The sequence below is a fragment of the Panthera uncia genome, chromosome B4, assembly GCF_023721935.1.
Source record: "Panthera uncia isolate 11264 chromosome B4, Puncia_PCG_1.0, whole genome shotgun sequence".
NCBI classification, from domain to species: domain Eukaryota; kingdom Metazoa; phylum Chordata; class Mammalia; order Carnivora; family Felidae; genus Panthera; species Panthera uncia.
This window is the reverse complement of record NC_064809.1, coordinates 75745862-75850256: the sequence shown is the minus strand read 5'-3', so window position 1 is coordinate 75850256 and position 104395 is coordinate 75745862. Positions and strand designations below refer to the sequence as shown.

The window sequence follows — 104395 nt, the reverse complement described above, 5'->3', positions numbered from 1 at the left end:
GCAGACTACATGCACCTCCAAATTAGGCAGCTAATTATTCTAAGGACTCAAAGTCATATCTGAAATTTGAGTCAGCTGAAGTAAAATGGGATGAGTAATTTGCTTCTGGAATGCAGTGCACACGACGCAGACTGATGAGGCTTCCTTGAGAAGCCCGACACCACCCTCTCGGGAACTCCTGGTTAGGGTTAGTGGTTGTGACTCTGCCATGACTTGGGGGAAGAACGGAGGCCGTGAGTCCAGCCGAGCCTATCACCCTCAGGTCAAGTTGAGTCCCGACTAAAGCCCAAGGGCCGGGCCAGGATCACACAACCCCAAGGGTCCCAGAGCAGAGTTAGAGGAACCCCAAAGACCGAAGGGTCAGATGGTACAGGACTGTCTAGCCCCAGAAAGCACAAATGAGGGACGATAGCCCACAGTCTTTCACAGGAGATGCCATTCATCTGAGTAAGACACCTGTCGAATAAGGTAAGTGACAAGAATGGTAGCCGCTGGAGGGGTGGGACTTCCAGCCCTGAGGGTCTGTAAAGAATCAAAGTAAATTCTGTAGAAGATCTGTCTTCAGGGGCGCCTGGGTGGCTCAGTCGGTTGAGGGGCCGAAGTCGGCTCAGGTCATGATCTCACGGTTGGTGGGTTCGAGCCCCACATTGGACTCTGTGCTGACAGCTCAGATCCTGGAGCCTGCTTCGGATTCTGTGTCTCCCTCTCTCTCTGACCCTCCCCCGTTCATGCTCTGTCGCTCTCTGTCTCAAAAATAAATAAATGTTAAAAAAAAAAATTAAAAAAAAAAAAAAAAGATGATCTGTCTTCAGAAGCTTATACCCCAGGGTCTAATGTGAAAGCTAGGGAGTTGGGGATGGGAGGGCCTGGAGTTAGGAGAGAGGGGACCATGCCAAGAGTGAATGGGTGCCTCCCTTTTCGCCTCCTTTGGGGAAGTCCATCCTTCATGGTCCCTTGATCTCGTGTTCCTGGGCAAGGTCTTCTCCAGCCTCCACTGGCCTCATCTCATCTCTCCAGACTCCATCACCCAAAAACCTCCAGCCTCCTTCTGAATAACTCAATTGTGCCTCGGGGTCCCAGATTTGAAAACAAGATTACTTCCCTCAGGTGCACCGTGGATCCCCAAGGGGCTTCCCTGCCCTTCCCAGTTCTTGTTGAGAGCAGTCTTCGTGCTCAGATTTACCCCCTTGTGTACACGATGGCTCCCAGGTTTTACAGGCTTAGAAACACAAGTGCATTTAAACACTCAGACAAGGGGCGCCTGGGTGGCTCAGTTGGTTGGGCGACCCGACTTCGGCTCAAGTCCGGACCTCGGGGTTCGTGGGTTCGAGCACCCCATCAGGCTCCGTCCGGACAGTTGGAGCCTGGAGCTTGCTTCAGATTCTGTGTCTCCCTCTCTCTCTGCCCTTCCCTTGCTTACACTCTGCCTCTTTCCCTCTCTCATTCTCAAAGATAAATAAACATTAAAAAAAAATAAACAAACACTCGAACAAAAAGAAAACCAGAATTAGTGGTCCAAGTTTCTACCATAGAAAATTTCCAAATTACTAGCTATTTGTGGTCATCCACGTTACTTCTCTATTACTGAGATAAAGGACCCAAAAGATGACATCACAGGACCGTACAGCTGGAGGGAAATTCTGGGGCAGCCCCAGGCTAAGGCAGGGGGATTCAGAGCCTGTGCTTCGGAACTGAATGTATTGATTCTAATTCTAGCCCTCCCCCTGCTTGCTCAGTGGGTCTCAAAGTTGAGCATGCACCAAAATTACCTGGCGGACTTTTAACAACGCAAGTTGCCGGGCCCCATCCCCCAGAGTTTCCTATTATTTAGGTCTGGGGTGGGACCCAACAATCTACGTCTCTAACAACTTATCGGAGGATGCTGATGCTGCAGCTCCGGAAACCACACTTAGGGCAGCACTCTAGCTGTGGGATCAGCCGCGTCCCGTGTACATTCTGGCTCATAACCTTCGCGCTCGCTGGGATTGGGGTTGACTCGAGGGCTGGCGTCAGAAGCCCCGAGCGCTGTTCGCGGCCCACAGTTAACACCTGCAGTCGTCGGGGGATGGAGGGGAGGAGTCATGTGCCCGAGACCACCCCGCCAATGAGAAGCAAACCTGGGACGGAGCCCCGGGGCTTCCCGCCGCCCGGACGCGTTCTGGCCCTCCGGCGCCGCCGCCTCTGAGCGCTGAGCGCTCTGAGCCGGCGCGCCGCACGTTGCGGTTCCCTGCGCACACTGCTCCGCGCCGCCGGCAGTTCGGCTTAATGCCTGTCGTCTTCGGAGTCTTCGGAGCCACTAGGACCCTCCGATCTTTCTCGGCGCCGAGAGCCTGGCCGCGGGGACGGTACCCCTGGGTGGGCTGAGACCAGGAGAAGCTGGAGAAGCTTCTAGCAGCGGCGGAGCGGGGGCGGGGGAAGCCTGGGGCAGGGGGCGCGCCCCAGCAGGCCGCCGGCCTCCCGGCCGCCCGCAGCAGAGCTCCGGGCGCTGCGGGTGGCCGCCTGCACCTAGCCCGGGAGCGGCGGGAAGTGCGCGCCCCAGCGGCCGTGCAGGGCCCGCCCCGGCCCCGCCCTCCAGGACGTCCCGTCGGGAAACCAGCCAGCCACACCGCCGAGCGGCTGCGGCTCTCCCTCCGCGCGCCAGGTAAGTGGCAGAAGCTGCCGGCGACCCTCGCAGGCCCTCGCGATAGACGACCCCCCCCCCCCCCCCGCCCCCTCCGCCGGGCCTGGAACTCAGAGCTCTCCCGCTGCTCGGGACTTTCCCCCAGTCGGACTGGCTTCTGCCAGGTCCTTGCTCCCCACCTCCCTCCTCCGCCGACCTTCTCCTTCACCACTTCCTCCTCGCCACCCCCAGTAGTGAAATGAAGGGGTTGGGCCAGACGGGTCCTCGTCCGTGGTGGCGGCCTCTAGCTCCTCCCTCGGTACGACCCCCTCCCCCCCCCCCCCCCCCCCGCGCCTCGCTTAAAGACGAATGAAAAGTTCAGACCTTTGGGACGTGAAGGGGTGGGGTGGGAGAGGGACGAGCCACAGCAGCCCCTCCGGGGTTCTACAGCCTTTTCCCTTTACCCATCCACGTCCGCGTATTCTTTCCGTCCCCCTTCTTCCCAGAGTGGGACACCCCACGTGCTCCACCTCGGAAATCTTTCAGAGAGGCATCCTCCTGCCAGCGCCACCTTGCTCCTGAGTAGAGGTGGGGTCTCAGATGTCCTCTCTCTGGAGTCTTGGGCCTTTGGGGAGTGGGAGCTGTGTGGTTTTTATGGGAAGGGAGTCTGATGGGTGTTCATGACTGTGACTGTCCCCAACTTCCCTATTTCCCCGTCACTTGTTCCGACAAGCCCCAGGCTAACTGAAAGGAGGAACAGTTTGTTACTTGCCCCCAAAGCTAGTCACCCCAGACCCTGACTTCTGCGGAGGGTAGGATGGGGCTGTCCTGTGCCTATGGAGGAAGGGGGGTTCATTTTACCAGCAAAGCTTAAAACAGACCCCCTCTATTGGCTACGGTCCCAGGAAAGGTTTTAATGCTGCCCCTCCAGACCCACAGATGCAGTTCACAGGCACTGGGTGAGGTTAATAACTCTGGACACACCAAAGAACCTGGGGCTCATTTTACCAGAGATGTGTGTGCACTACACAGGCCCCATTCACCTCTCCAACACAGGAGTCTCATCCCCTACCCCTCCTAGGAAGGGTAAAAAGGATGAGACAGGCAAATTCATGCCATGGATAGTACAAGGTAAGGTGAGGGGATTGAAATAGACTTTGGTTCAAATTATCCTGCAGAAGCCAGTATCCTTGCAGGTACTTCCCTAGTTCCTCAACAGTTCCTTCCTGTTCTTCAACCATTAGACACACGGAAAGAACAAGAGCAAACTACTTTCAGGGGTATCAGGACAGAAAGGACAGGACTGTCAAAGACAGAAGAGCTCATCTGGAGCCGGTAGAACCGTGAAGGATATTGAGCTGCCCAAGATGGCCTGGTCCTTGGTAATCACTGCTCAGGACAGCAGACACCCACCCACAGCAGCATGGAGGAACATCACGGCTGATAAGGGGAGGCACGGATGCATGCTGGATGCCCTCTGAGATCAGAAACATCTTAGCCCACGTTCAGGTGGGAGATAAACGAACAGGAGATATGACCACAGTCTTAGTCCAGTTAACCATTGCCTAGAACCGAAGTCAGGAATGGGAGGGGGCAGCTAACCCTAGGACCAGGGGTCTCCCTGTGCAGGGAGGCAGTAGGTATCGTGGATCCAGGCGGCTGACTCAGCTCTGTCTCTAATTTAGCTGCCTAACTCTGGCCAAGTCACATAAACACTCCCTGGGTGGGGAGCAAATGAGAAGGTGTATGTGAAAGTGCTTTGGCGAAGCTCCAAGCACCAGCCAAGTGGGAGGCAGTGCGGGGTCATGGTGAAGACAGTGGGCTTTGGAGATGTGGGACTGAGTGCAAACCCTGCCTCTGCCCCTTCCTTGCTGTGTGACCTTGGTCAAGTTACTTAACCTCCCTGTGCTTCAGTTTCATTCTGTGTAAAATGGAAAAGATAACTGTCCCTTGACTTGACGTGGTAAGCGGTGATATTAAAATGGTGGTGGTATTGCCCTTAGCCTCCTCTGGCTCATGCAGACCTCGCCAGCCCTGGGAGTGAAGCTGAGGATCAGAGAGGGTGTCCGTACACCAGAGGGACCCAATGAATGGCCGTGCCAAAGACTTGGGTGAACTTGGCTCTTCATCCAGCCCTCTGGCCCACTCTGAGAAAGCCCAAAATGTCCGTTCTTATTCAATGGGAATGAGAGTGAGGGTTTGAATAAATGAGGGGTCAAGTGCAGGGCAGTGCCTGTCTCTGTGTTGTGCTCAATGCTGTAATTGTGCTGTGTCAAAGGCTTGCACAGTGAACAAGGTTGGGTTCAGTCTGGGGAGAAAAGGGACCGTCAGAAGACTCTTTTGTGGCACCTGAGAGCCCTGTGGGGTCACATTATTCTCCTACACCCTTGGCAACCTGGTCCTGAGCCCTAGATAGATTTGAAGGAAGGAAGAAACCCAATCCTCACCCTCAGCTCTACCCATAAGAGAGAACAAAGGACAGACAGAACAAGGCAGTAGAATAGCACAACCAAATTCCCCAGGGCTGTGGGATGCTGTGGGGCTTAGACGGCTTAGGTGGGTTGGTTGGGGCTTAGAAGGCTCGGTGGGTTTGTCGGGGAAAACCATTCTGGAGGCAGAAGACCGAGGCCCAGGAGATTTAAGGACTGGGAAGGAGAAAGCAAACAGGATGTAGGTAACCTGAGTCTAGGCCTACCGGCTCTCCCTCTCTCACAAAATCTAGTGGGGAAGTCCCACAGTGAAATTTGGAAACAAATGCACCAGGATCCTGAGGGCGGTAAGAGGCACCTTAGTCTAAGGCTTCTTGGAGGAGGGGAGCCTGAGGAAGAATTTGAAAGAGAATAGAACACAGCTTGTTGAGCAAGAATATAAGGGAAGGGCACCTGGGTGGCTCAGTCGGTTAAACATCCGACTTGGGCTCACGTCATGATCTCACGAGCCCCGCATCGGTCTCTGCTAACAGCTCAGAGCCTGGAGCCTGCTTCAGATTCTGTGTCTCTCTCTCTCTCTGCCCCTCCCCCACTCGCGCACGTGCTCTCTCTCTCAAAAATAAATATTAAAAAATTTAAAAATTTTTAAAAATTAATAAAAAAATTAAAAAAAAAAAGAATATAAGGAAAAGGCTGTGAGGAGGAAAAGGTAGGCCAGTGAGGGTGAGTGGCAAGCAGGAAGCTGACCGCCCAGGCCCTGTCTCCGCTACAATCAAATGTTACTGAAGGAATAAGAATACAGCTGTTCAGATTGTGAGAGGGAGAGAGGCCTGAGGCAAAGGAGGCCGCCGGCAGCTTCTGTTTATCCTCCAGATGTTGGGAGATAAGGATTCAGTCTCCGAAGACGGTTTTGAGTGAGAGAGAGGAAGAGGAGGATCCAGGAGGCAGGGAATGAATCAGCAGGACCGGGGAGTGGGCGTGGAGTGAACCTGACGTTGAGAAGGCACTGAAAGCCCTTGTACCTGCCTGGGAGCGGGGCAAGGGCAGGGGCTGTTTCAAAGATTTCGATGCTCCTGGCAGCCTTGGGGAAATTGGGAAGGCCGGCCCACCAAGGGGGCAGGGTATAGACCCTGAGTTCAGGGTGTGGTGTGTGTGAGGATAGGTGGTCCTGGACTGCAGTCCTACAGCCTGGAGCAAAGCGTGCGGTGAGGAGAGAAGGAAAAACCTCCGTTCTGCCCTCTCCCCTCACCACCCCCTCCTCAAATCTGGGGACCAGCCCAAGCCCTCGGGAGTACCCTTCCGGTTAACCCCTCCCCCACCCCTCCCCCCCACTTCCATCCTCCCTCCCCCCCACCCCTCGAAGGAGCCAGCAGTCTCCAGGCTCTGTGTGAGAACAGTTGCACATCCCTGCCCCCACCCGACAGGCCTGGAGGTCCTCCGGTGAAAAACCTGTGAGCTGCTCAACTACGGTCACGTATTATTTTGATTTGTAGTGGCTTTTACAGCCTCGGAGTAAATTAGCGAACATTCGCCGAGCACCGTTCGAGGTATACCTTGTGAGCCAGTTTGGGGTGGGTTTTTCAATGGAATATCCGTGTTTGGGTAACTTAGGCTTAACATTTTATGCAAACATAAAACGAACCTAGACACCATGGGGAAAAAAACTTGATAGACTAGCTACAGAAATAACTTTCGGGGCATCTTTCTGGGAAAATAAGCCACAGGACTGCCGCCTGAGTCTTCAGGAACAACTGAAATGTCCTGAAGGTGTAATTATGGGGAAAGTGAAAACCTCCCAGCCTTCTGTAATCTGAAGGGTCAGGGGGGCGGGTTGGAGGAGAGAATTTGCTACTCATGAGAACAGAGGAAGTGAAATGCGTGCTGTGTTTGATGGCAAGAAGTGCTGTTGGCGAAGAAAGAATCCTCTGGCCCCAAACGGCCTCTCGGGTCCCCCTCCCCCTCGCCAGTAGCCTGACCTGTCCCCTCCCCAGCGTGATGTCTAGCTCCACACACCTGTGCCCTCGGTGAGAGAATGGCAACAGTCGGCACTTGTCGAAGAACCTGTAATTGAGCTGTAGGGTGAGTAACCTGAGCAAACATCCCCGTGGTGGTGTCGACTGCCTACTTCCTGGCTGCCACGTCTCCCGGAGGTGAGCAGCTTTGCTGATAAACAGAAAGAAACTTTGTTACAAAAAGGCCACCTGGCCGGCAAGGGCGTGTTCTGGGTGGCTGCCGCTGGTTTTCACAAAAGCTGAGACTTTGCCTGGGACTTAGAATTTTGGCATCTTTAAAGCATCTTCCGGTAGTCCTAGGTAGGATCTGGGGGAGGGCAAGTGCCAGGGAGGGGAGGGGCGGTGTAAGAGCGGAGCAGTGGGTGGTGGGGAGGCTGGGGGGTGGGGGGAACAGCCTGGCCCCTAGGGCGCAAGAGCTTAACCATCTCCAGTTCCCCCAGGCGACCTGCAACCGGGAGGTAAGAGTGTGGGAACGGAGCAGTGGCCTGGGAGCTGGGAGACTGGCATTGGCCCCCGGGATCCACAGGCTGTGTGATACTACAGAAGTCACCTGGCCACTCTGGCCTCTCCTGTAAAATGAGGGTGCTGGGCTCGCGGACAGACCTAGCCAAAGCAGCACGCTGATGTGTGACCACAGAATATCCTGTAACTCACATGCTTGCTGTGGTAAACGCATCCAAAATATCTTTTGGTGAAGCCAGTGCAGTGCGTTCCCTCGGAGCTTTGAACAGCTCACTTTAACCCCTCAGGCATCATCTCATGTAACAAGAGTTTATGGAACATCTACTCCAGAAAAAACCCTGTGCTAGGCTTTGCAAGTGAGAACAAAGGTGAAAACAACCTGCCTGTCTGGCCCAGGAGTTCACAAAGGTGTGACAGAACAGATCTTGCAGCCCTGCTTTCAAATTTCTATGACTGGGCCAAAATAAGAAAGACATTTTTTTTTAAGTTTATTTAAAAAAAAAATTTTTTAATGTTTATTTATTTTTGAGAGAGAGAGAGACAGAGCACAAGTGGGGGAGGGGCAGGGAGAGAGAAGACCCAGAATCCGAAGCAGGCTCCAGGCTCTGAGCTGTCAGCACAGAGCCGGATGCGGGGCTCCAACCCATGAACCATGAGATCATGACCTGAGCCAAAGTCGGGCATTTAACCGACTGAGCCACCCAGGTGCCCCTAAGTTTATTTATTTATTTTGAGAGAGAGAGAGAGCACGCACACACAAGTGGGAAGGGGCAGAGAGAGGGGGAGACAGAGAATCCCAAGCAGGCCCCACACTGTTAGTCATGGGGCTCGAACTCACAAACCATGAGATCATGACCTGAGCCAAATCAAGGGTCCAACGCTTAACCAACTGAGCCACCCAGGCACCTCTAAGAAAGACATTTTACAAGACCTAGTGCCCGCTTCCATGTGACAGCGTATCCCCAAAGTCTCACCTTTACACTATAATCATGTCAGAGGTATGAATTCTACAAACTAACAGGAAAGCATCATTTAAACATTTTTTTAATGTTTATTTATTTTTGAGAGAGACAGAGAGAGAGACAGAGCTTGAGCGGGGGAGGGGCAGAGAGCAAGGCAGACACAGAATCCGAAGCAGGCTCTAGGCTCTGAGCTGTCAGCACAGAGCCCGATGCAGAACTCGAATTCACAAACTGCGAGATCATGACTTGAGCCAAAGTCAGACGCTTAAGCGACTGAGCCACCCAGGCACCCCTAGAAAAAGCCTCATTTAAAATGTAATAATTTAGGGGTGCCTGGGTGGCTCAGTCAGTTAAGCGGCCGACTTCGGCTCAGGTCATGATCTCACAGCCCGTGAGTTCCAGCCTCGCGCCGGGCTCTGTGCTGACAGCTCAGAGCCTCGAGCCTGTTTCGGATTCTGTGTCTCCCTCCCTCTGACCCTCCCCCGCTCATGCTCTGTCTCTCTCTGTCTCAAAAATAAATAAACGTTAAAAAAAAAATAAAAGGTAATAATTTAAATCTCCTTAACCTTTAAGTTTTATGAATTAAAAAAAATTTTTAATGTTTATTTTTGAGAGAGGGAGAGAGACAGAGTGAGTGGGGGAGGGGCAGAGAGAGAGGGAGACAGAACCTGAAGCAGGCTCCAGGCTCTGAGCTGTCAGCACAGAGCCCGATGTGGGGCCCAAACTCACCGCAAGATCATGACCTGAGCTGAAGTCAGACACTTAACTGACTGAGCCACCCACCAGGCGCCCCAAAGTTTTATGAATTTTTAGTAACACATTTTTCATTTTAACTTTGTGTCGGGATATGTTTATCGTCTCCAATGGGTGGAGAACAGCATGAAAATAAAAATGTGTTATTCAAAATTCATAAAAATCAGGTAAAAAATTTTCAAATGATGTTAAGTTTGTAGTAGTTATCCTTCTGAAGTTGTTAAAGCTTCAAACTGCTAAGACACTCGCTGTACTCTATGTATGTATATGTAATAACTGACATGAAATTTTAACAAAACAATACTCACCCCTATTGCATATGAGGCACTTTGAGACTTTCTTTTTTGTTCTATCTTATTCTGATCTTTTAAAGAATGTTTTTCATGCCGATTTGCAACACCTGAAATTTATTCCACAATCCTATGATGGGTTGTAATCAGTGCTTAGACAGGCACTCGCGTGGGTAAAACCTCAAGTCCCTTATACCAGTGACAGAAGGTGAGTTCGTGTTCTGGCTGGTGGGGCCAGAGATGCAGGTTGCATTTGTTCGATCTAGGAAAGCTTCCTGGAAGAAGAGGATTTCCGGTGTCATCTCAGTACCGAAACCAAGATGGTTCTATGTGTGGCAATACCAAGGGTGGCTGGAGGGAAAAGAGTTGGGAATGAATGTGCAGCAGTAGCAGGAGGGGAATGAGTGGATGAGGGCTATGGGCACCCTTGCCCAGTGGTCCTGTAGGTCAGGCGTGGGAGCCTCAAGGTCAGGCGTGGGAGCCTCAAGGTAGGGGCAATAGAAGACACTGGGGTGAGGATCCTGGGAAGCCCTGAACTTCACCAAGTACTACATACAATAGGGACGACTCCTTCACCAGGCTGGTGGAGGGCTGACTCCCCAGTCCTGCTAACCACACTTCTGGGAATCTCCTACACAGAGGCCAGGAATCCTTCATCCCAAAGTCTTCTGGTTTCCATCCGATTGTGTGTCTCTTCTAAGGAACTCTTTCCTATTGCCCACATGCTGAGCAAACAAGCTGGAGACCTAGTCCCTTCCTGCCACGGCTAATCACAGGTGTCTCGTTTCATTTCAGGATGTGGTTAGTACCTTGAGGAACTGCAGACTTCGGAGAGCAAGGCTTAGACAGGCAGACTGGATTGAGAGAGAGCAGATGCCTGGGAAGGACTCAATTTAACCCTAGGTCTCTTTCTCCAGGGGAAATAAAAGGAGCAAAGGTGAACCCCACTGCAAAGGACCACGAGGCAATGCCAGGACGAGGGAGTTGGAGTGACCTGGGTGATTCTGAGTGAATCAGTCAGGGAGGCCTTCCTGGAGGAGGTGAGTCTTGAGCTCTTGGCAGCAGCTGGTAACTAAGCTATTACCAAGCCTTTGTTCCTAACTGTGCGCCCTCTTTCTTGCTGGAGTCGGAAGGTACACAGAAAATATCAGGGAAGATGCAGCCTGCAGGATGGGGCAACACTGTCATGGCAAACACTTCCCCACTTACGGGTCCTGTTGTTTGTGTTTAGCTGGGGCAGTTCCAGAATTGAGGAGGTGTCTAGCTCAACCCCTTGTGCTGGTCCAGCACGGCTCAACCTCTAGGGCAGAAACCTGCGTCTGCACTGAATCCCCATTCCCTCCTTGAAGCCTCCTTCAAGCCCACAGAGAGATCTGTCTCCCAGCTTAGCCCTTACTGCCTGTGCTGTTATTATTAAGTTTTAATTTTATTAATTTTTGAATAGATAATGTAGTCAGGGTTCAAAGTGCAGAAGGGTGTTCAGTGAAAGACCTTTTTTTTTTTTTCCTGTTCCCATGTCTTCCCTGGACAGGTGCTACCTGGACCCAGTGCTGGCAATTCTTATTCTCCAACTAGATTTTAAGATCTCTTGGAGAGAGGAATTCTCTCATACCGCTCTGTACCCCTCTGTGTCCCAACTGGAGCAAATTGTCCCGTCCCATCACCCAAGGGAGTTTTCCTAGCACCGGGTCCTGCCTCCTCATCCACACTCCTGCTGTCTTGGGTCAGACCCTCACCGCCACCGACACGCCTCTCTGTTGGCCATCCACCTGCCAATCAGATCAATCTCCTAGATACCCTCCACCAGCTGTCATACTGTTTTTCTGTAATGCTGGGCCCTGGCTAATCTTTTGTTGTTCCCATACCTCAGGTCAAGGGCAAACTCCTTGGCATGGGGACCTACCTGCAGCCACCTCTCCAGGCCCATCCTCGGCTATTTTCGTGCTCCCACCATATGGAACTACTGGCAGTTTTCTGCTTGGCCATGCTCTCTCCCACCTCCAGGCCGTAGTTGGTGCTGTTCCCTCTGCCTGAAAGGTACTCACCTGGCCTGGCCAGCTCCTACTTGTGAGTCAGTGCTCAGCCCAAGCTCCTCCCACCGTGAGACCTCTTCACAGACGTCACCTTCCCCCACTTGCTGAGTTTCCTGCATCCACTCTCCCTGGGCACCAAGGATGCCTGTCTCATTGGCTGATCTCCATTGAAAATCTGACTTCCCAGGTCAACTGTACTTCAATTAAAAAAAAATCTGACTTCCCCAATTGACTGTATGCTCCTTGAAGGCTGGACTTGCCCATCTCTGCCTCCCCATAGTGATGCGAAAAACAACTTTGGAGAAAGAAGGCTTTGTTTTTCTGAGTTGCTGCCTTGGCATTTTACAGTATGATAACCCTACTCACATCCACAGCCTGGACATTTAGATAAGGACTCGACTTTAGGATGCCTGCCAAAAGTTCCCACTTTGCTTTTAGCAGGGCACCTTTTAAAATGACCACTTAGGCGGCGCCTGGGTGGCTCAGTCCATTGAGCATCCGACTTCAGCTCAGGTCATGATCTCACGGTTCCTGGGTTCGAGCCCCACCTCGGGCTCTCTGCTGTCAGCGTGGAGCCCAGTTGGGATCCTCTGTCCCCCTTTCTCTCTGCCTCTCCCCTGCTCCCACTCTCTTCCAAAAATAAACATTAAAAAAAATAATAACTACTTAGAGTTAAGCCTGGGAGAAGATAGTGACCTCTGCCCTGGTCACCTTTAAGTATAGGTGCTAGCTAGCTATGTCTGTCTCCTGCTTCCTGGTGACCCTAGACAGAGGACAGCCCTTCCCTCTGGCTCATTGCGCCCCCTCGCTTCTGGGACCTGTAAGTAATAACAAATCTTGTGCCTCTGCTTCCTTTGTGTGGGTGTGTAGAAACTCAGCCTTCAATCAGAATAACCCCACGGGTTTCACTTCCCCCAAGTGGGACCTCAGATGCTGAGGGAGCTACCTACAGACGCCATGTGGGTGGCCTGGGCCACCTCATTCCGCAGGTCATAATCCGCATATTCTTATTTCAGTGCATCAGCTCCCACTTCTCACCATCCCCAATCTGGCTGGCTGAGTACCTGCCCTATTCAATCACTGCTGGCGGAATTAACACATTTCCTCTCCTGTCTCCTAGACAACTCCTGATACAAAACAGTTGCTCAAAGAGGTTTCGTTTTATGTGACTTTTGCTGATGGTGTCGAATCTGACGTTGTAAAAGAAAACCACCTGTGTAGCCCCGCTCCCTCTGGAGATCATGATGGATGCATATTCCACAGATCCCAGTGACTCCAGACACGAGGCTTTTCTCCACAGGCAGGAAGGAGCTTGTGTGTTTAAATAACAGCATTAAGTAGCTCAACTGGAATTACTCTTCAACAAGACATGCTACGGGTAATGAGTGTGGCTTTGGCCAAGGACCAGGTACTCAAGGATAATTGCTGGGAAGCTGAGCAGGGATTTATTAATTATAATAATAGAAATAATTGATAGCATTTAGTGAGGGCTTAGTACGTGCCAGGCACTCTGCCGAGCACTGTACCTACATTATCGCTGATTTAATCTTCATGGTGACCCTGTGCGTTAGGTATTAGTTACCTCCCACTTTACAGATGAAGAAATTGAGCCTTAGAGAGATGAATTTGTCCAAGGGTCACGCAAGATGCTAATAACAGAAACTAACACTTTTTGAGAACTTGCTATGTGCAGAGACTGCTAAACTTTTTCCATGAATTATCACATGGTACTTTAATCCTTACAATGACCGTAGAAGGTAGGTGTTATTATTACTAGAAGAGGCAGAACAGAATTTGTACCCAGGTCTACTGTCACCAATATCTAGAGTTCTCCACAGAAAGTTTGGCAAACACTCATCCTCTGAGCCATGGGACCACGTGCCTGAGGACAGAAGCTGGTAAACCCATAAGCCCAACTCTGTCTGGAAGATGTTATAGAACCTTCGGGGCTTTTTTTGTGGTTTGTTTGGTTTTTTTTTAATGTTTGTTTATTTTTCAGAGAGACAGAGAGACAGAGCGTGAGCGGGGGAGGGGCAGAGACAGAGGGAGACACAGAATCCGAAGCAGGCTCCAGGCTCTGAGCTGTCAGCACAGAGCCCAACGCGGGGCTCGAACCCATGAACCGTGAGATCATGACCTGAGCCAAAGTCAGATGCTTAGCCAACTGAGCCACCCAGGCGCCCCTGGGTTTGTTTGTTTGTTTGTTTTTAACTAAATATAAGTAGATAGGTGTGCCTGGGTGGCTCAGTCGGTTACGCATCCTACTTCGGCTCAGGACTTGATCTCGTGGTTCGTGAGTTCAAGTCCCACATCAGGCTCTCTGCTGTCAGCATGGAGCCCTCTTCAGATCCTTTGTCCCCCTCTCTCTGCTCCTCCCCTACTCCCCTACCCTCCTACCCACTTTCTCTCTCTCTCTCTCTCTCTCTCTCTCTCAAAACTTAACATTAAAAAATTAAATATGAGTAGATAGAAAAGAATATTTATAAAACATATGTAAGGGTATAAAGAATAACAGTTCTACCAGCAGCCAGCAGCCACCATCCACTTAAGAAAAAATGCTTTGTGGGGCGCCTGGGTGGCTCAGTTGGTTGAGCGTCCGACTTTGGCTCAGGTCATGATCTCACAGTTGGTGAGTTTGAGCCCCGCGTCTGGCTCTGTGCTGACAGCTCAGAGCCTGGAGCTTGTTTCGGATTCTGTGTCTCCCTTTCTGCTCCTCCCCTGCTCACACTCTGTCTCTCTCTCTCAAAAATAAATAAAGATTTTTTTAAAAATTAAAAAAAAAAAAATTTTAAAAAGTCCACTGTGCGCCTCTGTTCCCATACATTTTCCTCTGTCTCCAGAAATTTTGGTTTTATTATTCCTTCAGGGTTTTTTTCCCCCCTCATTTTTCTTTATAGCTTTACCACATGTTCATTTAAAAAAAAAATTTTTTTTAATGTTTATTTATTTTCGAGAGAGAGAGAGAGGGAGAGAGAGACAGTGTGAGTAGGCAAGGTGAAAGAGAGGAAGACAGAATTGGAAGTAGGTTCCAGGCTCCGAGCTGTCAGCACAGAGCCCGATGTGGGGCTCAAACTCACAAACTACGAGATCATGACCTGAGCCAAAGTCGGACGCTTAACCGACTGAGCCACCCAGGCGCCCCGCTACATGTTCATTTTTGTATTCATAAACAGTATATTGTTTAGTTTTAGGTGTTTGAATTTTCTGTAAGTGGATTCATACCGTATGTATCTTTCTGCAACCTGCTGTCTAGACTCACCAATTACACCATGTAGCTGCTTGTGGAAGCAGCTCGTCCTGTGTCACTGCCGTAGAATCCTCTGTTCTATGGGTATTTCACACTTATTCGTTCTGTGGATGGACACTTGGATTGTTTCTCCTTTTTGCCATCTGAGGCAACGCTGCTAGACGCTTTCCTGCGCGTGCCTCCTGGCTCGTGTGCAGGAGGTTATGTGGGATGTAAAACCAGGAGTAGAATTGCGGGGTCATAGATGTGTACTTCCGATTTTGCTTGATAATGTCACATTGTTTCCCAAGGTGGTTACGTCGATTAAACGTCTTCATGCAGAGTCTCGGTGTCCTAGACCCATGAATGGCACAGTCTTAGAGCAGGAAAGAGACACTGAGTCTGGCCTCCTCATTCTATGGAGAGAGTAAAGTCAGGCACAGAAAAGTGAAGTGACTGGGCCAGGGTGTTGTCAGCATTGAGCAACAGAGCCTGGCCTCAAACCTCGAGCCCCTTCCACACCTGTGCCTTGGCTCATTTCTCTCTCTCATCCCTTCCCTTCTCAGGCTGAGGCCCCAAGGTGTGGCCACCGCAACAGATCAAGCTATTTCCAGGGTCGGGCCCAGCACTCAGAGCTGACCCAGCCGGGGTCCCCATCGGTCCCCGAGGATGCGTCTCCTCCGTAGACGCCACATGCCCATGCGCCTGGCCATGGTGGGCAGTGCCTTCGTGCTCTTTCTCTTCATCCTGCACAGGGATGTCAGCAGCACGGAACAGGCCACAGAGAAACCGTGGCTGAAGTCTTTGGTGAGCCAGAAGGACCATGTTCTGGACCTCATGCTGGGGGCCGTGAACAACCTTCGAGATTCGATGCCTAAGCTCCAGATCCGGGCCCCAGAGCCCCAGGAGACACCGGTCTCCATAAACCGGTCCTGCCTACCTGGGCTCTATACCCCAGCAGAGCTGAGGCCCTTCTGGGAACGGCCACCACAGGATCCCAATAGCCCTGGGGCAGATGGAAAAGCATTTCAGAAGGACAAGTGGACCAGTCTGGAGACCCAGGAGAAGGAAGAAGGCTATAAGAAACACTGTTTCAATGCGTTTGCCAGTGACCGGATCTCCCTGCAGAGGGCCCTGGGGCCAGACACCCGACCCCCTGAGTAAGTAGCACCCAAAGTCCTGGGGTGAGGCCAGGGCTCCACCAAAAGCGTGGCTGGTATGGTCATGGCCACGGGCCAAATGCCAGGTTAAAGAGCTGATGGTGATCTTATCATGTGGGCAAGGATTTCCTCTAAGCCCTCCCTTCTTTTCCTGGCCAGTGCCCTTATGCTGGTGGTTGGTATTGTGGTCAGGCCGGAGGCCCAGGGATACTGTGCGAGTAAAATGATGAATTATGAAGTTACAGTTATGAAAGTGACAGGTTACAGAAGGAGGGACTCAGGGCCTGACACAAGGGTATCTGGGAGGGCTGGTTCCAGGCTGCGGAGTCGGTGGCCTTGCCCTCTGCTGAGGCCTGCCTGAGCCTGGAGCACTCTGCCGCTGAGCTGCTGAGAAAAGGACATTTCCTGACGGCAGCCCAGATGGTCAAGACTGTCCCAGCACCTCCTGGTTTCCTGCCATGAAGGCCCACGGGGCCATGAATTCATTCCAACCTTTATAGGAAGCCATTTATACTTCCAGTCCTGGGCAGTGAACCAGCACTTGGATCCCTGCTCGGCCACCTCACACTGAGGCTGCCGTGGCCGTGTTCACACCGCCCTTAAGTCAAAGATGTTGTTTTTTTCCCAACGCAAGAGTTATACACCCTTTTGGCCTTTTCTCATGTGGCAGCTCCCATCCTCAGGTTCAGGGTTCCTCCGGGCTGTGATCCTAGGGTTCCTCGGACTTGGACCAGCTATTCTAGTCCTAGAAGGTGGAGCCACTCGGAGTTATCGGGAGCTCCTCAGCAGGGAGGGGCGTCGGGCATGAGGGCAGCCAGTGGAGGAAGTTGGGGAGGCTCTTCTGGAGGGTCCATGAGAAATCTCTGTGACCCGCAGAGGGGGATAAGAGAGGCCGTCAGGCCACGTGATTCCTTGATAATCCAGGATTCACCCATTCCCACTCCCACCCAAGGCGGAATGTCAGGAGGGCAGCGGTGTGGCCACGTGCCCAGCGTAGCTGGAGTAGCTGAAGGCGGAGAAGAGGCCACAGGAAATCATGTGTGATAGTAGCATCAGATGACAGGTAATTAACGAGGAAATGGGTTAGAGAAGAACCGTACATTGCAAAGAGAAGAGCCTTATTCTCTCCTTGAGTGTGGAAATTGTAGTCGCCTTTCTCGGATGTCAAACTCGCGCTCTATTACTTCCCCTCTGGGACCTCTGGATTGGATTACACTCTATGCAGTACGCTCATTACCGAGGAAGAGAGAGTCAGCCCTGGGACGTCCTAGAGCAGATGAGAGAAGCCGGGTGGTGGGGGGGGGGGGGGGGGGGCAGGGGAGCCCCTCCGCATCGCGGCTGGTGCACGGAGCCAGCTGTGGGGCAGACAGGTTTTGGAGTGGGTCGGCTAGGACCTGTGCAGAGGCTCAGAGCAGGTAGAAAACCAGAGTAACCCAGGAACAGGGAACAGCCATGCCCAAGCGCCGCAGAGAGCAGAGGATGCTCACGGAAACCTACGGACAGACCCCTCCCGCCCCTGGAACTCCCGGGGACCTGGAGAGCTCTATCTGTATGCTTCCGTCTGTCCAGGTGTGTCGACCAGAAGTTCCGCCGCTGCCCTCCACTGCCCACCACCAGCGTCATCATTGTGTTCCACAACGAGGCCTGGTCCACGCTGCTGCGAACCGTGTACAGCGTCCTGCACACCAGCCCCGCCATCCTGCTGAAGGAGATCATACTGGTGGATGATGCCAGCACCGACGGTAAGGCCGGAGGGGGCCCTGGGGAGGGGGCCAGTGCCTCCCCTGGTCCTCGGGGAAGGAGGGCAGGTTCTTTCCAGGGAGCAGGCACCCTCACCACCTGTTGCCTGGTGTCACTGCTCACCATGAAGTCCAGGAGCAGGGAGAAGGCAGGTGAGGGGACAGGAAGGTAGGGGACAGGGGGCAGGTAGACCACATTCCTAGAGCCTGGACTTTATTCCCACTTCAGCCAAAGAGCTCCAAGAGCTTTGCAGTTCTGGCTTCTAAGACTCCCTTGGAGCTGCCAGGCCCACCCCCCAGTCAGAAATGTGGGGAGAAGTCGGGGCAGACGGTGGGGATGGGCCTTCCCTGCTGTCTCCTACCTGCTAAACTCCTCTTCTACTCTTGGGAGAATCTACCTCGGAAGCTCTCTTTGCGGTAGTTGGTAAGAGGCAGGTGAGATTGCTCTCCAAACTTGCACCCTTCAAAGCAGTTCCGCAGACAGCCACTGAATACGCTGCCCGGCACTGACCTAGGCAGAGGGGCTGCAGTGGCGAATGACATGGGACAGATCTTGCCGTGAGAAGGCCAACAACCCCCACAGGTCAGATGGCCTCTTATAACACCAGTCACGGCGGCATACGGCCCATAACACGGCCTTAACACGCATGAAAGAGCATGGACTTGAGGGTCTGACACGCAGGAAATCAGATCCTAGCCCTGACTCTTCCTAGCTCTGTGACCTTGGGCAAGATACTTACTTACCCTCTCCGAACCTTCGTTTCCTCTTCTGAAAATGAAGACAGCTGACTCCCTCACATGTTGGGCGAGGAATCAGAGATGGGGAAGAAATGAGACAATCCATGTGCCAAAGAGTGCTTGGTGTCGAGGAAGTGCTCCGTAAGCATTAGTTTTGGTTCACCCTTTGTATGGGAACGCTGCGCTGTGGGAGCACCTAGCCAGATGTTATCTCTGCATGGCATGCCGAGGACCGTCCACAGCGGAGACCAGATTGAAGCTGGGCCCTTAGGCAGGAGTGTCTAGGCAGAGAAGAGGCACTGAAGGGTATTTCTAGAAGAGAGAATGGCGTAGCAGAATGTTCTAGAGACATAGGTGTGTTTGTGAAAAATTGAGAAGTCTGCCTTGGCCGAAGCTTAGGTTTGTTGTAGGAAATGACTATAAACGATGCTGCATTGAAGTTGGTACCATGCTAAAAGTATTTAGGAAAAAAAGAGGACTCAGTGAAGATGTTTAAGCTGGAGAATGACCTTGTCTTAGAAGGGTGGCCGTTCTGGGGGGAGGGAAAGTGTCAGGAAGGGAGGCAGAGGACCCCAACTCCGGGGAGGAAGTTCTTAGAGTCACCCGAGAGTGGGATGATGGGCCAGAAGAGGACAGGGACTGTGGCACTGGGCATCTTCTCCTCCTCCTGTGGCACACAGCCATCTGTGGCTCTCCCAGCTTGGCCTCCAGGGCCCGCACTCCCTTCTCAAGGGCAGGAACTGATTCCACACTTCCCGGTGTGTGCCCGGGGGCCATTCCAGTAGAGCTGCTGTCCCCTTACCTTCCCCAGTCTCCTTCCTGCCTTCGAGTAGGACTGATGCCAAAAATTGGAATAGGGCCAGGGAAGGCAGCAGAAGGAACTGAGTGTGAGCCCCACTGAGTCAGGGTGTTCGCATTTCCCCGGGGAGAACAGACACCTGGCAGCAGCACTTACAAAGCAAGGACCGAGCCTGTTTCAGGGATGCAACGGGAGGGTCTAGTGGACAAGGAGCTAGAGATCGGTCTTCCAGAAGGGAGGAACAAAGAGTTTAGCAGAGATGGAAGGGGCATCTCGATAGATTCCTGCAGGGAAACTTGGTAGCAATAGAATGGTTGGAGGGAGAGCAGGTGGACCAGCTGCCCTTCCTCTCAAACAGGAAACCCTTCTCCCCACAACCCTGTGCTGCCCATCCCGCAGAAGCTGCTGAGCTTGACTCACATGCGGTGGCAGTTCCTAACTGTTTCACCTTGACACCCAGAATGTTGGGCGTCCGTAAAGGACAACCCTTCCGACCAGGCAAGACAAGTAACATCAGGCCAGCCTGGCATCGGTGGTGTCTAAAGGGCACAGCAGGGGTGCCCGGGTGGCTCAGTCGGTTGAGCATCTGACCGTTGATTTCGGCTCAGGTCATGATCTCCTGGTTGTGAGATTGAGCCCTTTGCCAGGCTCTGCACTGGTTGTGGAGCTCGGAGCCTGCTTAAGATTCTCTGTCCCTCTACTGCCTGTGCTCTCTCTGATGAAGAATGAATGAATGAATGAATGGCACAGCAGCCTATGCCTGGTAGGATGGACTTTGCAGTAACCCCTGTGGCTCCTCCAAAGGGCCTGCCCCTCGCCGGCCACCAGATGCGTGCTCCCATTCTCTCTGGTTGTCTCAGAGCCTGGTCCAGTATCTCAGAATCACCTGCCTGAAAAACTAAGGCAGTCATTCTTATTTTTCTACGTCCTGGCCTCTTTGAGAATCTGTTAAAACTATGCCCCCTCCCTAGAATAGTGTACAATTGCTACATCAGTGTGCACACACCCACATTTTTGCAGGGGATTCCAGGGAATTTGTGGACCCTACGATAAACAACTCCACCCTGAGGGCTTTCGGACTCTTAGACATACTTTCAACGTTCAGATCAGCGGGGAAGAGGAAGAAACTCAGATCCGTGGTCAGAAATCTCCACAGTCCACCGTGGGATACAATTTCCCGTGTTTGACCGTTTGATCAGATTAACTGGCTCTCATTACACACGCACAAACAAGGGCTGTGTCTCTGCTGAAACACAATGTCCATGCTCTCCTGCCCTTCTACCCAGGCACCTGGCAGCAGATTTATGGCCATGACTATACAGGCATTTGATACTAGGGTGCGGGAGATGAGGCCTGGTGCCAGGCTGGGGAACTTTTTCTTTCCCACTTTGGAGTCTGAAGCCCAGGCACATATTTTATTCCTGCATGGCCAGATCAGCGGCCAGGTACACTCCCGGTCTGGCACGCTCTACAAGCTTCTCAAAACTGGCCCTCGAGGCCCATGGGTCTACTGTGCCCCCAACCGGGCATCCCTATATTGAAAGTCCTGCCCTGCCCCTCGGGGAGGGGGAGGGGGAGAGAACCTCCACCTCCATCCTGTGGGAATTTGCTAGATGGATGGGAGGAAATCAGACACACTTAGGACCCAGAGAGTCAGGAAGTGAACAGGACTCTCAGCAAGTTGCTCACGGAGAGAGGAGTTAGGAGGTGCCATTGGGCAGCAGGGGGTGCTGTAGGAAGGGAAGCAGGTGAAGGGCAGCCCTGAAGTCAGGAAATACACTGCGAAGCCCAGGGAAGGAGACATTTGGGGAGCACTTTGGTTTAGCCCAAGAGTTCCCTCACTTCCACTGGCCTCTCAGAACTGAAGTAGCAGGTCGTCTCGTGGCCTCCTAAACTCCTAAGCAATGCAAGTCAGAAACTATTCAAAGCCTCTGATTTTAGTTGAATTACAACTTCAGGTGTGTATTTCAACAGGTAAAGTTGCTTTATCACCTTTATCTCCTACCTCTGTCCTTGTTTTATAATATAAGAAGACTTCGTAGTAACTCTATGTCCTGGATTTTCTGGGAAGGTTTCCATTTCCATATTTTCTTCCGTTTCTGCCCATAAAGAAATTCTGTTTCCACATGTTAATTTCATCTGCCAGTCTACTCCTTACACCTGGAAACGGAAAGCGGCCGACAGCGAATCTTGATTTAGGTTTGAAGGTACGACCCTGTGTCCACATGTTCTATCTGGACCCGTGAATTGTAGGATATTCCCATGGGGTGTCATACTCGTTTACTTCTCCTTTTATCCTTCCAAATGGATTCATCAAGAAAAACCTCCCAGTTGCAGTTAGATTCAAGGCTGAATAAAACACAGATAGGCATGAACACAGAATAAAAACAAAACAGGAAAAATTAGTGAGGAAGTCCTCCCTACAAGAAAGGCTTTCTCTTGTTCTTTTCTAGATTTTTCAGAAGCCAAGGAAGAGGGGGACAGCCCACAAGAAAACAGTAAATAAAGGCGGCATTCACTGATTTGCTTAATAAGTATTTTTTTTAGTTATCTACCAGGTACCAGACCCTGTACCAGGCCATGGGGGTACAGCAGTGAACAGGTTGGCAAGGTCTCTATCTTCTTGGAGCTCACTTTTTCTTTTTTTTTTATTTTTTTAACATTTTATTTTTGAGGGAGAGAGCACAAGTGGGGGAGGGGCAGAGAGAGGGAGACAGGATCTGAAGCAAGCTCTGTGTTATGTGCACAGAGCCCAACGTGGGGCTTGAACTCAGGAACCACAAGATCACGACCCCAGCTGAAACCAAGAGTCCACAGCTTAACTGACTTAGCTACCCAGGCACCCTTTATTTTATTTTATTTTATTTTATTTTTTTTTTTTTTTTTGAGAGAGAGAGAGAGCGCGTGTGTGTGCATGAGTGAGGGAGGTGCAGAGAGAGAGGAAGACAGAAGATCTAAAGTGGGCTCTGTGCTGTCAGTGCAGAGCTTGATGTGGGGCTCGAACCCATGAACCATGAGATCGACTTGAGCTGAAGTCAGACATTTAACCGACTGAGCCACCCTGGTGCCCCTAGAGCTTGCTTTTTTTTTTTTTTTTTTAATTTTTTTTTTTAACGTTTATTTATTTTTGAGACAGAGAGAGACAGAGCATGAACAGGGGAGGGTCAGAGAGAGGGAGACACAGAATCTGAAACAGGCTCCAGGCTTCTGAGCTGCCAGCACAGAGCCCGACGCGGGACTCGAACTCATAGACCACGAGATCATGACCTGAGCCGAAGTCGGCTGCTCAACCGACTGAGCCACCCAGGCGCCCCTAGAGCTTGCTTTTTTAATGGGAAAGACAGAAAGTAAATAATTTCGGGTAATAAGGGCTATGAGGAAATTAGAGGGGAAAAAAAAGAAAAGATGCAGGATAATGAGCTCGTGAATAATCACAGAGCTCTTTTAGTCAAGGTAGCCAGGAAAGGCTACTCTGGTCCCATGCAAAGGGAACAGCCAGTCGAAAGACCTTCAGCCTAGGTGTGTTAATAGGGCAGAAATACGACAAGCATGGCTGAAGAGAAGTGAGCAAGGAGACAAAAAGAACACCGGTACGAAGTGAGCTCAAAAGATGAGCAAAACTGAATCCCAAGACCTTTGTAAACAGTGGTCAGTGTTTGGATTTTTCATGCGTGTATGTGTGGTAAAATATGCATAACATAAAATTTGTCATCTTAACCATTTTTAAGTGTGCCATTCAATGGCATTTAAAAAATATTTTTTAATGTTTATTTGCTTTTGACAGAGAGAAACAGAGTGCAAGTGGGGAAGGGGCAGAGAGAGAGGGAGACACAGAATCCAAAGCAGGTTCCAGGCTCTGAGCTGTCAGCACAGAGCTCGACGCAGGGCTCGAACTCACGAACCATGAGATCGTGACCTGAGCCGAAGTCAGACACTTAACTGAATGAGCCACCCAGGAGCCCCTCCATTCAGTGGCATTTAATACCTTCATATTATTGTGAAACCATCACCACCGTCCATCACCAGAACTCCCTCGTCTTCCCAAACTGAAACTCTGTACCCATGAGACAGTGACTCCCTATTCCCTCCTCCCCCAACCGCTGTCAACCAGTATTCTACATTTGTTTCTTTATGAATTTGACTACTCTAAGTACCTCACGTAAGTGAAATTATTCACTATCTCTTCTTTTGTTTCTGGCTTATTCCACTTAGCATAGTGTCTTCAGGATTCATCCGTGTTTAAGCATGTGTCAGTATTTCCTTCCTTGTTAAGTTTTTAATTGTAGTATAGTTGACATAGAATATTTTGTTAGTTTCAGGTTTATAACATAGTGATTTGACAATTATACACATTATGAAATGCTCACCACAATAAGCATAGTTAGGATCTATCACCACACAAATTTGTTACAATATTATTGACTATATTCCTTATGCTATATTTCATCTCTGTGACTTGTTTTATAACTGAAAGTTTATACCTCTTAATCCTCTTGACCTATTCACCTGTTCCTCTACCCCTCTCCCCTTGGCAATTGCTAGTTTGTTCTCTGTGTCTATGAGTCTTTCTCTTTTTTGTTACTGTTGTTTTGTTTGTTTGTTTGTTTGTTTGTTTTGATTTTGAGATTCCCCATGAGTGAAATTAGACAGTGTTTCACTTAGCATTCTATTACTGACTTACTTCACTTAGCATGATACCCTCTAGGTCCGTCTGGGTTATCACGAATGGCAAGATTTCATGATTGTTTATGGCTGAGCAACGTTCCATTATGTATATATACCACATCTTTATCCATTCATCATTCAGTGGACATTTAGGTTTCTTCCATATATATGTTGGCTATTGTAAATAATGCCGCAAATAATGGTGCATTCGTGTTTTTGTTTTCCTCAAGTAAATACCCAGAAGTAGAATTAATGGATTATTTGGTACTTGTATTTTTAGTTCTTTGAAGAATCTCCAGACTGTTTTCCATAGTGGCTACACCAGTGCACATTCCCACCAACAGTGTTTAAGGGCTCCCTTTTCTCCACATCCTCACCAACACTTACTTCTTGTCTTCTTAATACTAGCCATTTTGACTGGTGTGAGGTGATATCTCATTGTGGTTTTGATTTGCATTTCCCTGATGAGTAGCGATGTTAAGTATCTTTTCATATGTCTGTTGGCCGTCTGTTGTGAAATTCTAACATATTTACAGCACAGTTGCTCTACATTAAAAGATTTACTTTGGAAAAGTAAGTCTTTGGAAAAAATGTCTATTCAGGTCCTCTGCCCACTTTTTAATCAATCAGATTATTTGGTTTTTTGGTGTTGAGGTATAGGAGTTCTTTATATATTTTGGATATTAGCTCCTTATTGGATATATCATTTGCAAATATCTCCTCCCTTTCGGTGGGTTGCCTTTTCATTTTGTTGATGGTTTCCTTCTCTGTGCAAAAGCTTTGTAGTTTCATGTAGCCCCACTTGTTTATTTTTGCTTTTGTTCCCCTTGCCTGGGGAGACATATCCAGAAAAATATTGCTAAAGTTGATGTCCAAAAGATTACTGTCTGTGTCTTTTTTTTAAGGAGCTTTATAGTTTCAGGTCTCACATTTGGGTCTTTAATCCATTTTGATTTTATTTTTGTGTACCGTGTAAGAAAGCGATCCTGTTTCATTCTCTTGCATGTAGCTGTCCAGCTTTCCCAACACCATTTATTGAAGAGACTATTTGATTTGCACTGTATATTTTTGCCTCCTTTGTCACAGATTTACCATATAAGCATGGGTTTATTTCTGGGCTCTGTGTTCAGTTTCATTGATCTATGTGTCTGTTTTTGTGCTTTGCACACGATTGCTTGCAGTATAGTTTGAAATCTAGAATTGTGGTACCTCTATCTTTGTTATTCTTTTCAATATTGGTTTGGCTATTTGAGATCTTTTGCGGTTCCATGCAGATTTTAGAATTATATGTCCTAGTTCTGTGAAAAAAATGCTTTTGGTATTTTGATGAAGATTGCATTGGGTAGTAGGGACATTTTAACAGTATTAGTTCTTCCAACCCATAAGCATGGTAGATCTTTCCATTTATTTGTGTCATCTTTGATTTCTTTCAACAATGTCTGATGGTTTCCAGAATACACGTCTTTCACCTCTTTTGTTAAATTTATTCCTGGGTATTTTGTTCTTTTTGTTGCAGTGTTAACTGGGGTTGTCTTCTCGATTTTCCTTTCTGCTATTTCATTATTAGTGTATAGAAACAGAACAGATTTCTGTTTATTGATTCGGTGTGCCACAATTTTACTGAATTCCCTTATCAGTTCTGATAGATTTTTGGTGAAGTCTTTAGGGTTTTCTATATGCAATATCGTGCCTGCAAACAGTGACAGATTTATTTCTTCCTTACCAATCTAGATGTCTTGTATTTCTCTTTCTTGTCTAATTGCTGCAGCTAGGATTCCCAGTACTGTGTGCAGTAAAAGTGGTGAGAGTGCCCTTGTCTTATTCCTGATCTTAGGGGAAAAGCTTTTAGCTTTTCATCATTGAGTGTAATGTCAGCTGTCTGTTTGTCATGTATTGTCTTTATCGTGTTGGGGTATATTCCCTCTCTACTGACTTAATGTTGAGAATTTTTATCATGAGTAGACATTAAATGTTGTCAAGTGTTTTTTCTGAATCTATTGAGATGACTGTATGATTTTTAACCATCTTTTTGTTAATGTGGTGTATCTTGTTGATTGACTTGCATATATTGAACCATCCTTGCATCCCTGGGGTAAATCTCAATTGATTATGGTAGAATTTCCTTCCTTTTAAAGGCTGAATGTTTCATTGCTTGTATATACCACATTTGTTTATTGATTCATCCACCCTTTGCTAGATCTTGTGTAATTCTGTGTTTAATTTTTTTGAGGAGCCCCCATACTGTTCAGATTTGTTTTTAAGTGCATTTTTTTTTCTTAAGTAAGCACTACACCCAACATGGGGCTCAAACTCACAACCCCAAGATCAGGAGTTGCACACTTCACCAACTGAGCCAGCCAGGCACCCCTTTAAGTGCAATTTTAAGCCCCAGCAGTGCGATGATCTGATTTATAGTTTGAAGAGATAACTCTGCTGCTCACTGCGGCTGTTATGTCAAGAATGACTGGAAAGAGTGGTGTAGAGCAGAGGCCAGGAGACCAGCTAAGACATCATTGCTGGGGTGACCGTGGGGGTGGAGAGAAAGAACTGGCAGCACTGGCTGATGCACTGATTGTGGTGGGTGAGAGGAGGGAAGAGTCCAGCATGACTCCTAGGTTAAAGCAGCTGGAGAGATGCTGCTACCACATGCTGACATGGGGAGACTAGAGAGGGGAGGAAATCTGGAGTTTCATTTTGGGCGTGTTAGGTTTGTGGTTCTGTTAGACACCCAAGTGAAGATGGCAGGGCCAGGAGAAAAAGACCTAGGAGCCATCTGCAGAGAGATGGTATTTCAAACCATGGGACTGGGTCAGGCAGGTGTGTTAGAGGTCACAGGGGTCTCATAGACTCCAGCCATGAGGAACGGAGCTGGGTTGGGGTGGTGGGGTTTTGAACCTGAATTAGGAGGATAACGTCTAGGGGACGTAAGAGAGTATGGATGGGCTCAGCTGCGTCTCCACCTTCAGCTCTGCTGTACTCATCTCTGGGGCATGTGTCCAGTGGGTCCAAGGGTATGACAGGAAGGAGGGGAGTTGTCTCCCACCCCTAGAAGGGTCTGAGGGTGATGCTCAGACTCCCCAGGTCCAGCCTAGCCACCTGAGACTGGAAGGAAGGCGTGGGCGCAGGGCTTTGTAGAGCTCAGCACCCCGTGGGGTTCACAGCTCAGCACTTTGCAGTCTCTTACCACAAAACCCACTTCCTGTGATGTTTTGTCCTTGGGTTATCTCCACCACCATGAACTTCCTCTGAGCGCAGTTAAGCTCTAAGGGGAAACATCAGCCATGCTGAGAAGGTGAGGCTCCTGGTTGGGGTTCCTCCCTCCTCCTTCCTGTTAGAGCCGACCCTTGGGGCTATGGTTAGATGATGAGTCTAGGAGCCCCTTGAGGGCAAGAGCCGCACCAGGCCCGACTTTGCCCTGGATAATGTCTGACACCTGGGCAGTGTGTTAGCATGTGTTTGCTGAGTGAGTGCTAGACCCAAGCTGCCGAATGAGGCTAATTTTGACTTATAAACATCAGGGACAGTACTCCATATTTCAGAACATTTTAATCTTCGTAGAAAAGATTAAGTAAGAAAGTCAGCGTGCAAGCACCTAGTTCAATGACTGGCACATAGTAGGCGCTCAGGTATTTGGGCATAGCGCGCGTGTGTGTGTGTGAGAGAGAGAGAGAGATATCAATCACACACCCCCAAAATTGATTTGGGGCCCCACAATTTGTATAACACTGCATGTAAAGCAAGGCCTAAGCCCTGGGCTGATCCCACAGCCCAAAACAGAAAGGACACACTCATCTGTCACATCTGCCTTCAACCTCCTCTTCTGAAACTGTAGGCCACTGCAGTATAGCAGTTAATAAGACATAAGGAGGACCTGGAATAGGTTTCAGGATGGATTGTTTCAGAATAGAGCTATTTTTAAAGCCCTGAGGATTTCAGAATGGATAACAGGGTCGTGAAGTAAGCCCGCACTCAGAAGGAACTGGAGATCTCAGCAGAGCCGTCCCTCCCTCCCTTCAGAGAGCCTTCCCCACCTCTCCCCAAATCCAGGATGATTGCATCTGCCGCAGGCTCCCCCCAGCCCTGCACTACCTCCGGCAGGTCACTGATTACCTGCCCTGTAATCGCCACTTCCCTGGGTAACAGGCTCACCGTTGTGCCCAGCACAGGGCCGGCCCTTGGTACCTGGTTTTTAAATTTGATTGAAAAGCGGCTCAGTGTCTTTTCATCTTCTTAAAGATTCCTCCATGCAGAGGAGGTAATAGGGAGGATTCGAGTACGATTCTGGCTGCTGATCCAGCAAGCCAGAAATCAACATTGGTGTGTGCTCTACCTGTCGGCTCGCTCAGAGGAGCCTGGGAGACAGGGAGTCCTAGATACTGAGACATGACTGCCACAACCTCCAGGTGTGGAAAGGAGACCGGAATCACGGTTCCCAGAGAGGCTGACCCAGAGGATGCAGAGACCAAGGGGCAGCTGGGAGCCTCTGTCGGAAGTTTAAACTTGATTTGAGACCAAAGAAACACAGCTCGGAGGCCCCGGCTCGGAGGTTGGGAAAGGTTCCTAGGTCAACAAGCACAGGCATGGCCAGTCTCCTGGCACGGTGGGCTCGGGGTGGCAGGGTTTGCTTGGCCACACACGGGACTTCCTCCTTCCACCCCCTCCCATCCTCAGCGCCCGTGGAATTGCTTAGGTCGATAGGGGTTCAGGCCTGCTGGGGGCCCGAAAGCGCCCGGCTTGGCGCTCACAGGGGGGTTAGGTTTGCCACACGGCAGTGAGCTGGCACCGATGCCCCCGTCCCTTCCAGAGTACTTGAAGGAACAACTGGAGCAGTACGTAAAGAAGCTGCAGATCGTGAGGGTGGTGCGGCAGGAGGAGCGGAAGGGCTTGATCACTGCCCGGCTGCTGGGCGCCAGCGTGGCGCAGGCGGAGGTGCTCACCTTCCTGGACGCCCACTGTGAGTATGGGGGACCTGGTAGGGGGTGGGGGTGGGGGAGTATCTGCTCCCCTCCCCCGCCCCCTGGTGGACCGAGGAGCCAGGGCCGGGGCATCCCCGAGGCCCCTGCCGTTCTGGGACTGGAGGTGGCTTGGGATTCACTTCGGCTTCTCGTGCCCTCTTCTCGTCCCAATCCCAAGGATGTTTAATCAGCAGGCACCCATGGCCTTAAAACAACGGTGACCCCACAATTGCTGGCATTGTGCTCTGGAGCCCCAGACTCCTCTCTCCCTCCCTTGCTTGCTCTGTACCTCATTCTGAGCTCAGCCCCTCAGGCCTCCCGTCACCCCTGGGAAGCGGTTTGTGTGGAGCTTTCCCGTAGGGCCACATGGGGACAAAAAGGTCCCCCCCCCATTGCCCCAAACCCAAACACCTCCCCGCCATTGTCTGGAAAGAAATTGTTCCCTAGAAGTGGTGATACGTATTAGGAAAAGCTCTAGACTGGGAGTCAGGACACCTGGGCTTGCCTTCTGACTCTGTCACTAACCGCCTCAGTTTCCTCATCTGTAAAGTGGGAACGAGGATGTCGACCTTACTCACCAACAGATTTACTACTCCAAAGTCCAAATAAAGTAATCTATGCAGTTCCCTGAAGATCTCAAAGGGCCAGACAAGTGAAAGGGATTATTATTCCACAAGTGGAGCTGGAGCTTGGGGTGCGGTCCCTCTGGGACAGGAGACACCCCCTTCTGAAATCCACACAGTGGATAGTTAGAAACCCTGAAGTCACCCATCTGGGGCCTTCCCTGTGCTTTGGATCGTTTGAGTTGACCATGTTACTCCCCGCCAGCCCTCCATCCTTCTCTTCAGAGTTACCTTCGCCTTTTGGCTGGGGGGCGGGGGCCGGAGAGGAGGGTCTCGGGAGACCTCTCTCTGCTTCCTATAGCTGTGGAGATTGCCTACGTTTCTCTAACACTAGGGAGTGTGTGGAAGGTTCTCTCGTCCTCCCTGCGGGCGTGGGGCCTGGGCGTGGCTGTGGGTGCGACCCTGACTGCTGTCTTCCGGTCCGGTCCCGGCTTGCAGGCGAGTGCTTCCATGGCTGGCTGGAGCCCCTCCTGGCTCGCATTGCTGAGGACGAGACGGTGGTGGTGAGCCCAGACATCGTCACCATCGACCTGAACACTTTCGAGTTCTCCAAGCCCGTCCCGAGGGGCAGGGTCCACAGCCGTGGCAACTTTGACTGGAGTCTGACCTTTGGCTGGGAGGCTCTGCCCGCACATGAGAAGCAGAGGCGCAAAGATGAGACCTACCCCATCAAGTAAGGACCACGGCCTGCTGAGCCCCACGCCGGCCCCGGGGGACCTGGACCGTCTTACGTCCACATTTATCAGGCACTCTAGGAAGCACTTGACATATTTTCCTTAATCCTCACCCCCTCTGAGGTGGGTACGGGCTGTTGTACAGGCTCCTAGTGGTGAGCAATCAGCCTCAGATTAGGCAGCTAGCAGTTGGTGGAATAGGAAAGCCATCGGGGCCGGCCTGACCCAAAGCCCATGCTGCTAACTGCAACACCGCGCGCTGCCTCACGCCGTAGCTGCTTGCTCTTCCTCACCACTTAGTGTGTGCCAGGCGCTGACCGAAGGCTTTCTGTAGGTCCTTTGTTTATTCCTCCCCACACGTGGAAGGCTGTGACTGGCGCCTGCAGAGGTGCTGAGAGATGGTGGGTAGAGGTCACTGTTGAATAGCCCTTGTAGGTCACTACCTTTGAAAAGACTGAAAACGTATTAAAAGAAAATGGACAAGTGTTCTGCAGTTGGGTACAGTTGCCCTGAACTTTCTTGGTAAAGGGCCAGATAGCGTATAGTTTAGGACCTTCCAGCTACATGCAGTCTGTTGCACGTTACTCTCTGTTGGTTTGGGGTTTTTTTGTTGTTGTTCGTTTGCTTTCGTTTAACAGCCATTTAAAAATGTAGAAACCTTGCTTTGCCCAGAGCCTTGTGAAGCCAGGCCAGCTCTGGCCCATAGGCCATAGTTTGCCCACCCCTGAGCTATAGGGTGGATGCTTAAAAGTTTACCCTCTGTTTAATGCCCAGCTGGGTCTGCCCCTCATTCACCTCCTGTCCTTCCCTCTCCGGATTGCTGGTTGTGTTGCTAGAGACCACAAGTTTATTTTATTTTAATAAATAAATTGAGGGAGACCCTCAAGAAGAAGTAGGTTAGCTCCGAAGTGCTCACCTGAGCCCCAGGGCTTTCTGAGGCTTTCTGGGCCTTACTTGGGATGGCTTAGGATGCCTGGGAGAGGTCAGAAGCAGTGACAGAAGGCCTGCCTGAGCATGACTCCTGATTGAAAGTCCTTCCAGAAAGTGGCTCTGGGAGCCAACTCCTACTTCAGGGTGGCAAGAGCATCCATAGGGTAACACTAAGATCAGGCTCCTTGACCAATCAGTCCAGTGAGCACTGACTGAGCCCCTGCTGCATATAAAGCACCTTGATAGGTTCTAGGTGAATAGAGAAGGTTTTAGGATCTTTCTGCTTGATTGTAGCACATGGAGCCACCCACTGAGGGCAGCAAAGCCCTATCCAAGCCAGGCTGGCCAGGGTGCAGATGCCAACAGCTAGTGATTATATATAGACTCCTGCCCTTGTCTTCCTCAAGCTCCGACCCTGCCTTCAACTCTTGGCCCCGCCTGTCTTATGAGCAACGTGGTATCTGAATTCTAGAAATGGGACGTCTCTACCAATTTCCCCTACAGTGGATCTGTACCTCCCTGCCTTTGTCTGAAAGCCAGAAGCTCCTTGGAACCTCCAGATGCTCCCGTTAGTCCAAATTGAGCTTAATTTCACCTCACTTCCTACTCTGCTTCCAGGAGCACCTGTTACCGGTTTCCTTTGTTCAAAGCAGCTGGCAGCTTTCCCGAAAGCTAAAATTTCTGGTGCGGAAGGACTAGGCCCTACTAGCACGCCTTTCTAATCCCTAGAAAGGACCGGGGATTCTGAAACAGAAGAGGGTCCATCCAGGTCATATTCGTTCATTCGTGGTTTGAATCCTATTTCCAAAGACCATTTCACCCAGCTTCTGATAACGGAGTTACTACTGTGCTCTAGGAACTTTGCTGCCCCAAAGCAGACAATGGTGCTTCTGCCGTCTGCTTCTAGACTGAGCTCTCAGACAGAGCTTTCTAGGCTGCGTGACTAACGTGCACTTGGGCCCTGGTGGCCGGTGCTTAATAGATCCTACCTTGAACGAACGCATCAGTGCCTTTCAGAAGGAGTGATGATAATCACATCTCTCCTTGACCTGGTCCCAGAAGGTGGAGAGAACACAACAGAGCTCTGTAAATATTTGCTGAAGGAATGAGTCCATGGAAGAGGGGCTGCATATCCCAGGAAGGAAGAAAGGAGGCGGGGAGTGGCCGGGCTTTAGCTAACACCGGGTCCTCAGCTTTCCGCACCAGGCTTCTACGCGTCGTCCCCGCCAAAAGATGCTTCTCCCTCTGTCTCCCCAGATCCCCGACGTTTGCTGGCGGCCTCTTCTCCATCTCCAAGTCCTACTTTGAGCACATCGGTACCTATGATAATCAGATGGAGATCTGGGGAGGGGAGAACGTGGAAATGTCCTTCCGGGTGAGAGTGAAGAGGGCTTCATGGGGGAGCCACGGTGTCCCGGGGGGACAGCCTGAGGCCCTGTCTCTCAGGCAGCGGCAGCCTCGGGGATATCACATCTGGAGGTGGACTTAGAAGGGTGGCTGTTTCCTGTCCTGGTGTCCGTCCCCTTTCCTCGGTTCCCCCACCCCCGTCCGTGGCAATCAGATTGGACAACGTGGGCCAAATTACTGGGCAGACCTCCTCAGAGAGAAGGGATACTAGTGGTAAAGAACCTGGACACCTGGGGACTGGAGACATCTTTTGTGAGCTCTGTGGGAAAAGTGTGAGCATGAAGGTGGAACAGGGCAGTCAGCAGTCGCTGTCCTTTCTCAGGAAAAGTCGGGTTTCCCTTTCCAGGTTAGAGGGCACAGGCCCTGGTAGCCTTGGAAGTTTCCTACCCTCTGCTCAGCAAGCTCTGTGTTACTGAAGGTGATGGCCCAAACTCTCGTGGACCCCAGAACTCTAAGGGATTCCAGGAAAAGGCAACTCAGGACTAGGTTAGGAAGAAAGAATTTCCTCTCTGTGAAATCCACACAGATCCCCGCACCGGGGGAGAGGTAATTAGCAAGTAGATGAGCTCGTTCATGAAGTCACCTCTCGCCGTGCCTGCACAGATTAATCACATCATTGATGCCTGTGTGACTGTGACTGTGGGCATGGAGCTCTGTCGCTGCTATACTAAAACGAATAACAACATGCTTACTAATCTAAAACCTAAAAAAGAGAGGACACGGGTGAGAGGGATGTCTTAAACCAGCCCACTGGCATAGAGAAGGGTCGCCAGGTCAGTCACCAGAATCAGAAGATTCTGATTGCAGGTTCATCCATGAGCCTCAGATCTCTGTTCAGTCTCTTCCCTAGGCAGCTAATGTGCTAGAAGTCCGGGCGACTACCACAGCGCACCCGGGAGTTGACTACCCTTGCTATGATTGATGCGCCAGGGCTCTGATGGGGTCACAAGCCTCTTGGTTTGAGGGAGCTTGAGTTTTCAGTAACGCCTGGGTGAGCGGATAAACTCAGCATTCCCAGGTCAACACGCCAAGTGCCTAGAGCTTAGAGGAGGTATTCAGACACAAAGTCAAGCGACTGTCCTTTCTCTAAAGTGGGCCCTGACAACCCTCAGGACCCCACAAATCCCCATTTGCTTAAATCGGAGTTGAACTAACACTAGAGCTAGGAATTGCATAGTCACGGCCTAGGAAGAATCCTGGTCAATGTCCTTCTCTCCCCGCCCTCCCCCCCTTAGGAGAGAGAGCAACATTGCCCTGAGTTCTTAGACCTGGGACCCTAGTACCCTGGGAATAGAACAGAGCTACTTGGGGGAGGGGACAGTGACCCACTACTTCCCTGAAGGCCCGATCTTGTGTCCTCTTGTGGCAGGTGTGGCAGTGTGGGGGCCAAATGGAGATCATCCCCTGCTCTGTGGTAGGCCACGTGTTCCGCACCAAGAGCCCTCACACCTTCCCCAAAGGCATCAGTGTCATTGCTCGCAACCAAGTGCGCCTGGCTGAGGTCTGGATGGATAGCTACAAGGAGATCTTCTATCGGAGAAATCTGCAGGCAGCAAAGATGGCCCAAGAGGTGAGAGGAAATGGTGCTCGGGACGTGTTTGGGTGAAGAGAAGTGCAGAATCCCAGACCATAGTCAAGGGCTGAGTGGTGGAGGCCCACCCATCGCTACCATCTGGTGCCTCCCTTTATCCCTCAGACCCTGTGAGCTAGAGCCCAGAGAGGCCAGATTTTGAAGGCTAGTGAATGGGAGGAGCTTTTGTTGGTCCCGCCTAGAGAGTCTTGGCATTTTAAGAAGGGCTTTGCTCTGAGAGGCTTGGTACTGAGGTCTGGGAGAAAACTGATAGGAAAGTCAGGAGATGCAGGAGGAAGGGAGCTATGGGTGGGCATCCGAAAGCCAAGACAGGGAGCTTGGGTTTAGATGTGGGGCTAAGCCAGTAGCCCCAACAGGATCTGAGTAGGGATGAGCAGGAGACCCATTCTGGGAGAAAGTGGCCCCAGAAACTCTTGCCTACTTCAACCATACAAGAAGGCCAAGGCTGGTGGTACTCACCCTTTGGGGGCTGGCTCGGTTGACAGAAATCCTTCGGTGACATTTCGGAACGACTGCAACTGAAGGAACAACTACATTGTCGCAACTTTTCCTGGTTCCTGCACAACATCTACCCAGAGATGTTTGTTCCCGACCTTAAGCCCACCTTCTATGGAGCTGTAAGTCTTAAAAACCAGCTTGCCCACCCATCATCACAGAAGCCCCGGGAGTGGTCCAAGACTACTTACCCCACAGACGGATGGCAAACAAGAATTGATTTTTATTCTCTACACTCCTTTATCCAAAAGAGTACTGGAAGGCCACTTTGGGGCTTCTAGAGATAGCTCAAACCTTGCAAGGGGGAAACAGCCCATAAGCAGTGGTTCTCAAACATTCACCTGCATCAGAATCACCTGGAAGGCATGTTACAACACAGATTGCTGGGACATCTGTGTGGCTTAGTCAGTTGAGCATCCAACTCTTGATTTTGGCTCATGCTGTGATCCCAGGGTTGCGGGATCGAGCCCCACATCGGGCTCCACGCTGAGCACGAAGCCTGTTTGGGATTCTCTCCCTCAGTCTCTCTCTCTCTCTCCCTCTGTCCCCCCCCCCCCACAAACACACACACACACAGAATGCTGATTCAGTAGGACTGGTATGGGGCCTGAGAGTTTCCGTTACTTTTCTTTTTTTTTTTTTGTTTAACGTTTATTTATTTTTGAGACAGAGAGACAGAGCATGAATGGGGGAGGGTCAGAGAGAGAGAGGGAGACACAGAATCTGAAACAGGCTCCAGGCTCTGAGCTGTCAGCACGGAGCCTGACGCGGGGCTTGAACTCACGAACCGCGAGATCACGACCTGAGCCCAAGTCGGACGCTTAACCGACTGAGCCACCCAGGCGCCCCGAGTTTCTGTTTCTAACAAGTCCTCAGGTGGCACTGACAGTCTGGGGATCCCACTTTGAGAACCATTGCTCATAAGGAAATTCGCACGTGCTGAGGGGCTTCTTCCAGGGACCTGGCAGCCCGGGAGCTTGCCCAGCCTGACTGTGCCCAGCCTTTAGGCGAAGCACCTCACTTCGCTATGAACTCCTGGCATCTGGGTTGATGAGCAGAGGAGGAAAATCACAGAGGGGAAATCCAGCCCTGCAAATTTATTCCAGTTGAGCCCCACACCGCACACCAGAAAATTCCTAACTGTGTTATCCTCGTTCCCCTCTGTCCTCACCATTCTGCAGATCAGGAACCTTGGCGTCGATCAGTGCCTGGATGTGGGTGAGAACAACCATGGGGGGAAACCCCTCATCATGTACACCTGCCACGGCCTTGGTGGCAACCAGGTACGCAGCCGCACCTTACCGGGCAGGCCCCAGAGAAGCCTGCTTCTTGAACAACTCCTCTTTTCACAGACCCCTTTCTCCACTCAGAATCATCCTTTCTGGAGGACTGGGGTCGGGGAGATCCAGGGAAAGGAGGAGATACCACCCCTGCCCTCAGAAAGCTCCCAGTCCGAGGGGGAATATATGATACAGGCAGACAAGGTCTGAAGGATGAAGCAGGGACACCTGAGGAGCACTGGGCATCAGTGGTAGGTGCTAGAGAGGGAGTGGGAGGGGACATTTGTCAATCAGGAAGGCCTTCTGGAGGGTGCCAGCTACTGAGCGAAGTTTGAGAGGAACTGTGGAAACTTTCTGAGCACTTGCTCTCCCCCGCACTCTGCTTCAAAGCCTCCCCAGCCCAGAAGCTACCGCTCTGATTCTGTCACCCAGCAGCGACCCCAAAACAACCATCTACCGACATGTCACAATAACCTGGCATCCTGGGAATGTACCCCGTGCTTTCCAGTGCCCAGAGCTTCCCTGAGCAATAACTAGTCCTCAGTCCTCCCCCACCCCCAGTCCCTCAGTGTTTGGTAAGCAAGAGGCACCTGACACGGAGCCAAAGCAAGGCAAGGGACACGGAACAGGCTGCCAACATACGCAATCCAAACAAAATCATCATAAGCCATTTCCTGTACCGCTGGCCTGCGTGATGATTTGAGGTGGTACGTTGGCGAGCATTTTTTTTTTTTAATTTTAAACCAAGGAACTAGCATATCAAGCCCACGATCTCACAGATCGCATGTAAAATGGAGTTCAGTTTTTAATGATTTTAAAGAAAAAATCTTAAGCCATGATTATTCCGGTAAAGCCTCGATACGGTAAGAGACCCGAAGGTGGTGCGGGGATCACGGCAGTCTTGGCACTCAGTCACTCTCTTCCCTCAAAGGCCATCTCTGGCTGGAATCTTAGGGCGGTTGGCCCCGGAAGGTAGTGGGCAAACTCTCCGCCTCCCCTTGTCTTGACTCCTAGTACTTTGAGTACACAACCCAGAGGGACCTGCGCCATAACATCGCGAAGCAGCTGTGTCTGCACGCCAGTGCCGGCACTCTGGGCCTGCGGAGCTGTCACTTCACTGGCCAAAACAGCCAAGTCCCCAAGGATGAGGAGTGGGAATTGACCCAGGTGAGTCAGCAGCCCCGGGAGGCTCAGAATCTAGAATCTGAGGCCGCGACTGCCCCCACCCCCTCCTCGTTTTCTGCACCTTGTGCCTGAGATGCCGTGTGGTGGATCGAAACGACGGAGGGAGTGTGGAGAAAGCGGGCTCGGCCACAGGCAGGGTCCTCAGGGCCCAGGTAGCGTCCGGTGAAGTCTTAGATCCGGCTGATAGAGAGCTGGGGTTAGGAGTTGTGGTCCATGGCCATCTCTGTCGTGGCTCCAGTATTTTTAGGCCGAACCCAACTAGATGAAGGTGAAGTCGCTTATGGTTCCCGCCTGGCCTCCGTGTGCCGGTACATACACTGGGTGTGGGTAATCTTGCAGACCCTCTTCCCAAGTGGGTGGTGCCCCCACATGTCTAGATGAGCCAGCTGGAGCTCAGCAAGTTTGTGACTGGCCCGAGCCCCATCACTAGTAAATAGCTGGCCTGGGATTCAGACCAAGATCCTTCTGGCTTAAAAGCACAGGTTCTTTCTAGTACACCACACTGCCTCAGGGTACCGAATGTCATCTCTACAATACTGGTCCCAGACTAGCACTGCCAGTGAGCCTCCATACCCCACCCTACCCCAATCTTCAGGCCTTGGCTTAGGGGAAAAGGAACCTAATTTTGGGCCTGCCTGGAAGGGAAGAGTCAAAATATGATCAAAGGCAGAAAGTGGGGGTATGCAGCAGCGGCTCAGGGCTCTGAGCCTAGCCGTCCAGAGGAGGGGTTCTCGAAAGCATTAGCCCCACGGTCCTGCCTTCCTCTAGTCCAGCCGCTCAGGCTGAAGCCAGCAGTGGGGAATTGACACTGGCTACAGGTGGAAACTCAGGAATGCATCCCGTCAGGGTATCTGGCATCCAAAGAAAGAAATGTGGAAATGTCCTCTTTGGGCCTTGCTGCATTTCCCTTGCTTTTTATTTATTGCCCCCTGTCAAATTCCCCACCTAGTAGCATCGTTAGAGATCTGAGGCCCAGGCTGACCCTTTACTGTGTCATCTTTTAGGACCAGTTAATCAGGAACTCAGGATCTGGTACCTGCTTGACATCTGAGAACAAAAAGCCAGCCATGGCCTCCTGCAATCCCAGTGACCCCCACCAGCACTGGCTCTTCGTCTAAGCTCCTCATCACCCCCACAGGAGTTCCCACAAGCCTCTCAGGAAACAGGACTTTGGGGAACCTGATGTTTGAGAACCTGATTATCAGCTTCTCAGTAGGCCTTAAAGATGGGTTTCTTTTTTTTTTTTTTTTTTAAGTAAAATAAGGTATTTTATTATTGTTTTAATGTGCATTTCTTGGTGATTAAACACTTTTTCCACAAGTTTTGTATAATTTTTTAAAATTTTTATTTAAATCCAAGTTAATGGGTGCCTGGTTGGCTTAGCCACATCCAACTGCAGCTTGGGTCATGATCTCACAGTTCATGAGTTCGATCCCTGCATCGGTCTCTGTGTTGACAGCTCAGAGCTTGGAGCCTGCTTCAGATTCTGTCTCCTCTCTCTGCCCCTCTCTGCTTGTGCTCTGTGTGTGTCTCTCTCTCTCAAAAACAAGTAAACATTAAAATAAAATAAAATAAAATAAATATAAAATAAAATAAAATAAGATAAGATAAAATAAATAAATCCCAGTTAGTTAACATATAGTGTAATAATGGTTTCAGGAGAATTTAATGATTTCATCACTTAAACTATAATACCTAGTACTCACCCCAACAAATGCCATCCTTTTCTCTTTTTTAATGTTTATTTTTGAGAAACAGAGAGGAGAGAGACAGAGTGCGAGCAGGGGAGGAGCAAAGAGGGGGAGACACAAAATCCAAAGCAGGCTCTCGGCTCTGAGCTGTCAGCACAGAGCCCGATGCAGGGCTCGAACTTACCGGCTGTGAGATCACGACCTGAGCCAAAGTTGGATGCCCAACCACCTGAGCCAGGTGCACCCCAACAAGTGCCTTCCTTAATGCCCATCACCCATTTAGCCCATCCCCCCCCATCCACCTTCCCTCCAGCAACCCTCAGGTTCTATGTATTTAAGAGTCTCTTATGGTTTGTCTCCCTTTCTGTTTTTATCTAATTTTTCCTTCCCTTCCCCTATTTTCATCTGTTTTGTTTCTTAAATTCCACATATGAGTGAAATCATATGATATTTATCTTTCTCTGACTGACTTACTATTTTACTTAACATAATACGTTTCTAGTTTCATCCACATTGTTGCAAATGGCAAGATTTTATTCTTTTTGACCGCCGAGTAATAGTCCATTGTGTGTGTGTGTATATATATATATATATATATATATATATATATATATATATACACCACATCTTCTTTATCCATTCGTCAGTTGATGGACATTTATCCCATGGATAAATGCCTAGTAGTGCAATTGCTGGGCCGTAGGGTAGTTCTATTTTTAGTTTTTTGAGGAACTTTCATACTGTTTTCCAGAGTGGCTGCACCAGCTTGCATTCCCACCAGCAATGCAAGAGATCCCCTTTCTCTGCACCCTCGTCAACATCTGTTTTTTCCTGAGTTGTTAATTTTAGCCATTCTGACAGGTGTGAGGTGGTACCTCATTGTGGTTTTGATTTGTATTTCCCTGATGATGAGTGATGTTGAGCATCTTTTCATGTGTGTGTTAGCCATCTGGATGTCTTCTTTGGAAAAGTGTCTGTTCATGTCTTTTGCCCATTTTTTCACTGGATTGTTTGATTTTTGGGTGTTGAGTTTGGTAAGTTCTTTGTAGATTTTGGATACTAACCCTTTAACCGATATGTCATTTGCAAATATCTTCTCCCATTCCATCGGTAGCCTTTTAGTTTTGTTGATTGCTTCCTTCGCTTTACAGAACGTTTTTATCTTGATGAGGTCCCATAGTTCATTTTTGCTTTTGTTTCCCTTGCCTCAGGAGACGTGTCTAGTAAGGAGTTGCTGTGGCCGAGGCCAAAGAGGTTGTTGCCTGTTCTCTCCTCTAGGATTTTGATGGTTTCCTGTCTTACATTTAGATCTTGCATCCTTTTTGAATTTATTTTTGTGTATGGTGTAAGACAGTGGTCCGGATTCATTCTTCTGCATGTCACTGTCCAGTTTTCCCAACACCATTTGCTAAAGAGACTGTCTTTTTTCCATTGGCTGTTCTTCTTTGTTGAAGATTAGTTGGCCATACATGTGTGGGTCCATTTCTGGGTTCTCTATTCTGTTCCATTGATCTATGTGTCTGTCTTTGTGCCAGGACCATACTATCTCGATGATTACAGCCTTGTGATACAGCTTGAAGTCCAGAATTGTGATGCCTCCAGCTTTGGTTTTGTTTTCAACATTACTTTGGGTATTTGGGGTCTTTTCTGGTTCCATACAAATTTTAGGATTGTATGTCCTAGCTCTGTGAAGAATCCTGGTGTTCTTTTGATAGAGATTGCATTGAATGTGTAGATTGCTTTGGGTAGTATCGACATTTTAACAATATTTGTTCTTCTAGTCCATGAGCATGAAATGTTTTTCCATTGCTTTGTGTCTTCTTCAATTTCTTTCATAAGCTTTAGATAGTTTTCAGTGTATACATCTTTTACCTCTTTGGTTAGGTTTATTCCTAGGTATGTTATGGTTTTCGGTGCAATTGTAAATGGGATCGATTGCTTGATTTCTGTTGCTTCATTATCGGTGTATAAAAATGCAACCGATTACTGTATGTTCATTTTATACCCTGCGACTTTGCTGAATTCATGTATCAGTTCTAGCAGTTTTTTGGTGGAGTCTTTCGGGTTTTCCATGTCGAGTATAAAGATGGATTTGTAAACCCAGTGGATATCAAGGCAGGACCTTCCTATTCCTTGCAACATCACAGAGCCCCTTCTCTTTGCTCCACATTGATGGAAGAAACAGTCAGAACCTGTGATACTTGGCTTAGAGCTTGCCTTCTGTCCTAAAAACATACTTCCAAGCAGGGAAGGCAGGCTGGGTAGGGCCCAGGGCAGCAATGCTGAGTTCAAGAAAAGTACCTCTGAGTCCACGTCCTGGGTCCCTGGTCATGTAGAGCAGCCACAGAACTAGTGAAATAGTACAGAGGTCTACAGCAGTCTCCCTGCTAATATTGGAGCTGAGTAATTTACAGAAAGCACCCTAACAAGAATCCTTTAGCTTACTTCATCTGCATAGTAACCCTGTGAGAAAGACAGGAGGGGAGCCACCTTGCCCATTTTACAGATAAGAAAGTAGAGGCAGGGAGAGATAAAGGGGCTTGTCTGTAGTCCCACAGCTAGTGGATGGCGGGAGCTGAGACTGAGACTTGATTTGGAATGCCGGCTGAGCCAGCGCTCCTTCCACCACACCACAGGAACGCTAGACACCTAGCCATCAGCCTTCCCATTCTCTCTTCCCTCCATGCTGATCACTTCTGACTGGCGGGTCTCTGTAAAGCCTAGAACGGTGGAGCCAGGTAGCCATGAGGGAGGCCATATTTGGGGATCCTGGGATGTTCATGTTGAAAGCCAGCTCATGGAGCCTGGGATTCTCAGGTCTAAGTCCTAGAAGCCTTGTTCCAGTGCCCCATCTATACTGTAGATGAAAAGCCAAGTGGCAATGGGTGAAGTTGAGGGCAGGTGAGGGCAATGCCCAGCAGCCCCTGAACCTCTAAAGGTCAGTGAGCACCATTTGAAACCATCATTATAGTCCAGCCTTATCGTTTTCATATTGTGAAACCGAGGCCAGATGAGGGAAATAATTTGTCCAATGCCACACAGCAAGGTATTGGCAACCTGAGGCCCTGGGAAGTCTGAGGAAGTAGGGACAGTGTGTAGAATTGAGCAGGACTGCTTAACTGGCCTTGAGTGCTGTACCCACATGAAGTTTCCACGTCGAGCAGACCCAGCATGCATGTCAGCTCTTCTCCAAGCAAGTTGGACCCCACCATACATGGCCACCTTGTCTGAACTAGAGAGCCCAGCTGCCTAGAGGAAGACTCACACTCCTTCCAGAAGGGCTTCTGACTTTCCATAGCAGGCTGTCATCTTGGGCATTACCACATGAGGGTGCCATGGGACCGCAGCTGCCTCTCCCTGCACAACTCCCACAGCAGGAGGTCTAAGTTGCTAAGAGCCTTCAGGACCCTGTGGAGGAAACATTCTGGGGGTAGCCTAGCCAGAGGGAGAGTGGAGAGTGGCAGGATGTGGCCAGGATGTGGCCAGGGGTGGGGAAAGTAAAAACTCCTTGCTGGCAAAAATTGGACACGAGGTCCCAGGGAAAATAAAGGGTTTATGGCATTGGTAAAGGAAACTTACCACTGGTTCCTCCTCCCCCATAGTGTCCCTTAGCTGATCTGTTGGAGAATCAGTTGGCTCAGGCTGTGTAGAGCCACACACATCACCTCTGAAAAGTTCTGTCACATCACTGTCTCTTGTCCCCAGACATCCCTGTGGCCCCTAATCTAGCCTACATAATGTGTGTCAAGCCCATGTGGACACGAGCAGATGTAAGATGCGGCTTTTCCTCCACGGAGCTTATACCCTAGAGCTGGCGAAGCAGCTGCAAGCAAGTCAGGACCAGCTTGGAGATGTTCAGAGATGCGCCAGGTGAGATGGAAAGAACGGCTCCTTCCATTTAGGGGAGTCAGGGAAGGCCTCACAAAGATGGTGACATTTGACCTTTGACCTCAGGGGTGGGTCCTTAGGTGGGATCCCACACAAGCAACCATCGAGACTCAGAAGAGTCACAGAGAGACAAAGGTACAAGTGGATCTGACAAACCAAGGGGACATCAGGGTGAAGGAGTGGTGGATGTAGAAGCTAGAGGATGGGGACCGCATTGTGACTTTCATGGGACCTAGGCCCTTTTGTCTTCATAAAAAAAAATTTTTTTTTAATTACGTTTCACAACCGCATTGGTATAAAAATGAATATAATCCAGGCTGATGGTATTCATTTTATTTCTTCTGATTTTAAAAGAAATGAAAACTTTGTGGGCCTTAAAAGTGTTGTGGGCCCTAGGCACTGTACCTGCTGTGCCTATGGGATAAGTCGGCCTGCAGAACAGTGGGTTGGGACCCAAGTGAGAAGACTTTGAAGGCCATGCTAATTCGGGTAAACCATAGGGAGCCAGAGATCCCAACTCTAATCCTAGCTTTATCTTTGGTTGCATTAAGGATCCAAACATTTATCAGGTGTTGATTGTTTGCCATTTATCCCATATCCTTCATGCTCTTATGGCTTCACTCAACAGCTCTCCAGCCAATATCATGATATATGCCCAACCAAGGTGGCCTGTTTAGTGCCAAGTTTCCTCACCCCTGTGCAAAAGCAGTATAATCTCTCCCAGGGGCAGTCAGCTAAGAGTAACTCACAGGGAATGAGAGGTGCAGCAGAAGAGAGGAAGAAAGCACATACGACACCTAGAGAGTAGGTCCAGATTGGGGAGTGAGGGGAGCACTAGGGGAGATTGGTGGTCAAGAAGAGGGAGAGGCCACTGATGGGGTGATACAAGACTTCGTGGCCTCCCCTTAGCTGGGGCTGGCCTCACCCTACCCCAGTATCTGCACTGTTCCTTAAAATTCACCCCTCTGATCATTCTCAGAGTTCACCTAAAACCTTAACACCTTGCTTAAATCTTGCTTAAAACCTTGATGCTGTGCTACTATCCCCTGGTTCCCAAAGACTCTCACTGTAGCGTTAAATGGCTGGTCCCTCTTGGGGCTCTATTTCCTACTTGAAGAATATTGGCGCCATTGCCCAAAATAGCCAAATACCCCAGGAGAGATTCTTATTGTTAATTACAAAAGTAATGGTGTAGAGGAGCCAAACGATACCGAAAAACATGAGTTTAAGAAGTGAAATTGATCCTCACGATGCCTCCCTACCTCTTGACTCATTCCCTAGAAGTACCAACTTCCGGGTATAAACCCTTTCATACCCTTTTTCTGTGAATAACAAGTACACACATACCCAGTACCATATCATTTGCAATTTGATGTCTTCATCTGATATCCCAAGGACATCTTTTCATGTCAGTTCATTAAAGTCTAACTCATTCTTTTTAAAAGCTGGAGAGTGCCCCATCATTTGGTTACACCTAATTTCTTTCACCTTTCCCTGCTGATGAACACTTGGGGTTTTTTTTTCCCAATCCTGCGACAAGTTGGTGACAACCTCTACCATAACCCGCGTCCTCGTACATTTATTTTTGTGCCTGTGTCTCTTTCAAAAGGATTGCAATCCTAGAATTAGAATTGCTTGGTCAGAAGAAACACAATGCCTCAACATTTAAACCACAACTACTGTCTACGTCTGGCCCGAACGGTGAAAATGGGAGTCTGACCAGCAGTAGAGATGAGGCTGGGCCATGCAGACTAGGCACCGGTTGCTGGTTGCGAGGGCCTTAAGTGTCGTCCCTGAAGACTTTGGTTTTTATGCAAACACAGATTGGGTGGCCCTAGGCCAAGGGTACGGAGGTGAGTGTGACATCGATGGCGCCCTTAGAGGCTTACTTTGGAGTATGTGATATTGAGGGGTAATGTTTAGGTGGCCCTAAAGGCCTCCTCTTGGGCTTCTCATCCTGGAGCTAGAGCTGGCTTCTTAACTAGGGAGGTGGGGAGAGGATGGCCAAAGAGGCCCAGTTCCCCAGCCCAGCTCAGCTCAGCCTCTTCCCCATCTGCTTTTATTGGAATCCTGGCAGTCAGACTGGAAAGGGGGTCCTCCGGGTGCCCCGAGAGCCATAATGTGATAGCCCCAAACTCTATGACATGGCCTACGGAGCTCCTTCCTACAGCTTTTTCCAGGCCTCTCTTGCAACTGCAGGCATGAACCTTGGATTCTGGAAAGTGTCTAGGCCACAAAGACCCCCAGGTGAACCAGATGACTCTCCTGCCTCCCTCCAGGCTTCCTGGCTTCTCTCTGCCTAAATCACAGCCCTGCTCTTGGCCCTCTGCTCTGGGGCCTCCCGACCCAAAGTCCTCTGCCCGCCTCAAGGCGCCCTGCCCCTCCCTCCTTTCTCCTCTCCTGACTTTGACAGGCAGGGCCCTTCATCACCTACAGGCCAGGCCTGTTCCTCACCTGCTCCCTCTGCCCTCCATGCTCACAGTGCTCAGACCATCTCCCCATCCTGGGGCTACCCCTTCTAACCCACCTCATGGTCTCCTTCTCTGGGAGCTCTCTGGTTGGCTTTCTGTCTGAGTCTCCCCAAACCCGTTTCTTAGTACCTTCTTCCACCAGAATTCTCTCCACCATCCCTACTTGGTTTAGTCCTCCTGCATTTACACCTCTGTCCTGGAGGCATAGCCCACCTTCCTCGTTGGGCAGGGGGAGGTCGTGGTCTCTTCTTTTTGCTAACTACTCTTCCCTCCTCCACACCCACCCCTTGCCTCCACCTCCTGGTGCACTGAATGGATCTCTGCACTTACAGTGTCACTGAGGACAGTAAGGCAGTGACAGACTGTGAAGGGAGCACCCTGATGGAAAGACCAGCCCTGGTTCCCTCTCTTTTTTCTGAAAAAAGAGTTCACTGGATGCCTTTCCACTGAATGCAGATGCTTAAGTCAGCCCTAACCTGACCTTGTTCTGCCTTTGAACAACAGATAAATTAGTTTACTTGAAAATACATCTTTTCATTTGTATTTCCACGTCACCTGTGATTTTCCCCAGCCTTCCATCTGCAGCCCTGACAGCTGGCAGCAAGACGGTCAGCAAAGCTGCTGATAAGAGGAGTACAAAGAGGGCTTGGTTCATGGCAAGGGGGCAGTGGTCTGCTCGGCCGGCAACATGCTACGCTTCTTGGTGCTCGCCACCCTGGTCCTTTATGGTAAGTGGGTCCTCGAGCCTGACTTCTATAGGGCGGAGGATTTGGACAGCAGAGCCAAAAGCTATCCTGAAGTCCAGGCCTGCTCTCTATCCCAGGGTGAGATTGGACACCCTGTGGGTCTAGCAAAAACTTTACCCTCCTGGAATCCAGGGTAGGAGCAGTGAGAGCCACTCTCCATGCAGGACCCTCTGGATGGCAGGGCCTTGAGCCACGAAACAGAGAAGCCCCTTTCATGGGTCTGGGCTTCCTTACCACCCTCATCGACAGGAAGACATCCTCAGCAGGTGTCTGGCTGGGATGTGCACTGCCGTCCTTGCCCCCTGGAGAATCCTGCCAAAGCACCGTATGTGTGGGTAGAGGGGTGAGAGGTCACCTCGGGCCATTAGGATGACCCCGAGCAAGGCTGAGACCACAGGGAGCCTCTGGGGCCCTAGCCCAGTGATGTGAGATGGGTCCTTCGTAGCATGCCAGAGTTCTGGGGACACCTGGGGGTGGGGGGAAGCAGAAGCCACTCGGACTCCCCTGTTTGGCGAAAGGGCTCCCATAACTCTTAGCTGGGCCCCTCACTTGCTAGGGAGGAACTGTGAATTCGCAGACAAAGCACAACAGCCACCCTGCCCCCCACCCTGAGCTGACCCCATGCTTAGTCATCACTCACTTTTCTTCTGCCCCACAAAGGACACAACACCCAGGACTTTCCAGAAACCAACGCCCGGGTAGTTGGAGGGACTGAGGCCCGGAAGAATTCCTGGCCCTCGCAGGTGGGTGTTCCTTCACAGCCCCAGACTTCCAACAAAACGAGAGCTGCATGTGTGCTGGTATACAACATCATGTGTGTTTGTGCACATCCTTACCCACAAGTTCTCTAACTGTCTGGATTCTAGAGGTAAAAGGTTGAACGGGTCCAGGCTTAAGGTGGAAGAAGCATACAAAAGGTTTGGGGGAGGGGATCTGAACACCAGCCACACTTACTTTCCCAGGCAAGCACCCAAACCCAAACCACATTTATGTTCCCAGTGGCACGAGCAAGACTGCATGCCAGACCCACAGCTCCACGTCCCAATACCCTGACACACACACACACACACACACACACACACACACACACACACACCACTCCGCACTGTGTGCCTCTGCATTCAAGCACACCCCCCCACCCCCCCCCCCCCCCCCCCCCCCCCAAGTAGAGCATGTAGCTTATTTGGCTATTTAAAGCGTTTCTACTTTCGTCACAGGGCAGCTAGGCTTTGAGTTAAGCAATTCTAAATGCGTAAAACTGGCAAATTAACTGGTGAATAACCACACTTTGAGAGGAATCACTCCAATTGGAATTCAATTCAGTTCACCGAAGTTTGCACCCGAATTTTCAGAAGTAGAGCGATGGTGGAACACGAGGTGCTGAGGAAGACATGAACTGATAAAATTGAATATTCCAGTGGTGGTTCTGAGTATTCCCTGAAGTGGGGGGACAGGACATGTCTGGAGGTCATTGGAGGGGGAGCTCTGGAGACCTAAGCCTGTGGGTTAGGTGATGGAGCCATTCCATGGCCACGTTTCCTTCCAAGAGGGAATGCAGGTCAAAGGACCTGGGTTCTTGGCCCTTTGCACCAACCCCGAGTGGGGATGTCAAATACACTGTGTGTGTGCCTTTCCTCCCCCATCCACGTACACAGCAAACATCACCCAACAGTGGAGCACTCCCTGCTGATCCCGGGGCCGTCGGCACACCCCTTCTCACCGCCACTCCGAGGAGCCAATAGCGACCGATCAGTAGAAACTGACAGGTCAGATGAAACCCATTTGCCATCTCTGGCCCACAAAGCTGGAGAATGTTTGGAAGGATGGAAGGAATGGAAAGAAGTGTAATATGCAGTTTGGGGCAAAGCCTTTTAAGAAACGCCAACCTCTCCCTCCTTTCTCTCCTCCCCTTCTAGATTTCCCTCCAGTACCTCTCTGGGGGCAAATGGTATCACACCTGTGGGGGGACCCTCATCAGACAGAACTGGGTGATGACAGCTGCTCACTGCGTGGACCGGTGAGAAAAACAAAACCCAGCTTTGCTGAGCTTCTGGAAGGGGAGAAGTCTGGCCTTTCTGGAGGAAGATGTATCTTTGAGCACTCAGGACAAGCCTTTAAGGGGGTGTTGGGGGGCCTGTGGGGAGGTAGTAGACTATAATGAAAGGTACAGATTTTGGCATCGGGCAAGCTTAGGTTCCCATCCCGTTTCGCCTTCTACCTTTGTGCCTTTGGATGACTTCCTTAGCTTCTCTAAGCTCTCATTCTCTTATTTCTAAAATGGGGTCGGGGCGCCTGGGTGGCTCAGTCGGTTAAGCGGCCGACTTCAGCTCGGGTCATGATCTCGCGGTCCGTGAGTTCGAGCCCCGCGTCGGGCTCTGTGCGGACAGCTCAGAGCCTGGAGCCTGTTTCAGATTCTGTGTCTCCCTCTCTCTGACCCTCCCCCGTTCATGCTCTGTCTCTCTCTGTCTCAAAAATAAATAAACGTTAAAAAAAAATTTAAAATGGGGTCATAATACCTACTTTGCCGAGTTATTGTGAGGATTAAGTAGGTAAATATTTCAGTGCCTGGTCAATGCCTGGCTGGCAATCATTTTTGTTCGTATGTGTCTTGAGCAACTGTTCTCAAATTTGAGCATGGATCAGAATCACCTGGAAGGCACAAATCAGAGCTTCTGACTTGGTGGGTTCAGGTTGAAGGCTGATAATCCGCATTTCTCACAAGTTTCCGGGTTATGCTGGCGCTGCTGGCCCAGGGATCATGCTTTAAACTATTGGTTTATCCTTCCCTCAAAATCTCTCTGTGGGCTGAGAGCCATTATTTCATTTATGTTCACCATACCTCTCCCAGGCTATGAGATACTCAGCCTCTGCTGCTGGGCTTTAAAAATGGGTCAGTGAAGTTGCTGGCAGTTTTTGTCACCGCCACAGGTTAGTAAATTCGAGAACGAGGGGGCTTGTTACTGCCTCGTCTTCCAGGCTTTTTCATCTGCCCTCTGCCTGGGCCAGTTACGATGAGTTCTTGTTCTAAAGATAAGATGTGAGATGGCTTCCCAACTTTTCTCTGAGGGAAAAGAGCCCCCTGGATCACTCAGGGCTTCCTGCTCTTGTCTCACTCCAGCAAAATGACCTTCCGTGTGGTGGCTGGAGAGCACAACCTGAGCCAGAACGATGGCACCGAGCAGCGTGTGAGTGTGCAGAACATCGTGGTGCATCGCTACTGGAACAGCAATAACGTGGCCGCCGGGTAGGGACAGGGCTGGGCTGGCCTTGGCCTGGAGGTAGGGGGCTGACTGGCCAGCAACAGGGGCTTGGCTTCCGTCACGTTCATTCGGAAGGCCTCTGAGAATTTAGCTTTTGGGAGGCTTGAGAATTTTGGAAGGCCTTTGTGACTTGTTTGATCTAGGCTGGTTTGCGTGATCGGGTCACCTGAAATTCCTTCTCTGCAGCGTTCAAGGTTTCCATTTCTGCTGTTGCTTAGTATTCATTTTAGGGAATTGACTCCGTCAGCAAAAGTAAATGTCTTAAAATGAATCTGATCTGAGAAAACTCGTGCCAGACTGAGCCGTACGTTTTGGGAAAGGGGGTAGTTAAAATGGTGGTCAGTGCTGGGGGTCGTGGGGGGCGGGGAGCGGGTTCAAGGAGCTGGGATATCGCCGCGGAGTTTTCAGACCCACGCGGCACGGTAGGTCTTTCTTCCCTGAGAATTCTTCTCTATGGCCAAGATCACAGCACTCGGCTCCTTTCTGATTCCCCATTCATAACTGAGAGACGTAAGCCCCACTACCACCACCGAGGTCGCAGAGGCCACAGCTAGACCACAACACCAAGACCTCACCAGCAGGTGCTGCTGTTCGACAAGTAATATCCTACAATCCAGCTGTGTTTGACTGAGTCGGAGGCTGAGCAAACCAGCCTCCCCCTTTCTCTGAGTTGTTCCTTTCGAATTCTATGGGCACACAAAGGCCTTAGTGAGGGCCGCCCCGCGTGCCGACCTTGACGGAAGGCCTGAGCAGGCTCGTTTCCTCCCACAGCTATGACATTGCCCTGCTGCGCCTGGCCCAGAGAGTTACCCTCAACAACTATGTGCAGCTGGGTGTCCTGCCCCCGGCGGGGGCCATCCTGGCCAACAACAATCCCTGCTACATCACGGGCTGGGGCATGACCAAGAGTAAGTCGCCTGCGTTGGCAAAATCCACCACACGGGGCTTGAGTAGGTAGCTGGGCTTCTGGGGAGCATTTTTCTGTAGCCCTAGGTCGCAGCCCTAGTCAGGGACGAGGAACCAGAGATCAAAGAACTGGTGCGTGAAATCGAGCTAAGAATAGGCCATGGAACAGTCAAGTCAGAGATTCATAGAGTCTTATAACTGAGAAACAAAACAAAACAAAACATGCCACCTTCCCTCACGGCGTATTTTTACAAGCCTCTCATTTTATAACCTGAGGAAACTGAGGCCCAAGAAAATTAAGACCACGTGACTGGTTAGTAACTAGTTCGCTGGAGCCAGGACCCGGGTATCTGGCTCCCACTCTGGTGGTCGTTACACCATCACGCTACCTCCAAAGTCGCCGGGCTGTGGGTTGGGGTGAATAAACCAGAGGTAGCCGTAGGTCCAGAGGAGTGAAGGCAAAAGAGAACTCAGCTAGCTCTCTTCTGCTCATCGCGGGAAGAGTTCGGGTAGGCAATGCCATCCAGACAACACAGAAAGGTAGGACGGGCTATGAGCAGAGATGGTTAAGAAGGGCAGGGACATTAGGACTGACACAGACATCTGTCAGCCAGGAGGCGGTATTTGAGCTCTGGGGGAGAGGCAAGGCCTTGCCACAAGCAGCCAGTCTGCTGGGAAAACCTGGAGCTGACAGAGACAGAGAGAGAGAGAGAGAGAGAGAGAGAGACATGCTTCTAATGCAGCTGCTCTCAGTTCACTTAATATCATAGTGGTTCGACCTCCTGATCTCTAGAACATGAAAGCATCGTTGTAAGGATGCAGAGAAGTAATTCATGTGCAAAGGCTTTGAAAAGTCCAAAGAGCCAGATAAAGGAAAGCTGCAGCAAGCTCTTAGGACATGAAAAGAAGGGTGTATGGTCCCGGTTCTGCTTCGTGGCGTTTACAGTGTGAAGTGAAAGCAGGGGAGTTCTCGACAAATACGACCATTCCGGTGACTTTAAAGTGCTTTCCTTTTTTTAAGCAGCAGTAGGGAGATTGGAGGTTGGTGGTTTGGAGCTTGGGAACAGCGATCAAGGATGAGCCCTGAAGGAAGGGGCCCGTAGCTTGCATATAAAGTGGGGAGGGGAGAGGATGTGTGGCACGCCCTGGAAGGAGCTTGCCCTGAGTTCAGCTTTCACTGGAGCTTGGGAAGGCTTGGGAGGGTGTGGAAGGCTCCCCCCGCCCCCGAGAGGGTTTGGGGCTGACCTCCAACGCTGTGTGTCCTGTTCAGCCAATGGGCACCTGGCCCAGGCCCTGCAGCAGGCTTACCTGCCCAGTGTGGACTATGCCACCTGCTCCAGTTCCAGCTACTGGGGCTCCACCGTGAAGAGCACCATGATATGCGCTGGAGGAGACGGAATTCGCTCTGGATGCCAGGTGAACACATGCAGGAGGCATCAGGAATCGCAGGCTGGGCCCCTCCCCTCTTGGCCTCCCAAACCCCACCCCCAACCTTTTCCTCACTCCCTTTTCCACACCTGCTCCCACCCCCTGTCCAGACTCCGCTTGCTACTCTGGCGTCTCAGTGAGAATGAGTCTGTGCCAGGAACTCGGCACTCAAGGAATCTGCTGAAATTCACCTTGCCTAATGCCCTGACCTCAGAGGCTTGGATGTGGCCCAACATTTGCGTGTTGGTGTATGTGTGCGTTCTTTGGAAGTTGTTTGTCACCTAGACTTTTTACAGCCTGGAGTGGTGGTGGTCGTAACTGTGTATAAGAAAAGCTCTGTTCCCATCGATCCCAGCTTTCCTTGTGCCTCCTTCTTCACCAACCCTTTACCTCAGTAGTATTTCCAGGAGTATATACGGATGAATGGGGCAGGGGAGAGCGCACAAAATAGTGTTATAATCATTTATATATATGATACATGGGATCCTCTTCTCTTTAGACAAAATCAGTCAGCAGTGTACCATCTTACAGATTTCTTGATGCAGTTCAACAAATGTTCTTGATTATCTATTAGAGGCCAGACACTGTGCTAAGTGTTAGGGATACAAAGATGACTCAAATACAGTGTTTTAGTGGAGGAATGGCAGGAGCAGACATACGATAGAACGTGTAATACAACGTGGGTAAGTGTCATAATAAAGATACGCGTAGGGTGATATAGGAGCCCAAAAGATAGGCACTTACCTGTACCTGTTGGGGTCAGAAAAGACTTGCTTCCCCCCAAGAAAGTGGAGCCTGTAGTGAGTCCTGATGGTTAAATGGGAGAAAGCCAGGCATAAAGGGGAAAAGCTCTTCAGAGAGAGAAACAGCATGAATGAGGGCATGGGCCAAGAAACCATCTAGAACACTTAGAGAATTACAGGGCCTTCCCTACAGCTGGAGCAGAGGTCAGAGCCCACAAGCCTCCAAATCCACGGCCTGTTTCTCTGCAACCATTCTGTAGAATGCTTTTTACATTTTTAAATGGTTGGGAATAAATTTACAAAAATAATGTCATGACACATGAAAAATATAAGATTCTAATGTTCATTAAAGAGCATTTAATTGGAACAAATACAGCCATACTTGTTTATTTACATATTATTCGCGGCTGCTTTCAGAGAGTTGAATAGTTGAAACAAAGACTCCACAGGCTGCAGAATCTAAAATGTTTACTATTTGGCCCTTTATAGAAAAAGTTGGCTGACCCTTGGTCTAGAAATAAACTATTACCATACCAGAGAAGGTCAGGAGAGGACACTGAAGGCAAGCAGGAGCCACGTGACTTAGGGCTTCAAGTGCCATGTGCAGGGGAAGAAAATTTTTCCGTCTTCCTTCTAGGTTCTTTGGCTCACCTAATAATTAAATTGACATAGGACAGATTAGCAGGAGAAAAACGAATTTAATCTCATATGTGCAGGAGCTCATAAACATTTGAGACTCAAAGAACTTTTAGACAAAGAAAAAATAAATCTGTGAAGAATTGGCAAGACAAAGAAGTTTGGGTTTGGTGTAAATTAGTTAAGACCCAACAAGGTGAGGTAAGAGGGTTTGTTCTATAGCCCTGAATTCCCTATATCCAACCATAAGGATGTCTCCTTCCCTCCTGGTACGGGGGGGTACCTTTCACATGGGACATTTATTTTCTGCTTTCCGAGAAACAAAGTAGGGTTAGAATATCCTTCTTACATTGTCTGTGCTTAAGTAACTTTAATTCAAAATAATCAAGGTCCCAAAGTGGTATATTTTGGGGCAGCCTGCCCTGAATCTCCATCACATGCTTAGGGACATGAACTTTATCTCTTGGGCACTGGGAAACCATTGAAGAGTTATAAAAAGGAGAATAGCATTATCAGAGTTGCCTTTTAGAGGTATCGTCTAATGACAAGGTAAGCGTGTCTTTGAAGAGGGGAAGGGTGGATGAGAGACAGGTTAGGAGACTATTGTAATTATCTAGGCAATAAATTTGAGGGCTTGAACTAGGGCAGTGGAGAGGAGGGAGAAAGAAGGAGCAACTGGAGTGACTTCCAGGCATCCGGTTTAAGTGATTTAGGGGAGGGGTTTGCTGCCTCCAATGACAGAAGGTTTATAGGATTTGGGAAAGAAGGTGATGAACTTGATTCTGAACAAGTTGAGTCTGAAATCCCAATGGGACATTCAGGTATAATTAACCAGTAAGTAATTAGATATAAAGAAGAAGAGAGTGTGGGGAGAGCTGGGCTAGAGATACAGCAGATGAGCTCCACTCCCCACCCCAGCCACCCCCATCCTGCAGGGGAAAGGTTGTAGAACGAGAAAAGAAAGAACAGTGAGTTGAGGAAAAACTATGATAACATGAATACTTGAATGCTGCAGGGGTAGGTGGAGGACAAAGAACCCATAAGACCTAAGAGGAATGAGAGGTGATAAGGGTTTTCCAGAATCTCAGGAAATACTAACGTGTCATACACAGTATGACACAGTGCATCCAGGAGCCACAGTAGATCACTGAAGTGCCGACTTGCACAGTTGGTGGGTCACTGGTAACTGGCAAGAACAGTTTCAGTAGACTGGAGGGGGCAGAAGTTTTACTGAAGATAAGAAATGAAGAGGCAACAAGAAACATAGTAAGGAATGGAGAATGCTCTTCCAAGAATCTTGGGGGAAAGAGAGGGACCAAAAAAAAAAAAAAAGTCTGGTAGCTTTAAGGAGAATGACAAGTCATGGAGGGGCTGAATATAGTATGTTAAAAGTGAGTGTGTTAATAGGCAGAGAAGAAAGCATCTTGTAGAGTCAGTGAGAGGAAATAACGGATGGCACAAGATCCCAGAGGAAGAGCGATGGAACCAAGAGCACGGGAAGAGAGACACCAAAATGTGCGCGGATATGAAAGAGTGTGCAGGCTGGGTGGCTGGAGCATGGCAGGGGTTTGCATTATTTTGTCTATTTACTTATGAAATAGGAGTCAGGTTGGATGCTGATAATGAAGGTACAAGGGTTGTATGGGTCTGGATTAATTAAAGTGAGTAGGACGATGACTGACCTCCAAGATGTTACTGATAGAGTGAGGTTGCAGACCACGCAGTGACTAAGTGAGCGTGTGATTCACTCCATTTTACTCAAGACCCAGTTGCAGGGATGCGTTAATCCAGGGCTGGGTTTTCCTGCATTACTGGAGCTAAAGGACAAGACTGCAGACCAAATGCAAGGTCCGAGCTGAGTGGAAAAAGAGAAGCCAGCTGTAGGATGGTAGGCTGACTGAAAGAGTAGGATCAAAGGACCAAATGTTTCTGGTGAGCACCTAGAACCATGGAAGTAAGGTGACCAGCTCATCCCAGTTTGCCCTCCTAGTGTTAAAACATAGAAGTCCTGTATCCTGGGAGCCCTACATGCAGGTAGAGACTGATAGGTAAGCAGTTCTCTTCCAGGTCCTCACCAGCCAGCTTCCCCTATTACCTTAAGGTTTAACCTTTCTGAGTTAATTGACTTTCCCTCTGCTCTCTCGGGGTCTTAAAGTCTGAATAAGTAGAGTACTTTTCTTCCTGCAGCCGCTCTAAACTGACAATTCTCTGAGGCAGTTGTGTCTCCAGATCCCTTGCCACTGGAGTTTCCCAAGAGTGTGTCTTCTGGGTTTTCAGACTTCTGGGTCCCCCAACTCTTCACCTCAGAATGGATCCACTCATTCCCACCGAGCTCCTTCCCAGCTCTTCCTCCTGCCCTCAGATCCTCAGCCACACCTTCCATCTCTCCAGAGCCTGTGTTTCTTTTCAAGTCAATTAACATAAGATGATAGTGTTATATGTAATTTAATTACCTTCCATTCCTCTAGCCCAGAAACACTCTCAACCCTCTATTAGAATTTGGGTGGAAGATTTTTAGGTTGTTTTGTTTGATTTGTTTTGAGTGCAGTAGTCTAAAGAAAACATCCTCTTTTCCTAAGCAGTAGTTGGGGTGTGGTACAGCTAGTTCCTTTTTAAAAGAATCATCCCCAATGTGAACTTTTGGTGTCTTTTCCTTTTAAGCTTCAATTTTTAACGAGGCTATATGTATTAAGTTGCTTAAGGTGAAAAATAAAACTATGAGTTTAATGATGGAAAAGAACAATCATTGTGTTCCTTCCACTCTTCTAGATCTCCCTCCCCAGAAGGGACCACTTTCAACTCTTGTCAGCTGATTCTTTTGGGGTCTCCATACCTCTATAAAAATAAATGCTTGTATTCCTACTTTTCAGTTCAGGCATTATGGGTGATGTGGATCTCTCTTCCTTTTTCACAGAGGTACCTGTTAAATAACAAAAATTCAACTGAGTAAATTTGAAGATCAAAGTGGCTTTATTCAAGGACTCAGGAATTGGGGAGTACCCCATCTAGCAAATAGAAAGGAGCTCCATCAAGCTGCAGAAAAGGAAAAGTTTTTAAAGGCAGAGAGGGAGCTGGAATAAAGGAAATTATTAGTAAAGAATGCCTTGTTTTAGGCAAGGTTGTCCTCCCAAGGGGAACAGAGAGGGTCTCTTAGCAGATTACCTCCTCGAGCTGACCAGGAAATTCCAGTTTGGCTGGCTGAAGGTCACGTTTCTGAAAGAAGCTGAAGCTGCAATTAGATTAGGTGTTAAGTTTTTGTGGGGTTTAGCACAAGTGACTCAGTTTTGGATCTACTGTCTCCTCAGCAACTGCCCTGTAGTTCTCACAGCTTTTTGTGAAATTTTGTTGATCCTTTGTGTGGTATTCACAGGTCATATGGTTTTTTGCTTAATCTCTGTGATATTCACAGGCCATGACTTCAGGTTCAACGATCTGTAGGTTGCTCGTTCTCCTCATTCTTTTTCTGATGTTCCTGTTTTGGGGAGATCATTTTCTTGGTGGTTAGTGGCTGTGAACATGCATTTAAAACATTTGACAGAATAACAATGGACAGGGGAGACTATTATGATTACTATAAGCAGAATAATTCCCAGTGTTTAGAATGCACTTTGGAGCCATGGTCCCCAACATCCAAACCAATCAAAATCAAGTCAGTCAAAGAAAGACCCTGTTGTAGCAGTCACCCTTGTAAACCACGTTGGCTTGCTCAGTGATCTTACGTAATTGAGTTTCAGCTTCTCCAGAAGTGTTAATCCAGCATAACAGGTGGTATTGGCCACAGTACAGACATCCCCTCACTTAGCTAAAGATAATTAAGGACTATCCTATCATCAAGAATAACTTATGGGGCACCTGGGTGGTTCAATCAGTTGAGTGTCTGACTCTTGGTTTTGGCTCAGGTCATGATCCCAGGGTCACGGGATCAAGCCCCGCATTGAGCTCTCTGCTCTGTGTTGAGTGTGGAGCCTCTTGAGATTCTCTCTTTCTCTCTCTCTCTCTCTCTCTCTCTCCCTCCCTCCCTCTGACCTTCCTGACTCACTCCCTCTCTCTCTCTCTCTCTCCCTAAGGAAAAAAAAAAAAAAAGAACTTTGGCTAGAGAGTCTAAGGATTTTTATTGGGCAGCTATTGTCTTGGCAACAGATTCTACAATATCTTTAAGAGTTAAAGAGAGGTTTCTGATCATATGCTCATGTACCTTTACTCCTAACCAGGGAAGTGTAGCCCTGCCAAAGGAAGTGAATCCTGAATCATGAAAAATTCCTTTCTAACTCAATGATCTAACTCGATGATTCCTTTCTAACTCAATTCTTTCTCCAACTCGGTGATGTAAATCCAGGGCAATTGTACAATGAGGTGTCTTAGTTCATTTGTGGAAAGCCTAGGGGCACAGTTGGATAACCTAAAAGGCATTTCCTGGCTATGTGCTAGCTATCTGGTCATTCATAGGCCCAAGGGGAGTGATAATTACAACAAAGACAACCCCTCTCAGGGCACAAAACACTTCTCAGTAAGATGGCACTGTTAATGGATTCATTCTCAGGGATTGTTGCATTTGTCCATTCAAGCCAGGGGTCAGTTACGTCTTCTCTCAGCCTGAAATAAAAAGTTGTTCTAGGGGCGCCTGGGTGGCTTGGTCAGTTAAGCGTCCGACTTCGGCTCAGGTCATAATCTCACGGTCCGTGAGTTCGAGCCCCGCGTCGGGCTCTGTGCTGACTGCTCGGAGCCTGGAGCCTGTTTCGGATTCTGTGTCTCCCTCTCTCTCTGCCCCTCCCCTGTTCATGCTCTGTCTCTCTCTGTCTCAAAAATAATAAATAAAAACGTTAAAAAAAAAATTAAAAAAAAAAAAGTTGTTCTAAGTTCCAGAGGTTATCCCCCTTAGCCATGGCCCAGGAGATATGGATGATGGCATTATCTTTCTAGGCCAGCTCCAGAGTGAAGGAAAGAAAGGGAAGAAGAAAGGGTTTCGTATTTAGTCAGTTAAAGTATGAAGTCTTCATCTGGCATCTTGGGAGGAAGCAAGTCTACCTCCATGTCAGCTACTTCTCTTCCTAGTCACTTTGACTGGAACATCTCCAGTGTTTGTGTAGGACCCGATGTCAGGTGGGACCTTCTTCAGCTGTGAGATGCATGTCCAAGTCCCTGGAGTCTGACCACCATCTGGGTGGTGAGGAGGACCTGGGGTAGTCCCTTCCAAGGACTTTCAGGAGCAATCTGTGTTCTTATTGATTCCAAATCAAAAGGGTGAGAGAACATTGGAAATGTTAATTTGAAGAGTCAGAGCCAGATTTTTTTAGGAAACTAGAAGAATTCAGGATCCAGTTTATAAGTACATAACAGAACCTCAGAGACAATTAACAGGATTAGAATCTAATACAGATGATAGTGTAAACATAAGTTCTTCCCTCTACACTTACCTTCATTTTTTTACAGAAGAATTAGTTTGTTTACATTAAACTTTGCCTGATTATTTACATAAGTGCAGCAAGAATAGTGACTGACCACATAAGTTCTTTTTAAGACTGCTTTGCTGGAATCTTACAAGCAAAGTGCCAGGTCAATCTTTCCATGAGGCTTTATTGGCTCTGTAAAGTCAACCTTAGTTTCTTTCTTTTCTTTCCTTCTTCCTTCCTTCCTTCTTTTCTTTTTCTTTCTTTCTTTCTTTTTCTTTCTTTCTTTCTAGTTTTGAGAGAGAGAAAGAGGAGGGGCAGAGAGAAAGGGAGAGAGAGAATCCCAAGCAGGCTCCATGCTGTCAGTGCAGAGTCCAATGTGGGGCTCGATCCCACAAACTGTGTGATCGTGACCTGAGCCAAGATCAAGAGCCAGATGCCTAACCAACTGAGCCACCCAGGCACCCCAAGTTGATCTTAGTTTCTTGAAAGTGTCTGGTCATATCTGAGTCTATGCATAATGTTCTCAAATATGGTATTCCAGTCAGAGCTTTGGTAATATAACCAATGTTTCTAATTGTGTCTTGTTACAAGGAGATCAGATTCTCATTGAACCTATGTAAACAACTAACTGTAGCTTCCCTGGAACAACATGGGCTTGAACTGTGTGGGTCCATTATATGTGGATTCTTTTTTCAATAAATATACAACAGTAAGTGTATTTTCTCTTCCTTATGATTTTCTTCATAACATCTTATTTTCTCTAGCTTACTTTACTGCACGAATACCATATATAACACATCTAACATATAAAATATGTGTTAATTGACTGTTTCTCTTATCAGTAAGGCTTTTGGTCAATAGTAGGCTACTAGTAGTTATACTTTGGAGGAATAAAAAGTTATACAGGGATTTTTGACTACACAGGGAGGGACAGTCAGTGTCCCTAACCCCTATGTTGTTCAAGGGTCAACTGTATATTGTCATGAAAAGACTACTTGAGAATTTTTGAATTCTGGAGGGATCAGGTAGGGAAAAAACAAGTAAATGTTTCACCTTTGGTCACAAATGTATATCTTACCAAATTGTTGATAGCTTAAGAGAAAAGATAAAAAGGTTTCCTAAAATCTGGAAAAGAAAACATTAGACAACCGGTAGTGTTTTAAACAAGAAGTCATACAAATGATAATCATCCTCTCCTCCTCAGTTCACTCATGCCCATGTAATTAACATCTGTCCTATTTGAATCCATTTTTCCCACTAGTTCTGGAAGTTCTCACCCAGTTCAGTTGCTTGATCTGAAAGTTATCAGGAACCTGTATTCTAGAGTACCCGTTAGATTCTTTTCCATGAATTTCTCTGAGGATAAAACACATTTGCAGGAAGCTTTTGTAAAACAGTAACTCTCTGTACATGATAAAAGACCAGAAATGCCCATTATTAAAGATGTGATGAGAGTTCATTCTTAATGGAATTGACAAAGGGACTTACCCATGGCCCTTGGAAATGGTGAGAAAGACAGTAAACTCAGGGTTTGCAGAGTTTTATGCCTGTTTCTTGGTGTCCCCAAAGCTGTCAGAAGTGCCCTTTGCTCTGGCCTCTGCCACCAAATCTGTTAAATAACAAAAATTCAGCTGAGTAAATTTAAAGATCAAAGCAGCTTCATTCAATGATTCATGAATCAGATGGCATCTCCTCGAGCGAACGGAAAGCAGCTTCATTGAGCTGTGGCAAAGAATGCCTTGTTTTAGGCAAAGTGGCCCTCCTAAGGGGTCTATCAGCACATTGCCGCCTAGCGTTGACCTAAAAATTCCAGGTTGGCTGGTTAAAGGTCACATTTCTGGGAGAAACTGAAGCTACCGTTAGGTTAGGTATTAAGTCTTGGTGGAGTTTAGCATAAGTGACTTTATTTTGGGCCTGCTGTCTCCTTTTTAACAGTTGGAACGTTTTGGAAGAGTGTGTTGTGATCAAAAGCAGCATTATAAGTGAGATTACATATATCTTCATGGAGTTAACGGCTGTTCCTGGCTGTCTCCATCCTTTCAGAGACAGGCTTGGCACACACAAGCACGCATATGCTTTATTGTGGGTCGCTAGTCCTGTGTTCCTGTATTTCTCTTTCTTCTTTGATGCTGCAAATCCTTCAGTGAGTTCATGAGAAAGGGAAGCGTTTTGGGGTTTTTTTTTTCCCATTCCTCCCCCCTCCCCTTCTGGCCACTACCACTCTGTTCTCTGTACCTATGAGCTTGTTTTGTTTTGTGTTTAGATTTCACCAGTAAGAGGGATCATCCTGTATCTGCCTTTCTCTGACTGCTTTCACTGAACACACTGCCCTCGAGGTCCATCCACATCGTTTCAAATGGCAAGATTTCCTTCTGTTTTAAGGCCTGAACTCTTATCCATGTTGTATTCTAAAATCACTTTTCATTTCCTGCAGAACTTTGTTTTCCCTGGAGTTAAAAACTGTCTTTAAATCGGCAAAATATATGCCCATTTTATCACTGATTCGGCCCCACACTTCCCCACTAATTTCTTAAGTGACTTATTTTACCCTCTCCTGACCCCAGTATTTTGTGTTTTTGTATGGGTTTATTTGCATTCATCGTGAGAGAGCCTTGGTGGGTTTTCTCATTTTAGAAACTCCAGAACTTTGGTTCTGAAAATGTTTGTTTGTTGATGACTTCTTTCCTTCCATTTTTTATAGTCTCTTTCTAGAATTTCTGTTATTCACCTATTTACCTCCTTAGACGGTCCTCTTATTTTCTTAGTTTCTCTATATTTTGTTTGTTCTACTGTATCTTCCAATCCTTCCAACATTTCATTTCTACTATCATACTCATAATTTCCGAAGGCTCTTTTTGTTTTCTGAATGTTTCGTTTTGCAGTATGCTGTTCTTGCATCATGGATGCAATACTAATCACAGGTTTTTATTGCTTGTTTCCTTCTCCCTGCATACCCTTGGCTGCCCCTTCATTTTTTGTTTACTTCTTTGTCTCTTCGTTTTGAATTCTATTTTTATCTTAGAGGCTTTCTTCAGATGTGTGGTACTCCTTGACCATCTCCTTTCATTTCAGAGTGAGGTAATAAAAAGCTGATCAGTAGCTGTGAGCCTTCGGTGGGATTCATCCACACTGAACTGGTCTGTTGGGTGACCTAGTGAAGGTCTGGTGGTTTCAGTGGAGGACCTCTAATGGCAGGATCTTTAGGTCTTCCTTCTTGTGCTGGTCAGATTTTCCAGAGAACTATCTTTGGTTTTTCTGTCTGGAATTATAGAACTGGCATCCTGGGAGCTGAGTAAGGAGGAGCGTGTTCAGGTAAACCCAGGTTCCTCTGATTCTAAGCCTGAGCATGTAACCATTACCCAATGTATCATTTTCTCTCCCTTTCACCCCAGTTTAGTTTCATGTGTTGACTACTTACCCTGTGTCTAAAGGCTAAGTCTAATTGGAACCACTGGTCTAAATGCTGGGGATGAAGACATCATGAGGACACCCTACTCCCCCCACTCCCAGGTTCGATTTAAGTCAATAAAAGCTATTGAGCTTAAGACATTCAAAGTTCTATGCTAGCACTGTGGAGAGGAAACGTGTCAGTAAGACACAGTCTCAAAAAGCTGTTTCAAAAAGCTCATAGACAGGTGTGGCAGGTAGAAACAAATTATGAAACCAAAATACAAGGCAGAATATGACCTAAGTACAGCAAAAGAAAGGACAGGAAGATGAGATTCATCTGGATTGTGGGGATATGAAGGAAGTAGGGATTTGAATTGGAGCTTTAAAACTGCACAGGGTTTGCATGCAGAAGTGGGGTATAAGCAAAAGCAAAGGTCCAAAGATTTTAAAATGGAGTTTTAGGACCCTCCTTCTCCTCCCTGCAGGGTGATTCTGGGGGCCCTCTCCATTGCCTTGTGAATGGCAAGTATGTTGTCCATGGAGTGACCAGTTTCGTGTCCAGTCTGGGCTGTAACGTCGCCAGGAAGCCCACAGTCTTCACACGGGTCTCTGCTTACATCTCCTGGATCAACAGTGTAAGTCCTCTCACATGACAGGTTGAAACAGGGTCACCTGGAGACCCATACACTGGCGGGGCTGGGGAGCAATAATTGGACAGGGAGGCCATCATCTTCCTTACCACATACGTTTACTCCTTTCCCTTGCCTCCATGATGCATTTCCCCTCAATAATGCTGCCATCCCAAGTTCCCCTCTGCATACCCGCTCAGCCGACATCACCCAAGTGCTTACTGTTTAGGGTAAGGTGGTGACAACAGCAGACCTCAACCGGACAGAGGGCAGTGCTGTCCTAAGTCAAAGCCAAGAGAAAAACAGCTTCAGAAAGTCCTGCGTGCACCTGGGAAAGGGAAGAGTCACTAACGTTTTCTCCCATGAGCTCTTTCTAAGGGCATTATGAGAATCTGCTCTACCCTTTAGCAAGAGGTTTTACTACCTTAGATGATGCTTGAAGGTTAGATGAGGCTTTACCTACACTGACCTAGTGGTAGCTTCACAATCATCCCACCTATGCCCTCTAGCCTTCAAACACACTCTGGAGTCTCGTGGCGTGAACTTTGATTCACAACCATTTCAAGGCCTATTCTTGCCACTAGGTGCTACATATGTGCCTAGAACATTGAATTGTCCTGACACAGCTGAGACCAACTTCCTACCATATACCTACCCTCCCTCTCCTGCCCCCCCCCCCAACTCCCTCAACTCCCCTCAGAAACCCAGGGCCGGGCTACACTCAACCAGGAGCCCTGAAGAAAACAGAAGGGAGGGAGGCAGAAGTTACTGACTGTGGACATATTGGCTTTTCCTTCAGGTCATTGCTCCCAACTGAACGTCTTCCTGAATCTCATGGCCTTCCCAAGATGATGCTTAGACCCAAGAAAGGACTTGAGGCCATCAAGGAAAAAAAACATTCTGAGAGGCCATTGAGCCAGATCCAGAAAAGCAAATAAAACTGAATATGCATGATCATCCTGAGTCTTTTTGTTCGCTATTAGGCCCTCTAGAGGAAATGGAGTTATAGGACCCAAGTTGGATTTCACATTTCTGTGCTGGATCTTCCGTTTACTGCCATTTCACAAACTACGCCAAGTGGGAGTGGTTTTATGTTACTCTTTTTTGCATCGTTTTAGGACCCACCTAGCCATTTATCTGCCCATCTGGTATTTCTCCCATGTACATTTGCTATATGCAAAGGCACAGAGTGTTTTCTAATGTTCTTGAGTGACGAAGCGTGCCCTGACTCTCCCAGGTAGATTGTGAGCTCATCCTTCTTTTGTTCCCCCCTCCAGTGCCTAGAACAGGCGCTCGCCCCACGGTTCTGGGTGATGGTAACTGCTAGGATACACTACAGATCGGGGGATAGGCTTCAGTAGTAGGTCAGATGCCAGCAGACAAAGAAAGTGACAAATTACAAAGGAGGCTAGGGAGGCGAGAATAGAAAAAAAAGGAGAAGATACTGAACGAAGAAAGGAAAGGGTTGAGCAGAACAAAAAGGGAGAAGAGACCGCAATACAGGGCCTCCAGCTAAGTGTGAGTCAGCATGTCAAGGCCAGGACTGAAATAGACCACCGGATCCAGGGTTCTGTAAACCACAGAGAACTGGGAAGCTGATAATTCTGCCTCATCCTGGCCGGGGCTCAGTCTGTTGGAGTGGCCTACAATCGACCGAACAGGGAACCGAAAGAAGGCTAAGAGGTTGAGAAGCAGCTTTTCATAGCGATCACAGAGGACCAGACCAGAGGGAATAGGTAGTTAACATTATAACAGGAGAAACCGGCTAAGACTGGTCCTGGAATGTGCAGGCTGCAAAGTCAGCAAAGGCCTCTGGAACAGCGTAGGCATGCACTGTAAGAAGCTGGGTCGGGACGTCTGCGTCCCCATCTCAATTCCAACACCGAGGAACCGGGGAACCTCTGGGCAAGTCACCAGCTTTTTCTGACTCACTTTCCTCCTCTAGTTAACTTCTGAAGATCGTCCGTGCTCTAAAACCACAGGATTTGGTGATCATCAATTTCAGTTCCCAAGAGACTGGCATGGAAGAGAGTTTCTTAGGAAGCAGTGGCTGGGGGCTGTGTGGCTGAGGATGCCGTGGACTCCTGTCCTGTGAGTGACATCGGTGTTGCCCTCCTTCTGCTAGTGACAGACCTGTTATCATCACCATCTTCTCTCAGTGTTCCCACAGCACCGCCATCCTCTGGCCTTCTCCCCTCTTCTTCCCATCCAACATCAAGTCCTTCCATTTTCTGTACTCTCACCCCTTCTAGAACAGCCCCGCGACGAACATCAAGAATAAACCCTAATGATGTAGAACCTGACAATTTTGTATCCACCTCTATATAAATGCATTAAGCACATACTATTATAATCGTCTGATGACCAGCCCATCTCCACCTTCAGACTTCAAGCATCTTGAGGTCAGAGACTGCATTTTTAAAAATTTATCTTGGGGCGCTTGAGTGGCTCCATCGGTTAAGCATCCAACTTCGGCTCAGGTCATGATCTCACAGTTCATGGGTTCAAGCCCTGCGTGGGGCTCTGTGCTGACAGCTGGGAGCCTGGACCCTGCTTTGGATTCTGTGTCTCCCTCTCTCTGCCTCTCCCCCCTCCCCTCAAAAATGAACAAATGGGGGCGCCTGGGTGGTGCAGTCGGTTAAGCGTCCGACTTCAGCCAGGTCACGATCTCGCGGTCCGTGAGTTCGAGCCCCGCGTCAGGCTCTGGGCTGATGGCTTGGAGCCTGGAGCCTGTTTCCAATTCTGTGTCTCCCTCTCTCTCTGCCCCTCCCCCGTTCATGCTCTGTCTCTCTCTGTCCCAAAAATAAATAAAAAACGTTGAAAAAAAAAATTTAAAAAAAAAAATGAACAAATGTTAAAAAAAATTTTTTTTTTTTTTTTTAATTTTATCTTGGTTTCCCAACACCCAGCAATGCCCAGCACACAGCTGACCCTGAGGGCAGTATGTCTGTTTGGGGGAATGGCCTGTAAAACAATCGAAGACAAGCCTCCCTCTCCACACTCCTCAGGAAATTATTTTGATCCTCTTCCCTTCCTGGAGGAATGTTACCTCCGCTGTAAAATCCGTGAGTAAATGGTTCCTCCAAACCTACTGTTCCTAATTTCCAGCTATCCCCTCAAGGGAGACAGGAAGTAACTTCCTTTCGGGAACCTTCTCCCTCGGGAAGGCACAGATGTAATCTCAGCAGCCTCGTCCCCACTTTCCTGGTCTGTCTTCACTCTGCTCCACCCAGTACAGGCCCTAGTCTGTCCAGCCAGAAAGTCTGCCCCCTCCCCCCCACCCCAGCATGAGCTTCCATTCTCTCCTCCCCAGTCCTTTTCCAGTAAGATCCTCTCCTTTCCCAGGGACCCCCATTTCTACCTCTGGCTCAGTTGTTGCTCCCTTTCAAATCTGCCTGTGGAGTCCTGTCCCTTTCCGCGCTCTATCCCTACCAGTTCTAGGCTTACTGCCAACCTCTCCGCAGAGGCTTTCCATCTTGAAAATCCCTGGCACCAGAAGCGCATTTTACTCGACAACCCAGGAGACGTGCCCGCGGACGTGAAACACGTTTCCCCGATGTGGTCAATGCCCGTGCTAAGTGGAGATCGCGATCTTTTCTACCCCATCGTTCCAGTGGCTTCCCGGTGCTGAGGGTTTCGGCGAATCGGCTTTCTGGCGCAAACGTGTCCTGGCTCGCAGGAGAAAACTCGGTTCCCTGGGGCTGGCGCGCCCGTCCCTCAGGGCTGCGCAGCACTGACGCTGGGCTTGAGTGAGCGCCGCCTGAGGGCAGGCCCAAGTTTCCAGCCTACTCCTGAACAGGTGCAGCCCCCAACCTGGGCTCCAGAAGTGCCCGGTGGCCTGGGGGGGGGGTGGGGGGGGGCCGCCTGAGCGGCGGGGGGCGGGGGGGCCCCCGGGCCTTCGATTCAGAGGTAGGGGGGGGGGGGGCTCTTGGAGAGCCCGTGGGGGTCTCGAGCGGCGTGGGGCGGGGCGGCCACGGCCACAGCCGGATGCGAGGCATGCTGGGAACCGCACTTCCTCCTTGGGGGCCTCCAGAAAACCACAGGTCGCTGGGCCCAGTCTACCCGGAGCCGGCAGGATGGCGGAGGGCAAGGCGGGTGGCGCCGCCGGCCTCTTCGCCAAGCAGGTGCAGAAGAAATTCAGCAGGGCCCAGGAGAAGGTATGTGGCCGGGTCGCACCACCTGCCCTTCCGGCCGGCCTGGCTCTGCGAGAGAGCGGTGTGCGGTGGGAGTGGGGGGTGGTGGGGGTGTCCGGGGGGCCTGGGCTGAACAGAAGGTCCCAGGCAGACGGGAATGGGAGTGGATTTTCCTTAAACTACAAAGAGTTGGTAGAGAACAGAAAAAAACTACCCGTTCTTGGGCAAGGGTAGGGAAGCAGAGGAGACCACAGTCTCCCTCGGGAACCCTAAGTAACGCTCAGGCGACCCAGGAAAGGTGGGAGAAAGGAACCAACGTTGGCAGACTTGTCCTAGCAATCCAGCCAGGGTGCTCTTTCACAGACGATGAAATTGAAGGTTGCAAGAGGGCATTCTCCCCAAAGTGAGGACAGCAATGACCAGCTGTGCTGCCAGCGGGGACCGTAACCTAACCCTGCCTGGCCTCTGGGCAGTGTTTAAGCTGATGTGAGCAGTAGCCCGTATCTGCTTTCTGTGCGTTGGAAAGTACACGGTCCAGGATGATGAAGGAGCATCTCTTTTTAGATTGGGTCCTTGGTTGGCTCTGGGTGGCCTTACTCCAGCATCAACATTGAGGTAGGCTGTCCACCTGTAACACTTCTCTACACATTATTATTTTTATTTATTTATTTATTTTGAGAGAGAGAAAAGATGAGCTGGGGAGGGGCAGAGGGGGAAGAAGAGAGAATCTGAAGCAGTGTCCACACCCAGCCCAGAGCCTGGAGCCTGAGGCAGGGCTCCATCCCAGACTCTGGGATCATGACCCGAACTGAAATCAAGAGTTGAGGCAGAACTGACTCAGCCACCAAGGCACTCCTCGACACATTTTAGTGACATTCTTGTTTCTTCCTTTTTTTTTTTTTTTTTAATGTTTATTTATTTTTGAGAGAGAGAGTGCAAGTGGGGAAGGGACAGAGATAGGAAACAGAGAATCCAAAGCAGGCTCCGCACTGACAACGCAGAGCCCGAGGTGGGGATTTGAACCCACAAACTGCGAGATCATGACCTGAGCCCAAGTTGGACGCTTAACTGACTGAGCCACCCAGGCGCCCCATGACATTCTTGTTTCCACCTGTCCAGGGTATGTCCTTCCCTTTTAACCTGAACCTCTGCTCTCCACGTAGCAACGCTCTGATAGATGGATCTCCTTTTTCTGCCTTTGAGGAAGCCGGGCTCATATGAAAGAGTGGAGGAAAAGGCAAGATTTTGTGTGGCTCGACTTCATTACTTCACCTTGCTCTGATTTCACCTTGATCACAATTTTAGCCTCTTCGAAGGCTGTCTCATTACAAATCTGATAGAGATCAGAGCCTGTGGGAAGGTCTGGTTAGAAGTGGTGTGGAAGAGAAGGAGCCACCAGCTACGTGACGGGTTGGAAAAAACAAGAAAACCCAGGAGACAAAAAAATTCATGGATAATAGTTTGGTTGTTTTTTTTTTAATTTTTTTTTAATGTTTATTTATTTTTGAGAGAGAGAGAGAAAGACAGAACACAAGCGGGGGAGGGGGGGGGGCAGAGAGAGAGGGAGACACAGAATCGGAAGCAGGCTCCAGGCTCTGAGCTGTCAGCACAGAGCCCGATGTGGGGCTCGAACCCACAAACCATGAGATCGTGACCTGAGCTGAAGCCGGACGCCCAACCGACCGAGCCACCCAGGCGCCCCGATAATAGTTATTTTTAAAAGACACAGCAGTTGACTTTACCTCACTGTTTCACCTTCTGTCCTCATCCAGCCTATCATCAACACTATGCCCTTGGGGATTTCTCTCCTTTTCTAAGCATGGACTCCAAAGCTTTAGATAAGTAATGTCCCTGCTCTGGGCTTCAGATTCTGCACGTGTAAAAATGAGAGTGGTGATGCTTAGTGACTTGGAAATTCAACGTGGTAAGGATGCCAAAGTGAGAACAGGAGAGGGTTCCTTGAACCTCAGAAGCAAATATTCCCCAAAGGGAGAACCAGCCACCCAGGTAACCTGTTCTTCCTGGTCTGAACCCTGAGAATGCAGAGAGAGGAGCTACCTCACCTCTGCCTTGGGGACCTTTCCAGGTTAAGGCAGAAAACGGGAGGATGCTCTGAACCTAGACATAAACACAAGGGCGGGCAGACATTGAACTTGGAACAGTACAGTTGACACCGTAGAGGCAGCGGCTGCTGCCTGGATAGAGTGGGAATGGCCTGGAATGTGAGGAGGAGCTCAGCCCAGCCTGCCAGAGTCCTTGAGTCTTGACACGTTATTGAAGGCAAAAGAGAGAGGGAGAGGGGCACCTGGGTGGCTCAGTCGGTTAAGCGGCCGACTTCGGCTCAGGTCATGATCTTACGGTCCGTGAGTTCGAGCCCCGCGTCGGGCTCTGTGCTGACAGCTCAGAGCCTGGAGCCTGTTTCAGATTCTGTGTCTCCCTCTCTCTGACCCTCCCCCATTCATGCTCTGTCTCCCTCTGTTTCAAAAATAAATAAACGTTTAAAAAAAAAAGTTTTTTTTTGAAAAAAAAAGAGAGAGAGGGAGAAAGTTACAGTCAAAAGAAAGGACTCCCTGGAACAATTTGTAGTTTTTGTATAAGCAGTTGGCTGTAATCTTCTAAGTAATACGTAGTAACCACCGTGTCAAATAGATGTGTCAGGTATCGAGTGCCGATTATGGTCGAGGCAGAGGACTTCAGGAAAGACACGATCTCTCTCTCTTTATGGAGCCAACGCTCTCGTGATAGGATCTCATTTCACCTTTGCTGCCCTTTGTGCATGTTATTAATATCCCAATTTTAGAAATGAAGAAGCGAGGCTCAAAAGAGATCGGCAAATGGCAGAACTGTCACTGAAACCCAGGTGTCCCGCCTTTGGATCCCAACCTCAGGCCCGCTCTCTCTACAAGCCTCCTGATAAACCACTGTGACATCTGTGCCTGCCCACTTCCTGCTGACCCTCTCTCTCAGGAGCAAAGCTGGGAGTAGAAACACCTTTTGCTCAGTCCCCCTCCTCTGAAAATCTAGGCGTGAAGGTCCAGTGACCGACACACACGAGGGAGATGAAGCGTTCTTCTTGTTTTATTTTCCAGTCTCCACCCAGACGCAACATGAGACTGAGTTGTGTCTTTACAGGAAGATGCGTCTTCACAGTTCAAATGAGTGCTTTCACCATCCACGATTGCTCTGTGGCAAATGGCTCGGAAGGGGCATTGTGTTACCCCTCCTTTGCTGGTCTTTTCCTCTACTGACTTTTACTCAACCGGTCTCCCAGAGGGTTCTGTCAACAATTCTTAACCGAGAAATTCCTTTGCCCGGGATACTGGGCTGGACCCAGGAAGGAATTTAGAGATGAATAAGAGGCACTCTCGCCTGCCAGAAGCTTACAGTCTAGTTAAAAAAAGAAAAAAAAAAAATTGGTGAAATGAGTCACCTGAGAGGTCTGCAGTCTGTGGGAATTCAGAGGAGAGAAAGACTGAGGAGAATTGAGCGAGGTTTTATAGCAGAGGCGGAATTTGAGGTAGGAATGATGGCCGATTAGTAGTTCCTCAGGCAAGTGGGGGGAATGGAACATTCTAGCTGAGGAAATGCCAGCATGAGCCAGGCAGGGAGTGTGGAAAACCATTGAGGCAGAGTAGTGAGAAATGCAGGTGAGCTGGAGTACAGGGATCGGTGGCAGAAAAGACGGGAGAGTAAATTTAGGACCACGCTAAGGAAAAGCCTACTTTAACGTATGTCCCGAAAATGAGGATTTCTCACAGAAACTGCAATATTGTTATCACACCTAAGAAAAAAATTTTAACAAAAATCTGTCATCTCTAATAGCCAGGCCCTATTCAAATGACCCCAATTGAGAGGGTTAACTAAAATATCATAAATGATTACGGGGAAGGGTCCTGGTAGGGACCTATAGCCACCAAACATCTGCAGTGAATTTTTTTGTAATCGCTTTTTCTCTTGTTCCTCTTCTTTCTCTCTAAACGCAGAATTCTTAGTGTAGAACTTTAGAGAACTGGCATTGGGTGCACTGTCATTAGGAAGTGAACCAAAGGTAGAATGTATTAATTCTTTCAGATGTTTGTTCAGCACTCTACATTCTCTGCCGTCAGAGAACTTTCGTTGCGGGAGAACATCTACAACACGGCGTAAGTGCCTGGATACGCAGCCCTGTTGCTTATGGCAACAAAGGACTTTGGGCCCAGGGCACTGGTTATGCTCTCAGGGCGATCACACTCATCTTTCAGTTTCACAGTTGAAGGTGGGAGTGTTCAGTTCACATACTCACACCCCTTCTAAGCCTTTTTGCCTTGAGCCTTTTGGGGGTTGGGGATATTGGGCATGCCACATTTACGCTAGCCGGGGGTTGACTACCCTTTCGGCCCCTTCCACCTAAGAACACCCCCCAGCCCCTACAGGCAAAGGAAGGGAGGAGTAGCAGGAAGGAAGTGAGAGCTGCAATTACCACTTAGACAAGGTGGTTTTGCAACTTTCTGTTGTCTGGGGTGGGGGGTGGGGGGCGGTGCAGGGAAAATGGCAGACCGGGTGTACCCAGGGTCAGGTGTTCAATGAGCTGGAGTCAGAGACACAGACAAACATATGGCTGAACTGAGAAGGAAATAGGCACTCATAGGGAAGGGAGTGCAATTGGACATAATGCTAATGGATTTGTATTGAGCACTCACCAAAGGGCAGCACTGAGAACGTATGTCATTTAATTCTCCGGACAACTCCAGGAGATGCTGTTGTGTAAACAGAGGCTCAAGAGACAGATAGGCTTATTTGCCTAAAGGCTTAGAGCCATAAATCGAAAGGCCAAGATGGGGCGTATATCTGTCAGACTCCAGAGCCCTTGATCGTAACCACTACAGAGAGAGCTCCAGAAGTTAGAGATGCTAACCACTGGGTTAAGAATGGGGACACGTGTGGGAATGCAAGCTGGTGCAGCCACTCTGGAAAACAGTATGGAGGTTCCTCAAAAAACTAAAAACAGAACTACCCTACGACCCAGCAATTGCACCACTAGGCATTTATCCAAGGGATACAGGTGTGCTCTTTCGAAGGTGCACGTGCACCCCAATGTTTATAGCAGCACTATCGACAATAGCCAAAGTATGGAAGGAAAGAGCCCAAATGCCCATCGATGGATGAATGGATAAAGATGTGGTATATATAGACAATGGAGTATTACTCAGCAATCAAAAAGAATGAAATCTGGCCATTTGCAACAATGTGGATGGAACTGGAGGGTATTCTGCTAAGTGAAATTAGTCAGAGAAAGACAAAAATCATATGACTTCACTCATATGAGGAATTCAAGAGACAAAACAGATGAACATAAGGGAAGGGAAACAAAAATAATATAAAAACAGGGAGGGGGACAAAACAGAAGAGACTCATAAATATGGAGAACAAACTGAGGGTTACTGGAGGGGTTGTGGGAGGGGGGATGGGCTAAATGGATAAGGGGCACTAAGGAATCTACTCCTGAAATCATTGTTGCACCATATGCTAACTAATTTGGATGTAAATTTTAAAAAATAAAAAATTTTAAAAAAAGAATGGGGACACATGGCAGGGTGGGGGCGCCTGGGTGGCTCAGTAGGTTAAGCGGCCAACTTCTGCTCAGTTCATGATCTCACGGCTCAAAGGCTCATGAGTTCAAGCCCCGCGTCGGGCTCTGTGCTGACAGCCCAGAGCCTGGAACCTGCTTCCAATTCTGTGTTTCCTTCTCTCTCTGCCCCTCCCCTGCTCATGCTCTGTCTGTCTCTCTCTCTCTCTCTCTCACACAAAAATAAATAAACATTAAAAAAAAAAAAAGAATGGGGACATATGGTCAGGGCACCTGGGTGGCTCAGTCAGTTGAGCCTCCAACTTTTGATTTTGGCTCAGGTCATGATCCCAGGGTAGTGGGATGGAGCCACACTCAGCGCAGAGCCTTTTTAAGATTCTCTCTCTGTCGCCCTCTGCCCCTCTCCCCAGCTTGCGTGTGCTCTCTCACTCTAAAAAAAAATGAAAGAATGGGGACACGTGGGCCCAAGTCTCTATGTAGAGCCTTCCTCACTCCCCAAGACCTGGGCACTCTTGCACGTGATTCAAAGCCCTTCACGATGAGACTCCAGTTTCCCTTTCTGGCTCCCTTACCCGCTACTCCCCATAACACACCCTAAACCAACCATGCTGAGTCACCTCACAAAGTGGTGTGAATGTGGGTGGGTATTTCCATGACTTTGTCCTCTTTCCACCCTCCCCCCTTATACTCTATTCCAGTCTAGCAAAATCTTAATTCAAGTCCCAGCCCATTGGTCGGTCCCCTCCCGTTGTCAGTCCCACTCTCCCTCCTGTTAGAAGTATTAAGTATCTCTTTGCTGGGTACTGAGAAATCTAGATGAGTAAGGCAAGTACCCAGTTCTCAAGGAGCCTACAGTTTAGAAGGAGACATAGCTAGATAAACCTAAATCATAAAATGGTAAGAGAGGGGCGCCTGGGTGGCTCAGTCGGTTAAGTGTCCGACTTCGGCTTAGGTCATGATCTCACAGACTGTGAGTTCAAGCCCCACGTCAGGCTCTGTGCTGACAGCTCAGAGCCTGGAGCCTGCTTTGGATTTTGTGTCTCCCTCTCTCTCTGCCCCTCCCCTGCTCATGCTCTGTCTCTCTCTGCCTCAAAAATAAATAAAAACGTTTAAAAAATTTTTAAAAAACGGTAATAGAAATGTATACAAGGTGTAGAAGTTGCGAACACTTAGAAGGGAGTGATTAACTTGATTAATGGGATAAAGCGGTTAAGTGTCATAAAGGATATAGAGTATGAATTGTTTTTTTTTAATTTTTTTAAAGTGTATGTATGTATGTATGTAAATAATTTCTAGGGGCGCCTGGGTAGCTCAGTCAGTTAAGCATCTGACTTCAGCTCAGGTCATGATCTCGCAGTTCGTGGGTTTGAGCCCCTCATTGGGCTCCATGCTGACAGCTCAGAGCCTGAAGCCTGCTTCCAATGCTGTGTCTCCCTCTCTCTTTCTACCTCTCCCCCACTCATGCTCTGTCTCTGTCTCCCCAAAATAAATAAATGTTCAAAAAAATTTTTTTAAATAATTTTTATAGCCAACGTGGGGCACAGACTCACAACCCCAAGATCAAGAGTAACTGAGACACGTATGGGCACTTCATGCAAATTTGTTGAGCAGGCAAGTGGAGAATCATTAGGTTTTAAGCAGATGCAGGAGAGCAACAGCAAGGGCCCAGAACACAGTTATGACCGCGAGACTAGAAAGCATGGGACGGTTTCCAGAGATGGACATATTGAGGGATTTGATGAAGGAGGTGAGGGAGAAGTAGTTGAGGGCAACTTCTGAGATTCTAACTTCGGCCCGGGGGCAGCGTGCCTCCTCCCAACATGAGGGCTACAGGTGGAAGATGCAGGGCTTTCTTGCTTGTGTACAGGTGAGTGTCCCCTGTGAGAAGAGGCACCGTATCTTTTTCATTTTCCTGTCCTTTATATTAGTGCTGAGACCAATATGGTGGTTGGCTCCCAGGAGAGAGGAGATAGCATTCATTTCGAGCTGGGTTCTAAATGCGTTGTGTCGGTCTTCTTCAGCGTTTTCCACAAGGGCTCTCCTAAGAGAACAGTCTCCTGCCTGCCTCTAACCTCATCTATCTAGAGGAATCTGGGGCTGTGGCTGGAAGACCATCTCTCAAGTGAAAAGTACCTTCAAGGCTCATATTTTATCGTTAGGGCTGCATATTTTACATTCTTATTAATCCTTGTTTTAATATAATACTTTACCCCAGCCCACCCCCGGAACCCCACTGTAAATAATAATGTCATTCCAGGCATGTATGCCATATTTATTCTGGGCTTTGTATATACACTCTCGCACACTGCCAGATACCCTCAGGCATACCCCAATTTGAGAAGAACCACCAAATACGATTTTTTTTTCCAACAGTGCACCCTATATTTTTTAAATTCCATTGGGCTGATACGAGTACAGCCCTTTAATTGCATCTGAGACTCTGAGAAGCTAGGGTCATAGGAGGCCAACAGATGAGAGGGACTTGACTCCACCTCACTGACCTTTCCAACTTATATTCCCAGGTTCTGCAGAAGTTGGGGAAGACTGTGGAAACCAAAGATGAACGGTTTGAACAAAGTGCCAACAACTTCCACCAGCAACAGGTAATCTGGAGGGTGGGGAGGGGGAGCTTGGAGGAAGAAGGGAGACCTGAGGGCCGGGTAGCAGAAGAACAGTAGGTTTGGACAAGCCAACAGGCATCCCTCCTACCCCACCCTCCCCCCGGGGTTGGGGGGCAAGGGCCACGGAGTAACTGCTGCTTCTTGTTTCTCTGGGAACCAGAGACGCTTCCTTTTCTTGTTCCCACCGACCCTGGGTTTTGGGAGACAGACAAGTGTTCTTTCCTCTTAGTGGTTCCCCCGGGGTACAGTGGCATCCCTAGGTCCTTGGACAAAGTTGGAACGAGCCCCTGCCACTTTAGTCTTTGGCTGACCACTTCCTCAGGGTGCCTCTCTCCCACCCTAGGCTCTCCCATCGTAGTAGCCCCCGATTTTCCTTGTTGCCTCTTTGGCCACTACATCTACCTCGCCGAAGCCCAGAATTCTAAATGATCCGTCCATCTTTTCACCTGTCATTCTCACCAGCAAACCTCCTATTGTCTCGGTTCCTTCTACCTTCACTGGCTGCTACGGGTAATTCTCTTACAGAAAATTTACATTGAGAAGTGGGCAATAGGTGTAGGCTTCCATGGGATATTTCACTTTTTTTTTTTTTAAGTTTATTTATTTATTTTGAGAGAAAGTAAGCACGAATGGGGTGGGGGCAGAAGAGAGGGAGAGAGAGAGGGGAATCTCAAGCAGGCTCCGCCCTGTCTGTGCAGAGCCTGATGCAGGGCTCAAACTCACCAATCATGAGATCGTGACGTGATCCAAAGTCAGACACTCAACCGACTGAGCACCACCCCCCCACCGCCACCCAGGTGCCTCAAGATATTTCACTTTCCATCTCCACGTGCCAGGCATTGTGCATGGTGCTTTACACACGTGTGATCTCACTTAATTCTTACATGAGCCCTGGAGATCGCAGTCCCCTCTTTGTAATAGAAGGGGGTTATTGACTCACGTGAATACCCAGTTGTAATGTGGTCCTAACACTTAACTGCTCAGAGTTCGGCCACATTTCACAGGTTAAGGGCACTGTCCCCAACAAGACTGCTTCACTTCGGACACCAGCTGCAGGCTCCAGAGCTCCCAGGACACCCACACTGCTGACCAATGCTACAAATTTTGGGGGGGTCCTACTAGCCACTCAGTTCCTGTAATCCACAAGAACAACCCACAGAACTCAGGACAGTGCTCTATTTACAATTACACTTTTATTATAAATGACACCCATCAGGACCAGGCAAGTGAAGAGGGACATGAGGTGAGGTCCAGGAGAATTCCAAACGAGAAGCTTCTGTGTTCTCAAGATGTGTCACCTTCCCAGCACGTTGATATAGGATTACCCAGTAGGGAGGCTCACCCAAGCATCAGGTGTCTAGAGTTTTTTGTTGTGATTTCGTTACATGGTGAATCATGGGCCACATGATTGAATTTAATCCGTAGCTCCCTTTTCCCTCCCTTCTGCTGGAGGTCAGGCTGATATCACCTGTCTCAAAGCCCCAGCCCTCTAATCACATGGTTCATCTTTCCAGCCTGACCAGCCACCATCCTGAGCCATTTGTTTATTATAAACTCACACGTGATTGAAGAGGCCCACCATGAAAAATGAACACACTCCCATCACTCAGGAATTCCCAAGGATTTAGAAGTTAACTTCCCAGGACTGGGACAAAGACCAGCCAAATTCATTCTTGCACAATATCAGTGCATCGAATTATATGGAAAGTAATTCTTTATGATGCTATTAAAGGGACACTAGCTATATCCTATAGAAGTTTTTTGTCTTATGTTCATTTTTGAGAGAGAGAGCATGAGCGGGGTAGAGGCAGAGAGAGAAGGGGACAGAGGATCTGCAGCGGGCTCTGCCCCAACGGCTGAGAGCCTGATGGGGGGCTCAAACTCGTGAACCATGAGATCATGACCTGAACCGAAGTTAGACACTTAACCAACTGAGCCACTTGGGCGCCCCTAGCTATAATCTAATTCAGCAGTTAATGGTATATCAGGATCATTTGGGAAATATTTTTAAATGCAAGGTCACCTGTAATAGGGCTTGGGATTCCGTAGTTAGTAAACTTGTTTTAATGGATGATTTCAAATATACACAAAGATAGGAAAACCTGTATGATTAATCCACATGTACCCATCACCCAGCTTTAATAATTAGTCAACTCATTTATGTCTCCACCCACTTTCCCCCATCCTTGATTACTATGAAGGGCAGTCTGCATATCATATCATTTTATCCATAAATATTTCATTATTAATCTCTAAATATAAGGACTCTTTATTTTTTTATTTTAATTTAATTTTTTTTAAGTTCATTTATTTTTTTGAGAGAGACAGCGTGAGTGGGGGAGGGGGAGGGGCAGGGGCAGAGGGAGGGAGAGAGAGAGAATCCCAAGCAAGCTCCTCACTGTCAGTGCAGAGCCTGATGTGGGGCTCAATCTCACAAAACTGTGAGATCATGACCTGAGCCGAAACCAAGAGTTGGATGCTTAGCCAACTGAACCACCCAGGCACCCCAGTTTTTTAAATTTTTTTTTAAGTTTATTTATTTATTTAGAAAGAGAGAGAGCTGGGGAGGGGCGGAGAGAGAAGGAGACAGAGAATCCCAAGCAGCCTCCATGCTGCTAACACAGAGCCCGACATGAGGCTCAAACCCACGAACAGTGAGATCATGATCTAAGTTGAAATCAAGAGTCAGAGGCTTAACTGACTAAGCCACTGAGGTGCCCCAAGATAAGGACTCTTTTAAAATATAACCACAAAGCCATTATCACGCCTAAAAATATTTTTCTATAAGATGTTTACTCATTACAACAAACCAGAAAGGACAAGAAAAACATGAATTAAAAAATCATGATTTTGCACCCTCCCATGCTACAACCACTGTTGTTTCATATCCTTACGGTCACTGTGCTATGTATGTGTATGGTAGCCAAGTAAATCCAGAATAAATAAATATAAGGTTCACAATAGTGAGATTATTCTGTTTGTAATGGTTTCATAACTTGCCCTTTTCAGTTAACAACGTAATACAAATATCTTTTCAGATATTTCAAGTTAATCACCCCACTAAAACATAAGATTAAGTGATACCTTTAAAAAACAAACAGCAATAATTTCATAATTCAAAATGTCCAATGTTCACTCCCCTATTTTTTTAATCCCCTGATTTGTTTAAAATTTTTTTTTAACGTTTATTTATTTTTGAGACAGAGAGAGAGCATGAACAGGGGAGGGGCAGAGAGAGAGGGAGACACAGAATCTGAAACAGGCTCCAGGCTCTGAGCTGTCAGCACAGAGCCTGACGCGGGGCTCGAACTCACTGGACCGCGGGATCATGACCTGAGCCGAAGTTGAACGCTTAACCGACCGAACCACCCAGGCGCCTCTCCCCTGATTTGTTTAAATCAGCAACTTGTGGACATGTTTAAATCCCTTAAAGTTAAATCTCTTCATCTGCAGGTTTCTAATCCCTCCCTTTTTGCGGTTTACTTGCTGACCCCGGGTTGTTTTCCTGAAGTTTCCTGCAGGCTGACTGAATCCCCATGGTACTGTTTAACATGATCCTCTGTCTCTTGTATTTTCCATAAATGAATAGATTTAGAGGTTTGATGAGATTCAGATTTTGTTTGTTTGGGTGGCAGGAATACTTGACATTTTTCTAGGTGGGATATTCTCTCATCTGGAGGCACATAACGTGTTCTTATCTTTTTTTTTATGTGACACTAACAGCCATAGTTGATCATTAACTGGAGAGTCTATGTTGTATATTAAGCTTCTAGTAATTATGAGGTGGTAGCCAGTCTGAGAACAGCATTTGGCAACCACTGATTTTAGTCTGAATTGCGGGGGAGGGGGGCGGAGGGCGGGGAATAGGATCTGAGAGGGAAGTGATTTAATCAAGGTAAAGCACAAGGGCTACAGAGCGAGGATTCAAACGTGAACCCTGTGCTTTTCCCCCTGGACCGCACGAGGAGGCCTCCCTGGGCCTCTGCTCAATCAAGGTTACCCTTCAGCTTTTAACCCCAGTATGAAAAGAACAGGAGTCAGTAAGTCAACACCCACGTTGAAAGGTTTCTGTAGCTCGGTCCTTTCTCCTCCTCTCGGCCTTAAAGGCTGGATCTACCAATGGCAGGTGTGTGGGAAGGAAGGGTCAGCGATGAAGGAAGGGCCATCTAGAAGAATAAGAGGATCAGATGAGACAGTCCCCTCAGAATCTCCTGGGTGAGCCCACCAGCTGAACGTCACTTGAAGAGGGGGTGGAGATCTGTTTGAGAAAGGAAATGGAGGGAGATTAGGAATAAGGGAAGCTTTTCTCCTGAGAGAATGATTTACCCGTAGTGACTGGTATTTGAGCCTGCCTGAAAAGTTCACTTAACAAGCGAGCCTGCTGTATGCCAGGCTAGATCCTGGTATTTCAACACAAATAAGACAATACGCCTGCCCTCAGGCATTCACCGTTTAAGGAAAAAGACAGTAACAACACAGTCAGCTCTGAGACGGGACCTCGGATAGCTCAGACTAACAGAGGGGGGGAAGACAAGGTCAAGGAGATTGAAAGTGAAGTATTCCAGAAGTTGGACCAGTTGGTCATGTACCCAGTCCCTTACCGCAATCAGCTTGTAGGTGTATTTTTTATCAATAAATAAATATTCCCAGGGGCGCCTGGGTGGCTAAGACCATTGAGCATCCGACTTCGGGTCAGGTCATGATCTCACGGTTTGTGAGTTCCAGCCCCACATCGGGCTCTGTGCTGACAGCTCGGAGCCTGGAGCCTGCTTCAGATTCTGTGTCTCCTTCTCTCTCTGCCCCTCTCCCGCTTGCACTGTGTCTCTCCCTGTCTCTCAAAAGTGAATAAACGTTGTAAAAAAATTGTTTATAAATAAATAAATATCACTCCCAAACTTCCCAGCCTGATTTCAAGGTCAGGCCGCTTGCCCAGGTTCCTAATCAAATTTCCGTAGGTAAGTTTTCTTTGAAGGCTTTGTTTACTTCCCCATTCCCCGCCCCCCCCCACACTCTTCAAAACATATTATAGAGGAAGAATTGTTTTCCCCAAGCAGCATTTTAATCTCTTATTTCTGGTAGTGACAGCTGCTTCCAATTCATTGCCTTTAAAATCAAACCCAACAATCCAGCTTCTCGTCTCCCCTCTGGGCCTCCATTAGATGGAGCATTTCTAGAGCTTACTCCAGGACCTTCAGGCTACTTACTATTGTGCGAGCGTGTTTGGGTTTCTCTGAGTCCATTTCTCTCCAGCAAGTGGAGAGCCCCAGGACAGGGACTTTCTTCTCCATCCTCAGTACCGCACAGCTCTGTCTACCTGAGGGTTTAGCACAAGCTTCCACAGCGAATGGTCCATTACCTGAGGGCTGGGGCTGTTTATATAGGGGTTGGAAGGACCAAGTCAGACTCTTTATGGTGATGCCAAGAATTTGGCCAGGTATTCAGAGAGCGGAAGTGCTAAAACGATAAGATTTAGGGCTAGAAATGGTCTGACCCGACATTTATAGATGAGGAGACTGGAACCGGAAAAGTGGAATAACTTGCAAGTCTTTGACCCACAGACGGGGAGGAACCTAAGACCGTAAAAATCACACCTGAAGAAGAAGGCTAGGATTCTTCAGCCTGGAGACATTTCAGGGTAGGAGGGCAGACAGGTCAGTGAAATAAAATGATACCCACTGGGGGCGCCTGGGTGGCTCAGTCGGTTAAGCGGCCGACTTCGGCTCAGGTCATGATCTCCGGGTCCATGAGTTCGAGCCCAGCGTTGGGCTCTGTGCTGACAGCTCAGAGCCTGGGGCCTGTTTCGGATTCTGTGTCTCCCTCTCTCTGACCCTCCCCCGTTCATGCTCTGTCTCTCTCTGTCTTAAAAATAAATAAACGTTAAAAAAAAAAATTAAAAAAAAAAAATGATACCCACTGGCGTCCCGCTACCCCACTTCCCCCCCATACACACACACACACACACACACACACACACACACATGCTTCATCTCCTCAAAGGAAAGAGCAAGAACTCTTCCTAAAGGAAGAACTTTGACCTGGAAGCTTGATCCTAAAACACAGAAGGGGAGTTAGGCTTTTGTGAGGTGCCACGGAAGGCAGAAGGCGTTCACATTTTATGGACTCTGGTATCAGTAGAACCCCCTGGTTTTGAACAGCATACATACAAGTGCATGGTCATGCACGGTAGCCTTGATTACTGATCGGATTTGTCGGGCCATATAATGTCTAATGGGATAAAAACAATTTGAATTTCATTTGTAGAAATTATGCAAGATGGGGGCGCCTGGGTGGCTCAGTCCATTGAGCGTCCGACTTCGGCTCAGGTCATGATCTCGCGGTTCGTGGGTTCGAGCCCCGCGTCGGCCTCTGTGCTGACAGCTCAGAGCCTGCAGCCTGCTTTGGATTTTGTGTCCCCCCTCTCTCTCTGCCCCATCCCTGCTTGTGCTCTGTCTCTCTCTTTCAAAAATGAATAAACATTAAAAAAATTTTTTTTGTGGGGCGCCTGGGTGGCGCAGTCGGTTAAGCGTCCGACTTCAGCCAGGTCACGATCTCGCGGTCCGTGAGTTCGAGCCCCGCGTCAGGCTCTGGGCTGATGGCTCAGAGCCTGGAGCCTGTTTCCGATTCTGTGTCTCCCTCTCTCTCTGCCCCTCCCCCATTCATGCTCTGTCTCTCTCTGTCCCCAAAATAAATGAAAAACGTTGAAAAAAAAAATTAAAAAAAAAAAAAATTTTTTTGTTAAATAAATTACGCAAGATGGTTTAACAGGTTTTGTTACTCCAATATGTACTTTGGAGACCAAATCTTCATGGTGAGGTAAAAAGTTGAGTTCGTTTTGTTTTCTTTCAAAAAGGAACTTGAAATCCTTGTTAATTTGTATAATCCTCAAAACTCTTTCAAACCTTGGCTGTCACATTTTTAAAACTCTCAAACTTACACCCACCTACCATTTCCATCTTTAAAAGCTTTTATGCACGTTTAACATCTTAGGCTGTTTCAACTTTTTTCCCATGAATGAAAAAGCAAGAAGGAAGTGAAACATCCTTCCTGATGAATGCTGAGTGTTTCTGAATTTTGGTGGCTGACTGACCGTCTCCATCATGCTATTGAAAGCACTTTCTCAAGATTACCAGTGACCTCCAGTTACCAAGTCCAGTTACTGTGACCAGTTGTTCCTGCACTCTAACCTCTCTATAACATCTGAACCACCCCCCCCCCCCCCCGCCCCGGTCATTTCTCTGATGTTCTCCTGATCCTCACTTGCTGTGAAATACCGCACAATGCCGGTTCTTTTCCCACCTCCCTGACAGTGTCTTAGACGCCCTTGAGACTGTGTGTTCATGTCCCTAGAGCCCTGGCATTCAGCTCCAAGGACTTTTCTTTTCTTTTCTTTTCTTTTCTTTTCTCTTTTCTTTTCTTTTCCCTTCCCTTCCCTTCCCTTCCCTTCCCTTCTCTTCTCTTCTTTTCTTTTCTTTAATGTTTATTTACTTTTAAGAGAGAGAGAGTACAAGCAGGGAAGGGGCAGAGAGAGAGGGGGACATAGGATCCAAAGTGGGCTCGGTGCTGACAGCAGAGAGTCCGATGTGGGGCTGAAACTCACAAACTGCAAGATCATGACCTGAGCTGAAGTCAGATGCTTAAAGGCATCCCAGCTCCCAGAACTTTCAACCTGAAGTATGGTTAAGGGTTTGGACTGGCTGGGGCGCCTGGGTGGCTCAGTCAGTTAAGCGTCCGACTTGGGCTCCGATCGTGATCTCGCGTTTCATGAGTTCAAGCCCCGCATCGGGCTCTGTGCTGACAGCTCAGAACCTGGAGCCTGCTTTGGATTCTGTGTCTCCCCCTCTCTCTGCCCCTCCCCCGCTTATGCTCTCTCTCTGTCCCTCAAAAAATGAATAAATGCTAAAAAAAAAAAAAATTTTAAGTTTGGACTGGCTTAGAAGTAAGCGCTGGAGGCAAAAACATGGATGAAATAATTAGTCCAGTTTACTTTGACCCCGAGTTGACCTAGATTTTCTGCTGTGTACACAGTAATCGTCCTTCCTGCAAAGATTTCCGCAGATTAAAAAAAAAAAAGTTTAAGTTGTTAGACTTTTCTGAATATTCAGTTTTTCCTCCCATACATTTGTTTATACTTTTGGTATGCTCAATAGCCTATCTAGTGATGACCACAAACAAATAAAATAAATGAGCAAGTTCACAAGTAGCTTATGGGCATACTTCATAATAATGCATCTCAACTTAAATACTCCTTCACCTGAGCTGGCATGAAGGTCACTGTCCTGACCCACAGGTCTGGCCCCAGGAAACCCCCTTAAGTGGACTGCACCTTTCAGTCCAAGCCCACGTTCCTGAAGTCAGGCTCCAAGAGGTCAATGGTCTAGGCTCAACTCCCAGAAACTGGAGTTCACACAGAGGAAAGAGGCCAGAGTCGGAAGGAGCTTTAAATAACACCATGAGGAACAACAGAGGAAGCCTTTGAAAGAGAAGACTTGGTGCGGGGTATGTGACAGATGTCTTCAAACATATGTGCAAGAGAAAGCAGATCTACTCTGAGTACAGAAGGCCAGCCTAAGACCAGTGGGCAAAAGTTCTAATAGAACCTTTTTTTTTGAAATTTATTTATTTATTTTGAGAGAGACAGACAGACAGACAGTGCAGGGGGAAGGGCAGAGACAGACTCCCAAGCAGGTTCCACACCGACAGTGTAGAGCTCCACCCGGGGCTCGAGCTCACGAACTGAGAGATCACGACCAGAGTTGAGATTGAGGGTCAGACGCTTAACAGACTGAGCCACCCAAGTGCCCCTAGGGCTATTTTAAATTGAAGCAGTCTCAGCAAGAAGTCACGAGTTTCTGGTTGCTGGATTCAAGAAGCAGAGGCTCAATGAACATTTGTCAGAGTTAAAACAGAAGTGGGTCACCTGTGGGGTTGAGATAAAAACTTCCAAACTTAAATGATACCTTCCTCTCTTTTCTCCCTTTTTTTTTTTTTTTTTTTTTTACTAGGGAGGAGACCTAATCTGTGCTTGGGAGTCCTAGCCTTAAAAAATGAGAATCCAGGGGCGCCTGGGTGGCTCAGTCACTTAAGCATCCGACTTCGGCTCAGGTCATGATCCCATGGCTCATGAATTCCAGCCCCACATCAGGCTCTCTGCTGTCAGTATGGAGCCTACTTTGGATCCCTTTGGATCCTCTGTCCCCCTTTCTCTCTCTACTCCTCCCCCACTCACTCACACACTTTCTGTCTCTGTCTCTCTCTCAATATTAAATAAACATTTTTTTTAATTTTTTTTTAACGTTTATTTATTTTTGAGACAGAGAGAGACAGAGCATGAACGGGGGAGGGGCAGAGAGAGAGGGAGACACAGAATCCGAAGCAGGCTCCAGGCTCTGAGCCATCAGCCCAGAGCCCGACGCGGGGCTTGAACTCACGGACCGCGAGATCGTGACCTGAGCTGAAGTCGGACGCTTAACCGACTGAGCCACCCAGGTGCCCCTTAAATAAACATTTTTAAAAAATGAGAATTCAGACATGGGAACAAAGAAAGAATTGGGTAGATGGATAGAGCTATGGATGAAGCTATTGATGTTGGAACAGGAGGAGAATCAGTGATGAGGCTGTTTGAAGGAGAGTGTAAAGCATGTGATTGATGGAAGGGAAGGGTAAAGTGAGGCAAGGCAGAGAAGGACATCAGGAGAGGAGAGGAATGGTCAGGGTGCACAGGAGGGAGAAGACCTACTGTCTTAAGAAGATGGTAGCAATGTACTTAACCCAGAGAGGAAAGTATAACCCACAGGGTCACGGAGGACACATATTTCCAGCAGAGGAACCCGGGGCGTAGGCTTTTGTTCACTGGATGGGAGAACAAACAGAGGAAAGAAAATCTTCCAGTGCCATGGGAACAATCTCCCAACTTAAAGATAGCCCCCAAAAAGATAACCTACAACTTCTTGGAAAAGAGAACAGAGGCTCATTTATAACATTTGCGGATTCCAGGATTGACGTCTGCTTTGAACCTACTTTTCAACTTTGACCTCTAAGGCGTCTTTCCAAACGTATCTCTTCAGTCACTGAAAGCACTTCTCCCTTTCAGGCAGAAGGCCAGAAGCTCTACAAGGACCTGAAGAACTTCCTTAGCGCCGTCAAAGGTGGGTATTGCGTAGCACAGGGGATTCGAGCTCCTGAGAAGTCTGAGCGCGGAAAGAAAAACAACCATTCTCAGGCATTTGATCACTTACTTGCCTGCCCCTGAGTCCTGGGGCTTGTGGGCAGAGCAAGAGCGACTCGTGCTGTCCCAGCCCCGTCCCGCTTTCCTCACGGATAACCCAAACCTTCTTGGTCTGCGTCCTTCTGAAGTAGACCCACTGATTTTGCCTGTCCACCCGTATGATTATACCAGCCTACTTTGGGGGAAACTTTATGGTAGACGTGACTTCTCTCCTCTCAGTGATGCATGAAAGCTCAAAAAGAGTGTCAGAAACCCTGCAGGAGATCTACAGCAACGAGTGGGACGGTCACGACGAGCTGAAGGCCATCGTAGGGGTAAGAGCGTTTGGGCTAAACACCTCTTCTGGCACTAACTCCTGCCCTCATCTCAGCCTTATCTTTGCTTCTGTATCCCAGAAAATGGATAAACAAAGGAGCCAATCCGCGTCGTTCATTTATGTAGTCTCGGTCACGGGCGGTAGCAAAAAGCAGTAACTATGGAAGTCAAAACAAGTTTTCCCTAGTCTACAGATTCCTCCGTTGTTGCCCTTCTCCCCCTCCTAAAACCTTACGGAAGTTTCCGTTCCATAAAACCCAAGTGGTTGGTTTTGAAAGTTAACTTCATGCAGTTTTGTGCTCCCAAATTTGCCTGTCCTCCAAGCTCTAGAGTCCAAAACTCTGACCATCTCTTCCTGTTCTTAATCCCTGAGTGTACGTCCAGTGTCTTATAGGGCAGCCCCTTGGGGGAAGGGCTGTTCCTTCACCTGACTTCTTCACCGGAACCCAACGTGATATTCTAAATACAGCGCTCCACCTGTTTCAGATTCTGTGTCTCCCTCTCTCTGTGACCCTCCCCCGTTCATGCTCTGTCTCTCTTTGTCTCAAAAATAAATAAACGTTAAAAAAAAAAAAAAAAACTTAAAAAATAAATAAATAAATAAATAAATACAGCGCTCCAAAAAAGGAAGTCTGTGGCAGGCAGAATTTGGGCTTTCCCCTGGTAGGCGGTTGTTGCTGAGAAGTGGGGCCCTCACCACTGCCCTCTGCCTCTGCCCCCACAGAACAATGATCTCCTTTGGGAAGACTACGAAGAGAAATTAGCTGACCAGGCAGTGAGAACCATGGAAAACTACGTAGCCCAGTTCAGCGAGATCAAGGTAATCGGTTTGCAGAGTCAAGGATGGGTCACGGGTGGCCCCTGGAAGTTAGAGAACATACAGGGTAAATGTCCTACATAGAGTTTGAGCCCACAGTCGGGAATGAAGCTCAGGAAAGAGGAGTAAAAGTCTGGGGTCAGATGGGAGGTTAAGGTGGAAGGTTAGAGGTGTGTGAAGGGCATGTTTAGAATTAGATTTGGGTGAAGAAGATTGGAGCTGTTTTTGAATTAGATCTAGGTCAGGGCATCCCTTTTACTTGTGGAAAAAAACCCAGCCCATCTGTATATTGTAGACAAGAAGAAGCTTGGAGGAGTCATGATAACTACATCCGATACTTGGAAGTCTGCTAGGTAAAAGAGGGATGCAACCTCTTCTAAGCTGTTCCAGAAAGCAGAGTTAGAGTTCATTTATTCATTCAACTCCTATTTATTAAACATCTACTCTGTCAGGCGCTGCACTGCTTTTAGATTAATAGGGAGAAATTAGAGGGGTCCTGACTTCAGTCTGTCATCAAGCTTTCAAAAAATGAAATCTGCTGTGAAGTTGGGAATTGTCCATTCTCTGTTCCAGCAGAAATTGGTAAACTACTAATTTGGGATATTGCAGCTCCACGTGTTCAGTAGGAAGCTGGGCCAGATCATCACTAGTCCTTTGAAAATCCATGTTTGAGGGGCGCCTGGGTGGCTCAGTCGGTTAAGTGGCCGACTTCGGCTCAGGTCACGATCTCGCGGTCCGTGAGTTCGAGCCCCGTGTCGGGCTCTGTGCCGACCGCTCAGAGCCTGGAGCCTGTTTCAGATTCTGTGTCTCCCTCTCTCTGACCCTCCCCCGTTCATGCTCTGTCTCAAAGAGAAATAAAAACGTTAAAAAAAAAATTTTTTTAAAAATAAAATCCACGATTGAATATGTAGTTTGGATGAGACTGAGTAGACGGTCTCTCAGTGCACGTAACAAGTTACCATTTTTATTATGCTTCAGGATTTTCAAAGTACTTTATAGTCTGCATTTGAGCTTTCAAATAACACCGTAGGGGCAGATGAGGCTGCTGATGTTCCAAAAGAGACGTGCCTTGCCCTCCATCACGGGGCTAATAAGTGGCAGCACTGGGAGTAAGACCCAGCACCCCTGACTTTGAATTTAGTTAGATTCTCAAGGCCATGTCACCTGGAGGCTGAACCAGATTTTAGTGGGTTTATAGGAAGTAGTGATGTTTAGTGCAGGCTTCCACATGCTCTGTAGGGTTTCCCTTTACTCTGCCTCCCCACCGCCGAGAATTCCCATTCTTTCCAAAGAGCGAGGGAGATCCCTTGGGCACAAAACTGTTAGAAAGTGCAGTGCGATAATAGGACCCAGTCATCGTGCCTCTGTGTTGGACACTCTGTCACCTGCATCCTGGCCACCGAAAAGTGACTCTCGAGGCCTCTCTCCTACCTCTGGGCTAGGAAAGAATTGCCAAGCGGGGTCGGAAACTTGTGGACTATGACAGTGCCCGACACCATCTGGAGGCGTTGCAGAATGCCAAGAAGAAAGATGAGGCCAAGACTGCCAAGGTAAAAAAAACAAAAACAAAAACAAAAACAACCCTGATAAAACCTTCCTGCCCTCCCGCTGGGCCAGGCTGGGTTTAGGAAACGATAAATCCAGCATCCAGCGTGTCCCGAAGGAAATCCTGTGTTCCCTGACACCAGTGCTCTCAGGATAGTCAAACACTCATGGCTTGGGAGGGCACGGGTCTGGGGAAAGAGAGGCTCGGTTCCCAGGAAGTCCCTGAAAAGCCGCAGAGGATCAAGGAGGCACAGCCTCTCCAGCCTTAGACCCGGGACTGAGGGCAACGGCCCTGTCTGTTTCACCCCCTAGGCAGAGGAAGAGTTCAACAAAGCCCAGAGTGTGTTTGAAGACCTGAACCAGGAACTGCTGGAGGAGTTGCCCGCTCTGTATCACAGGTAATGATTGACCTTCAGAAAAGGCCTGGACCCCCGAGCCGCTGGAGGCCCGGGTTACCTGGCAACCCAAACGTGTCACCTGAGCTCTGGTGCAAGAGTGGGATGTGTAGCCTCAGCCCTGCCACTACCTTGCTGGGTGACATTAGGCAAGCTGCCTTATCGCCCCAGACCCTGCTTACTTCACCGGCGGTACGGAGCTAACCACGCCTGCCCTGCCAGCTTTTCCAGTTTAAAGGCAAGGTGCTTCTTGGACAGGAGCGATCTTGGCAAGTAGATGGCCGTCATCACGCAAGCCAGGAGTATATGGTTCCGTGCCTCGGTGTGCACTGTCTTAAGCCGGCTTGGCTCACGAACATCCGGCTTGATGGAGACGCTAAGCCACGGGATGATTATTTCTATTAATGATGTCTTTGCTTCACAGGAGGTAAACATGTTGTAGACGTAAATCTCCCACATTGGGAGGAGGTGTCTGAGTAGAAATTGTCTTTGTGTCCGACTTTTCATTGTATGAGATATGCTGTAATGGCAGCTGTAGTCAGTATTTTATATTGCCACTTAATATCAGTCTCTGTATGATGGAGCCTTTTTTTTTTTTTAATGTTTCTTTATTTTTGAGACAGAGAGACAGAGCATGAGCAGGGAAGGGGCAGAGAGAGAGGGAGACACAGAATGTGAAGCAGGCTCCAGGCTCTGAGCTGTCAGCACAGAGCCCGACGCGGGGCTCGAACTCACGGACCGCGAGATCATGACCTGAGCCGAAGTGGGCCGCTTAACCGACTGAGCCACCCAGGCGCCCCGGGTGGAGCCTTTTTAATCACTACACGTATTCTAAGACACCAGTTAATGTGACTCCTAATTTAAATAGCATTGCAATTTCATACAGTTTCTTTAAATGTAAATTTCCCCCATTCATTCACAGTAGAATTCTGCCAATGTGCCTTCGGCTTCATCGAAGCCCAGGTATTGCACAATGAGAAAGAATAATTATTTATGATAATAATTATAATGGTATGGCCTTATATTTTTACAGCACTTTAAAAAGTCTTTAGAGGGGTGCCTGGGTGGCTCAGTCAGTTGGGCGGCCGACTTCAGCTCAGGTCATGATCTCGCGGTCCTTGAGTTCGAGCCCCGCGTCGGGCTCTGTGCTGACAGCTCAGAGCCTGGAGCCTGTTTCAGATTCTGTGTCTCCCTCTCTCTGACCCTCCCCTGTTCATGCTCTGTCTCTCTCTGTCTCAAAAATAAATAAACGTTAAAAAAATAAATAAATAAATAAATAAATAAATAAATAAATAAAAATAAAAATAAAAAGTCTTTAGAGTACTTTCATATCTACGTTAGTACCTAAAGGGCCTGGATCAAGATAGCTTCACGCACCTAGAGGTCTCATGTTTTGGCATCAGGCTGGGCCGATAAGTGTCTCCCCTGAGCTTCCCACTCTTCTGAGAGCCCAGTGTGCTACTGGCCTCACCCTGACAAATCCAGATCACATCCTGAGTCTAGGGTGCAGGGTGCTTTTCTCTGAGGACTCTTCGTGTCCTCTGGTGTTGGCTTAAGCTCCTCCCTTGTCTCTCAAAGATTTCCTTTACCATCGCTCACCTGCATGTGGTCTTGTTTCTGTTTTTTTGGCCCCTGATAGTCGTATTGGCTGTTACGTGACCATCTTCCAGAACATCTCCAACCTGAGGGATGTCTTCTACAGGGAGATGAGCAAGGTGAGAAACATCTTGGCAAATGTGGACAGCTAGGTGGGTCTTCCTAGGAAATGTGAAAGTAGCCCTAACTTACATAAGCTCATTAAATATTGATATTGGCAGCACGGGTTTTTACCTTTTTCTCATGAGGAGATAATAGCACTTGACTGACATTGTTGAACTGGGTTAAAGCACCTGTACCTGCCTCAGAGGGCCCTCCCCGTCTCCATTAACAACTGAATAATGGCAGCCAAACTTGAGCTTCAGATGAATAAAGGAGGTAGGCCTTTGGAAGGAATAGCTGACATGGGGAACCAAGCTGTGAAATCTTTTATTTTTATTTATTTTATTATTTTTTTTAACGTTTATTTATTTTTGAGAGAGAGAGAGAGAGAGAGAGAGCACGTGCACACAAGCAGGGGAAGGGCAGAGAGAGGGGGAGACATAGAATCGGAAGCAGGCTCCAGGCTCTGGGCTGTCAGCAGAGAGCCCAATGTGGGGCTCGAACTCACGAACCCCTTAACGGACTGAGCCACCCAGGCGCCCCTTTATTTTTTATTTTAAGTAAACACTGTGCCACATGCAGAACTCAAACTCACGACTGCAAGACCAAGAGTCACATACTGTACCGACTGAGCCAGCCAGGAGTCCCAGGCTGTGGAAATCTTTATCTTCTGTTGCTAGGGAGCAAGGAGGGCGGTGTTTTGGGTTTTTTTTAATTTTTTATTTTTTTTACATTTATTTATTTTTGAGAGACAGAGTGAGACAAAGTGAGAGCGGGGGAGGGGCAGAGAGAGAGGGAGACACAGGATCGGAAGCAGGCTCCAGGCTCTAAGCCATCAGCACAGAGCCTGACGTGGGGCTCGAACCCACAGACCGTGAGATCATGACCTGAGCCGAAGTCGGACGCTCAACCGACTGAGCCACCCAGGCGCCGCAAGGAGGGCGGTGTTTAAACACAGGTCGGTTTCTCAGGTAGTTGGGCGTGAATGGAGAAGGCCAGTCCTATGCAGTGACAGGCAGCCACACAACATGACCTCATGGGGTCTTTTCTAGTCCTGGGATTCCAAGACTCTTTGCTATTACAACATTAACTGAATTCGTGCACACATCCACATGTTCCTGTCCGCAGTTTCTTGAGCTAAATTATGGTTTGCCTCGTTAATATTACAATGGGTTTTTATTGCCTGGATTACCTGAGAGAAGCTAGAACCTCAAATCAAACGTCAGACATCAAGGACCCAGCCTTGAGGGAGGGAGCTGCCAGTCTGATGGAAGAGACAGAACTTAGGACACAGACAAGTCAAGGAAGAAGGGGTGGCAGGACAGGACCCTAGACACTAGTGCAAAAGAGACGAGGAGGAGTTTTATAGTTAAGGGTGGGGAGGTTTTATCTGGGGAACTGTCTGAAAGGGAGAAGAGAAGGGATATGCCAGTCTCAGGTTCCCTCTGGCTAGCAACCCGTCTCTCTTGCTGGCTCTAGCTGAACCACAGTCTCTACGAGGTGATGAGCAAACTGGAGAAGCAACATTCCAACAAGGTCTTTGTGGTGAAGGGAGTATCAAGGTGAGCAACTTCTGAGACTCTTGGCTGCTTCCCTTGTCCTGTGAACACTCGCAGCACTCCCATTTCCATCCCCGATCCTGGCCTTCCCTTCACGGTCATGTGCATGATGTTGGTTGTTACTTGTTTTTTGTAAAGAGTTTGGGTTTGGTTTTTTGGTTTTTTTGTTTTTTGGTTTTATTTTGAGAAAGAGAGCACGCGTGCACACACAGGCAAGAAAAAGAGCGGGGGGGGAAGAGGGGAGGGAAGGGCAGAGAGAGAGGGAGAGAGAATCCCAAACTCACAAACCACGAGATCATGACCTGAGCGAAAGTCAGACCCTTACCAACTGAGCCACCCAGGCGCCCCACTTTGTTGTTTGTATTATGCCTCCTATAAATTCTTTTTTTTTGTATGAAATATTTCAGCTATCACTAAAGGTATAAAAAAATACAATAAAAAAGAATAATACAATAAATAGCCATACAGTTACCACCAGATTTAAGAAATCAGCTATTATATGTATCATTGAAGCACACGGTGTCCCTTCCCCACTCACTTTCTCTTCCTGCCCCCTCTCCAAAGGTGACCACTGTCTTAAATTTCGTATTTCTTTTTCCCATGTATGTCTTTTTACTTTTCTTATACACATACACGCACGCACAGAAAATACCGTTTTGCATGTTTTCAAACTTTGTAAACTGGAATCATACTTGACGTGTTCTTTTGCAACTTCTTTCTGTTCTCTTCATACCGTTTGTGACATTCGTTTATCCTGTTGCTACATGTTACCAGCTCTTGTCTTTCCTTTCCCCTGACTGTGATGGATGCTGTTGTGTGGCTGTCCACAATTTATTTTTCTGTCCTCCTGCTGATAGACATCTGGGTTGTTTTCCAGTTTCTTGCTATCACAAATAATGTTACGGCGGACACATCTTGCATTTCTCTTTGTGTGTATCACCAAGAGTTTCTTTAGGGTGTACATTTGGAGGGGAATTGCTGAGTCATAGTCTGCGCATGGGCTTCTTCAGCCTTGCTAGGGATTGTCATTGTCAAATGGCTCTCCCAAGTGACTGCTGGAATTTACAACTCACCAGGAGTAGTAAAAGCCCCCCAGTGCTCCATGTTCTTGCTACATATGACGCTGTCAGACCTATTTAGTTTTCTAAACTAATGGGTATGAAGTGGAATTTTTGCAATTTAATTCACACTCCACAATCGCTGGTTACCCTGAGCATCTTTTCGTGTTACTGGCCGTTTAAGGTTCCTTTCTGTGACTTTCCAGTTTAACCTTGTTTTCACATTTTTCACTTGGATTGTTTACCTTTTTCTTAAAATTTTTTTAATGCGTATTTATTTTTGAGAAAGAGAGAGTGAGTGCGTGAGCTGGGGAGGGGGCGGAGAGACCAGGACACAGGACCTGAAGCCGCCTCTGCCCTGATAGCAGTAAGCCCAATGTGGGACTCAGACTCACAAACTGTGAGATCATGACCTGAGCGAAAGCCGGATGCTTAACCAACTGAGCCACCCAGGCGCCCCTTTTCAAATTGATTTATAGGAGGTATTTTTTGTGTTTGTTCTGGATATTAACACTTTAATGCTATGCATTGCAAATATCTTCTCAATTCTATGACTTTCTTCTCGTGTGTGTGTGTGTGTGTGTGTGTGTGTGTTGTCTATTGCCTTCATACATTCTTTATGCTGGTAAACATAAGCAGTTCAGTGGTCCCTCAGAATATGATCACTTTCTCATTCTGAAGCCTTTGATTCCTTCTACGTACAAGGTTTTATGCTGAGAGTTAGAGACCCAAAGACATAGGAGACTTGTCCTTTCCCCGAAGTGATTTACCAAAAGTTGAAAGGACAGAAAATGTACCCATGGAGACAAGGAACAATATAAGCTTGCACATATAAGTACTCAATGAGACCAGTAGGAATTCCAGAGAAGTAGGTATCTGCCATTGCAGGGATGGTCAGGGTAGACTTTTAAAGGAGGTGGTGACACTGATCTTGGGACTTAAAGGAAGCATCAGGCTCACATTTGTTACTTGTATTATCCATTTAGCAGTCTGTTACAGCAATTTGTTTAGTGATTACAAATCATCACTAAAGGGTCAATGTAGATTTCCTAGACGAATTCCCTTTTTGCTCCAAAAATTCTGTTTCTCCATTTCTCAGCATTTAGAGACAGAATTCTCTGTAGTGGTCCATTTGTCTGAAACTTACTATCACGGACACCAAGATGTCCCAGAACCTCGTAGGGAAATGTGGTTTTTTTCTGGCTATGTCCTGGGCCTCTAAAGCTACTGACCCTAGAATGTCAGTGTTAGAAATAACCTCTGTCGCTCTGCTTATTATCTCACATCAGAAACTCCCACAAGGCCGGAACGAAGTTTTTCTCTTTCTCTGCCTATTCCCATCTCCCATCCTTGTACCAGCATAATTGGTATCTGTCGAGTAAATATCTGTGGGTTGCTTAATCAGTTTGTAGACAGTACATAGGAGGCCCCTGAGGTGAGAAGGACTCAAGCTGACGTTGGCCATACAAGCACTCGGCACCGTGTCCGGCCTACTGAATACGTAGAGTCAGTTTTCATTATTCATGGTCATTGTGTTCCATAAAGTCACCGTGACCACTGGATTAGCGAATACTCAACCATTACTCCTAAGGGAGACACGGAGTTAGGTTCCCATAAGACCCCACTCCTAGCATTTTCATCAGCCAATCAGTACGTAACCTTGTCTTCTTGTGTGTGTTTCTGTTGAAAGACACCTTGTTGTTGACTCCTAGCCCACAACACCAAAACTCCTCCCTGAGGGAAGCTTATCTGACAGGCATTTTTTCCTCTGTGAGGCACATCACAGTCGTCTCGCTCTAAGCACTTTACTGCTATACTTGGGAGGCCATTCTAACAGCAAAATCACCAACAAAAAGCACACTGTGAGAGACATGGCAAAAAGGACATGTTTGCGGTTGTAAGAGCTGAAACCAGGCAGAGGGTTGCCTGGTTAGACCTTGGCTGGGAAAGTGCCCTTCAGGCACCCACTTTTCAAAGCTCGCGTCGTGTCTGTGGCTGGCTGCAAAAGAAAGCATCGTGAGTGTTCATTTTGGAGTTACAAATCAATTTTGGGGACCAGGTGAATTTGCAAATAGAGTCCACAAGAATCGAATGTGTATCACCTGTGAATCTTTTCCCCAGAGAAAACATCCTGTCAGCATTTTGCTATGTTTCTTTCCAGTCTTGCTTTCTTTATATATTTTTTTACGTAATTGAGATCGTGAGATATATATAACATGTTATAGCCTCTTTTGCACTATATAACAGAAGCATTATCGCAAAGTATACAAGCTTTCTCATGTTTTAAATTTTTTTAATGTTTTTGAAGGAGAGAGAGACAGACAGAGCATGAGCGGGGGGAGGAGCAGAGAGAGAGGGAGACACAGAATCCGAAGCAGGCTCCAGGCTCTGAGCTCTCAGCACAGAGCCCGACGCGGGGCTCGAACTCACAAACCGTGAGATCATGACCTGAGCCGAAGTCGGACGCTCAACCGACTGAGCCACCCTGGCGTCCCCAAGCTTTCCCATATCTTCGATGGCTTTGTTCTATTTTCTTATGATGTGCATGCATCATTATTTACGTGGGGGTATTTAGGTTGCTTCCAGGTCTCAGCTCTTCTGAATCTGAACGCTCTTACTTTTTTAGCAGCAGCAGACGCTCTTTAGTCATCTCTTCCCCAGTTCGAACATCCGCAGTCTCCAGCCCTCTCACCTCACCTACCAGTCCCTCCGCGCTTTCTTTGAAGAATGAAGGGGACTCCATCTCAGCAAGTGAAGAAGAGCTGGCATCTGATCTGGCCCCACGAGAAGATGATGCTGAGATTAAAGAGCCCTTAAAAGACCAGGAAGAAGAAGTGGAAGAGTCTGAAGCTAGCTCCTCCGAGGAGGAAGAGCCTCTGCCAGCTTGCAACGGCCCCACCCAGGCCCAGCCCTCTCCCACCATTGAGGACGGCAAGTCCCAAGAGGAAGCGCTCCCTGGCTCCCCATCTCCATCACCAGGTGGACCCCTTCTCCCTTCAGAACAGCCCTCATCTCCCCCAGAAGTGGTCCTCCGAACCCGCACCTCAAGTGAAGGGTCCGAACAACCGAAGAAGAGAGCCCCTGTCCAGAGGACCTCCGCACCTCCTAATAGGCCGCCTCCGCCCAGAGCCACTCCCAGCCCCAGGCACTCCTTGGGGAACCTCCCCTCCAGCCTTCCAGCCTCTGAACAGGGCTCGCCCACCAGTCCTAGGGCCCTCTTGGAGGCTTCTCCTGACCCCCAGCCACCAGAGAAGCCAGTAAGAACTCCTGAGGCCAGAGAAAAGGAGAACATCAGCAATCTGAACCCAGAAGAACTTTGTACTTCCCCTACCTTGATGTCCTCTGAGGTGAGATTGGGTCTGGTTGAGTCTTTATTCCCTTTTACATCCTCCATGTAGATTACCTTTACTAGAGTCAGCTTGCCCCAGGTGATAAGATCTTCTGTCATTAGGGTTACAGTTTCGAGGATATTCTCGGACACCTTTTTGGTCCTGGGCATCGTTTCACAGATTCATAGCAACTAATCTAGTGACCTGTACTCTCAGGGTGGTTGACTTCTGCAAAGGGCTTATCTCTCATATTATTATTATTGTTATGAACAGATTCTTATTCATTTCTTTCTTTTGCTCCCAAGTTCTGGGAGTTCCCAAGGTAAAGAATCTACAACGGGGCTCCTGGGTGGCTCAGTCGGTTAAGGGTCCGTCTTCAGCTCAGGTCATGATCTCAAAGTTTGTGGGTTCGAGCCCCGTGTCAGGCTCTGTGCTGACAGCTCAGAGCCTGGAGCCTGCTTCCAATTCTGTGTCTCCTTCTCTCTCTGTTCCTCCCCTTCTCACACTCTGTCTCTCTCTCTCAAAAATAAATAAAGATTAAAAAAAAATTTTTTTTTTAAAGAAAAAGAATCTACAACTGGCACCCTGAGCTTTACATTTTTTAGTAGGGACAGGGAGGAGGGTCTCATTCCAGTTCATCATACTTGTGACTACAGTAAGAAAAATGGCGTCTGCAAATTTCCAAGGTGCATCTTCTGTGATGAGAGAGGCGTAGAAGAAGGAACTCACAGGGGAAAGTCAGGCAAAAGGGATTGTCTTTTGAAAGGTGAGGATATGGATGAGAAAAGGATTGTGTTAAAATAGAGACAGAGACCTGTGGAGAGCGACCAGTTCTGCAAAGGATCTGGAAATCAAGTTGTATTCTATTCAAATTACACGGAAAGGCTACATCATATCAAAGAGAGATTTGACTTGTTCTATGAGATTTCTGAGGGCAGAACTGTGTGTAATTTTTTTTTCAAGTACATTTTGGATCAATATAAGGTAAACATTCAGTGATTAGCTCTGCTAAAAAATGATATGGAGGGGCACCTGGGTGGCTTGGGCGGTTAAGCGTCCGACTTCAGCTCAGGTCATGATCTCACGGTCCGTGAGTTCGAGCCCTGCATCGGGCTCTGTGCTGACAGCTCGGAGCCTGGAGCCTGTTTCAGATTCTGTGTCTCCCTCTATCTCTGCCCCTCCCCTGTTCATGCTCTGTCTCTTTCTGTCTCAAAAATAAATAAACGTTAAAAAAAATTTTTTTTTAAATGATATGGAAAACCCATTTCAAATATAGGGAGAAGGAAGCACAGGGACTTCCAAAAACCAAAATAGGATAGGCCACCTTGAGAAATAGCCCCCGTCCCTTGCTGTTGAAAGCTAAGAATATATGATCACCCGTCAGGTGCATTATAGAGAAGATTATGGTGAGACACCTCACTAGATGGCACCGAGATTCATTTATTCATTCATTCCATAATTACTTACTGAGTCCCTGCTATGTGCCAGGCACTCTTCTAGGAGGTGGGATATTACAGTGAGCAAAACACAAAATTCTCTGCCTTCCTGCATCTCACATTCTAGTGGCTAGGGGGTGGGGAGAATAAGGGAGATAGGCAAGAAACGATAAATAAGTAAAATTACAATTTAGTGTTGATAAGAGATCTAGAGAGAAATTAAGTAGGGGAAGGCACAGGGAGCGAAGGCTAAATTGGAGGTTTTTAAAAAAAAATTTTTTTTAATGTTTACTTATTTTTGAGAGACAGAGCATGAGTGGGGGAGGAGCAGAGAGAGGGAGACACAGAATCCAAAGCAGGCTCCAGGCTCCGGGCTGTCAGCAACAGAACCCGACACGGGGCTCAAACCCAGGAGCCGTGAGATCATGCTGTGAGCCGAAGTCAGGCGCTCAACTGACTGAGCCACCCAGGCGCCCCGGCTAAATTGCAGTTTTAAACGGAGTGGCCAAAGGAAACATTTGGGCAATGAAGGAGGCCGGGGCATGAGCCACGTGGATATCTGGGAGTCTGAGATTCCTGGTGCCCCTCGGTTCACACCACCCCGTGACTGCCTGTGCCTCACTGAGGGCTGACCAGGCTACCTTGAGAGCCTCCTGGTATCTGGACATAGGCACCATGCCAGTACTGTGGGCACCAGCTAACAGACAAAGCATCCAGGGTGGCATCCAGGGTGTGAAGGCGTGGGACTTCCTCATACATTGTCCGCTTTGATCCACAGGTTTTTTCAGAGTCTGACAAGGCAAAGAAGATAGAAGACAAGGAAGAGAACAAGAAGCTGGGCTTCGCCGACTCCCCTGAGGTACTAACATCTAAGTCGTCAACGCCCTTATGCCCTCGGTCTTGATCCACGTGAGGCACTGAAGGTCCTAACGGGGCAAGATCTAGAACTTGCCCCTTGTTGGCTTCTCGTGTGAGGAAGCTATGCTGACTGGGAGAAAGAGGCAGGACTTGTGGACAGTGAATAAGTGCAGGCTAACCGTGGGATTTTGAACGGGTAAAGTGTAGCCACTTTTCACTTGTCTGCACCACAAAGAGCAATTCAATGGCACAGAAGGTCCAAGATCAATTTAAGTGTGACTGTAACATATTACATGATTTTGGTATGGGGTCAGCAATAGAATGGCCTCTTTGGCTCTGGAGGATAAAACAGGTTTGCCTCTTTGGAGTAATCTTATTGGAGGGGCGATTATAGGGGCCGAGATGCTGTCTATTTTTGAGGAATGCGCTAGTAACACTGTCCTCCTGGGGAAAGAGATATAGGACGCAACCTGCTCCCCGCTCCTCCCCTCCTTATGTTTGAGATTTATAGTATTTCCTTACTCCCAGCCTCTCCTGGGGGATTGCTCAGTCCTCAGCTAAGGAGGCATATTTTTGCTTAATCACCTGAGAGAGAATGAAGGTTCTCTGAAAGAATAGTACTTTTCTGGGAGGCAGTATTACCTTTGGGGTAATTCACAGTCTGGAACTGGAGGAGGGAAGAAGAAGAAGAAGAAGAAAGATTCCTGAAAGGAGAAACCACAGACTTCCAAGTGGCTGTCCCAGACTGTTAGAAGTTGGTCCTGCTTTTCGAGCTGGTGAATTTTATAGTGTGTAGGTTAAATTTCAATTAAAAAAATACATTCACTCCAAACCTTAGAATGCCAAGGTCTCCCCCTGGCTTAGCAGTTCCTGGACAGGGCTTTCCGTGCCTCGGGTTCCCATCTCAGAACCCAGAACTCTTCCCCAAAGAAACCATCATACCACTTGGCCTTTCCAAACCGGCACAGCCGACGATCATCTCAGCGTGAGAGCCGCAGTGCGTTCTCAAGGAGGGTTAGTCTAAAAGTGGTGGGTAGTGTTTTTAAGACCTACATTTATACCCTCCTAGACTCCCACATAGATTTATATACAGATGCATGTCACACGGATCACACAGTGTCTGATCAGGGAGACAACGGGAGTCCCAAGACCCGGTTCCCTGTCATTTCACCTTTGAATCTGGGTCTCTTGATCTGTAACACAGCATGACAGTAAAGCCTTCCCCGATGCTCTCAGGCCATAGTGAAACAACACTGTACGTTTGCCTTTTGTGTTGTCTTTGCCCCTTGTAAAGTGTAGGGCACAGAAGACCCTTCTAAGCTGGGGAGAGGCTGGGGAGGTGGATCCACCTCTTACCAGCAGAACTCTTCTTTTTGTAGAGCCAAGATCAGCTTCACGTCTCCGCAGTTCCAGAAGAGAGCGACATCATGGCACCCGAGCCTCAAGAAGAGGTAAGGAGGCCAGATCCACAGAATGGGATGAGTGGGAAGATTGGGCACTAGGGGTGGACAGAGGTTTGGTTACAGTCTGGAAACCTCACCGTGGGCTACAGGGGGAAGCCAGCCAGTAAACAGTATCCTCTGGGCAAAGTCAGGCAGGTGGGAGCCAGAGGAACCAAGAATAACCTGGGCCTTTGTGGTTTCTGTGCCGATTTCCTAGCCCTTGACCTTGAACCTCTGGACCTCTCGCCCTGGCCTTATCTCCTAAATATGTGTTTAGTTGTATGGGAACTTATTTCAAAAAGGAGTTGAGATATATATAAAAGGCACACAAAAAGGTAAATACGTACACACGCACAGTATACTCAGAAGTATATTAGTAACCATGACATAAAATGGAGCCATGAACTAGGGAAAGACAAAAAAGCATTCTATAAAATAAAAGTACCGAGGGTGGACCACAAAGGTGGTTACAACACTTTCTAACATCCAAGGAGAAGAGGAAAACATGATCAGCTCATTTAGTTCGTGCTGCCCACTCCTCAAGAGAGCAACAGCTCTTGTTACTAAGATGAAAAGAAGTTTCCCCGGTGAGTCCTCGTAAAGAGATGGCAAATGATGCGACGAACAGTATCTGCACCCAGTCTTTACAGTAATCCCAGCAACCAGTTTTACATCGCCTCCCTGGGTACAGCCCAGTGCCTTACAAGAAATACAATTTGCTAGAAGCAAACTGAGCTCCTCCACCCCCTCCTCCCCGGGAGTGGTTGGTGAGAGGGCAGGTCGGTATCTAACCCAATCACGTTTGTTTGTTCTCCAGGTAACTACAGTGCAAAATGACTAACTCTGAAGAGGGACTGCCGAGCCCCCCCCCCCCCAACCCCGCAGCACACACCTCCCCAAGAAGCTCCTCAGCTCAAGGGTACAGGTCAGAGGGACTTAAGATCTAGCATTCATTTTTAGGTTCTTCACCCGTGTGAATGCTGATGGTCTCTAAAGATCTAGCATTAATGGGGGCTGAGGAGCAGACTTAGGGGAGGGAGGGAGGCAGGCTTGGGAGAAGAAACCATTAGACTCGGGGAGTATTTAACTCAGGCTTTAGCATTGTCAGAATAAGAAGACTTTATATGTTAATTAAAGTAGGCGGAAAATGACCATAAATTAGCAAAAGCATCTATAGACACAGACACGTCCGCACAGAGACCCATAACCACACGTACTCAGAGAACAGCGGACAAATCTTCGACTCACCACTCATTGGCAAGACCTCGAGCCAGAAGAACAGATTTGCAGACAATAAATAAAAGTATTATTCGAACCGTGTGTGGATCCTTATTTTAACACAAAGTTGTTCCAGCCCAGCTCACTGTTCTCCGCTTAGGTCGTATTGCATGTACCCCTTGTTCAGAAAGCGTCAGTCCCATCCTTGACCCCCAGCTCGGTCAGAATGCTGCAGGGGGGCCACAGGTTCCTTTCCTCAATCCAGACGCTTTACTGCATGCCCTCCCTCACTTTCAGTTAATAAGCAAATGCCCTTGGAAAGAGGTTGCATTTTAGAGTTGTGTCTAGTGTTTACAATGTGGTCCTTGGCGTAAATAAGCATCTGAAGGGCGCCTGGGTGGCTCGGTTGGTCGAGCGTCCGACTTCGGCTCAGGTCGTGATCTCGTAGTTCATGAATTTGAGCCCCACGTTGGGCTCTGTGGAGCCTGCTTAGGATTCTCTCTCTGTCCCCGTCTCTGCCTCTCCCCCACTGGCTTGCATGCTCTTTTTCTCTCTCAAAAATAAATAAATAAACTTAAAAAAAAAAAAAAAAGCATCTCAGCAGGATGGAAGAAGAAACGGAACTCTCGACAAAATATGATAATATAATGGAAACGGCATTGAATTTAGAATCCGAAATCCAGGATTCACGTCCTATCGTTTACTTCTGTGAAAACATTAAAAACTCACTTCGACTTCCTGCCAGCCTAAAAACACACACTCCTACATCTTTGCTTTTGTGTCTGGGGTTATGGACAACGGCACAATTCAGTCATTCAGCAAGCATTTACTGAGTACCTACTCTGCACCAAGTACTGTACTAGGTACTAGACAAATAATGATGAGGAAGAAGCTAAAACTTTATAGAGACAGAATATTGATCAGGGAGCAGAATGGGCAGGATTTAGCAATGGGTTAGAGGAGGACACATGACTGAAGTTTTTCAGGAATTACTCTGGGTTAGGCTTGAGAGACAAGGATTTGGGGGTGCCATTCTCTGAAATGGTGACCCCGGAGGAAGGCCGTTGCCGCCTGCGGGTTCTCTGGTTGCAAACAACAAACGGCCACAATTGAGCAATAAAGAACATGTTGGAGGGGGCGGCACCTGGGTGGCTCAGTCAGCTAAGCATCCGACTTCGGCTCAGGTCATGATCGCATGGTTTGTGAGTTCAAGCTCCACATCAAAAAAAAAAAACAAAACAAAAACAAAAACACAACATTGGAGGGGTATCAGGCAGCTCACAGAACCGAAAGAACAGGAAAGGACAAGAGCCAGCCCATGGGTGTCTGTGGCAGGAATGTGTGGACTGTCCTTTAGGGAGGACTCAGCCTCCACCACCTTCCGCCACTGTGTCCTTTCCAGACTCAGAGTGCCTGGAGAAAGCATCTGGCCCAGTTGATGGAGAGGCAGGTTAGCGTCTACGATGACAGGGAGACCAGTGGGGGTGGTGGGACGACGGGGCGGTGGTAATGAAGATGGATGACAAAGAAGCACAAGGACACTTTTAGAGCGATGGAAACATCCATGGTATTGTGATCGTTTAATGAGTACCCACACGCGTCAGAACTGATCAAAGTGTACGCTTTCTGCCTACAACCACGGGCTACAAGGAGCTCGAGAACTTGCAGGACCTTCCAGCAAATATGTCTGTTGGGGAGCTGGAAATCAGTGTTTGTATTTAGGAGTTTTCTAAGAGCTAATCCTGCTGATCTTATTTGAAAGCCTTCAAAAGGTCGCTCCTGCCAAAACAGACAAGAGGTTGCATGCTGCCCTGTACAAGCCCTACTGCCTGTATGTTAACACCTCTCCTATAAGGCATCCCATCCCTGCGGCACTCAGAATCACAACCGGGAGCGATACTCCAGGGCTACTGGCAGGGGTGACGCTGGGAATACAGGCCCTTAGCTGTCCAAGGCCTTCCATGACCTGCTTGGAATTGCCCCTCCCACATTCATCTGGCAAAATCCAATTCATGCCTTTTCTCCGCAAGGCTTTCCTGCCTAGGAAAGGGGTGTGCCAGAGAGGACTTCTAGGGACTTATAGTCTTAAGGGGGGGGAGGCGGGGGGAAGCACCCAAAGTAACTGGTACCACAGAGGCACTACTGACGTGCAGATATTTACTAGATTGTGAGATGGACACTTCATCTGCATATGGTCCCAGGAAGACAGGGGAAAGGGCCAGTATGCTGGGCATTAACGAAGAATTTTGCCTATTTAGGGAAGATAGTCCCGACGAGGAACCAAATCGTTTACCCTGATTTACAAAACGGTAAAGTTGTCCAGGGGAAAGGCTAGGATTGAGAAGACTGCCGTCCTGGCAGCAGCACAAGAAGGGGCTAGAAGCCAATACCTTGGGCAGAGATGAGTATCTCTTATTCCCTGCCCTGAGGCCCCTGAGGTCTGTTGACCAAAGAATGGCTGCTCCAGTTTCTGAAGTTTAGCATTTAATCCTTAGAGAACACTCACCACCAATGAGGCTCCATTCGTCATCTGTCTGTATGCATCTCCATATAAAATGAATTGCAAGAACATCACCCAGTCCCTGCCTTCCAGTAATGTGAAGGACAGCATTGACAGACTAGGTGAGATACCTAGAGAACACTGGAAACATGACACATCCAGGATATATAGGCTATACCGAAGAACAGAATACACCTGATGCTTATGGTATTGCTGTTTTATGCTCAATTAGGTGCTGAGCATATGCATATTTGATCTCCTTCTTCTGCATGTTTATGCTTTTAAAATGAATGGTAGGTATGTGCCAACACGGATAAAATCACGTACCTGCAAACCTTTTGAAGTTACAGACCGCTAGTGGGGGAGGGGCAGAGAGGGGGACACAGAATCCAAGGCAGGCTCCAGGCTCTGAGCTGTCAGCACAGAGCTGGACATGGGGCTTGAACTCACGAGCCATAAGATCCTGACCTGAGCCGAAGTCAGATTCTTAACCGACTGAGCCATCCAGGCACTGGCTAACTTATATACATCTTGCCTCCATGTTACTTTGTCTTTCTTGGCTGGATTGGTAGTTTTCCCATACATGGGCTTTCTTTTGCCTCACTGATACCTACTGTGCCTTTAAAGATATATTTAAATAAAATGAATTTCATCAACTTACTCTTTTCCCTCTGTTTTTTACCAACCAAATAATATCTTTAGGAATGAAAGCAACTACCCTTGCTTATTTGTGTCTTTGCTTTTTTTCTCACACTATGCCTCTATTCTCTGAGACTTTCTCCGTCAGTCTTTGTTCCCCAAATGAACATGCACAAGATCGGTCCATCAGTGTATATAAATACTGATTTCCAAACCAGAGAACTCCTCACTGGAATAAGGAAGCAAGGAAGTCTGTATCACTGGAATGGAAGGCAGAATAAACCACTTGAGTTCTAAGCAGGAAGTCAATATAAAAATGGCTACCATTTATTGAGCACTTACTATGTGCCAGGTAATGTTCTAATGCTTTAGGTGTATTAACATTCGATCCTCCACCACCCCCAGTAACTCCAAGAAAGAGGTACTGCCCTAGATGGAGAAATGAAACCAAGGTCGCTTGTCCAAGATCACACAGCAGGGCAGATGGCAGAGCCTGTGTTTATACTATTACATCCTTAGTCATTGACTTCATTAATATGAGAACATTTCCTGCCACAGAGAAGTGAGTCAAGATGGCTTAAGTGTGGCACTGATTAACAGGTTGAGATTCTTACCAGGTGCTAGAAGTGTGGCCGTGAAATGGCTTCATTTCAGGGATGAAAGAACAGATGTTAGAGATGTTAAGTAACTCGCCCAAAAGTCATACAGCTAACAAGCCGCGGCGCTGGGACCGTTTGAATCCAAAGTCCGTGACGCTCTTACCCTCTATACTACACAGCCTCGGAAGAATGTCAGAGGAGGAAGATCCGGATGGGGCCCCGCTTCCCTCCCCCTCCGAGCCTCCCGGCTTCCCGGC

The 104395-nt window shown here is 48.3% G+C and overlaps 3 protein-coding genes and 1 long non-coding RNA gene across 10 annotated transcripts; 3 read left to right on the top strand and 1 right to left on the bottom strand.

Moving 5' to 3' along the window:
- Positions 1–1954: 1954 nt before the first annotated feature.
- GALNT6 (polypeptide N-acetylgalactosaminyltransferase 6) lies at positions 1955–38319 on the top strand. 4 transcript variants are annotated; one of them, XM_049625466.1, is made up of 12 exons: positions 1955–2641; positions 10425–10547; positions 15333–15926; positions 17496–17668; positions 28672–28821; positions 29884–30118; positions 32307–32424; positions 33826–34026; positions 34533–34664; positions 35724–35825; positions 36837–36989; positions 38012–38319. In XM_049625466.1, the coding sequence occupies exons 3-12, from the start codon at positions 15436–15438 to the stop codon at positions 38123–38125; spliced, it is 1869 nt and encodes a 622-aa protein (XP_049481423.1). In that variant the 5' UTR covers positions 1955–2641; positions 10425–10547; positions 15333–15435; the 3' UTR covers positions 38126–38319. The 4 variants fall into 4 exon arrangements, with proteins under 4 accessions (XP_049481423.1, XP_049481426.1, XP_049481424.1 ...); XM_049625469.1 differs by lacking the exon at positions 1955–2641 and adding an exon at positions 6412–7107; XM_049625467.1 differs by lacking the exon at positions 1955–2641 and adding an exon at positions 6412–7178.
- Positions 38320–38358: 39 nt separating this feature from the next.
- On the top strand, positions 38359–63470 carry CELA1 (chymotrypsin like elastase 1). 2 transcript variants are annotated; one of them, XM_049625480.1, is made up of 10 exons: positions 38359–42568; positions 44196–44439; positions 45643–45785; positions 46464–46546; positions 47720–47820; positions 48922–49047; positions 49835–49971; positions 51240–51385; positions 62042–62191; positions 62985–63470. In XM_049625480.1, exons 3-10 carry the CDS (start codon positions 45746–45748, stop codon positions 63000–63002), a joined length of 801 nt encoding a protein of 266 aa, XP_049481437.1. In that variant the 5' UTR covers positions 38359–42568; positions 44196–44439; positions 45643–45745; the 3' UTR covers positions 63003–63470. The 2 variants fall into 2 exon arrangements, with proteins under 2 accessions (XP_049481437.1, XP_049481438.1); XM_049625481.1 differs by lacking the exon at positions 38359–42568 and having other exon boundaries at positions 43459–44439.
- LOC125919061 (uncharacterized) lies at positions 52373–66004 on the bottom strand. Its single transcript, XR_007456666.1, has 4 exons — positions 65787–66004; positions 59655–59775; positions 55610–55696; positions 52373–52791 (listed from the first exon to the last, which is right to left on the bottom strand). It is a non-coding gene; the product is annotated as an uncharacterized LOC125919061 (long non-coding RNA).
- Positions 66005–66188: 184 nt separating this feature from the next.
- On the top strand, positions 66189–100497 carry BIN2 (bridging integrator 2). Of its 3 annotated transcripts, XM_049625473.1 has the most exons (13): positions 66190–66342; positions 74407–74487; positions 84596–84650; positions 84950–85044; positions 85770–85865; positions 87305–87412; positions 87720–87805; positions 89442–89517; positions 90980–91062; positions 94744–95464; positions 97661–97741; positions 99120–99191; positions 100000–100497. In XM_049625473.1, the coding sequence occupies exons 1-13, from the start codon at positions 66262–66264 to the stop codon at positions 100021–100023; spliced, it is 1659 nt and encodes a 552-aa protein (XP_049481430.1). In that variant the 5' UTR covers positions 66190–66261; the 3' UTR covers positions 100024–100497. The 3 variants fall into 3 exon arrangements, with proteins under 3 accessions (XP_049481429.1, XP_049481428.1, XP_049481430.1); XM_049625472.1 differs by lacking the exon at positions 100000–100497 and having other exon boundaries at positions 66189–66342; positions 94747–95464; positions 99120–99623; XM_049625471.1 differs by lacking the exon at positions 100000–100497 and having other exon boundaries at positions 66189–66342; positions 99120–99623.
- Positions 100498–104395: the final 3898 nt, after the last annotated feature.

What these genes read in the sequence shown, in the direction of transcription:
- GALNT6 (XM_049625466.1), top strand. Translation starts at nt 15,436, where the DNA reads ATGCGTCTCCTCCGTAGACGCCACATGCCCATGCGCCTGGCCATGGTG. An exon ending in ACGTGGAAATGTCCTTCCGG is followed by an intron (nt 32,425 to 33,825) that starts GTGAGAGTGAAG and finishes CTCTTGTGGCAG; the next exon opens with GTGTGGCAGTGTGGGGGCCA. An exon ending in CAGCAAAGATGGCCCAAGAG is followed by an intron (nt 34,027 to 34,532) that starts GTGAGAGGAAAT and finishes CTCGGTTGACAG; the next exon opens with AAATCCTTCGGTGACATTTC.
- CELA1 (XM_049625480.1), top strand. Translation starts at nt 45,746, where the DNA reads ATGCTACGCTTCTTGGTGCTCGCCACCCTGGTCCTTTATG. An exon ending in AGCAATAACGTGGCCGCCGG is followed by an intron (nt 49,048 to 49,834) that starts GTAGGGACAGGG and finishes TTCCTCCCACAG; the next exon opens with CTATGACATTGCCCTGCTGC. An exon ending in GAATTCGCTCTGGATGCCAG is followed by an intron (nt 51,386 to 62,041) that starts GTGAACACATGC and finishes TCCTCCCTGCAG; the next exon opens with GGTGATTCTGGGGGCCCTCT.
- BIN2 (XM_049625471.1), top strand. Translation starts at nt 66,262, where the DNA reads ATGGCGGAGGGCAAGGCGGGTGGCGCCGCCGGCCTCTTCGCCAAGCAG. An exon ending in CTTCCTTAGCGCCGTCAAAG is followed by an intron (nt 84,651 to 84,949) that starts GTGGGTATTGCG and finishes CTCTCCTCTCAG; the next exon opens with TGATGCATGAAAGCTCAAAA. An exon ending in TCTACAGGGAGATGAGCAAG is followed by an intron (nt 89,518 to 90,979) that starts GTGAGAAACATC and finishes TGCTGGCTCTAG; the next exon opens with CTGAACCACAGTCTCTACGA.